Here is a 121,758-nt window from a genome sequence, read left to right as displayed (position 1 = left end):
TCTTCAACACTCTTACAGGGAGGTTTTTGTAATAAAGACGTGAAACTGGGATGAGATGTTACCACAGCAACGCGTGACTTTCTCTTGTCTATGTCAGCAGCAGCGGTAGGTAAAAGCTAACCTCCGGCCCTCCTCCACCTCCTCCTCCTCCCCTCTGGGTGCAGTTGCTACAGCGACACAGTGAGACAGTCTGGTCATGTGTTTGTGTGTGTGTGTGTGTGTGATGGTGGTAGCCCTGGATTCCAGCCAAACACTGTCCTGAAACACAAAGAGCGCTGAGCCACTGTCAGCGAGCGCCATGCAAAGTCAATGCAGAAAAGCTCGTCCAGTGATCCAGAAATGATGCAAATCTGTCCCCATTCCTCACGCTCTGTCTTCAGAGACTGTCCTGATGTCACTCAGTCTGTGTCATCCATGATGACATGAGGCGCCTCCTGAACCACAATCGCATTAAAACAGTCTGACTCTCATAATGACATTTTATTTTCATTGGACAAAACATTTATTCATTTAATTGTCCAATATTGTTTTTGTGCAATTAAACTAGTTCTTCATTTAAAGGCAGTTATGAATCCCAGAGGTCGCCCGCTACTGAACGGTGGTCTGCCAAACCACCAAAGCAACGATAAAAACACTGGGAGAACACGGAATACTTATGATAAAATGAGCTAAATCTGAAGATAATAAAGGCCACCAAGTGTTTAAAACTACTTGCATCTGTCTGAGCAGATATTCCAGCCCAGTCACAGACCCCTGATCAGTAAGACACAGCTCTCTGAATAGCTTTCCAGGAATTGAAGCCCCCCCCCCCACACACACACAGAGGCTTTTACTGGCACTGTTGCTCTTTTTGGCACTTTGTTCTCTAAACTATGAGCGCTCACTAATACTAGCTCACATATAATCACTGTAACAGATCACATGGATAATAAAGTCTTAGACCGTGTCAGGTCTTGATGAGTTTGGAAACTGGCTGCTTGGGGCCACACTGTTTCAACAATGTGATCAGTCAATCGACAGAAATTCAATCAACAGTTTTAACATTAAATGTTTCATTTGTTTTTATTTGCCACAGAATATGACTGAAGTCTGTCTAAAGGGAGTTCAGTTTTTCTTCTAAATATATTGTGCATGTTAGAAAACAGTTGCTGAAAACACTGGAAAAGACAGAACTGTGTCAGCACCTAATTCTGGGGTTTCTGTGCTCAGGATTTTTTTGGGTGGACCTGAAATATGACGTGGCGCCGGAGCCATGGTCTGCCAATACTATATAGGCCCTACGAAGCAGCACCGATTATAACTTGGTCATGAACGCACCTTCAGCAACTCTCTCAGTCCAAATCAGCCCAGCAGTTCACTTCAGCCCACTTCAGTTCCAACAACCTGACACAGAAGAAAAAAGATACCATCCTGTCACCGTCCTCTGGCTCTGGTGGCTCAGATATGTCCGGACATGTCCAATAAAGCTGCTGGAGGGAGCGTCCATGTTTCAGGTGGTTTTCAGGTTGTAGTGGCGTTTGACACTGAGACAGCGGAGCAGACACACCCCCAGTGTTTCAGAGCAGCGAAAACTGTGTCAGTGTTGGTATGTAGACTTGGGTACCCATCTCCCATACTCCTTACATTTTAGGCAATATTAGAGGAATTTCTCACACTGGTATATGGGAACAACCCTACACTGAATATTAAACAAACTCTTTAAAATCAGACATAATTGGATTACGTCTAGAAAAAAGAAAAGCGGGATCTTGAACTGTAGGAAGTTTAGCCAAGGTCTGAGGTCCCAGTGAGTGAGACTTGAATATGACTTTATAAGAGGTCAGAGCTGTGAACTATCATATTTAACTGATACAAATCTAATTTATTCAATGTACATTTTATTAAACAACAATAACACTATCAAAAGGTGATCTATGTAAATGTTTAATCCCATTTATTCATCCGTGTCCCTCAGTGCTTGTCTAACCCAAAGTGTTGCTTACAGTTTTATCTGTGAATCCAATTTAAGAGGATTTCTCAGCAGCGCAAAGCCGCCGTCCAACAACCCCCCCGACTCCCCCTTTGTTGTCAGAGAAGTGGAGCTTAACAGAAACCGTTCCAAGAAATGGTTCTGATCTTTATTACAGAGTATTACATCCACACACTTTTTGTTGTTGTTGGACGTGAACCACGAGTCTGCAGGCTATAGCAAATTAGTGGGGAGCTGATAGAGAACAGCAAATGTAAAACATCTATACAAAGGGGTAAAAACTCATAACATGGAACGCATATATGACCCTGAAGAGGCCAAGTACATTTCTGGTGAACCTCCAGACAGTTACAACAAGCCTGGGATAAATTTAAAGTAAAATCTCATAAAAGATAAGCGAGCAGCTCACCAGCCTCTTGTAAAATGTATCACCCACCTCAGGCCAGGAAAATAATGAGTGTGAACAACAGTTGAAGATTTAATAACTCATGTTTGGTAACTTTATTGTTTTTGCAAATATGCTCAGGACCATTTGTGCAAGCAAGCAGGAGAGAGATTCACAGCGGTGCGTGTAACATGCACAACACAGAGCCACGTGTTCGCAAGTGACAGTGTAGGGAAACACCAGACACATTTCATCTGATAGAAAAGAGGACGAAAAGGTGAAAAAAAGAGTGCAAAGATGGCAGAGAACAGGATTATAGTTAACAATGAGAGCTCTAATAATGTCACATAATTCTCTATAACAGAACAAGCTTTACTGTCAGTGTTGTCACCATCTATAAAAACTGTTCTAATAACATTTGGCATGAGACAAACAGCACAGTGCCTTTTTTTTAAATACCATGAATAATGAAACATCTAACATCTATCACTGATTAGAGCAGATAAGTACAGCAACATATTGATGCCACAAATACAAAACTTTTTTGTTATAAAGAGAAAGAAATTCTTGCTTTAATGAGCTCAGTTTAATTATATAACAAGATTTTTTGGCTTTCTGGTTATTACTACATACAGAACTTATTTACAAGAAACCTTTCATGCTATAACTAGGGCTGCAACTAACCATTCATTTAATCTAATTATTTTCTCGATAAATTGATTAATTAATCCTATCACTTGAAAAATAGCTATTTTGAAACACATTTGGACCTATTTTCCAAATCTTTCTTGTAACGATTATCTTCATTATTGATTAATCCATCAATAATTTTCTCAATTATTTGAGATTATTTGAGATATTCAGTTTACTGTCAGAGAGGAGTAAAGAAACCAGAAAATATTAACATTTATGAAGATGAAATCAGAGAATTTTTTACTGTTTTTTATTTTAAAAAATGACTCAAAATAATTGATAATCAAAATAGTTAATGATTGATTTAACAGTTGATTAAACATTGCAGCTCTAGCTATAACAACATTTTCATTATCACAAAGTGTCTCATTAAAACAAGAAATGTCTCTCATTACAACATTATAAGTTAGTATACTGTAATAATAAGGTAAAATTCCAGTCAGTGCTGAAGAAGATACTGCAGCCATCATCAGTCATACATCACAACTGATGTAAACATGTGGCCAGATGTTACTGAGCTTCATATTGTTTTGTACATCTGTGCTTACTTTCCAGAAGCCTCTGTCAAATTCAAGGTAACTATGTTAAGCTGTAAGGATCACTGTTGAGTCCAGCTGCTTTTAACTTACGCAGACAATTGATTGTTTCACTCCCAGTTTCACAGTTAAAGGCAGCCATGTTGCAGGATGTCCTGGTGGGAAAGTGACATCAGAGCATATCCTCTTTATCTCTAGCCAGTGTAGGCTACACTGTCCTCTCTGTAGGCACTGACTGGGTCTTCCTCTTGTTATAACTATATTATGACAAGAAACATTTCTTCTTTTAACAAGATCCACTGATTTTGCTTCATAATGATAATGATTTATGGTAAAGTACGGAAGACCATTACTGCCCATGTGATGCCAGTGTTATATCAAAATAATTATTTGGTCTAAGTAAATATTTTGAGAATTTCTCATTATAATTACTTACAGGGTCTTTTTTTTTATCAGCTTGGCAGAAATGGGCTTCCATAACAACATAATAAAGTAATGATGAGCAAAATATGTCATTATAACATGGAAAAGCTCTTTTATAGCAAGAAAATGTTCTTGTTATAATTACATATAGAGCAAGTTTTTGCTGAAAGGGACAGTTCACCCCAAAATCAAATTTTCATAATTTCCCCTGGCGTGTAGGGCTATTTAACCATCTAGATAGTTTTGGTGGGAGTTGCAGAGTTTTAGAGATTTCAGCTGTAGAGATGTCTGCCTTCTCTCCTATAAGATGGGACTAAATGGCACTCTTTTCAGTTCTCTTATCATTATCCACTTAGTTAATATAATCCACAGACCTTGTGAGTAGTTTCCTGTAGGAACTACTTTCTGTCTGCAGCAGAATCTACTGGAACTACTTTTTTCTCAACTAGAGAATGCCATCTGGTCCCATTTTATTGAATGGGACCAGATGGCATTTTCTCATATCATTTTCTCATATATTTCAGTGGCTCATGTCTGGTTCGGGTGCCTCATTGGGCTCAACTCTTCAGACACAATTGAAGTACTAACTACAGGACAGGGGAAAAGTATGTACTTTTGGTTTTGGGGTGAACTGTCCCTTTAACACGGTGGCAGCAATATGCAGCAGTAGATTTAACATGTATCTCACAATCTCTTCACAACAAGTAACTGTAACAGTCTCAACATTCAGCACAATATGCCACAATAGAAAGAACATGTGGTGGTCACAGGTTGACTACAGAGAGCTGGGACTGGGTGCTTATGTTCCACTAAGGCAGGTCAGCTGCACTGCTGCAGGACAGGCACACCAAACTTCATCAAGTCACCTCCGAAAGGCAAAATCTGCTTAAAAGCACTTCATAAGAGAGGACGCTCCTCTCTGTCAGCACTGGCACGTCGCTCTTTAATGGACGGAATTAAGAGTCATAAATCAAGTAAATAAATAGGCTAATAAATAGGTTCAATCACAGGTTAATATAAAGGAAAGGAAAACAAAGGATGAGGCCACACAACCAGGGTAAGAGTGCAAAACACTGGAATGATAATAACATTAAAAATGAACAACAATTTTGCCTTCTTTTGTTTTTTACTTACATTGTGGAATGTAACTTGGCAACAGAACAACATGACTTCATTGAATTTGCAGATTCAGCCGAACAAGGCATATCTGATTTTATGTGTGCTATGTTGTTATGTTTGAACAACCTTTTGTTATCTTGTTGTTGTCAAGAAAAAAAAAGAAAAAATAGTTTAGAGTAGGAACTACTTTCTTCCTGCAGTAAAATTGACCAGAAGTACTTTCCTTCTATTAGAAAGAAAACAGTTCATCCATGAAACTGCTCACAACAAAAACAAACAAATAAAACCTATATATATATATATATATATATATATTGTATATGATGTATTTTGGATGAAAAAATACTGCATAGCTGAGAGCATGCTCACACCAGCCTTGTTTAGTCCAACTGAATTGAACCCTGGAGCATTTACCCACTTGGTATGGTTCGTTTGGGTTGGTGCAAATATTCCAAACTCCAAACAACAAACTGCATTATGGTCCGCCTCAAAGGTGCGGTCTCGGAAGCATACGACAGTATGTGTCATTTTATTGAGTAAAAAAAGTTTTCTTTTCTGTTTTGGCAACTGCTGAACTAGCAGTGCCTTTGCTACCAAAAACATCAACTTACAGGAGACAAACCAGGACTCATCAATCAACAGAGCGGAGCATTAACAACAACTTGTTTTTAAACGTGACTGTGTTTGGCGCTCAGTACTTTTGTAGCTTGTACTTTCAGGTTTCTGCTTTATTTGACTGTCACTTTCAGCTGATAAAAAGCTTTTACATAACAAAACAACAGATGTACAACGTAGATACTATGATAGCATCAGTCACCTCAGAATTGCAAAGTATTTCTTCATTGAAAGAAAGGCACAGAACGGCACTGAACGATTTTCTCCTGGGAAAAGACGTTTTTGCTCTTCTGCCTGACTGGCTTCAGCAAGAGTTTGATCTGACTGGTTGAAGTTAGCCAATGTTAAACATGATAGATGGTTCATCCAATCACCTGCCGAGTGTTTTTTGAAAGTGCCTGCCCTTTTCCCAACTTTTATAAACGACGACTTCCCAGATGGTTCTGTGGACCAAACCATCTGGCGTGTCAGGTTAGTGAACCCAAAGCAGCTGGAAAATGTAACAATGTATCGTTTGCTCCCATTGGTTCAATTCAGGGACTGGACCTTTACGTGTGAACATGCCCTTAGCCTTAATAAAAATCCACTTGTCGCTGTTCTGACACTCCTAAAAAAAGTATTACAATTCACATATCTCTAAAGTGAAGTCATGACATTTTGGACCATTTAAAAGTTGGAAGAAAAGGTCAAGAAACTCTGATTTACTCTCGATTAGATCATCATTCTGGCCTGCTGCAACTGAAGATGAACTACACAGTATTTTAAGACAGTGAGTGTTAAGACATTAGGGTTACACATGTCTGGGATGGAGATATGAATAATGATCTGTGTTGTAACATGGATACATACTTAGGATATTTTCAGTAAATTACAAGAGTTTTCTGTTCATTGTCTTAATACAACTAGGAATTAAGCGGTGATTGTTGCGTAACCTCCGAGAAGGCAAGAGGATGCTAAGGCAGATTTACAAAGTGCACACATGTTTAAAGTGAACGTAGACTGTGTGATGACACCGCTGAAACTCTCTGCAGATGGTTTCTATGGTGACAACAGAATAACTGAAAGATGGAGGCCTGGGATAAAGGATTGAATACATACACTGGCTCTACATGATGCCACCGACGTGAGGAGTTTTAAGATTAATTCATTAATTTGAGCAGCTTTTTAATGTCAGGTAAAAGAAAAGCATTACCTTTACATACTAGAGAAACTTTAAGTAACTGACTGACATTAGTTTGACAAGACCCAATACAGTTTGCATTAAGTTAAAGTTAGTTTTAAGTTTGTATTAAATATACACACACATGCACACTAATTTTCTGCTATTCAAAACATGACAATGTCCCAAATTTGATACAGGTCATGTAAACAGCATGTTTCATAACGTACTGAATATAACATATTCTGATTAAGACACATGGGATATGCTGTGTATTATTATTTTTCAGGTTTTAGGCGCAGTCTTTCATAGCCTTTGCCATGTCTGAAAACATCAGCGAACGTCACAAACTCAGAGCTTTCAGAAACTTTCCATGAATACCACAAGAGGGGGGCCTTCATATGGACTCTTCCCAGGAACATGGAAAACAAAACCCCATTTGAAGGCAGCTTAAAATTCACAGCAGCTTTTTTAGGAACGACTTCTTCAGCAAAAGCAGTGGAAGAGATTTCAAAGCTGGACAGAGTTAGGGCTGATTATTCTTTAGATGAGTGATAGAACAAATATTTTTTCAATAATCAATCAATTCATCTAACATTTTTTTTATTATTTGATTAATATAACAATAAATTTTCCTAAAATATCAAAAACTTGTCTCCTTATCATTTCAATATTTTACTCAATCATAATCCTGAAAATAATAAATATAAAGCACAGAGGAATAATTAAATATAGAGTCATATTTTAAAGTCTGAGTCCATTTGTCAGATGCCTGATCAGAAAAATAGTGGACCTTAAATTCAAAAGAAGCTGTTACACATATTAATTTAATCACTGCATCAACCCACTTCCTGAACTGGACAATCAGTTTTTTTATGCAAATACTTGAATTAAAACTTTAAGCTGGTCATGACATGGATTTATTTCATCACTGCAGTCATACTCAGGTAAGATGATGACTGGTAAATGTATTTTTACATTTGTGCGGGGCAAGGACAATAATTGAAACAAATGACAGACACAATCATTTTAGCCATTTCTGAATCCTTCATGACCGTTAAATTAAACTGCTGCGGTAACTCATCTCCAGTTTGTGGAGCTTTAAGAAAGCCAGACTGTTGCATCGTAGTCTAAAATACTCCCACAGTTTAGAAGACCACAGCGAGGCTTCCTTCTCGGCAGCTTGTTCTCCAAATGGATCCATGCTTTGACCTAAGTGTTGACGCATGTGCTACAAATCAACATATTTCTGTAATCGATGATGTCGATTACATTGATGAGTCGCCCCAGCCATAGACAAAATAAACTAAATCTATCAGTATGGATAGATACCACTTAAATTAAGTGAGGAATTGTGCTTCTATTTACTTCACCAACTCTGTAAACGTGCTGGTTACATAGCTACCGATGATAAATGTTTTGTATGTGGAGGCTCCAACTGCTCTGGTTTACAGTAACTTACAAAAAGAAACTCTTAAGTTATTGAATGGAGCTGGGCCAACACCTTTCCAACATCCTTCATATACCTGTTTTTGTGGAGCCCGGTACTGAGGTGATTTTGACATTAACTACACGGATAATTCTCCGAGGGACTTGTTAAAAGAACACTGTGATGCATCTGCGAAGCCAGTAAAATATCTTGTGGCCAACTCTTCACCACGCTATGCTACAGTATGTACTTTTCCTACACCTGGACACATGCGGCTTAAAATAAAAATCACTACCAAAGACATGTGATCCCTTAGGAAGGCTCAGATTTAGGAAGAACAGCTCACATTATGTCAGCATCACATGTGGCTCTATACAGAGCCAGTGGGATGTTGAGGAATGGGTCAACAGAGAGTAAAACACTGATGCTAAATCCCAGTAGAGCATTTTGAGATTTAAATTGAGAGGAGAAAGCGATTCCTGCCTCTTCAGATTAGAGCAACAGGTGTGGGTTTTTGTACCCAGAAACTGCACATGGGGACGAGAGCAAGAGTGTGAAAAGCATCTGAAATTAGTTTAGTCAAAGTCGGAGGGTTTACCGAGCAGGAAGAAGCTGGACGTGGAGATTGGAGGAGGCTTTGCCACATGTTTAGATATGAACAACAGGTCAGACACATTCTGAGATTAAACCCAAACCAGGTGCTCTCATGTAATCAAACCTGCTTCAAATGCAGTTTGTGTTCGAGTGTGTGCACATACAGAACACCGTGTTTGACGACCTCATGTATCAACACAAGAACACATAACTAAAGACAGGCCTGAGGGGTTTAGAGTGGGCATGGTCTGACCAGAAACATTCACTTACAGTCTCATCATGGAACGTTAGTAGAACAGGAGCAGCCTCGCTGCTTTTTGGCAAATCATCAGTGGTGAATGACCAGTTAGGATGAGGGAAATTTACAGCTGGATTTTGAGGTGTTCCTGTGGGGTGCCTTCTCATGCCAGCGTCTTCTCCGGGTTCTTGGAGAGGGTCTGCAACAGGCTCCTCTGGAAGTCCGCCTCAGGTATTTCAGGAACCAGGAACTCCAGCAGAAGATCAAATATGCAGTAGACCAGGTGTCTAAGGGAAGACAGTTCCAGCAGTCAGCATCCTTTAAGTGACTTAATGAGAATGAGACTGGATGAAGACAGCAAATGTGTGTCCAATTGGTTAGACTTGGACCGCTGTAACTTATGACAAAACCTATTAAGACCATCTTATTTATCTTCGTGGTAATGTAATTCTTTCAGTCATGCAGTTACATAAGTTAAGTATTAAGTTTAAGTTATTTCAAGTTGTACGGTAGCTGTCCATGAAATTCTGGCTCGTACATTTGGTTCTGTTCTATGTAGCTTTGCCTTGAAGTGATGTACTGAATCACACTGTCCTCTACATCTGGAGTTCATACATTCAGTGCATGGAGCCAGCTGCACAAGTTTTACAGAAATTTAAACTTAAAGATTAGTTGTTACAAAATATTTACACTCAGTAAGTGCCAGATGTTATGTAGCTACCTGAATTAACTGACAAAAAACTGTCAGCTTGCTAATATATGACCTGTTTAGGTCAAGGCAACTGCTATTAGCAACCAAGAGTCAGAAGCCAACAGTGCTGTTTGCAGTAGGAGAGGGGAGAAATACTTGAATCTTAGATGCATTTAGAATTGATTCATAAATGTCAAAAATGGATTTTTATTAAATGTTGATTAACAATGGAATGTTGACAGAGCAAAGAAGCTCAGGGTGGTGAAGCACCAAGACACAGTAGAGTTATCTTGTAAGAGTGAGAAGTATTTCATCTTTTCAAAAGGCAGCAGTTGCATGTTTTGAATCTAACCAATCTAACTTTAAGTATTAAAAGTACATTGTGCCTACTTTGTACTACATCACCCAGACACTATAAGATGTTAACAGAGCGGAGGCAGGCAGGAGGCTCTACGATGTTTTCAGACTGATTAATTCATTAATTAATGCAGTCAACTTTTTAAAGTAAAAAGGCTGCAGACCATTTAAGTGCCAGTTGTGTTTCGTATTGTATTTTAGGGAAAAGAGACTGAAAATTTCCCCCCCTTTTTTATTCATTCAATCAACAACAGGCTGTGATGAAATTGACAAAAAGATTCCCATGCCTAAATCCAACAAGAGCATCATGTTTACTTCTAAAGCTCTCTTGAGTTTTGTTGAGGACGGCTGAGCGTGAGCAGCTGCAGATGGATACAATCTGACTGGCACCCTGTGGCTTAAACGCATCAAATTCTGATGCAAGTATCCAGAGATTCCCACCTTCAGCTTGTACCCAAATGTACATAGCCTAGAATGGCAGAGACAAGCACCCATGTGTCTACAGCCAATCATGCTATTCGCACTAGGGATGCGCGCAATTAGTCGACTATACAATTAAACGTCCCCACCCACGCTAGTTGGCACTAGAAATACTAGTTGTTTAAAATATTTATAAATATTTCATTCATGCACGATGCCAGTTATCTGTTGCCTTTAAGATTTTATGCAGCCGTCTGCCACTGGTCAGGGCTGCAGCGCTATCAGACGGCAGCTCCTCTCGCCCAGCGTGTATGAACCGATCGCCGTGGCAACCCTGGATGTTTATATCAGCAAAGTCGGACAGATGAATGTAGACTGTGACATAATAAGCTGATATATATTCACTCGAGTGGAGAAACGTGCCCACATTAAGCACAGACACAGACATAAACCTGCAGGCGGAGATGCTGCTGCTGCTGCTAGCACTGCTAACGTTAGCCACACTGTGTGTCCAGCTGGCAGCTAACGTTAGCCCTGGATCCTTTACCTGCAGACACTGTGACCCTCTTCAGTCTGAAAAGGTGAAGCGTTTATTGAGTTGTTGTCATGTCTTGTACATTAAGATGTAAGGTTTGTATTGCACAGCGCGCATTTCAGTGGCATTTTAAGTACAATTTGGCGATTGTAGACCGTGATTAATGGCTTCAAATGGCTCTTAATACACAATATAATATATAATATATAAATTCTGCTAAATTTTAACTGCTTTCTGAGTGTTTTCTTAGTGTTAGACTAGTTGACTAGCCTAAATTAAATTTTGCATTTAATCGACAGGGAAATTAGTCACCAGGAACATCCCTAATTTGCACCTGGGGTATAGGTACAAATGCAAATATATGCTCTGTTCGATTAATGAAAGAAAAGAGCTGTGATAGACCAGTATCAATACAATATATATCAGTTGAGCTCTAAAAACAACAATAAACAAATGAGGAAGCAGAGCAGTCCAAACTCTGATTCAGACTGTAACAAATGTACTGTAAGCTTGGATGCATAATGCTTTTTTTCATCATCCTTGAGATGCCCCTAAAAATAACCCCACGTATGACTCCACACGTGACAAGTTGGTCATGATTGAGGAGGACACATACCCTTCTATTCAAGGTGTTGGAATTCACAGTCAGCGTCAGAACAAACACAAAGTCATGAGGTGCAAAAGGCAGAATTGAGACAGAATTATTCACTCCCTGACATTTCTCGGGAGTACAGTGGGCTCCACCATTATGAAATGGAACAAGTTGGAAACCAGCAAGACTTCAGTCTCTCTGGACAAATTCAGTAACCAAGCATGAAGAGCCACAATCAAATCCAATATTTCAATGAAGTCTTTAACGAAACTAAATAAGAGAAAATGGGAGAGTTTTCTTTATTCAGTGCATCTTTATTTCTTTCTGGGATTCTGCATATCAACACCACATGAATGGAACTGACTGACTGATTCCAAACATAGTTTGTTTCTACATCTGTAAACTTTTTTAGACTTATCCTGCTGTTCTTTAATCAACGGTTTGTTGTTTAATCAACTGTTTGCTGTTTAGTGAAGACATTAGTTCACACTGTATGATTCCAGGTGAGCTTCTCTGTCTGTGTGCGAGTGAGCACGTACGCTCTGGCTGCTTGATCAGATACACCTGCTTGTTAACAAAAGGCAGAATGTCAAAACAGCAAACCATCTGCATGCATCTGAGTATGTAAAGCATGCTGGCAGATTCATGAGGACCATCAGGTACTGTTTTAACATCAGAGTTAGGGATGCACTGACTACACTTTTTTCAGACTGAGTACAAGTACTTGCCAATACTAATATGAGTACTTAAAAGTGTTATTACAATTCTTAAAATTACTTCAAAAACATGTTTTATTTTCATCAGATATTCCTCATTTTCTGTGTGAGTTTGTTTCAGTTTTACATGGACTGTAAAACAATTTTACAATCTGCTGTCAAAGAAAGACGTAGGCCGAAGCTTTTCCCCCGGGCAGTGTAAGTTGGACATACTTTAAAGCATGTCCCTGCAGTAATTCATGGATGATGTTGAGGATGAGTGTCTTTGATAATGATGGCATGACCAAGAAAAGAGGGTAAACACTGACAAACTGCTTGAGCCTCGTGTCGTGTGGGTTTTCTGAGATATTTCAGTCTAGATCTTTTCTTCTATGAATTCCAAGCAGATTAATGGACGTTTATTGGTGATGGAAACTGGACAGACCACTATCTGTCATATCAGTGTATTTGAACTGCATTAAGAATCTTAAGAAAGGCTGCAGTGCTGTCTTTATCCTCCTCCGTGTACCAACATGTCCTCCGCAAATTGCACATGTTGCCTGTACGTCTGAACTGAAACTTACTGTAATAAAGTGATGAATGAGCGTATAGTGGAGGTTCACCTGTTAATGTAGGGGTCCTGAAGAGAGTCCAGTGCAGTCTGCCAGCTGAGTTTGTACTTGTCTGAACCCAACATGTCTGAGACCAGATCTGGAGACACAAGGACAGAGAGAATGATACAACATTGTGAACAGCCATTTGTTTTGTTTCCCTCCATCTTTATTGCAAGTTGAGGCACTCATTTTACCTTGACCAACTGATAGAATTACAACATAATTTAAAACTGATGCCTGAATGTTGCGGCTGATGTCATTATTACAGAGAGATATATTAGAGAGCATAAAATCTGATAACAATATATACTGGCCGATATTCATCCAAAAATTTGATGACAATCCCTTATATTTGGTTATTGAAGAATTCTAACTGGTGGTCTCTGTTAGACAAACTATTTCCACATATTTAAGCATAATAACTGAGTAGTAAAAAGAGTAGAAGAGTAAATCAAAACCTCTATAAAATTTGTTTTTGTCCTAAAATGTCCAAATTCCAATAACACTGGTCATGCAAGGTATTGGTTGGTCAACACTGTTGCCGTTGGTCTGTGGGTACATGTACCTGGTAGGAGACTCATCAGACAGTCTAAGGCTTGTTGCCTGGTGCTGTCTTTCTGCTGCTGGCTGCGTTCAAGTTGAGGGGCTGTGGGCAGAGCTCCTCCTGGCCACACAGCCTCCTGGATGACCTGCAGGTACACCACCCAGTACCTGGTGCATGTCAGGTTGGCTACGCTAACATCCAGCCATCTGAAATACAGAAACACACAACAGTGGTTTCAAGTTAGCACAGTTGGTGAGTGGAGTCTACAACCAGGCCCTGCCTAAAAAGTAATTCTATTATTCAGGATTTATATCTGTACTGTGCTTGTTTTGTCACTTTAATGAACTTCAAGAATCTGCTCCTGAGTCATGGTCATACCAGCATTCAAAATGGCAAACTCAATTCATTTCGTTAAGATCAGTAGTGACTTTTAAAGGATTGCAGACTACAAACACCTCGTCTCATTCTCCCACTCTAACCATGTATGAGAAGGTACGGTTGCCGTAAAACTCATGCAAAATGTGACAGGCCTTTTTAGAGCTAGCATTTGGTTTATCTGTTCTGGGCTACTGTAGAAACAAGGCAGCGCAACATGGTGGCCATAAGAGGACGGAGCCCGAGAGTCCAAAATGGAAGAGGCTATCATAGTTAATTAGCTGTGTTGCTAGGGCTGGGTATTGGTAATAGTCCAGTATCAAAACTTCTCCAGTCAAACGATACCTGGATTCAATCCTTATGAGACCCAGATCTAAAAAAAATTGAGTATATATATGGTTTTGCTTGCAGCCAATCTTTTAAATAAACTATGAAGTTACTGTCCCATCAGTTTTTGGTAACTGATCTTTAGCAAGTTTGTTAGCTCATAGAGCTTTAATTTCCCTCTTGAAATAACTTTTTGTTGAGAGAAATTGTGTGGACAAAATGCCACGGAAAAGCAAACAAAGCTCTAGACTGATTTGCACTAGCCCAGCTGGGCCAGTGAGCATGTTAACAGTTAGCTTGCTAGCTAGCATGTTCACCAATTATCCCCACAGCAACCTCACCAATTCATGTGGACAAGCAAATGCCACTGTGTTGTGATCATGTCAAAGTGCAATGACCTTGGCAGCAGTTGGTTAACCTCCTGACTTTAAGTCAGCAAGTTCAATGTGTGGTGACCTTTTCATCATGCCTTATCTGGCCAGCACTGAATGATCCTGCCCTCAGACCAGCCAATCCCTTTAAATGTAACCCATGCCTCATTGCATTCCCACACGGATTTGAATCTCAAAGTGCAGCAGAGGAGTCCGGCCTGGCACCGTCACACGCTGGAATTGATCTCAAACTGAGGCCACTTCCCTCAAGTCTTCCACTTAACTGCTGGCTTTAAGGTCTTGTGATGAGTGAATTCAATAGGCCGTGCGTAGCCAGGAGACATTGACCCTTCCGTTCTGACCTGACCTTTTTCACACCAAGATTTACCATCTGAGGGGTGGAAACACAGCCAGTCGCCATCCAGACTGGATGAGGGGGTTATTTAAAGCACAAAGTAAAAGCTAAAAACAACATCTCAATGTAGCTCAAGTATTCAAGCATTGCACAGGACAGGCCCATAAAGCTGTAGGAGATACTAGCAAGTTGGTAGCAGTCTAAAAGAAGACGAAGTAACCAAGCATATACAAAATTGTGTTGTTCAAAACCATTTAAATAAGATAATTTCAGATACTGTAAGAGTTTTCCAGGACTTGCAGACACCTAGAAAATGTTTAACACCATACAGATGCTGTTATGCAACATTGTTCAAAACCTCAAGGCTCTGTTAAAAAGAACCAGGGACCTCCCTCTGGGCCTAATGTTCTGCTTCTTTTGCTCACTTCATGTGGCCCCTAATGAAGTTATTTCATTAGCCAGTTAACCACACTGCTGAGCTGCATTCAGAGGAGCTGTGGATGGACGAGTTGTGCCAGCCACAATTTCTGGTTGCCACTATTTTACATGCCTCTATCCCTTAGTATTTCATAACAGTGTAAGAGAAGCCAAATCCTTAATACTGATGGTATTTTTGATCCCTCAAGTTGTACAACTGCAAAGGAAAAACAGGCATGGGAGACACTTGGAACTTAATTTATGTAACTGGGCGACCCACTGGTTGGTGCATAAGATCTAAACTTTCCAGAGATCCCACTGACAGGCTGAATTTCAGGATGTGAATAAAATTTTGTACATGAAACATAAAATGAGAGCTGAAACAATTATTTGAATAATTGCTTAGTCAATCAACAGAAAAACATTGGGCAATTATTTTGATAAGGAATTAAAATAAACAGAAATTCAATTGTATTTATTTTTCTGCAGTATTACTGCCCCCTAAATTAGTGTTGGGGTGGTTGATTTTTTTTGGCTCAGACAATGTCAATACTGCAATTCAATTGGTGCGGTATCTGTTTGGGCAGGCACAAAAAAAACAAAAAACAACCCGAGTCCAAAAAAGCTGGGACATTTGTAAAACATAATGCAATAAAAACAGAATGTAATGACTTGCAAATATTATTCTGAGTAGAAAGAAGTAGTTCCTACATTAAAGTATTCACAACAAGGTCTGTGGATTTTCTTGAGTAACTGCAATTTCTGTAAAGAGACATTGCTGTTGAGTTTTTTGACATAAATTTTTGGAGCTTTGAGCACCACAAGTTGAATGCTTTATAGTTCCATTATTATAGAGAAGGCAGACATCTCTACGGCCGATATCTCCAAAACTTAACAACTCACACCAAAAATATCTAGATGGATAAATAGGTACGAGGAAAAATATGTATTTTCGATTCTGAGGTGACCTGTCCCTTTAAGAACAACATTTCTCAACATAATTGCATCATTTACAATCCATAATATAATCACATTATAATTATGTGTGTCATCAGTGGAATCACAGGTTAATGTACGGACTGCTGAGGCCACAGGACCATCTTCTGCTCTAAGATTTGACTGTCTGCTCATTTTCTGTCAACTACAAGTCAACCAATGTCAGAGCTGACACTGACTCTAGCTAGATGCCCTCTTTTGTATTATGTGAGATGATGGCAGCACTAAGTGTGCTGAAGCTCCTCATGACATCAAGCTGGGCTAACAAGCTTCTACTTCTTCTTTGTCTTTCGGCTGCTTTGTCTTAAGGGGGTTGCCACGGCAGATTGTCTTCCTTCCTGATGCAACCCCCAAATTTATTCTGGATAAATGGGCAATTTGGCAATGCACTGGCTTGTGCATCCCCAGTGGGATGGGCAACAAACTGAGGTGCAGTGTCTTGACATGTGGCCCAGGGTAGGTGGGGATCAAACAGCTGACCCAGCGATCTGCAGACGATCCACTTGACCACTTAGACTTACAAGACTGCTTGTCCTAAATTATTCTCGCATTGCCAGACCAATCTCCACGGTGCTGCGTCAGCACTACAGAACAATCTGGCTGCACACATTATCATTCAACTAAGAGTTAACACCTAAGGGTGGGCAATACTGTATGGCCCTAAAATATTAATATATTGGTTAAGGTATTTCTGTGACAGCAATATTCTTGATGATATGACAAAATTCTGAAAAATATTCTTGCTTTGGAACTCACAAGAGATGTAGAGCTGTCCTTGTGGGATTTTTGGTTCTTCTCATCCTTGTTTACGTTTGTACCTTTAGCAGCCAGGTCAGAGTTAGGCTTAAATGCCATTTTCCACGTTAAGACTGCAGCGATTTTAAACATGGTACTGTGCAGATAGCAGAAGGGAAAGAAAATGCCGCCTGAATGGCAGGCATGTACCCACAGTCTACATCTGGTGACTCAGACCAGTCCCAAGTGGTATAATGTTCAAACTTAACAACACGAGGCGCCTTGGTAGCTCATTTGGTAGAAAATCTGCCCGATGTGCTGAGGGTTTGGTTCCAGCCTTTGCTGCATGTCATCCTCCCACTCTCTTTCCCACTTTCCTGTCCTAACCTCAGCTGTCCTATCCAAATAAAAAGCCCATCCAAAAAAACAAACAAAAAAAAAACTAACAACACGACGGATCCTTCCAAATGTCGACTATTCATCTTAAATTGCTCAGAGTACATAGAGTACACCACTGCTTTGTGGGATTGTTGAAAAAAGTGGAAGAAATGTCTTGCATCAGCTTCTCAAATGCTCAATCAGAGGAGAATTCAGATTTCATTTTTGACTTCAAGGGCATTTGAGGGCAAGATCTGGGTTTAAAAGATGAATAAAAAATGAAACAATATTGATAAAACTTAAGGTTCATCTGAAAATAAATTCTACACCCACCCATGCCCAAACACAGATAATGTTGTAACTTGTCAGAGTATGTTGTAATGCATCGTTACCACTGACGCCCCGGCTCATCCCCAGTAACAGGAGTGTATTTTGGTCCATGCTGGTTAAAGCTCAGCAGGTGGACAATGAAGTTTGTCTCTTCACCAGCTCATACCAGCCAGAGCCAAGCTCACTAAATCACCCTGAGTTATGACTGCCCACTGCAAAGAAGAACGTATAGACACTGAGACCAACAGACAGACCCAATAAAGAGCTGAAGCAGCGTGACATTATTAGAACTAATTTACAGTTTGTCAGGGATTCCACAGTCACTTTATTGCTACGACTGTAAATCGTTTGGATGATTAAATCCCCTGTTGAGTGCAGGGGAAAAATGTTTAGCATTCGTTAAAGGGCTCACTGTGCTTTGGTTAACTGCCACATGTTAATGGTCACGATTTAGGTTTTCACTGGGAAACACAGAGGCAACACTTCTTCTGCAGTGGCAGGCAAATGGTACAAGATATACCTGCCTGGTATCCTGGAACAAAAACAAACCTGGACAAGAAAAGGATCCTTTTTCCTGAATGTAGTTGTGCAAAAACATGGAGGCATCATACATTTGAAGGCATTCTCAGTCATGATTTTGTTTTGTCTCTGCTTTCTTCTACACATCCAAAAGGTCACATAAACAGTCCAGGTTCATATAGTGAAATTGACTGAAGTAGTGAAGCCATGCTTCTGATAAATCCTAAGCTCCATCAGAGCTGTCTAAAAATATTATCTCAGAAGCTAAAAGTTTAATTTTACTTTCTCTGCAGAGTGTCCTCCAGACCTGCAAATTCATATGAGGTGAAAAAGTCACATGTTCGCATACCTTTTTATTTTTATTTTTTACTAAAGTAAAAGTAAAGCAAAAAGTATTTAGTAGGGTACTACAGTAAAAGTAAAGTTACTTTACTTTAGTACTTCATGTAGGACTTTAAATCCAGGATTTTAAACTTGCAATTAAGTATCTTTACATTGTGATATTAATGTTTTTACTTAAAGAAAGGATCTGAGTACTTCTTCCATAACTGCAGATCACAGAATCTGATGGGTCACCAAATACGGTCTAACACATAACTAATACTAAGACTTATTTTGCTGAGTCACCAGTTAACACAGTCACTCATTAAACCGGACACCGGTGGGTCTTGTTTCATTATGACTTATTATTTCCCTCATAACGTCTGACAATGATAGACAGTAAAATGGAATAACAATATGGATACAGTGGGCATTAGCCTGAACTCAGCAAAATGATTCTGAACTGTAACGTCAACGCTGGAAGTTACCATATAATTGACTGAAGTTAACGTTAGCTGACGTGTCACAAGCTAGCATGCTTTCCAGGATTTGATAGGTTATGGTAGGGCAGGTTAACATTATTTTAGCAACTAGTTAGCTAACGTTAATGTTAAGTTACACAGCATATTATGTAGTTGGGTGCAAAGGAGACTTAACTGTAAGTTAGGACATGTTAACGTTACTTAAGCAACTAGTTAGCTAATGTTAACGTTAAGTCAAACAGCAGATTACATAGTTGGCTTCAAAGGAGACCTAACTCTTATCTATGGCTCCCCTCAAAACTAGTATCCATTATACACATCCATGTTTAGGAGCAAAAATAAGACAATAGAGTTATCTTGATTGTTACTGGCCAAAAGATGTGTGATGCCTCACCAAGAATGTTTTACTGCGAAGAAGAATGTAAATTGTGGTGGCCACTAGACTCTTTGCATCTACATGATTCATGTGAATGACAGATTTTAATTCAAAATGGCAATTTTTTTGCACTTGCAGTAGCTGTCAAGCATCTGCCTGCACTTTTTAGTTTTGCTGATTAAATATTAACAATATTTCCTGTAGTGACATTACAGTGTGCATAGAAATGTTAATGTTGTATCAATAGCACACAATACAGAAATCAGGACCAGGATCAGAATGATCTTTATGTAAATGCATATTTGGATGAACTCGAGGTGATCTGTGCATCATTAATACACATAATAAGTTACTCAAGTGAGTAACACTTGTGTGAATGTGAATGTAATTTTTGTTTGTTTTTATGAAAACCGCAAATTCACCATGAATGACACAATTACTTTACTGATGTACAGGACACTGGTTTGGTATAACATCTTCAACTTGAGTATTAAACTTTTGTTATATGATTATGTTTCAGCTACATTACAGAATGAGTGCAACTGGCAGTTATCATTCAAAATAATGATTCCTCTTGAGAAAATCATCACATTGAAATTTGTATATTTCTGTGCATTCAAACCAAATTTCTGAGAGAAAGACAAGAGTATAATACTGTAAATGATGTGTCAGGTGAGGGTGAGTCCTTCACTTAATGATTTTACTGTAAAATGTGCTGATTACTACTGACCCAGATTGAAGAAAAACTTCATGTGACTACATGAAAATTGCTAAGGCATTTACTACTAGTGCAAACATCAGTAATGATACAAAAGCAAAATTATCCTGTAGCTATGATGATTAATGGGCTACAGCTGTGCACACAGCGAGTAAACAAACTGAAACGTCCAGTCGAGGCCTGTGTGTGCATGCTGAATATCCCTTCTCAGAATGAACACAATTTAAGACTGCATAGATGCATAAATCCATAGAAATAGAAACAAGATTTGTTAAACAGTAATGCATATTATTATTCCAGCCGGAGCCAGTGGGGTGTCCACAATATAAACGGCAATGTGATTTTGACTGACACTGCAAAAATATAAACAGAATCACTCACATCATATCCCAGCTGGAAAATGACCTTGCCTAATTGACAAATATAGTGGAAAAATTGACAGAGTCAGGGGAGTGAGGCTGGGTGGCTGTGTGAGCAAAGAGAAGCCAATGTTCATTTGGACAAGTGAGTGAGACAATTAATGAACTGCCTGTAAGTTGGCAGGAGAAGCTGAAGGTTGATGAACGGCTGCAGCCTTGATGCAGTTCATTTAAAATATACAAATGAATGTGTTTTGGCTCAGGTTATGTTAGCGTGTCTCATTTGTCTAAAAGAAAGATAACATAAGTGCTGGCTCTGTGGCTGCCAAATATTTGATTAAGCTGAAGTTGTGCTACTTCACATTAATCTGTCTGTCACATGGAGCTACACACACATCCCTGTGTGACATTTGTATAATGTTAAAATTATTATATTTGATCACAGTTACTATTCGAACATACAAACCCCAATCCCAGAAAAGCTGGGACACTGTGTAAACAACAAATAAAAGCAGAATGCAATTATCTGAAAATCCCTTTCAACCTATATTCAATTGAATACAGTAAAAAACAAGATATTTAAGGTTCAAACTGAAAAACTTTGTCTTTTTTTTTTGTTGTAAAAACATGAATTTAATGCCTGAAACACATTCACACAGTTTACCACTGCGTTACATCACCATCTCTTTAAACACTCAGTCAGTGTTTGGGAACTGAGGACACAAACTGTTGAAGCTTTGAAAGTGAAATTCTTTCTTGTTTTTGTTTGATATAAGACTTCAGTTGCTCAATAGCCCCGGGGTCTCCATTGTCCTAATTTGTGCTTCATAATGCACCACACATTTTCAGACAGGTCTGGACTGCAGGCATGGCAGTCAAATACTCAACACTCTTGTACTAGGAAGCTACGCTGTTGTAACACATACAGAACGTGTCTTGGCATTGATTTGCTGAAATAAGCTGGGACGTCTTGGTGGCATATGTTGCTCCAAAACCTGTATGTACCTTTCAGCATCAATGAAGCCTTTACTGTGACAGTTAGCCAGGATGCCACAGGCACTAACACACCTCCATACCATCACAGATGCTGGGTTTTAAAGTTAGCACTGGTAACAATCTGGATGGTCCTTCTCCTCTTTAGCCCAGAAGACACAATGATGAAAATTTGAAATGTGGACTCGTCAGACCACAGCACTCTTTTCCACTTTCCACCAGTCCATCTCAGATGAGCTCAGGCCCAGAGAAGTCTGCAGCAGTGGCGATATATGGATTTCACTTTACATAGAGTCTGCGCTGACCGACAACGGTCTTCCAAAGTGTTCCTGAGCACATTTAGGAATATCTTTCATACAATAATGTCGATTTTTAATGCAGTGCCAACTGAAGAATCGAGAGTCACAAGTATTCAGTGTTGGTTTTCAGCCGTATGTACAGAGATTTCACTGGATTCTTTGAATCATTTTATAATATTATGGTTTTTAGACAGCGAAATAACTAAATTTTTTGCAGTTTTGTGTTGAAAGGCATTGTTTTCAAATTGGCGGATTACTTGCTCATGCAATTTTTCACAGAGTGGTGAACCTCATCCCATCCTTGCTTGGATGGGTGCCCCTTTCATTCATAGCATTCCACAACTTTCCCAGTCTTTTGTTGCCCGTCTTAACATTTTTTAAACATGTTGGACTGTAATTTCTTATATGAGTCAGTTGGACCATTTTTCCACATTGGATGGATCATAATTGTGTGGTGTTGTACAATATAGCTAAAACGTCTAGCCTTGTTTGGCAATGCATTTTTGATCAAAGCTGATTAAAGGTAGTTTAATGTAACTTCAATGCTAAATAAAAAAAACACCAACCAAAGCCTTTTGGATCTAGATCTACGGCTTCCATACAGCTTCAGCCATTCCCACATAAAATGTACAAATTCAATCTCCTCAAAGCCTTCGTCATGCCAAGCAAATTAAAATGAAAGCCAATAAATTACAAATAAGCACCACCACACAGTTAACAGCAGGGCTGTCCTGTCCAGCAGCTATTTGCGATTAACACACAAAGACCATCATTTCATATGTAGTTGTATTTGGAGACCATGAAATTGTACTGGGAACCTTTAACAAATGGGGGCAAATAAAAATACTTTGGCAATGTTTGTATTTGAGGCAGGCCTCATGCACTGTGTTCCTAAAAAAGCCTATGGTTAAATCTAGCTTCACACTTCAGTTTAACTGTCGAGTCTGGGATCTGATTTAATTGGAGGCACACAGCAGACGGACTATTAAAAGCGTTCCAAGCCAAACATTCTGCAGAGACCAATCACAATATTATCAAGAAATACAAATTATCAAACACTAGGCAAGAATACCTGGCAGCAATTTGCCAAGGCCAAGCAAGAAATATTCTTTATAATCAAGGCTGCACGTAAAGTGCAAGTTAAAACAATGCATGTGCACAGTTCAGTTCATTCTGAACACTGATATCTACAAAACACCAACCAGAAAATAGTGCTGCATACCTTCCAAAGTAAAAGCATAAGCCTAATTGGGAATCAGATCAAGTCATCAATCATATTTTTTTTTATCTTCAATGCAGTCATATTTTTAACAGCATTTCCTATAATCAAATCAGCAACAACATGCCACTGTGGTGTAATGTCTGCATGCCAAATACCATGATAGAGGAACAATATGAAACAAGGAGACATTAGGAAAACGTGTTTCAAATCAATATCGTCTGTGGTTTTACTGCTCAGTAGCATTCCCCTACCTTATTTAGATCACTGTAATAAAAGTAGCCCTGAAATATCATCTCTTATGCAAAATAAGATTGAAATCAGTTTAATAAACCAGGAAAAACTGTGAATGAGCCAATATTAAGATATTGAGGAGATGTCAGGTCAGTCTATAAAATTAGTTTTTCTCTTGGGGTGAGGTGAAATTAGGTAACCCTCATACAACCACAAGAGTGTAACATCTTAGTGTGGTTGACACCAATGCCTAAGGGCTAAAGGACACAACATGAAAATTGGAGATTCGAACCGGAGACCTCTTGTAACACAGTCAGCAGCAGTATCTGTTCAGCTAAAGAGCCAAGCCAGTTAATGAAGGGTCACGCAGCTGTATTAGCATGTTACAATAGTCATCAGACCAGCACTTTCTCTACATTTTCACTTTTCATACCAACAATTCAGCCAAACACTTGACATGCATGTGACAAAACAGAAATTAAATGAGAGTCTCAACTTAAAGGTAGTGCTGGGTACTGAAACCCGGTTCTTACATGTCCAGTACCTCCCGGACCACATCACAACACAGATTACAGTGCCTCATTTCACTGCAACATGCCAGAGTTGTCAATTGAAACAGTTACCCTCTGATGTGGACGTTACAGACACATCCCTCGTTAACTTTAGTGCAACGCTAACTCTATATGGCCTTCCACTAGCTACCACAAACACGGTTAACGCAGAGTGAAACAGTCTGAAGTGCTTCTGAAAGTTGTGCAACAAATGTTACCTGTAAGCAAAGGGATGCACTGTGCTCGATTACTTGTGTGAGTGCCATGAAGACGGGACTGGCTATGAGAGACTATTGCTTGTGTGAACCCATGAAGAGCACATCAGCAGTGTGGGCATCACTGACCCTGGAGATGAGAAGTATGTATATAAATCATTGTTGCAATGTGTCAAAAAGACTTTCAATTCCTATCTATAATGTGAAGACCACCGATGAAGATGACAGCAGTCTTCCCTCAGGTTAGCAAATTTGATCATATTTCTAAAAAACAATTCCTGAAGTTTGAAGTTGGGCTGACAGTGTCTGTGTGGAAAATATTGCCCAACCAACTGGTACCAATGATGCTGCTGTCAAGCATTGTCAAGCTGAGCAGCGAATACATTTGTCTCTGGTGACTGGTTAGAGAAAATGGAATCCCCCTTCCCCACAGAAATCGTGGGGAAGGGGGAAAGAGCGGAGGCAATGTCAGACCGAAGATGGAAACTGAGAGTAACGAGTTGACAAATTTGACTGATAATCTGGCAAGTCCACAGCTGCTGGTGGAATTTGTGTACTATGTCCAATGAATCCAATAAAAGTTGAGATCTGGTCTTAGTGTCTACATGACTCCTAGCAGCTCATTTCCCTATTAGATTTGAAAACAAACACTGAACTGAATATGAGCACAGAGACAGACTTGAACAAATGTCACAGCCTGTAACCGAGTGATAACACTTGTAGTTGGACGACAGACAGGAAGCTCCATGTTGCCTATTCAAGACAGACTCATGTACTTAGACCATGGTTATACAGGCAGGATGTGGAGTCAAACACAGCATATAAACACATTTTTAAAAGCTGTGGTCTTAGTGAGTGCATCACCGCTCACATAGACAAGTCAGTCTGTTATCTTAAATCACCTCCATATGTTTTAGCTGCGGGCAGAATCTCGAGCAGAGTTTACTCCGACGAGTAAAAACCTCAGACTTCTTTCAAGAGCTAAACACGTGGAAATATGAGACAATGAACAGGATATACACATGCAACCTCCTCTGAACTGAACCCTCCATCACTGTTGCTACCACATAAAGATTTTGATTATGTGAGCACTGATGCTGGACAAAAAATTTCACTCCCTGTGCCAGCAGTCTTAAGTTGTGTTGTAACTGCATCAACTATGTTGTGAAAATATTCAGATCTCTGGAAAAATGAAGTATACTTTCCTGAAATTGTATACAAATTGATTCGATTTACCCCATTTGATTTCCAAATTACTTTTTCCAGAGTTGCATAATAGATGATTGGGCCGTCAGGTTATACACGTGAAACAGTTTTCCTATCTGATATCCCTTACTGTTACTTTGATGGTCATTTTTTACATTCAATTTTTTGATATACTTGGGTCATTTGTCCTTAGAATTTGCAATCGCTGACTTCATGTCATTAAACTTGTAGTTTACTGCAGTTCACTTACTACATTTTGTAATAGCTTGGTGGTAGTTCAACTTCATTCATATTTTCATTGTGACTCAAGCAGTTAAATATTTTTTGGCCATTTTTTGTGTAGATATCTTACTGAAACTACAAGCCATTTTGGGCCGTGCAAAGGAATGAATGCTTTTCTATTTTTATTTTACTGCTGCTTCTCTTCTCTCTGATGGACATTCTAAATAAAACCAAAGCTTACATTCCTTGCACTTTCCCATCAAGAGGGCTATTTTATTTTTGCGGTTTACATCTGACCTGTGAGGAAGTGGACAGTCCTGCAATAAACTCAGTTGAGTGGTACTTTCTCTCGAGTTCTGACACCCAGCCCTAAAGACACAATTACTCTAGCTAAGTGCTTAAAGTGACAGTTCACCCAAAAATGAAATTTCACTCAGTATCTACTCAGCCCTGTGTTGATGTGAGGATGGGTGAAGATCTCCAGTTCACAAAACACTCCTGGAGCTTCAGGGGAAAACAGCGTTGCAGCCAAATCCAATTATATACAATAATACAACAATACAATTGAAGTGAATGCAGACTGTTTTAAAATGTAAAAAAGAACACAAACCCCCCCCACAAAATGTTCTGTAATCCAAGTGTCTGTAAGCCGTGACATTCAAATTTGACCCAAGAAGATGCCATTTACACCATGTTTTTAGCCTAAATGTCAACTGTAGCCTCTCAGACCTGATCCTCGTGCACACACCTGAAGTGGTACACAAGCTCTCGCCCGAGTGGCGCAGCTGCAGCAAAGAAATGATGTTCCTCTTCTATGTCGAAGTCCTCTGACATTTTCTTCTTTGTTGAAAGTTTGTGAAGTCAACTATATGTGTAACAAGTCACTGTTTCTGAGCAGATCTCTCTCTTTTGTCTGAGTTGCTTCCAGGTAGCATGTAAACACAGGTGTGAAAGTATCGTGAGATCTCACATATTTCGCGTTGCGCCGCTTGGGTGAGAGCTTGTGTACCTGCTTCAGGCGTGTGCACACGGATCAGGTCTGAGAGGCTACAGTTGACATTTAGGCTAAAAACATGGTTTAAATGGCGTCTTTTTGGGTCAAATTTTAATGTCACGGCTTACGGACACTTGGATTACACCACATGAGCAGTATGGACACATTTTCTGCTTTTTTGTGGTTTTTTTTTTTTTACATTTTAAAACTGGTCACCGTTCACTTCAATTGTACTGGATTTGGCTGCAACACTGTTTTCTGCTAAAGCTCCAGGAGTGTTTTGTGAACTGGAGATCTTCACCCATCCTCACATCAACACAGGGCTGAGTAGCTATTGAGTGATTTTTCATTGTTGGGTGAACTATCACTTTAATACATAAGAAAATGGCCATAAAATGTAAAAATATGCCTTGGGATGTATTTCTGGGAGTATAGCATGTGTGAATTGAAAGTTGTTACAAGAATAGACAGCTAGATATATGAAAATAGGAAATGCTTTCTGTGTAGACATGCTGTGAGATAAATAATAAACAACGAAATTCATATTTATATTTCATCATCCTAAATATACACAGTTTTGGTTTAGTCCACATATTATTAACCCTATCTTATTTAATCAAGATCCTGGCACACACAGGCTCATTTATGATCTATTAGAATATCTATTGTGTTAAATCAAACAATACATTTTGATGGATTGTCTGAATTATTAATATGTAGAGGTAGAAATGCATGAGGATTTTCATACAACCACCAGGTAGTGACTTCCCGCCGCAGCACAAGAGACTTGTTTAACTTTCACCTCAGTCTGAGTTGAACACTGGACTGTGGCGGCTGCGAATTCGTACTGTTGAACCCGGTTTCCATTAAGAGCTCCACTGTCAGTAAATGGTCTTACATCAGAGAAAGAGAAAAAAAAAAACAGCAGGAGAACATGGACATCATGAAAACAGTTTACATCCCCACAGATGAGATCATTTATCAGGAGCCTGTGAGCAATAAGGAGGAATGACCAGTCATGATGTGGACACGGCAGCGAGGGCAGACAGGAGTCATGGGGAGATGAGGCTTGTGCAACACCATGACCAAAGAATTCCGGGGGTAAAAGGACACCAAAAATGACCACACCACGACGATTCTTGAGACGAGGAGCTGCGCTAGTAGTGAATGAGAGCATGGCTAAAATGACCAGTGTCTGGGACTAATGGAAAGGCTAATTTTGTCCTGTGGAGTCTATATTCTTGAATCTCTTGAGTCTTCAGGCCACCTCATGCATGGTGTTTTTGACCACTAGCAATGGTTTTATGTGCAGGTTCCCGTGTTGTTAGCCCACAAGTACACCGGACACACACTCCTACACACTCCTGCCTGTTTTCCTACTGTTCCCCCATCCGGCAATTGGTGGTTGCGGTGTGCCGAAAAAACGTTGCAACTCATCAGTCTAATATGAAAAAACACCTGTGCCACTGTTAATGTGTTAATCATGTGTTTATGTGTCATGAGCTTATGTGTTTAATTTATGATTATTATAACTACTTGTTTGGTTTTGCTATATTGTCATATTAAGGACAGAAATACACATAGTAGGATGAATTATAAATTGAAGCCAGGAGGTTTTATTATAAGCTCCTTTAGGTTTCTTTACTGTCCTGCACAACCCCAGCTATGTTGTTTTATATGCTTGTTTTATTACTTCTTGTGTGCTAATAAAAATAAATATAAATATAAATAAATTCTATTTAAAAAATCACAAATTCAGCAAAGGTAGGAAAGAAGACTTCTAGAATTTGTTCTAGCATCTAGTGTTTGTTAGTCCAAAAGGATACACACAGTGTATTTTGGTGAGAAACACTGAATGTTAATATAACCTCATTAAGAAAACTCAAGAAGGGGCCATAAATAAAGAGTGATTTTGTGCCATTTCTAGTGAGAATATGACTAAGTTTGGCTTGGGAGGTATAAAAGTATTACAGTATACCGGGGTATTGAGAAATCCAGACGGTATGATTTTCAATACTGTCATATATGCAGACCCTCCTCTTTCTATTAAACTGAAATGGATATGTGGTATTGTAGTGCACAGCTCCCACCATCAGGGGTCAGTCTCTTTACTTGTGTACAAGCAGTGCAGCTGAGCTAAGAAACATGGCATCTGGGAGATAAATGTAAAGGACAAACAATTCAGAGCTTCACGGGAAAACAGTGTTGCAGCCAAATCCAGTACAATTGAAGTGAACGGTGACCAGTTTTAAAATGTAAAAAAAAGAACACAAAATGTCTCCATACTGCTCATGTGGTGTAATCCACATAAGCTGCTACATTAAAATTTGACCCAAAAAGACGCCATTTACACCATGTTTTTAGCCTAAATGTCAACTGTAGCCTCTCAGACCTGATCCACGTGCACACACCTGAAGCATTTTGTGTTCATTTTGTGTTGTTTTTTTTACATTTTAAAACTGGTCACCAGTCACTTCAATTGTACTGGATTTGGCTGCAATGCTGTTTTCCGCTGAAGCTCCACGAGTGTTTTGTGAACTGGAGATCTTCCCCCATCCTCACATCAGGACAGGGCTGAGTAGATATTGAGTGAATGTCATTTCTGGGTGAACTATCGCTTTAAGGTATTAAGGTATTAAGGTACAAAAAAATAGATATGGGCCTAGCCTAGTAAGGAGTTAGAAAGATCTCCCTGGATATGATTACTATTCCAGTCTGTCTGATGAGACTTGAATGTGACAGAAAAACAATGGATATTTGGCACTGTAATTAATACAGAATTAGAGGGGAAAAAATTAGACACATATGCACCCAGAACTGGATTAAAACCACTGATTAGCGAACACATTATTAAAAAATAATCCAATTTACTTTTCTGAAATAAATCCTGTCCAAACTGGGCCATCGCTGTTAAAGAATAGCTCCTAAGAGGCCCTGAATGAACGGGAGAAAGGTTTACTGATTATGTATCCTGAAGTAACTGAGCACTACAAAAGCAATTATTAATTCCAGACAGTGCTGTGATATATACAGTACACACATATATTTGATACATATCTCCAGTATGAATGATAAAGCTTTAAAAATCTCTCTGTCATTAAAAATTAAATCAGTGCCTGGCGCTTACCAGAACCAGCACAGTTCAGTTTCAGGAGCAGTGGTAAAATTAGAGGTCAGTCAGTGTGGTGAAGTGTTAATTATCCAGTGTTAACAGCCAACGCTGACTCAAAACACTCATGGCTAGACAGAAGTAGAGACTAAAATTAACACTGCATCTGTTTATATGCAACATTCACTATTTGTAGATATAGTAGCATGAGTATTAGAACAACATGTTACCCTTAATTATCTGAACACTCATCTTGAACACTCCACCCAAATAGATTTGTCAACATGTAAAAAGATATAAATATATATATATATATATATATATATATATATATATATATATATATATATATATATATATATATTTACCTTTTAAATATGTGCTGAGAAACCCTGGTGAGAACACAGAAATCAAAGCCAGAATTGGCTGTTCAAGGGTAATTGTGTTGTAATTGTAATTGTAGTTTGAGTAGTGTGTAGAAGCCCACCAGTTCAACAAAAATAACATCTGCAAGTCCAAGAAACAACCTCTGCATACTTTAAGTGCCTAAAAATGTGCCTCAATCATATTTTTAAAAATTGTAATGTGGAATGTATTGAGTCCTACATCAACACAAAGTTTTCTTCGTTGTGTCTAAACGAGTGTCTTTGATTTGCAAAACTACTGTTAAGTGTATATGTGTTGTGTATTTATTGTGTATGTTGTACAAACTAAAAATGTTTTATAATGTAAAAATACTGTGTTTAAGATCTATTTAGGTGTAGGGACAAAAAACACTTGGGTAAGGAATAGGGGAAGGTCATGGTTTGGTTTAAAATCATCACTCTGGCAAAAATCTCTTGCAGGTCTGGGTCAACAATCTTAAGTAGACACTACCAATTTTCCTGCAGAACTGGAACAATTTTGGGAATTTCATATGATTTCTGCAGTTGTATTTTTCTTTGAACTCCTCTCACTGGTTTGACTGGAGCCAGGCTCAGTTGGAAAAGGGTGATGCAACATGAGTTTCGCTAGATTTGAATCAAAATGTGATGACAGTTGTGGGGTTGTTTGGTTATGCTGCCAGGCCACTGTCAATCAAATTTGATGGCGCCCGTAAAAGTCTTGATCAAGCAGAGTTTTTAAGTGTTATAGTTTTTATCAATAACTTAGTTTTCAGGGGCTTTAACATTTCTTTATTTATCTCAAAACAGGTCAGAATTTTAAGGTCTGTTAAAGGACATCTAGAAGTTTAAAATATATAACTAGGCCTTGTAAAAAGGAATCTATGGTTGGTAGCCAAACTGTCAAACTAGGCAGTAATGATCAAATATGCATCAACATTGTGTTCCCACATTTTCTATTTCTCTGCCCATTTTTTTTAGAGACACATTTTAGTGTACTGTTTAGCTCATAATATAGAGCCATCCACTTGGCAGACTAATACCAGCAGGAACAGACAGAGAGCAACCAGATTTCCAACCTATCACTGTGTGATGTGTCTTCTCCCAGTGAGGCGTACACCTCAGTCCAGCCCCCTGGCTCAGGTCTCAACACATCACCACCTTGGTTCAGGCCACGGTGCCGTCTTACAGCCGTCTGCCCTGCTGTCTAAGTTCAGCTCTGTTCCTGTGTGTATGTTTGTGTGCATGCGCGTACATGCCGGGCCTGGTTTTATTAGGACTGTTGTGGCGCCTCGTTCTCCATGGCTGGTCAAAATACAGACATGTGACATTACATCCTTGCGCCAGAATTTAATCACATGTGGCCCACACCATCTTGGTTCCGTACGTGTCTCATCAATGCACAAACTGAGACACTTAGCATGCGGGACAAACACTTGGATAGGTCAGTGCATGCAAACATGAAGACATGCACATACAGAGGTCAAGGTCCCTGCCTGTGCTACAATAACATCCATCGAACTTAAGTCTCTGCTGTCATCACCATTGCAATCTTATGACAATCACCAAAGAGATTACTTTTCCCTTTGGCCCGTGCAACCTCACACAGACTTAGACCTTGCGCACAAACACAGAGCAGGGAACTTTCAACCAATTAGACCCGACAAATGCCAAGTAATTCTATATGAGAGATTGTGGTCTGGTAGAGTCTTAGACTGTACAGCATTATTACTACCATGAAAACCACCAGAGTTGTTTTCCAGGTCTACTCTGTCAGAGATATTTTTTCAAGCAAGAGGAGAGCGGCCCAACCAATGTTCTGCTCCATGCCTGTGGGCTTCATGTGGCTTAAATTCAACAAAACATGTAGTGTAACTGTATTAAAGTCAGATTGTGGATCAAGTGTGGATCACCTCAGGAGAAGTTTGCAAAATGTGTGTATGTCTGTTCTATCAGCCTGCTAATTTTACAAACCGTCTTGCAGATGTCTGGGCCTTCTTTCTTGGTATTTTAAAAATCTGTTAACGGCACAGCACTGATCATAGAGAAAAACATCTAAGTTAAAGAGTAGATCAAAGCAAGGCAAAGGTGTGGACTCATGATGTGGGGTCACATGACTTGGGTGTGAGGATCAATCAAGTTGCAGGAGAGAACCACAAAGAACTACTGTTAAGTTACTGAGCTCCAGTTGAAAGACATTACATTAAGAAATTATTAAGATCATATTGTTCATTTGCAAAAATGATGCAGTAGTCAACAAAAACCAAACTGCAGTAGGTCAGAAATTACAGATGGAGACACAACCAACTCCATTCAATGTTTTAAGACTTGTGACTGCCTTGTGATTTGCAATGCAAAACAAAGACCTGGTCCCACCTCTGCAGCAAGGCTGATTTCTTCTAGTCTGTACACAAGGATTAGATGGCTGCTGTTGACATAAGGCTGCCGTTGTGAAAAACACAGTGCTCACGAGAGAGAGCAGAGAGAACTAGCCAGCTACTCTCTGTGGCAGTTCTTACTCCAGTTCCTGTTGGGCCTGCCAGAAAAGAAATGTTTACAGTGCAAGTGACATACAATACTATAATCTTAACAGGAAAAATCCCCTCGAGCATCACCCTTGAGTTTCAAAAGACACTCAAGTAGCAGGTGAGTAGTCAGCCCAATGTGATCTTTGAGGAAGATCCCAGAGTTAGAGAATGAACAGCTTCTCCGTCTGTTCACACAGACTAAATCAGCCTCTGAATCCATACATTTTCAGCTACTGCCACATTTACCTTGGCTTGTAATGCCAACTGTTAGTGACTGACCAGATTTAGCGTAACATTCTTGCTCAGAGAATGTATTGAATGAATTCTCCTAATTTTTTGTGTAATAATACTGCAGCTACTGTGCATGTTTTTTTTCCATCTTCTAAAGAGGATCAAACTGTTTCAGGACATATTTGTGGGAACAGCTCCTAAGCTTGAGCCCCTGGGTGCGTGTTCCCACGGTTTTGATTGATGTTTGAGGGCTGGCATTGCTAGGAGACATGCTGTCAGCTCAGGGTTTGTGGTGCACTACGAACTAGAGAACGTAATATTGACATATACTGTACTCGGAACTCGGATAAAATGTCCTCTGATCTGGAAAAGTGCAATGGTCATTCAAGTTGGAACTCCAAGTCAGAAACTCAGGAAAGATCCATCTAGATTGCCAACATAAACACACCTGACATCGCAGCAAAATCGTGACGCACACAGTGAACAGTAAGCAGAATTACCTTTTCATCAATTTTTGCTATGTAGTGTTTTTTGTTGAGAAACTTACAACAACTTTGTAGTTGCCATTTCCATTCAGTTAATTTGTGCTTCATGTACGTCATGATTTATCCTCTAAGTCTGTTTCCATTTAACTTACTTTTGTACAATTTCACTCAGGTGAATGGAAATGCATTAACTGTCTGAACAAAAAAATCCCTCTGAAGAACACTAATCTAGGAGGCGTTAAACTTTCCTCTTTTTGGTAATTACAATTTTGACCAAATATGTGCACAAATGAAAACACACACCGAGGATATATATGCTGATTTGATCCGTTCTAAGTTTGACTTTTTGAATTCTTTTGCCATGACACACTCTGTATACTTTTAGCCCTTTAGCCTATTAAGACGCTCACTAAGAAAAGCCCTAAGAAAAACTCCTGTTACACTACCTAGCTCAAGACTCTGAATCAACTGATTAAACTATTGGGCTCAACTCCAAAAAATCAACCTGACACAATCAATGACAATCAAGATGAAGGTAAGCCGATTTGACAAATTGGCAGGAAATCAAAAATCAGTGGTGCAAGAGAATCATCGTCATGACTTATTCTTTAAGTATATTTCAATTGTACTTTTGTACAATTACACTCAGGTGTATGGAAATGCATTAACTGCCTTAACAAAAAAAAACCTTTGAAAAAGACTAATCTAAGGGCATGTTAAACTTTTTTCATTCACAATTTTGACCACATATGTGCACAAATCAAGACAAACAACAAGGATATATATGCTGATTTGTTGCTTTCTTAGTCTGACTTTTGAATTCTTTTGCCGTGATGCACACTGTGTACTTTAGCCCTTTAGCCTATTAAGACGATCACTGAGAGTTGTAAGAGAAAGTCCAGTTACACTCCCAAGTTCAAGACTCTGAATCAACTGATTAAACTATTGGGCTCAACTCCAACAATCAACCTGACGCAATCAATGACAATCAAGATAAGGCGAGACGATTTGAATACATGGCAGGAAATCAAAAATCAATGGCGCAAGACAATCCAGATAGATGTAAAACATCAGCTGAGCTGTCCAACAACTATGTATGTGTTGGACTCCAGTGGGATTTATCCTAGTTTCCATCTATGGTAAACACAGACAAGTATAACCAGGTCCCGTTTGAGCTAAAATAAGCCTACAGCCAGTTTTCAACAGACAAGATGTCATTGCACAAGTATGTCTCTGGAGACAGAAGATGAACCATGACTTTGGAGCCACATCACTGGCCCCAGGCTCAGGTGAGCAGTGAAAACAGACACCAAAGATGTGAAGAGGCCGAGGGGTCACTTATCAAGTTCATTTTGCAAACATCTCGATAGCGATTTAGCACGTGGCACTTGTCCTCCATCTAACTTTATCAAGAGTGTGGACAATAACAAGCCATATTGCCTTTCATGTCCTGCCAAGGGAGGATTTTGATGTCCCTACAACTCACCAACACTAAATAAGGATAAATGGACACTGAAGCTGGCAGGCTTGAACTGATGGCACACTGGGGCTGGGGATAAGTGTGTTTCATAACCCACATGAGAAGTGACCTAGGTATTCGACCTATGATGTCCCCTTGAGACGATTACATAGGTCTGTAGGAATTGGAAAGCAACTGCAGACTACTATTAGACTGTAACAGAAGACAATATTTAGATGTCAGAAACGTCTGTAGATGTAAAAAGGGAATAATGCCCAGAGCAAACGTGATGGTGACATGACAGTGGGCAAAGGTCCAACTGAAACACAGGGTGAGATATAAACCACTCAGACAGCCTGATCCCACTATGAGGAGTGCGTCTGAATTTGTCTCATCTCAGGAACAGCCTGTCCAGGGATGTCACACCTCCTCCACTCTACGGAGGCTGATAGATAGCCCGCACTATTATGTAACAAGCATCTTTTCCGTCCAACACTCCCTCCACTTCTTCCCACCAATACCAAATCTGTCATGTATGGCCCACCCATCTGGCCACCGGCACGCTCACAGCTCAAGAGTGAATTTGTGCTGACAGGAGAAGCCTGGAGCTTCCAAGCGGGATCTTCTGTTTATACCTCGTGCTTGGCCCTTGGACCCACATGTCAAGGAACAGCACCAGAACAGAAAACAGCAGAGGACTTTGAGAGCACCTCCTCACTGTGAAAACAACCCACGGTGTCAAAAATCCTCCGTAGCTGCAGAGGGATCTCTGTTTTGGGGCCAATAGTTTAGAAGAGTCCCTGGATTCCCCACATCACTGTCATGGAGAATCATTAGGTCTTCACACAGTACAACAAACATGAGGTCTTCTGTTATATTCAGAAATGATAAAAAAAAATTAACTCTGACACTTGCAAAGTCAGTCAGAGGTGCCAAATGAAACACTCTGTCCTAAGAACAGCAGCTAAAGACTAGAAGATTAAAATAGTCTTGTCTTCAGATCCAGACACATATGACTATTCTCTCATACTGTTTATATTTCAGACTAAATATCTGCAGATACATATTCGTACACGTAGTAATTTTAGACCAGACTGCCTGAGCCAATTAATCTTAACAAGTGTTCTTTTTTTCTCTCTGGTGGAGACGGCGGTGAGCCTGCAGCTGACTACCAGGCAAATGAGCCGTTAAAGGTGGGTAAACATCACTACATATGGATCTGCTGAACACATGACGGCAGCATGGAGCTAGCTGATGTCCTTAACTGTGCCTAAATTGTGCTGATAGTGCTGTGGCCTGTGTGAGGATGAATAACAGGCCAGGAGAGGTTGGAAGCAAAACAGTATTAAATTTAAAAATAATTGCACTCGTCTTAGTCTTACCACACTACAAGGTCAAAATGCATCTATGTAATGGCCTTTGGCAGCTACACAGTTTCCACAAAAAACAAAATAAGTGCTTCTTTGGCCAGTAGGGGGCAGTTGAAAGTTAAACAGTGATGATCTTTTCTCATATGTTTTACCATTATTCCTCTATTGTAGCCATTCCCAAACAAAAGAATGCCACGGCCCAGTCTGATGTCAAAAAAATCTTCTGCGGTCCACCCAAACCTTAAACAACACACAAGACTGTTGTACCAGTGACAAGATACAAGAGACATTCCAGTGTTGATGTAACAGGTCACAAAATACGGTCTAACACCTGTTAAACTAGGTCAGATAAATAAAGAACAACATGTAATTTAAATCCCATGGCTCTGTTTTATTAGCTCTGATTCCATCTTTTTAATTGATCATAATTATTTGCAGTAATTTCAAATGTATAAAATTTAAACTTAAAAATATTTTTTAAATTTATTTTATTATCTCTCAAGGCCCAACTGCAAGGCATTTACTGCCCACTAATGGGCCCCAGCTCACACTTTGGGAATCACTGTTCTATCAGATAATCTCTGATATTTCTTCACGCTTTAAGTGTTTTCACCAGAATTGGGTGCCACTCACTTTGCACAGATATGGTACCAATACTGGTACCTGGAATCCAGTTCCGGTACCCACCGGTACCTTTTTTCCACACTGTACTCAACTTCACATATACTGCAGAGAGAAGTGAAAAGTTTAACCACACTTGTGGCGGCTTTTGGCCCGCTCTTACCCTGACTCGCTCACTCACTCACTCAACCCGTGTTCACAAGTTGAGAAAGTTTAATCATCAAAAACTAAATGCAGCTGCAAAGAAACATGCACATTCATGAAGGCAGCAGCCAGATTCTCTCTTCTTGCCACTGATGTCAACCTTCGTGGCACAGCTGCTGTTGCGTATATATTGTCTGAAAGCACCTTGAAATCTTCTGTAACACTTCTGCTTTCCCATGCCGTCAAAGTTTCTTTCAGTCACAAATGCTAACTTAACTATATGTGACCAATCATCTTCCTGCTGGTGTTCCTGAAGTCAGCTGGTTCCTGGATGCTGCAATGCAATCCCTCATCTCTTCTCTTCGTTCGTCTTTCAGAAGTACTTTTGCGCAACCACACAACCTCTATCAACACCACCGTGACCTTCAGGATGCTCTGGGAAATCCAACTCAGTGTTCCCATCAACCACCTGCTGGCTTCAGTCCCAGTGTGTGCACTCCAGGGAGATCCAGCCTCATCTCCTTCACTGGGCTGCATTTTATGAAGATGTCATCATGTCAATATCAACTGTGAAACTTGCTTTTTGTTGCTACCCTCAATAAATACTGCTTTACATTTTGATTGAATCTCTCCATGTTGGAATAATATATACATTTAATTGACCTCTATTAGTGGCAGGGACTCAAGCAATAAAATTTGACATTTAGATACATGATCTTGAATGATAGACATTTTTCACGGTTTTCCTACATTTTATAACCTCTGCAGCCCTAGATTAAACACTGTAACTAACTTCGTTACTTGATAATTGCTAAGATATAAAACAATTTGTATGGGGGCAAGCAAAAACTGACCTCGGGCAAGTAGATTTGTGACCCACTTGACTGACCAGGCACCCAAAAAAAGCCGTTGAACCCTGCATGGTCGTCACAATTTCATCTACATGAGCCTGTAGTGAAAACATCATATTAGGAGTGACCGTAATAACCAGATTACCATTCAAGACTGTTGTTCTTGGAATGAGCTTGCTCCAATCCTCTGAAGCAATCCACCTGCTCATTCTCATGCATAACCTTCTGCAGTCAACGGCAAAGTGCCAGCTCTTAAAATTGAAAAACAAATTATAAAATGGCATGCAAATGGATGAGTGGACTCATGGTGAATAAAATATACTACTTAGAAAAGCCAGTGTTATATATTTTGTTAATGTTGGAGCTCTGACCACATCTTCAGAGTTCTCTCCAAATACCACAATGTGGTCACTGGCTAAATTGTGCAGCAGTGAGACAGAAACCACTTTCCCTCACGCCAAACAACTTGTTGTTCACCACCAGAGAAACCCAAGCAGGCCACTGTATGTCAGATGGAGATCCCTGGGTATTAATTAACAGTGTAGATGAAGCAGAGACAGAGAGGGCAAAGAAAAAGATTGAGAGAGTGAGAGCGTTCTCTGTGACAACTGTTGACAGGCTTTAAATCCCACCTACTCTTCTTCATCCTCACCTCCATCATCTAGCTGTCAGCGAGGACTTGTGGTACCATCTGAATTGTTTATGGAAGTATTAATATGCTGTTTTAGGGAGTCAAAATAAAGAATCATGTTATTGTGTGACAGGTGCAGCAAAGGACTGGCAGAGCAGAGGTGCCACGTGGAGTTTGGTGAGGTGACATGTAATGTAAACCAACAATGAAGCCCTTCAGACCAACAAAAGCCCCACTGACAAACCAGACAAAGACTGGTGAGTATCAGCATGGCAGTACAGGCGCGCCAACAGAAAGCACCTGTGCATTCTCTAAGTAGGTTGAGTGGGAAAAATGTCAGTCCATCAGCAAATATGAGGTGTCTGGATTCGCACAGAGAATGTTCCACACTTATAGCATGTTATTGACCATTAGGGTCAGGCAATCGGACAAATATATCGTCTATCGAGGACAGGCTGAATGCATCGTCTTTTTTTGGGCTGATTTTTGAGGCTTTTTGGAATTTCTAGTTGCAGCCCTAGAATTAAGGATTTAATTTGACCAAACCAGAGTTTGTGGTTGTTGGAGCAGTGGACAGACTTACAAAGATGGTTTTGATGAGGTTTGCATGTTTTTAGTGTTGTGTTTAAATAAAGTATGCTTTACGATGAGTTAACAAGCCAATTAAAACTTTCTTACCTCTGTAAAATGGAGAAACTTGAATTCAGAAGGTGTACATTGGTATTTTTTTGATTAAAAAGGAAAACAGGCATGAGACTTTACTTAATTTCTTGGCACTTTCAGAGATTATTTTGTTTATTGGATGTAGGGAATGTACGCAACGTACTTAATGAAATGAAATGGACGCACCGCAGATGCCTGTAGACATCTCCCAGCTGAGTCTCGAGAGAAGGGGAGGAGGTGGGAGGAATAATTTGCACATTGCCAGCTGATGGGCTGACGGTGGCCAGTTGGAAAATTTTAATATATCACCCAATCCTATTAACCAAAGTCCAGCTTGCAGAGAAAATCTGAATCACTTGACACAATTTGATTCATTACGGTCATTATATTGTATCAGCACCACCACTGACCCACTTTCTCCACCACACATGATTGCAGCCGTATTGTTCATTGCACGTGAGCGCGTATTCAAGTGTCAAAGATTTTAATTTCTTTCAGTTGTAGGGCAAACCCACCTCAACATGATGTATGCATCTATAGAGTTGCCTTCACACATTATAAAGATGGACATAAGTCTCAGTGCACTTTGTAATGTCATGTAATTGATTTTTATTTGTATTGACAGATGTTTACTTCAAAATAATCAGCGACTGGAGTTTACTCAGCTTTTTATCTGGCAAATGAAGGGCGCATTATGTTTACAGACACATTTAAGCAAAAAGAACATGGAGTATCATTGCAAATGCTTGTGATGTTGACATAAAGTGGCTGCAGTCTGCTACATCTACAGTACATCTAGACACTGACAACAATCTGGCTCCAGCTGGATTTTCCATCCAGACTGCTGTCTAAGAGAAAGAGACTATATTCATCTTAAACTGTCCCACTTTCCAGTCCATAAAAATCAGACATCTCCCAAACCAGAGCCTTGCCTTGGACCTCATTTATAGGAGCGGAGAGCCGACTTTTCCAGCCAGACCTGTCACACACACACACAGACCAAGATCTGGCCTGTTGGGTCCTGGTTTCATCCTCCACACAAACACACACACTTTCTCTATCCACTCTCAATTCCAAATTAAATTGTGACGGGCATCCACTACAGATGTGGACTGGCATGGATAAGGTTTCTGCTGCCTGCAGCTTCTCTTGCCTCCCATCATACAGCTGTCAGATTATATAAAAACGTTTACAGCGCTTGATATAATCTGTCAGCCCCACTATCAATATTTTAAATGGGATGTTTAGACTAATTTGGGGATCGATTTATCAAGAATATCTGGCCAAAACTGGAAAACAAAGGTAGCAGTTAATTCAATAATTGAATGCACTTCCATGGATATTTGTTGAAGGAAAAATTCTGAGTCAATTGAAGCAATAAATTGCTCAGTGTGTGTGACAGTTGCTGACCAAAAAAGCTGAGTTCTCCTGCTGGACAACAGGAGGCATTATGAAAAGATATAAAATTTGGATTATTTTGACTGATACGGCAACTGCAATATGATTAGAGGGAATGATCATTTTTACATCATTAGCCTCATTTTCATTGAAAAACAATGACAAAGTGAATATGATGTGTTTTTTGTTGGGATGTGTTTTCTTAAGTCTGTAGAATATGAAGTGTAGGCCAGAATTAACAATATTTAATTTAAAAATTTGAGGTAGGATGAGCCCTCAGAGTTGCCATAGATTACATTTTTGACATGTGGGAAAGAAAATAAAAAGAAGCTGTTGCTGCTGTTCATTGGACTATGTCTCCATGTCGTGTTCATTATTTTCTTTTTAAGCACAACTAAATTATGAACGTGATACAGAGAGCCTTTAAAACCTAGGCAGGATATCATCGTGTATTGCGTTGTTTCACTATGAACATCGTCACATGCTAATTTGATAGACATCCCAACCCTATCCTCCACTGAATTCATTGACTTCTGCATATAAAATATTGGAGTGACTTATCAAACATATAGCACAGCCAATTACCAAAAGAAAAAAAGGGTGGCAGTTATAACTCATGACTTGTGCAGTGACATTAGGTGGTGGCTCAGTATCCCCCAGCCACTCAAAACACAACTATTTTTCTATGACTTTATTCATTTTATTAATTTCTAGTGAACGAATCACTGAAACACAGGCCTGACACACCATCAGGTCAGTGCATAGTTATGGCTAATGTGTTAGCAAACAATTGGCAATTCACACAACCAGCAAACACACACTCTGCACATTCATTCATTATCCATAACAGCTTATCCTTGAAGGGCTGCGGTGGCTGAAGCCTATCCCAGCTGGCACTGAATGAGAGGCAGAGTACATCCTGGACAGGTCAACAGTTCATCTCAGGGGCTGACACATAGTAACAGACAACCAGTTCCGCTCACATTCACACCTAGGGTGTGAAAGTGCATGTGTCTCGACTTTGAGAAATAAGTCAGAGTACCTGGAGAGAACCAATGCAGACATGGGGAGAACATGCAAACACCGCACAGACAAGCCTTGCCCCAGTAACAAACTCCCCAGCCTCCAGTCTACTACAAACTCAGAACCTTCCCACTGTGAGGCAGCAGTGCTAACCACTGCACCACCCTGCCGCCCTATACTCTATGTATGAGTCGAAAAACCATTATACGTAATGGTGCTAGACAAAAAAAATCTCCAAAGGATCACAACAGCTTTTACAGTCCATCCTGAGGGTGACATACCTCAAAAAAATTCAACCTGCTGGTGGCCCTATATGAAAAGTCAGGGTTCCACTTAAGTCAGCAGGATTCATCGTCCAGGAACCACGAGTGAATGAGTGTACTTATTACCCAAGTGTCGCTAGCAGGCTAGCACGGCTAGCACGGCTAAAAATATTGTTTAGCAGAGCTTCAAAGCTTGGCTAGGAATGGAAACTAAGATTGCCACGTCTTTGTCTTTTGCACATCTTAATTAGATGGTGTGTGTCCCGAAATACTTAAGGCATGGTTCTGGTAACCATCAGCGAATCCTGGCTAAAGCCCAAAGGTTGTGGCCCAGACACTTGAAAACACCCTGACATATGCTAACAATCTGAGCTATCATTCACATCATTGTTTAATCACTATTTCCTCTTAGCACAGAACCGTTTATATAATTTTAATTTTTATATAAGATATTGCTGTTTTCTTTTTGAATGTTACTTTTATGTAACATCCATGCTTGGAATTTTTTTATTGTTCATCAGCTTGGCTTATAATTTTGTTGTTTTGTTGTCTAACTGCCACTTTGCATTTGTTTTTAACTCTGTTGATTTTTTTTTCCATGAGCAGAGCTACAGCAGAGTAACACAATTTCATATTTGGTGTTTCTATCAACAGTAGTTCACAGCCAGAGCATCTCGTCTCCTCAGTACGGAGAAACCGGTTGATGAGAGGAGATACCTGCCAGACTGAGAGCTGTCACTGCAATGCTGACAGACTGCTGCCTAATATAGCCGAGGCCAAACAAAAGCACAAGGCCTTTCATACTTGGCTGCTGGAACTTCTTAAAATAGAGGGCCCAGTATCAATATGAACAAACGATATTCTGGTACTGACACTCCAGGGAACGTGAGGTCACAGCACTAACAGCACAAACACTAGAACCTGAGAACATTGTCTGCATGTTCAGTTTACTGGCAGCGGGAGCTATACCTATCTGTGACAAATGTTTAGGGAGCTGGTGTCAGGCATTCTGCTGAGGGTCAAATAGTGCAGGCATGCATGCATGCACATACACACATATTCTACAACTAATGTAATAGTGAACAGACTTGATGCTATTCAAAACACGCGAGCGAGCTACTCTAACCAGATAAAGAGCATAGATTTATAACAGTCTTTACTGATTACCTTAGCATGAATATTCCACTAATATTCCTGCTTACATGAAGCCATGTATACTCCAATTAACATAATGTTGCACGTCCTACACCTTCTTTTATATATCCAAAAGCAAACCAAACCATATCCAAAAACTGGTTGATACTCAAGTCATTTAAAATGTTTAAAAGTAGATGTTTCTCCATGCCAGCAGAAATGTGGGCTTCTCTTTTGTGCATGCACCTCTACCCTCAAATGTGCTATATACATACAGCACATTTGAGACATAGTTACAAATACAAAGAATGCTCCTAAAACCTGAATAATATCAGTCAGGGATCGATGTTAATACGTGGCTGCTTGCCGGCAAGTGTTTGGGCAAGTGGAATGGCTCATGCCTCAAATAAATGTGATGTCTATTTTCCCGTATTTCTGATGCACTGCGCAGTGGAATAATGCACGACTGTCTTGTTTTTGGCTTACACTGTTCCTCAAGCCACCTAAAACTGGCCAGAGTTTCCATTATATAAGGTTATTTTTATTGCCACCACTGCTTCAAATTTTTAGGAAATGTCATGAAGTTGCAATTACACATCTGTGGATCTGTCTCAGTGACATATATTAGAAACAGACAGGATCACAGCTCCCCAAAAGCAAAGCCAAAGACTCTCAGTTGCCGCCTGGTGGAAGGCTGCAGTACAAGTCATACATCCTGCCTCCCAGGGTTCCTAGACAGCACATGGCCCAAACTAAAACATCAAAGCACATGTCTAATAAGTTTTTCCCAAAGATGGTTTCTGTCATTTTAGGTAGGTCTTATCCTGCTGATGTTTGTTCAAATGTTGGAAGAAGTGGAGACATGTCATCCATCTTTATTTACAGTCACTGAACTGTCTTCTCCACTGGACTCAAAGCTAGCTAGTTAGCAGCAAGCGTCGCTGCTATTTTTTAAAAAAAATTTTTGTTGTTGCTGAAAAAAATCTCGTGATTTATCATCTGATCCCCACAACATTCTGCTCCTTGAGGTTGTTCACATTCCAGGAAAAACTCACTAACAACAAACCCACTACACTCCATCCCACACAGGTTACCCACAAGCCCACCTCCCTGCAAGTGCCAGGCTTGGCCAGTAGCCAAAAATACACAGGTGCAGTTAGACTGTGGGTGTGCTAACTAGAGCTAGAAGTACTGAGGTCCATTACTGAAGAAAAATATCAATCCCATTGTGAAAATACTCCTTTACAAGTAAAAGTTCTGCATTCTAAACCTTTCTACGGTAAAAGGGGGCAATTATACTATAATATACTTGTCCACATCCCTGTTCATTTTTATCTTAGAAGGCCTACATTTTCTTTTTCGGACAAGTGAGTTCAGGTGTCAGGCAAGTAAAACATCACTTATCCAGTGGGCAAGTGGTTGAAAAAGCTTTATGTCAAGACCTGTATCACCCACATCTTAATCGGAAAATGCTACATTCAGAATAAGAACTAATTCCAGATATACGCACAGCATATGCTGCTCACATGACCTGCAAAAAATTCGCAATACTGTCATATTTGAAATAATAGTGGAAAATTGGTGTACATGTAAACATAGATATTGTTTGGTATTGTTAGGTTCATTGCATGGCATGTGATGCCCCTGACTTTGTAAAACACAGACCATGCGAAGGCTCACAGTCAACCCTTCTGTAAAATATCAGCTCTCTTTGTTAACGACTGTACATGAGCCAGAGTCCCCTCTCCAGCTCATAAACAGCCCCGTCTATGGAATCTCCACTAGGAAACATGTGTCTTCATGTCCTGGCCTGGCTGAGTCTGTACACTCGGCCGTCTTGTCCTGTGTAGAAGTTTCCATCACTTCTTTGCTGGAGAAAACCTCATAAAAGCACTTTCATCAAGAGGAAACCAATGTTAAAGGGACAGAAGAGTGATTTGCATTTTTGTGGCAGCATCAGCAGCATGATCCTGATCAGGATGTTTTAAAAATGTCAGCGCCATCTTCTTAGAACCAGTGACTGAGGATGGAGAAAGTGAATGAAAACAACTGAGCAAGATACTAAACTCGTGCTGCTTCAGGGGGCTGATTTGCAGTCATACCTTAAGACTTTACTTGTAGTTATTACTTTCTAGATGCCAACAGAGAACTTAATGGATTGGCCACTTTGCAGCTTGTTAAAAGTCTTGATCACAAATTAGGGTAAGACGGACCAGATAGGAGGTTGACACATCGGTAATCATGCAGGCACTGCACGTGACTGATGTGGTCAGTGGGAAGTCAGTCTTTGTGATGCTGTAAATGTTGCGGCTGTGTAGGACAGCTTTCCTACATGAATGCATTGATAATTGTGCCCACTTTGTGCAGCAAATGGCCAAATATGAAAAGGTGAGAAAGTAAGCAGGGTTGAAATTCTCGAAAGCTCTCTTTTTCATATTTGACATAATTATGAAGGTATTCACAGTGCAACACCATGAATGCCTCAGTGAAATTGTGTGTAAAGTGTTCGCCATTGCCCCCAAGGGAACAACCTATCTTGCCTTCCTATATGATAGCAGGCTTTCCTTGAGTGTGGCCAATTGACAAGTATAAACACTTTTGCCTTTGAGACACGGTCAGCAAATATATATCGAACAAACTGGTTAGTTTTGATCATACCACAGTGATCAAAACAGAACCACTGCTCCTTCACACTGCAGGGACTCAGCTGCTGTAGATGGTTTGGGCATCTGATTACAATGTCTGTTGGATGCCTCCATCTGGAGGCCTTCAGGGATTCATCCCTGGATTCATCCCAGGTATCCTGCCTCTGGATCATCCTGAAAGCAGTGGAGGATGTGGCTGTTGAAACAAACATCTGAGCTACCTTATTTAACCAACCTGGAGCCAGCCGAAATAGCAGCAGAAATGCACTAACCAACATTTTGGTGCAGAGGAAGGTACAGATGAGAGGAAAAAACAACTTTAAGTGAAATTTTCTGAGCAGATTCTTGCTCCTCAGAAAATGAATCCTCTTCTGTTTTGACGACTACTATTGACCAAATACACTAACCGGGCATGGCTGCATTACGTTACGACTGAGCCACATCCACTGGAGGTGACTGCAGCCAGTCTAGACAATGCTTGTGATTCCACCAGCAGTGGTGTGTCCCAGAAGCAGCTCTCTGCTCTGCTCCGCTTCAAATATGTGTCTATTTTTGACAGATGCCGCATCAAGATGCACAAAACAGACTGAGTGGGCAGGAAGTCTAACAAAGAAAGCCAGAGAGAATCTGGTCAGTGTTCCAAATAAAAGACCCCGCGCAGACTCATGATCAAAATGACATAAAAAAAAAAGAGACTATATTACTGTGTAGCCTGTGTACCCCATATAGAAGCACAAAAAGTAAGGGAAATGACCAAGTCAGCTAAATCTGAGTCAACATAGTCGGGGGGAAAACACGCCGCTGCTTAAACGCTACTGAAACTCTGTTGGTGGGGAATGAAGCTGTGTGGAGGACAGATCAAACCGTGGCACAAGCGCAACATGCTCAGTGGAATAAAGTGGTAAAAGCAAACTGTAGACCTGATGTCAGACCATTTAACTCAGGTGTGCTGATCAAAAAATAAATGTTGAAATCACAGACCACTGGGACTCCCAGTATGCTGTCAGTATGTACAATTTAAAAGCTGCCAGGCTGCCAAGAATACCTAGACTCTCCTTCACAGTCTACTTACAGTTCACATACCATTTGCTGCCAACCAAACACTGACCAGACATACCTTACAGCTAAGTGCAGCATTGATGAAGTGCAAATTCTTCTACAGGTCACAATATTGCTCAGTTGTGGGAACAGTATCAACTTATACAAAAGAAAATTTACTGAACTGATGTGCAGAAAGATTGTGAGTTATCATTCCATGTTCAAAATATTTAGGATCAACCTCACAAGAAGGCATAACCCTGCAAACAAGCCATATGAATGGTATTACTTGCTCTACATCACTGTGTAGCTGATGCTGCACAGTCCTCATTTTGGCCATTAGTTAGTTGCTTAATGTTTTATTTTGCATGATCCATTGCTTCATCTGCATGTGTGATTTTTCTTTCCTCTTGGCTGGAAAAAGTGATACTGAGTCTGGGTGGAAGCATGAGTCCACATTTCACATGTGGTGTGTCGCACAACAGCCCCAGTGCTTCTGCGAAGGATGCTCATCTCTTGGAGACTACAGTGGTGTAGTCCAGGAAAATATGTAGCAGTTTCCCTTAGTGTACGAGCTTCTCTCAGTCACACTGTAAGATAGCCTCGCAGTCACAATAATAGAGGCACTTAACAATAATGGGTCTTGGTGGCTGGTTGGGCAGACAGCAATGTGCTCCAGTAGTAGCTTGTTGTAAAGACCCATCAAATCATTTGGTAGTTCACTCACAAAGTTTCTGTCCCTTTGGCAGGCCCATTATGTGAAAGTTGTTTATTCATGACTCCCCCTCGAATGAGTCACATTCATCTTTAAGGAATTCAACCAGTGTTCAGAGACATTTCATTTCCTTGTCAAAGTCGGGTGTTAACTCTGATGTACAGTATTTGTGGGTTCAGCCTCCAGGTCTTTCAAAGTAGAGCCTTGTGCATCCACCATAACCTGCAATGAGGTAACTGCAGTCTGTGTCTCAGCTTGGCACACCACTATCCAGAGTGTATGCAGTGGGAATCAATGGTGGTGCAAATATCTTACTTGACAGAACTGATGTCTTCTTTAAGGGAAGCAATAGCATCAAGGATGTTTTTCTCCCTAATTGTTGATGTAACAGCTGCAGCATCGCAAGATGGTGGCAGCATATCTTCACGGCTGCTATTGATTCCAGCTATGTTCAGTGTTCTGGTGCATCTCCTCTCTGACCAGTTGTGTTTGCAAAACTTGCTTAGTAAGTATTATTTTGTTGACAATATTCATGATTGTGCTAAGCTAGTTCCTCTAAGCAGCATTAGCATTACCATGCCAACTGGATGCATATTGTTATGATTCTCTCCATAAAAATGTGTAGTCAATACAGGCTAGTTTTCATCCATGTGAATATGTTACATTACTATATTAGCGTGTTAATGTCAGCATCAAGCATGGGTAAGGCCGGGAGTAACTCCTTGATTTGTTATGTGGGATTTTTGTGTCATAAAATAAAGTGTTGGAAGAGTGGAAATTGTCATCTGCTGGTTGCATTACTTGAGACTGTCTAGTTAATTCTCACAATGTTTCACTCTAAATAAAAGACAGCATGACTTCACAGATATGTATACTGATTCTGCTTGATTTTGCCAACTGGTTTTTATTCAACCTTTTTTGATTTAATTAATTTAATGTACTCATGTAAATCTATTCTCTTTTAAGTATGTGGTTTAAGTCTCAGTATCTGGGAAAAAAATAAGTAAGAGGAGTGTTACTGGCAGTTTACTTTTCAGTGGTGCTGTTAAATTAATGCAGCATTTCACCTGTTAATAAGGGTCCCAAACAGCAGTCTGATGGTCTTCTGAATGTTTTCAGTGCACAGCCAGCTCCACTGCTTCTTCATCAGCAGACACAGGATGTTCAGAGCCACCTCAGCCAGCGCCGTCTCTGATGCTGCACCCACAACATGCAAGACACACAGAAAAACACAACTCACTATTACATACTGCAAGGTAACGACTATGTTGCAGCAAAAATCAGATTGGTGTTGCGTGATAAAGCAGCATCTGAGAGACAGATGAATCTATAGAGGAACATTCATGTATATATAAAAACCAAATATTATAATCTGTTACAGAGAAGTACAATCATTCTGTGTGCATCTGATGAACAGTAATCACATCAGCACTCCACCTCATACATTTACTAACACTGCCCTCATGTGGTTAGACCAAGGTTCTGCAGGTTCTGCTGAGTGTTACCACTGAAATACAGACATTTGAAAAGATTTTTTCAGAGAAATATATTTAAATGCTATAGATTCAGTGTCAATAATTCAGTAGGAAGGAATTTTATAATTAGGTGTTGGGTCGCTTAGAAGATCTGATGTATTGCAAACACACTGATTGAAACATCAAGGTACTCCACTGTATATGTGAGTTGTGCAAGCTGCATAATAGTACTCTGCGAACTTTCAGTCTGGTAACTTTTATGGTGGAACATTTCATAGTCTGGTCAGAATTAGGCGCTTCATTCACCTTTCATTGACCCTGACCGTCTGGAAAAAAACGCATTCCTTCAAAAAGACAATGACCAGATGCCTAACGAGGAAGAAATGCAATAAATGGGGAATGTCTCATTCCAGTGTCAAGCAAATGCAGAGATAGTTTCCATATGATGTTAATGAGACCATCCATTTTTCCTACGGTGATTCCCTCTGATGGAGAAAGACGGAAAAATGATGGCAGATGATGCAATACAGCGGCTGGTGAGGGACATTCCAATTAAGAGTTAAGGACAGCTACTAGACATAGGCCCTTTCAGGCGGGTGAATATGAACAGTTATTCACAGAAATAATCAGAAGAATCTGACCTGTATGGAGTGCATATAAACACGTGCATATAGTGGTTCCCAAAGTGGGTGCCTTGAGGAAAGGCCAAGGTTGCGACAAGATTTATCATGTTTACTGTGTGTTTATATAAGATTTCACCACAGTAAAAAGTGGCAACATTTACATAAATTATATTTTCAAACATCAAAACAGAAGAAAAAATAAATAATTTTCAAAAATCACTATATTGAAGATACTTCAAAGCAACAAGCAATGTGTGTTCTCAGTTTGTCACACCACAGAAACATGTTATTAACCACCAAGCCAAATTTGAATGATTAAAAAAATCACAAAGTGTATGAAGTTAGGTCCCAAAATCATGAAAAATAAGCATGCTGGGGACGTGTACGCTCTGTCTTGTCTCAGTGTCAAATACCACTACGACCAAAAAACACCCTGAAACAAGGACACTTTGTCTAGCAGTTTTAGTGGACATGTACAGACATGTTTAAGGAAGGTGACAGGATGGTATTTTTTTTCCTTATGTGTCGGGTTGTTGGAACTGAAGCGAGCTGCAGTGAACTGCTGGGCTGATTTGGACTGAGAGAGTCGCTGAAGGTACATTTGTAACTGACTGTTAAGGAGGGTGAGGGGAGGGGGAGGAGGTGCTGTTCATGTGTTGGTTTGTGGGGCTTATGTAGTGTTGGAGGACCGTCACCCTGGCTAGTCACCGAGCCATGTTTCAGGTCCACCCAAAAAATATCCTGAACACAGAAATCATGAACAACAGTTTACTGGTCTAACTCTATAATTCAGTGCCACATAGTTCTCAGTGTTTCCACGTTTTCAGCAGCTATGTTCTAACATGTATAATGTGTTAAGAAGAAAAACTCCCTTTTTCCTTTACATGGAATTTAAAAACAATAATTTTAATATAGATGCAGTTCTGCTGCAGTAAATGACACCTCTACTCAGAGTTCAGTCCAGTCCAGTTGTCACAGTAACACAACTATCAGTGATGGTCAGAGCACAATGGAAAGATTTGACACAGTCTAATCTCACAAAAAAGAAACTAAAATCACTGGGGCTGCCCCCGATAGTCATGTAAACTGTTAGTCATAAGAAGAGCATTACTCTGCCACGTTTCCATTTATTCATTAGTAGCAGAAAACAAAAACACCTCAAACTACATTCTGGAGCTGCGTCTCACTGTTAGGCCCGGAGGCTTGTTACCTGACCTTCTCTCTTGTATCACCAGTCACTGGCATACTGCTGCTAACTGTGCTGTCATCAGCTAGTTTGCTCAGTTAGCGGTCCTATTAGGCTGGAAGACATTCTCAGACACAAGTTTAATGACGGAGATTACAGTAATGTTACAGAGATGAAGTACAGGACTTCCTGTGCTTTGAACAACAAGACTTAGACTGACTTGAAATAAATTAACAAAATGTTCAGTCTCTTTGCTGGTTGTTCTAACTCATTCAGAATTATTACTGCTTTTACTGAAATCCCTTAATTCCTGCAGTTTTGTGTTGAGAAATGTTCTTAAACTGTAGGACTATGTGCTGACTCAGTTTTTCACAAGGTGATGAACCTCGCCCCATTCATGCTTGTGAATGCCTGAGCCTTTCAAGGATGCTCCTTTAATACCCGATTATGATACTGTCACTACCTGTTACCAATTCACCTGTTTACCTTTTTCCCTTTTTTTGAGAATGAGTGTACATTAAAAAAAAACAGTTTATCAGTTTCTCAAAAAATATTTTGTCTTGTATTCAACTGAATACATGTAAAAAAAAAAATAATTGAAAATCACAGTATTTTGTTTTATTTACATTTAAGACAGCATCCAAACTTTTTTGAACTTCTTGTTGTAATATCATATAATCTAAAAAAAAAAAAAACACTCAAAATGTGCACTTTCTTTCTATAGATGTGGTCAAACAACAAGTTGTACGACATGGTTCGTTTCAAGCACAGTGAACAGCTTCAAATTCAAGGGACTCCAACAGTTTTACAAAAGACCCCTAAATTTCCTCAGTGAGTCAGTGTGAAAATTCCACTAGAGTTAAAAGGTGAGCTTATCAGTCCTGGTCTGTACGCCAGTCATCATCTCTGATTAAGGCTCACAGCTTGAGGCAACATTAGCTGCAGCTGACGTAACATACCCACATCTGTGAACCACTGTTAGTCGAGTTTCATTGTCTGTGGACGGTTTTGACCGAGAATGCGTGGAATAAAACAAGACAATACCTCTGGATTTACATATTTACCTTACTAGTCAATGAGTGTTATGCTGCTTTCAAATAGGGGAAGTGCATATAAATCAAGTGCACTAGGCCTGCACTTAACAATTATTTTCATTATCAATTAATCTACTAATTATTTTGTTAATTAACTGATTAGTCTATAAAATGTCATCTATAAAAAACGATGACAAATGATCACAATTTCCCAGAGCCCAGAGTGACATCTTTAAAACCAAAGACTATTTAGTAACTATTAGAGAAGACAAAGAAAAACAGCTTTTTTTTACATTTAATAAGCCAGAACCAGAGAATGTTTAATATTTTCATTTGAAAAATTACTTTAACAATAAATGAAATATCAAAATAGTTTTCTGACTGACGTGTACTGATGACCATCATCATGAATTAATCTCTTGTTGTCAGCATTCTGCAGCTGAAAAGGTGAAGTCCAATTCTAACTGCACACCACAAAATGACTAAGAATTCTGCTACAAGTGACAAAGTTTTACTTTCAGTTCTCGTTTGTTTTAGTCACGCTCACCCTCTCTCTCATATTGTCTCACTGTCTCTCTCTCAGAAGGGTCAGCTTATAAACACTTACTGGAGTTGATCAAAGCCAGGCAGAGTCTGAACTGCATTTAAATGCTCTCTGACTAGAGCTTCAACGATTAATCGATGAATAATAACGTATTATTAAATTATAGCCGCAAGCAGCATTGGATGGGCCCTCAAAGCCCCACACCCGTCAGTCCTTTGGACACAGTAGGAAGGAATTTGATGTCACTTCCTGTCTCCACTAGGTCGCGCTATGACTATGACTCCCAATTGTCATGTAGATGTGTTCAGGGCGGGACTTTTACCAAAAATGTGAAGTTTGGTGCAGATTGGACCTATTTTCGTGCATATCGGTGAAATGTGCCAGGGGGGCTGCTTTTTAGAGGGAGTGACCAAGCCATTAGGCCACACCTACCGCCAATAGCTATATCATATGAAATTTGGACCGTTCGTTGCTCTGGCCCTAATTAATCACCAACTATTTTGATAATTGATTAATTGGTTTGAGTCATTTTTTAAGAAAAAAAAAAAATTAAATTCTCTGATTTCAGCTAATTAAATGGGAATATTTTCTGGTTTCTTTTCTCCACTCTGACAGTAAACTTATCAACATTTTTCACAATTTTATGGACCAAATAATTAATTGATTAATGGAGAAAATGATCAACAGATTGATTGATGATGAAAATAATTGTTTCACCTGACAAGACTGTGACAGGATTAATTAATGGACTAATCGAGAAAATGATCGCTCAATGAATCAACAATCAAATAAATTAAATAACTGTTATTTGCAGCCCTAACGTTGACCTATTCACACTACTGCCAACACAGTTTAACATATGTCAGTGACTGTGACATTAATGGAAGCTTTTAGGTTTAGAAAGGAAAAATAAAAGGACTGTCACACTGAGACGTGTGTTCTGTTCAGCTGCAGCAGTGTGCCGAGGCTCGCCAAAATATGAACCCCGTCTGATGAATCTGATGAGTGACTGGAATATGGAGCAAGCTGGTTTCGATCAGATAGTCCCGCTGTAATCATGGTGAGATAGTGAATGGAAAGTGGTGGAGGGAAGCAGACAGGACAGAAGGAAGACAACAGTCGGTGAGTCAGTGTGTTGGTCCGACGCTAAGGAAAACGAAAGTAGACAGGCCAGGATGAGTCAGACGAGCAGACATGATGGTAGCAGAGATAATCATGAGATGGTAGGGGGCTAACATTCAAGACACAATTGGATTTTTGCTCAATTAAAATATCTGATTAAATCTGTTTAAGATTGTCCATCTAACTGGAGCCTTTTTGTCTGTAATATAAGCTTCTGTGTTAGTGTCAGCACGAACATGATGAGTCCTCCACTTGTCTAGACAGAAGACATCAGTTCTTCTGAAGCCCCCCAAGAGTTCAAAGATATTCACTCTACTGCGTGGATGCTACACTCATAAAAGTAAGGGTTCTAAAAGGGTTCTACCCAGAACCATTGTTTGTGAGGAACCCTTTTTTGAAGACATGGCTTGTCAAAGTTTTTTGTAAGACTAAGGGTTCCATAAAGAACCCTTTTCAAGCAACTCTTTCATCAAGGGTTCATCAAAGATTTCTGGAAGTGGGTTCTACATAAAACTCTACCAATATAAAAACAGTTTCTTGGAAGAACCCCCCGTGTTGTCTAGATAATATCTATGGAATATAAAAGGTTCTCTGTATAATGCCCTGTGTGTTCAAGGTAAAATCCTTGGAATATAAAAGGGTTCTCAGCAGAACACACAAGTGGATTCTAGACCAGTGGAATATAAGAAAGTTCTTGGTAGAGCCCCCTGTGTGGGTTCTATATTTAACTCTTAAAATAGAAAAAGGGTTTTCTGTAGAACCCCCTTGCTTCTACACAAAACCGCTGGAGTATAAAAAGGCTTTTGGTAGAACCACCTCTGTGTGTTCTAGATAACATCCTTGGAATGTAAAAGGGTTCTCAGTAGAACCCCAGGTGGGTTCTCAATATAACCCTTGGAACATAAGAAGGTTCTCAATAGTAGTAGTAATAGTTCTTGTTGGGACCCTTGGATGGTGGAAAGGTTCTCGATAGAACCTCCACAGAGGGTTCTGGATGGGACCCTTACACCGTAGAGAGGTTCTCTGTAGAACAGATGGTTCTAGGTATAACCCTTAATGCTGGGTTCTAGGTAGAACTCTCTGAGAGGGTTCCAAGTGGAACCTTTATAAAAGGTTCTAATGGGACCTAAAAAGGGTTCTCCTATGGGGACAAGCCAAAGAACCCTTTATGGTTCTACCTACAGCAGCTTTGAGACGTGCACCAACCAGGTAACCTGACATCAAACCCAGTGAATATTAAATACCACAGTGTATCCCTCTGCCCCGTTCTTACCAGGTTCCTGAATGTGCTTCCCATTCAAGCTGTCAACCAGATGGCCTCCGAATTCTCTTGCTACTGGACTGTTCTCCCTCTCCGGCTCGCCTCTGATGGATGGTTTTTCTTGTTCTGTGATGAAGGCTTGTAAATCGTCCAAAGACATCCCATTAAATACCTTTAAGAACAGAGAGGAGAAGGTAGTAAAAGAGGGAAAAACATCCCTAAAATGTCACTGTATTACTGAAGCAGCAAAGAGTATTAGGGCCAAACATAAGAAAACTTTTTCTGAAATGTCAAGAATAAAGTTGAACTTTCAGTATTAGTGATAGACATTTTGAGAAAAAGGACAAAATGTTTATGTTTTTATGAGAATAAAGTTGAAATACAATTTTGAGATTAAAGTCAAAATGGTATTTCAGCTTAATTCAAAATATTTCAACTTAATTCTCAAAATGCAAAATAAAAAAATCCTCCTCTTTTCTCCTGCCTCATGTCTTTCCCTAATACATCAAATCAGCACATATGGGCACCTTACAAAAACATCATGGAGGATAGAAAGTGAAGTTTGTATGAATTCATGTTGAGTCAGACAAACTATTGTTTGTTTGACTCAACTATTTGACTCAACTAGTAACTATTATTCTGTGACCTTGCCTTTTTGCGATATCTTAATTAAAGTTAATCAGTCAGTTGTCAGGCTCCTTCAGTCTTCTCCATTTCAAGTGGATCAATAAGTCAATCAGTGGCCAGATACTGCTAATACTGAATTACCAGGCACCGTTAGGCTTAATGTTGTCTGTAAATAACAAAACCTGTTAAAATACAACAGTTTGATCTAAGCTAGGCTAAGATTTAGTCAGAGACGACAGTCTGATGCTGCTGTACTGTAATGTTGTGATTAAACTCCAGGCTAACTGTAGTTAGATCCACATCAGTAATAACAATTACTGTTCTCTAAAGTCTCATAAACTTTTACTGCTCTCCTTTTGGGACCCCTGCATTTCCTGGTGGGATGGAGAACCAGAGATCATGATTGATTTGTATGTTTATTTCTTTTACAACCTGCTACACCGCAGCTTTTCAGCATTTTCCCATCCCACCCATTATATGAAACCATGAATTTTCCCTTAGAAGGGGCGCGACTTTGCCGACTCAGGACAGATGATGTGCTGCCAGTCTGATGTAAACTCTTATATCAGGAGTTCATATTAAAGTGCAGATTTTAATGCAAGTCACTTACTGTGCTGGTTTGCTCCAAACTGAACAAAACCGATGGTCTGATGTCTGAGCCATTCATAAAGGGGATGTTTTTACTGGAGAACTTCAGACGAGACCTGGGATCATACAAACAAATTACTCTATGTAAACACACATATCCAGAAGAATTACCCTTATCACTCATCACTGTGCAACAATTAAACATGCATGAATCTAATTTCACACTGTAACAGTCATCACATATAGTACGATAAAATATGCCTAAGTTATAATTGTAAGAACCATCTACATTGCCATGACAACCAAGTAAACTTCTTCTACCAATGTAATATGATACTCCAGAACAGCAACTGAGGGTACGTTCACACCTGAAAGTCTGAACTAAGGTCCTTGTGTTTGTGCTTTTTCACACCTGTTAGCTAGAACGAAGGCTGGTATTTTTGTTACATCCTGTTTGTTTTAATGTTTTCACACTAGAAATGAACCAAACCATGGTTCAATTTGATCCAGAGTGAGACCACCTCTTTTTATAGGACCAAAGTTCAGCTGATTGGTCTGGACTGTGGTCTGGGAGAGGTTTCACATCTGGAATTTGGTTTGGATCAAACTGAAGAGTCTGAAAGTCCAGACCAAACAAAACAGGTGTGAAAAGGCTCAACGTATACACTGATATACATTTGATCTGGTTTGTGTTGGTTTCACACTGCAATTACACGAGCGCACTAAAGAACTATGCATGACACCTACATCCTGTTGTCATCACCTGCATGAGCTGCATCTCCCTATACCTGCATCTGATAGCATCAAACATTGTGTGTTTTCAGTTCAATTCAATTCTCTCTCATCCTCTTGGAAAAAAAAATAAAAGTGTTGACATTTTTGTGAGTTTTCCTACTGCCTCTATAAAATCATGGGACAAAATGTCAATGAAACATTTGTTCTCCTCCTCTCGCCTTTTGCTACCATGGTTCATTTTGTTTTGTTGCGCTGTTTTGTCCTTTTTCTGGTTCTGATTAAACTTTCTGTCATTGGCCAAAAGTCAGAAAAGTTACCACAGGGATAACTGGCTTGTGGCGGCCAAGCGTTAATAGGTGAGAAAACTTTACTCACTACAAACAAAATGAACCAATTAGATCCAGACCAAGTCTCCCTCTTTTGGTCAGATCAAGGCTCTGTTTGGTCTGGACCATGGTCCAAGAGATGGCTCACACCAGCAATTTTGATATGGATCAAACTGGAAAGTCAGAAAGTCTGGACCAAACAAGGTAGGTGAGAAAGCACCCTGAGGTTTACTCATCTGCCAATATTGTTCTTAAAAATAGATAACCTCACTGAAATGTTGCACCAGTGTTACAGAGCAGCTGTAGAGTTGAAGCAGGGTCAAACTCCACTGTATGGGTTTGTGTTTCTGACATATATGTGGATAAAAGCTGGTGTCTGGAGTCGTACTTGCTCTTCTTGTCGCCACTTATTTTCCCTCCATCCACCTCTGCCTCATTATCATCTGTCGGGCTCTGAGGTTCTGAACGAGGAAATGCTGTCTTCAGGGTGTCCACAATGGCATTCACCACAATCTAAACACAAAAACACACGTTTAACTGTGTACACAATAGAGTTTTAGGCATAAACTTATTACCAATAAACAGGATTGTGCAATAATCAACAAGTATTTTTATCATATTATTTTGCGTTTATGGCTGTGGCATCACAGTATGATTGTATTCAGGATCAAACCTTGTCTATGCGTGACACAATAAAAGGTTTCTTGACAAACGCGATCCTGGCGTCTGTATTGAGAGCCAGAAACTCCTGCATCTCTTCACTGTTGGCTATTTCGGAGATGGTGCAGAGTTGCTGAAAAAGAGAACAGAATGTTGGTCTGCAACCTCAGATATCAGAAACAATGTAAAAGCTGACAGTGGGCCTACAAATATTTAATTAATATAATAAAATATAATTTCACTAACCTTTAGAAAGGTCTCCAGGAGTCCTTTCCTGGCCTCAATCTTGTCGCTGTCCATGTTTCCAAACGGCATGTCTGGAAATATTTTCTTTGGACCTTTCACACCTGAAACAAAGTCAGCCTCCGATCAAATCCTGGATGTTGGCTCAAGTGCCAAACATTAATCAAACTGAATCTTTGAAGTGATGGCAAAGAATTCAACTGGAAACTCAGGTCTTTTTGTAGGACATGCAGGGGTTTCTCCAAGCTAGATTAAAGCTAACTACGCCACTGTGCACACAAATGTTGATTTAAATACACACAAAGAGTCCATGCTTCCTACCTTTGACAAGTTTCCGTAGTTCTGCTTTTTCTTCCAACCGTGTCTGCAGGTTGAGGAACTCGCTGTATCGTCTGTTGACCATGTGATAGGCGACCGGCTGAACAGGTGACGGATTGTCACAAACTTGCGGTACAACATCACCATCCTCAGAGACTTGCTGGAGGCTTCCTGGGTTCTCACAGCCCATCGCTGTCTCATACTGAAAACCAACACAGTATAAGGCTTACACCAATCTTCAATACAGTTCAATTTGACATTTTGACTATTTTAATTTGTAAACTTGGATGAATAAACCCTCAATTGAAACCAGTGATGATAATAATGATTGGACAGTTGTTTTAAATACTCCATGTCTAAAATGTCACAACAAGAAATAAATTCTGATATGAATGATTTTTACCTACTCAATTTAAATTGTTATGATTGCTTTAAAAGATTTGGAAAAAAGGAACAATTTAAAAATTAATATGAAAGTGAAAATAGAAATTCAAAGAAGTTAAGTCATCTTTTTTTTGCTATTGTTGGCTTTTACTTCCATTTGGCAGTTTTTCATTTTCTCTTTCTTTGAGCTCAACATAAATAACTGCAGTGATATGAGTCTTCCAACAGTAAAGTTAAACATGCCTCAACCCTGAAGAAATGCTGTTCAAAATCAACAATGACCACAACCTCTCTTACTCTCATACAGTATATTCATTTTTCATTCAATCTACAAAATAGTTATTAAATTAATTATAATAAAATCAATACATTATAATGCATGAATAAATAAAATAACTTGTTTCACTGCTGAACTTTCCTAAAATCACTTTGGATCCTATCGACAATATCTACAGAACATGGTCTGAAGTGTACGTCTGAGCATTTAGGGCCTGTCCAACTACACTTTTAAATTATTTATTTAAACAACACATAATCTATTGAGTCTCTTTGGGTGTAACATGAAGTGTCTTGCATGTAAACATGCACACAGTGTCTCTAAGCTGTATTGTCAGACGCTTTACCCTATTTCACCCACCTGCAACACATCTTTTATTATCCAAAATCTTAATTTCGATGATGCCTGGATTAACTGCAGTGCCCTAGAAGAGTGTACGTGTGTTGTGTCACTTTCTGCTACGTAGCAATACGTCAACAATGTGCCTGACCATACCTCACATTAAGACCCACATGCCCGTGGGCACACAGGATGGGCACAAGTACATTTGCTACTTATACAACGTGGGCACTGGGTGTGAAAATGACAACTGCATTTGTCATAAAAAAGCAATGACAGTGGCACTGCACTGGGTGGGCCACTTTGCACTGCGCAAAGGGTAGTACCATTTGTTTGATAAAAAATGCTAGCAGCATATTAGTTTTACAGAAAAACTGCTAATAGACCAACTATGCTGGCTAGCTTCAGCTTCAGCTATAAGTTATTTAGCCTTTTTGCTCATATGCTCAATATGATTATAATATGATTAATTTATTAGTTGATTGACAAAAAGTTAATTGGCAATTGATTTGATAACTGATTATCATTTTAGTCATTTTTCAAGCAAAAAATGATTTCAAAGAAGACTTCACTGGTTTTCTAATGTGAGGACTTGATGTTTTCCTCTGTAATTTATGGACCATTCTGTGTCAATTCAGGTGGAGTTCTTGTCTACATTTTAGAAATTTTGTAAACTTTACATTAGTATTATTTCACTCCAAAAAACTATACAATACTTTTGCAGAATTGCCATTTTTGCATTCTAAAAAATGTCTTAGACAGAAACCATTTGCAAGGTTCACGAGCCTAAACGTGAACGCAAAAAAAAAACAGGGTTTGATTAATGATGTGCCAAATTTCCAGTGTTCCAGATGTTTGAGATTCCAAAATAGTGATGTGGACTTATTCCTAAGACCATGAAAGTTTGTATGAAACGGGGGCTATATGTGGGCATTTTGTGTGTTTTGTAAGTTACAAGTACTCCCATGTAATCTTCATGCTCAATATGAACAAGATACAAGGCACAAAATAGGACATTTGCTTGTGCTTTCATCTTCAGTCATTTGGATCCTCTGTGCACCATTTTGTTTGTGTCCCTGTCAAATTTCAGGGTTCTAGGAGTATATTTCTTAAAAGTGGCTTCCCATATAAGTACAGAATGATCCTTATGATAGTAAACTGAATATCTTTGGGGTTACTGTATGAGTAGAGATAAAACAGACAATTTAAATGTGGCACCTTAGGTTTGGGGAAAAAAGGCACTTTTCACAATATTCTTGCAGTCTTCTTCACTGTCTTTGCTGGCGCAATGCAATAACAGGATGTCCGTCCCGCATCAACGTGCATACATGCCCACACTCACATATGTGCGTCCTTGTACACAACGGAGACCCACTCACAGCTGGTGCTACTAGTGGTCAAAACCTCCACTGGGTAACTTTAAATTTTTAAAGTTATCTTCAGAAATCTGTTTTGGATGGAATCTTTGGGCTGTCTACCAACCTAGTGCCACTACAAGTGCACACCATAGAATAACTGGATCACAAAGAAATAGTGCTAACATTATCACACAGACACAAAAAAATGAATGAAGAACAGAGGAAGGGGAAACACATATAGGTGATATCATGTCCTTACTTTGATGGTGTACAGAGTGTAGGGGTGTGAGCCGGTGCCTCTGTGTTCCTTAGCTGTGATGGTGCCGGTGATGCGGAGGTTCTGGATGATGACTGGTCCATCGGGGCTGCTGAGGGGCTCAAAGCTGAACGACGGCAAAGGTGAAGAGACCTGCGACGGATTGACTTCAGTCAGCTCGCTGGGGGTCCCCGGCCCACTCTGTTCTACCCCCAGAATGAGCTCTCTGGCTGGGTTTACTGAGGGGGACCTGGCCTCCCTGTCCAGGTCCTGGAGGCTGCTGATACTGAGAGTCCCCTCTGCTGCCCTGACTGATGAAGGGCCGCAGCCATTAGTGTCCTGTACTGGTTGTGAATTCACCAGGACTTTAGGGCAGGAGCCGTCCACTGGACTGGGGCAAGCATCCTCCAGGTCCACACCGTTGTTGTTCTCAGCTGATGCAGCACATTCTCTCTGTCTGTCGTACAGGCCCTCCTCTTGGCCGATCATGACCAGGGAGTCAGTGGAGCTTTGTTTATAGTCAGCTAAAGGAGAATCCAGGTCAGAGTCATTTTCCTGGTAAAATGGGTTTGACTTGCTTCCTCTCATGTAATGCCTCAAAAAGGGTCGACTAGGTTCTTCCTCTTCAGTGTTGTTTTGTGTACAGTCCACCTCCTCTGCATCAACCACATCATACGCAGCGAGTTCAGGTGTGGCCGTCTCTGCCTCATTAACCATTTCAGCCTCAGCTTTTAGTGGAGTAGCTTCATTATTCTTCTGAGGTACATGCACCGTCTCTTGCAGCGAAGCAAGCTCTGGTTGAGCTGGAGGCAGCGGTAATGGTGGTAACAGCGACGATGAAGTCAGCGACTCTGTGGTAAGCGTCTCCTGAGGTTTGCCAGACTTGCCAAATATTTCGATTATCAGACCGTTTAACCAGTCAGGGTCGGACAATTTGGCGATTAGAGGGAGCATGACGTTGCAGGTGATGAGCTCTCCGACAACGAACCGCCCGGTGTGGGTCTCCAAGTGCGGCGAAGGCACCAAAACATGCAGCAACAAATCTACAACCGCTCTGGTGTAGTTTACTTCAACTGCTTCGCTGGTCATGGCGAGATGAGGCGTGGTAACCCCAGAATACGCCTTCCACAACTGCTCGCTCTCACCGCTCCACTTTGCTGTCACAGGCGTTTGCTGCTCGCTCACCAGCTCCTTGGCTCGGATGTAGTCCTGCAAGTGGCAGCCAAAAAGATCCAGGATCCTCTGGGTCAGCTCCTGCAGGGATTCAAACAACTCATTAAAGATTATTTGTGGCTCTCAAAGTTTAAATTTCAATTTAGTTTTTTCACCAGCAACTAACTGAGTAAATCTGTTGGCAGTTTCTTTCTATACCGCTATCAATGGTAATATACATTTAATTTCTAAACTGTCCCACCACTCTGGAGAATGAAGTGGCCTCACTGAAATCTAAGTTGGCATCTCGTGGGTGCGCTACTGGATCCCAAATTCAAACTGGAAGGATCCCGGCCCTTTATTGTGTGCTTCCACAAATATACCAAGAACGAACATGTACTGCAGTACGCTGAGGAGAACCAAGATGTCGCAAACCAAGGGCATTCCATCAGGATTTTTGAAGATTTCAGCGCCACACTCGCCAAGAAGCGGGCCACTTTCAATAAAGTGAAGGCTTTGCTCTACAAGGCTGGAATATGCATTGGCCTCATCTACCCAGCCCGTCTGCGGATCACCATTAACAGACACACTCGTATATTTGACTCTGCCGAGGAGGCAGAATGTTTCTATCAGGACTCCGGAAGCAGGCTGTTCAAGAATTTTCCAATCTTTAGGCAACATGCTAAAGCCTTGGAGCCACTGAGAGACCTACACTAACTTTTAACAGACATACTGTCTCTCCTGCAGACAGTAGATGGAGCTGTCTTCTCCTTTCAGATAAACATGGGAACAACCCGGTAATGTTGCTATGGTGGCTGAGGTCGGAGTGTTGTCTTGTCTCTCAGAACGGAGAAGATGTAACTGTAATCTGGTTTGGATAACACTGACCCTGAGCTGTGGAGCCAGGGGTGTTGAACTGAGGTCTCAGATCTTGTGTATTCATGATTCCTGTGTTTTGATTTACAGACCAATACGCTAATTCAATGTGTTGGGTCTGACCTTATTTGGGCATAGGTGAATGTTTAAAAACTACACTGGAGGACTGAAACTCCAAGTGTTATTAAACCAGTTTCAGCATGAGACATATTGGACTCCTGTGTACTTCCTCCTTTTGACGTATGGGCAAGAAGATCAAATCTATGACATAGGCGAATATAGCTGAACTGTGTCTGCAGGTACTCTCTCAATTTTATTTTTTAATTTTGTGTTATTTTTTTCCTGCTATCTGAATTTACACTGCTGACAGCCTCAGAACTGTATTTTCAATTTTTTTTTCTTTCTGTTTCTGATAACTGACTATAAGCTGGAGACAGCCTCTGAATTTAATTTTTAATTAATTGATCTATTTATTTCCCTTTGTGATAACTGAATGCACATTGCTGACAGCCTTTGAATGTTATTTTTAAGAAATTAATTAATTTATTTATGTTTCTTTCCATGTCTGGTAACTGAACATAAGCTGCTGACAGCCTCTGAATTTTATAGTACTCATTCATTTTTTTCTTTTTCTCTGATATCTGAATGCAAGCAGCAAATGGCTTCTGAATTTTTATTTTTATTTTTCATTTCATTAACTGAACAGGTGGCCTTTGAATATTATCTTATTTATCTTTTTTTTTTTCTCTCGTTCCAATAACTGAACACATGCTGCAGATGGCCTCCTTTATTATCCATTCTTTTTTTCTTTTTAATGACTGAATACAGGCTACAGTTGGCCTCTGAATTGTTTTTTATTTTTGGATGAACTGAAGAGACACTATACAGTATTGACCATTTTGCCAAACCTTTATCTAATATTTCTATAGAGAGCACTGTTGACTTTTGTGTTTGGGTTTACAAAGTACTATGACACTGGAAGGACAGTAAACTACATCACAGCTGACTGCTGGTATAAAGTATTTGCTGCTTTTCATGTGTCTTTGAAGATGAGTTTAAGACAAGTATGTAACTATCTGTTTAATGATGTCAGTTAAGACATCTGTTCCAATTCAAATATGTGTGTCTTTTCCTTTCTCTTTTTTCTCTATGGGAAGAACTCTTTTCATGTGACCCTGTATTGTGACCGTGTGTTCATTGTTGTTACCTTGCTGACTGTAACTCATTCCATTTGGCTGACTTTTCATGTCACCATATCACTCCAAAGTCTGATAATTAGGTTAATATTAAATGGCTGATGCGGGTCAGAGAGATGGGCTGGGATCTGAGTTCTTATCACACTTATGGATCAAATTGGCTGTGTGGTGTTTCCACCACCCAGCAACAAAGGAGTTTTCATTCTATTTGCATGTTCACCAGACCCCCTGCACTGATTCTTTCTTTTAAGATAAAATACTCCTTCCTTCAGTGAAATTATTTGAATATTCAGCATTAGTCTTCTCAGATCACACCCCCTTCTATTAGATTTGGAACTGCTTCCTAAATCTTTGAACAGGTTTTTTATCTTCTTCAAAAATTCAGCAATATTATTTCTGAGAGGATTTCATTCTTTGTTCAAAATAACAAATTTGATTCAATCTCTCCTTCTCTTCTATGGGAAACTTTTCAAGCAGTAATGCATGGGGAGATTATCTCTTACAATGCGAGCAAGAAAAACAAAGGCATCAGGAGCTGCTGGAAGGTATTCTGAAAACTGACAGATAGCACTCTTCTCCTCCGAGTCCCAGTCTTTGGACGGAGAGACTCAAGCTCCAAACTAAATTTGATCTTATATCCACAAACAAAGCAGAGCTTCTTCTAAGGCGCACAAACAATAACCTACCATGAGTATGGCAACAAAGTCAGCCTGCTGCTAGCATTTCAACTTAAACGTCAATCTGCTTCTTGATTCATTAGTAAAATTGGCAAAACCCCTAAAACTGTAGTTACAGACCCAAATGAGATAAATAGTTTTTGCTTTCTATTACACCAATGTTTGCAAGTCAGAAACGCCATCTGAAAATTCATATATTCATTTACTACCTTTTAAAAATGATGTATATGATGCTAATTTCAAATTATATCCACCCCAAAGTACTTTGTTAACACCTGTTTTATCTACCATGACAAAGTTCTCAGTCATCCTACTTCCTATCCAGCTCCTTTACACTATGGTTTGGTAATCTCACCGTGCAGGAGCAAATATCCTTTGTCAGAATTGTGCACCAGGTGTGTAAGATAACTGGTGTCGACCTGCCAGCTTTAGAGGATCTCCACAGTTCTAGGCTCTTGTCTCGTACCACTGACATTATCAGTGACCCTTCATGCCATCCTGCTGTCAGTCTTTTTGTTCCTCTTCCTTTGGGCAGATGCTGTAGTTCCTTTAAATGCTCTACCACTTTACAATCTACATATTGCACTAGAAAGGTTTCTTCCCTAATGCAACATGTAGACTGAATAACTTTACTGTAAACTGGACACTTAAAATATATCTAAGCATATGCACTTTATTGTGCTCTTTACTTTTTTTTATCCTTTTATCCTGTGTTTATTTTCTGCTGTTTTTTAAATTATTTTTATTGGCTTTTATACCATCTGTGTGATTTATGTTTTACAGGCTCTTGCACATCATTTTCAATGCAGCACCTGCTGCTGTGGTGGTATATTTTTCACCACCCTGTCTACATCTCATTCTCTCTTTATGTTGGTGCTTTCATGTGTGTCAGCAGATAAGAGAACACCTGGGGTGTGGACAGGCAGCACACCTGTGGTCAGGCAGCACACAAGAAAGTGTATCCATTTTCTGAAAAACATTTATTGGAGCCAGATGCCAGAAACACCTATTGGTCTGATTGTGTTTTTGAAAAAACAGTTGACTAAGCCACACAAACCTAAGGGTAGCAGACATGTTCTGTACTATGGCTATGATGAAAGCTAGAGGATAAGGGAAAGCAATACACTGGTATGTCCGAGTGGATTGGAATGTTAAAAAGAGGAGGAGACTCTTCAGAGTCTACAAATCGTATAAATAAGTGCATTAGTCTTTGTTCTTCAGTCTGATCTTGGGATCGGCTCGGGTTTGTTGGTTTTGCTGCACCAGAGAGATCAATAAAATCTATATGGCAGGACTTGCTCTTCCTCCAGGGGACTTTTTTGTTGTTGGTTTGGACTTTGAAATATTTTTGATGATTGATTTTTCCAGCAAGTTTAACAAGGTATTGTGGCTTTAAGTCTAGACCACACTGGCCTATTTTCTGAGACTTTTTTGTCACAACACTGCAAAGGGCAAATAAACTGACTCTAAATCGGTCATTACTCTCTTGTTCTTTGACTACAGCTTTTCTAATAATTTGTTGCTAAAATCATAGCAATATACCATTCATTTCTACATAGACAGACTTTAATAGTTCTATTCAAAACTGTTACCAGCAAACTCAATTCAAGTACCTTCCTGTCGACCTGTCTTGCACGTATCTTCAGCTCCATGGCCATAGAGATCATGGCCTCTTTAACCTCCGTTTCAAAGCCGCTCTCAGAGGACACAGTTGAGAACCAGGAGGTGACAAAGTCCCTGATGATTTTCCTCACTGTGTTGTGGATTTCCTGGTCTAAGTGATCCTCATCCTCCACAGATGGCGGAATCTGAAATTTAGTCAAGTGTCAATTAAGTGAGCACTGAAAATTGTTATGACATTCCCAAAAGTAAGCAAGGCTTTGATCATCAGATCCCAGTAACCTTAAACCACAGTTAATTGTACATTTACCTGCTCCAGGGTGATAAACCTCTCCAGGTGAACCACACTGTTCGACTCCAGGACAGCCTGCGAGCCAAGCCAACCGCCGAGCACCACCAGCAGGCTGGTGAACACGCACAACAGCCAGATGTTAACCAGCAGGTGGAACAGTACCAGCCATGCCAGCACCACACCGAAGCCCAACAAGCTCCTCTGTCCCAACACCTCAGCCATGGTACTGTGCGGGTCGCTGTCTGGCTTGACGCCCTCAGGATGAGATGTGGAGATCATGAATGCCAGAGCAACATCACCCTTTGACAAACAAAACCAATGAAGAATTCAGGTTAGGCATAGCATTCAAAACAGAATGAGAAGCTGCATGCAGTCAGAAAGTGATTAATATGAATTAAAGAGGATTAACATACAAAGCAGGTCAATGCATTGTTAGACCCCTACTGACCCCTTTTCCCTCAAGTCTGTGTGTATGTAGGGGAGGGCAGGGGCAAAAGTTCAACTTTTTGTTATTTCCATCCATATCCTCTACCAATACCAACTGTTTTTTTTAATGTATTTATTGATTAAAATATTACAATGCCTCCATAGTGCTTGTCTGGTGTAATTCAAGTCTCCTATAGCCCCAACAAGCCTTTAACTGGTGCGCAGACACAGCACAACCATTTCATGTATGTGAACAAGGATCTACAGTGAAGCTTGAGGTTAAAAACATGGTGTAAATGACGTCTTTCAACTCAACTTGGCATTGTGGTGCTTTAGGAAACTTGGATTACACCAGACAAGCAGTACAGAGGCATTTTATGATTTGGGGTTTCTTTGGTTGTTGTTTTAATTTGGGGGTGAACTCTCCCTTTAAACACTGCTTATTTTAACTTCAGCTGACCTTATTAATGACGACCAACTCACTTAACAGACCTTTTTCATGGCAGCCATATTGATATGGAATAACAAGGTAAACACAGGTGTTAACAATGACACTAATTAAGGTTCCGTTCCATTTCGTGTAGCAGAGCCTTTCCAGTGAGCCAAAATGCACAATAGCAGCACCCTGACTCTGATTGACCTGAACGGAACTGAAGCTTAACTAATTAGTATCACTGTTAACACCTGTATTTACTCTACTGTGTCATGCCAAAATGGCTGTTGTGAATTAGGTCTATTGGATGTAACTAGTTGCAAAAACATATTTATGCTAGCTGCTAGCGTTAGTTTGCATGTGTGTCTCGGCAGCAAGCACTCGTTTACTAGCTTGACTAGCCAGTGTTCAGTCACATTTTTATAATTTGTTTATCTATATTTACCACTTCTACTAAACATCAGCTAGCCTCGGTAACGTTTTTGACTACCGTTAGTCCTGGTACATACCGTTATCTGCTCTGGTGAGAAAACGCGACACCAAACCCCGCTCAGAAATTTAGAATTTACTGTTTATCTGTTGTATGACACGAATAAGCGCTTTTAATATGGATATAATAGCATATTGACTAGATAATACATAAACAGGACAACATTCGGTATACAGTTCATTTAACCTGGAGCAACGTATTACAATATAATGCGTACTTTGTGCTTAAGTTGACGTTACAGTACATTCTCCGTCTCCACCCTCCACAGCAAATTAGCAGTGGAAGAAGACTGCAAATGAAAGGCGAAGAGATAAAAGTCGAAATAGTTATAACACAATTGCCTTTCCGTGTGCTACAGTAATGCCGAAATGAAGAACAGATTATAGGGATTTGTTTGAGATCTTCAAGAATGTCCTGTAAGGTATCGCTCTTTCCTAGTACGTATATTTTCTTCAAATTGCAAAACATTTTAATGGAGATCTGTGTTCGGGTGCGACCCAACGATTGACGTAGCCGGTTCATATTTACAGAACACATCGCGGACACAGTGCAACATGTAAAGTGGCGTCTTATTGTAGATAGTTTTTACCCAGTTGCATATTTAAATAAAAGAAAAATATTTAACCTGTACAAGCTGTCATGGCACTCAATGGGAGGTCTCGTGAGCGTCTTGATGACTCTTTGGTCTGGTTTGTTTACTTCCTGTATCATGACGTAAGCTCAAATAAGACAGCCTAAACATGGCTCATGCGCACCCCTAATACCATGGAAGCGCAGAAAATGAGGTTGATAGTCGAAAGAAAAACGGGATCTAAAATTATGACCTAATGTCAATTTAAAAAGATAAGGATAAAATACTCACTGCTTTCTTGGCATTCAGCAACTACACTTCCCATGAGGCTTTGTCAGCAGCGGCTAAGGCTCTTGGGATATGTTGTCTCATCTAAGCATAATGCCTTAGTGTCTCACCTAATCACTAATGACTTAATATCACAAAATAATGATTTAGTATATCAAAATAATAAGAAACTTTATCAAAATACTGACTTAGTGAATGAATGAATGAATTATTTTTTATTATTGTGTCACATACAAGCAATGCAAGCAACAATGTGTCCTGCCCAAACAGGCTTACAAGACACCGTTATTTAGATAAACAGACCACAAACTAGAGTGACAAGATAAATTAGAATTAATGTTAAACAAATAACTATCCTGAGGATTTCATCATCAGAGCACCAGAACATTTCTGGATTTTGAGCAGACATTTCATTAAATATCAGGGGGGTTTTTTTGTTTGTTTTGTTTTGGGTTTTTTTTTAAAGGACAATACAAAAGAAAATATGATTCATTCTCAACTTCCCCCTTATCCTACTTGTATCTAAAGAACCCCCACCACACAGGCGCACCCACAAAAAGAATAAGTGATTCATTTCAAATTTGTTTAGATTGTTCCTATTTTTGGATTCTCCCTTGTTTATATTGTTCCTGTTTTTCATTTTCTCCTGTTTAATTTGTTTATATATATTTTTTTTTAAATTCCTCTTGTTTATATTGCTTTTTTTTTTTTTTTTTTTTTTTTTTTTTTTTTGTTACTTATTGTTTTTATTGATGCCTCCTCCTATTTTTGCTGCATTGCAAATTTCCCCATTGGGGGACTAATGAAGGAATATGCATAAAGATTATCTTATCTTAATTTTCAAAAATCAATATCAGTTATAATTGTTTGAATTTGTAGAACCTTTGCCTTTGGTAAATGTCTCTTGTCTAATATAATCTTTGCATTTTTTCTTTTAACAACCCAACGGTATTTATATACACTCATTACCAGAAGAAGAATAAGGATTCATCATCACAGAGCTTGAGAGGTCACAGAGTTGTGCCCTACTCAGTAGCCTACTATTTCTAATTGAGAACAAAGAAATGTATCTTTTTTAATGTTTTGCATCTAGACTTTTGTAAAAATTGTGATTTTAGCTAACGTGCAGATCTGATTTTGAGGATCTTAAAGCAGACAAAGTCATGGGGACCCCCTGTGATTTATGGCACCCCGCCAAGGGGGTCCGGACACCAGATTGGGAACCAAAGACCAAGAATCTAGGTCTTTGGTTCCCAATCTAGATCACACAATTCACATAATTTGTTGTCCTCCTGGATGTTTTTAAGTCTGCCAACTTCAAGGTTCAGAGAAAGGATTCCTGCTCACAGCCATGCAACTAAAAACCTCTAACTCTAACTCTAAGCTTGCTCTAACATGACATTCAAGGCCATAATTGTGCTTGATTTGAATATATGTCTGTTATTTTGGTTTTAAGAAAATATCATTTAACCATTTTGCCCCAAAGTCTAACGTAACTTTCTTCTAATTGTCTTTATCTCCATGTTAAATTATTACTATACTTACACTGTAACCCAACTTCCTTAAAAATATAACGAATCTCTTTAACTCATGGAGAATTGTGCACTTTACTCCAAAGAAAAACCTTCTCATTGATCCTGTTTTCCAACATATTAAGCAGACGATTCTACAGTCTGATCATTTCACATTTTCATCTTATTGAGTCAGGAAACCAACCCAGATCACCCTGAACAGCCAAGGTAGGAGCAAACTTATGAACACCTAAAGAACAGCATGCAGCTATGTTCTGTATGGTATAATAATGACATAATTTAATATAGAGGAGACACATGCATCATAAAGTTTGACTATCTGAGATCTTAACATACTTTAACTTGTTAACAACAGAACCTAATGATCTCCCAGCTGACTCTGTCAGGACTTTAATTCCAACTTCATAAGTCTTCCAACTTCTTGGGATACCTTTTTTCCTGAGATGAATGATCTGTCTTTTACTTTGATTTATTCATAACCTCCATCTGTGGTGCCAGATCAGTAACAAACTTGACAGTATTTCTAAATAATGATTTTGTGTGTCAGATAGTTACTTAGTTTCTCAATGTTTCTCACACTGATAGCATGGCACAGTCTGATCTCCAAAGCCACAGAGGAAACTGAAGTGGGACAACAAGGTGTAAGAATGTCTTCTCACCATACGTCACTGGATTCATCTATACCGAGCACCAAACAGGCAGTTACCTACAAGATGGTAAATATTGTGAAGCTGATGTGTCAAACCTCAGTTACACTGAAATATTTAAATATTTTAGTACTAGTTAGGGTTTGGGATAAATAATAATAACTATTTTTGGCATTTCAAATGTGTTTTATATGATGCCATGATACGTTGAGGAGTCTTGTTGATCTTCATTTCTCACACTGATGGCATGGCACACTCTGACCTCCAAAGCCACAGAGGAAACTAAAGTGGGCTAACAAGGCGTGAGAATGTCTTCTCACCGTAACCTACAAAACACACAAATTGCCTTCAGCTGTATTCATATTACAAAAGTGTCACTTAATGTGTTGTTGACTTCTGGGCCTGAAAAGCAAGAATCATCCTTTCAAAATCTCAAAAAATGTCCCACAACTTCATTGAACACTCATTTAATAAAACTATCAGGACATATTGAGAAATACACTTTTTTCCTTTTTTGAAATATACTTGAAAGATATTCTCATGTCTGTATGCATAGAGATGGAGCCAGGAGATGAGTCAGTTAGCTTAGCATAAACACAGGCAGGCACAAACAGCTTGAGAACAAAATTGAATGTTTTCCATGTTTTTCTGTTAATTTGAAAGTGTTAAAGGAGCAGTATGTAGCAAATGGGGGTCCAAACATGAGTACTGTAGTCCAGATAGCAAGTTGGAACCATAGCGTGTGTATTAAATAAGCTGGTTTCCTTATTTTCTATGGTTGAGGTGAGTTGTTCCCCCCACAAAACAACATGAAACCAGCAACTAAGTAAGGGACAGACGCATGACCTACAAAGGGAGGGGCAGGTGAACACACCTGATATAACAACACACACGGATCGTGGCGTTAGCAGCTAACGTTAGCTCTTGGAGGGAGAAAGTCATGGCCCCTTTCTCAACATGCGTTTTTCTCTGTACTTGTGTTCTTGAGAAACATCATCAGTCTCAATCCAAGTACTGTTGCAATCTCGCCAAGTACAGTCAAATACCCGGATGTGTTCTTGCCCCGTCTGTTTTATCGAGAATGCATCAGGTGGTGACTTGTGTGGACTTCGGCAGCCACATATCCCAGAATGCATTTTGTAGCAACAATGGCCCACAAGTGACCCACAAGTGTCAAAATACTACTGTTTTAGAATGTAATTTTGAGATTATTTTATGTGAGAAGGTAGACATTAAAACTTAAAATCTGTGGTCGATTCATCATAATAGCGCGTAGTTTAAAATTTGCTCCAAAGTTTTCGGACATGTGTCATCCTGCTAACAGGATGGCCAGCATACCTCGCCAGCTAGCAAGATGACCGGGCAGTTAGCATTCATGTTACCCCAAGAGATGGTGACGTCATCAAGTACACTACCATCCCAATTGCAGAATGACCGTCCTGCATCCTCCCATCCTCGAGAGACTCCCAAGTCAAACTTGCTAAGTCCGAACTGCCAAGTACATAAGTCTGAACTTGGTGTACTTGGTATTGAGAAAGGGCTATGATGTCACACACAACTTCTGGGTGTGTTGTGTCTAATTATATATTATATCCTCACAGTCTGATATGTTTATGTTTTATGACAAAAGGTGACTTTCTTGATGTGTAAAACTATGTTCTAAATTGATAAACATCGCATGTGTAATCTGTGGCACAATTCAAATGGGATCAAAAGATAATTTGTCTCACGCCATTGACAACAGTTCATATTTTTTCCAAAGATAGGTCCACCAGAGGGGGCATGACTTCACTTATCTAATACCTAGTTATTAAGTAACTGTTAAAGCAAATCGCACTTTTAATAAACTTCTTTGTGCTTTCTTCTTGCAGTACAATGTCATTGAAACTGAGGTCAGGCTCAAGAAAATATCCACAGCCAATTTACAAGCCTGTTTACTTCCTGTCAGTTACGTTACGTTAGCTTTACCTACAAACTTAGTGATTTTTTTGTCTTTAAGTTAGTTGCTTCACTTTTCAGAGTCAGCTTGTTATATATTGTTAATCTTTACTGTTCATTTAGTGTTTTTGAGCCTTTTAATAATCACCTCAGTGTCTTAGATAATAGTTAGCAACGTTAGCTGGTTCGCTAATTTTGTCATATTCTTTCAAACTTAACAGAAACCAAATAAAACAGACCAAAAACACCTTGGTTCATCTTTCCACCATTCCAGCAATCATAAACTCTTATCTGGTTGAAATTAATGCTTATTTCCCTGAGTTAGTTAAAATATCTCTGGGAGAGAAGCGAGAGGCAGGTCAGATATCAGAGAAACAGGGTGGCAGTGGAAAGGCTATCCCAAACATTTTTGGTAACTTTTATTTTGTTTCTGTCAACTTTGAATGAAGATGATGATGCTAGTTAGTGAGCTAATGTTACAGTTATCTAAGATACTGAGGTTATTTACAAAATGCTCAGACACGCTATACAAAAGAAACAATAAATATTGTTATCAAAATGTACCAAGCTAATTGAAAAAAGTAACTAACTAAAGGTGGAAAAATCACTAAGTTTGAAAGTGAAGCTAACGTTACTATAGGCAAGACGTAAACAGCAGTGCAGTTTGAAAAATGGATACGTCACAATGCATTATGCAAATAGTGGATCGGGGCCATTAGGATGAATTTGTTTAGACGTAAGCTGTTGTGTTATGTCAAAGACTGTGGTTAACAGGGGAAGTGAAACAACATATGAAACGCAGCCTTAGAGTCCTCTGGGATGTCACTGAATTTTAATATAGATAGTGAAGTGAGTCAATGGCAATAAAATTCCCCAAATTCCCCATTGGGTTTTTTTTTTAAACTTATATGTTGGCCATGTCAAAATGTCATTTCCACTGGTGAAAACTAAATCACTACTAGTCAGCCCTACTGAGTGTTGCAAGAGCTTGCCATAGTTATCACAAAGTCATGAGCATATGAACAGTCAAGATATCATAAGAAGGCTTGGATGGAATTTCCTCAAACTTGGCATGAAATTCCACTTGCATTCAAGGATGAACTGATTCGATTTTGGTGGTCAAATGTCAGAGGTCATGGTGACCTCACTGAATACATTTTTGACCATAATTCAAGAATTCAAACACTTACTGTGACAAAATATCACACAAATGTCTAACAGAATTAAGTTATGAAATGATGACATTTTCCATCCAAAAGGTCAGCTTCACTGTGACATCATAGTGGTCATCTTTCTGTCAGGCCTTTGTCCTCCTGTAACTGGAACTTGTCTGGTTGGCGGAGGCATACAACCACAAGGCAGCAATTCTGGTTCCTTTTAACTCTCCATCCCCAGAAAGTCCCAAACTATTTGCCAAAATTTTGCAGACCTAACAAATTGACTTTATAGCTCTGTTTGATTTCTCAGGGTGTTCTGAGAGCTGTGCCTTACACATTATACATTAACATGGCTGACTTAACTCCCAAAGCCTCATTAGTTCAGTGAACTCGGTGTTTCTACATATGCTGACAAAAATGTGAAATAAAAGGTGCCCCTTGACCTCAAGCAATGCTGCGGTCAGCTATGATTCCTCCATATATTGCTACATAGTTTTATAACCTGTGATATAGAACCTCACCTGAGCTACAGAAAGTGGGTCAGATGAGAGTGTCCCTCTCTGAAGCAGCAACCAGCCTCTTCACGTCCAAGTCAAGCTTTGACACAAGACAGCAGTCCACTGGAAATCTTAGAAATCTGCTCCTGTTTGTTTTACCCAAGAGAAAGTTTTCTTGAAGTTGTAAGTTACACCTTTTCTCTTCCTTATTTCCACCTTACTTTCTTTTTCAAGTACAAGTTCCTACAAAAGTAGTTATTCAGCATTATTCAGCTTTTAGTACAAAACTGGTTACACTTTTATTAAATGTGTAATAAGACATTTATTAGACATTATTAGAGGGTAATTAGGTACATATTTCATTTTACAGTAAAATTCTGTTATTATTTGTCCCTAATTACCCTCTAATAACGTTGAATAAGCATCTAATAAAGGCTCTAATGCTGTCTAATAAAGAATATATTATGTCTAGTTTTTGTCTCTCTATATCTGGTTATACCTTATTAGTGTAGCATTAGATGTATGGTGTCTAATTAGAGTAATTCTAGGTTTGTCTAATTTCATACAATGTAAGGCTTGTTATGTCTCATTACTGTACTGTTACAGTTTTTCAGAATTGCTAAAACACCAAACCCCATTCTCTACACCAAATTCTCACTGTCCTAAACCCATTTATTGAATCATTCACTCTTTTGCAAAACTCTAAACACATTCTTACTCGCGCAAACACATTTTACACTGTGATGCACAAGTGTTGTAAAATGTTTTTGACTAAAAGACACACATCCAAACATGATAAATACCAGGTGCTGGATAGAGATATGTCGAAAAAGGAAAAATAGATTCCACACAGTAGATAATGCTCCCAGGAACATTTATTCCAAAACCTAAATATTGGTAGGGAATAATACACTTTTGTTTACAGTACAGTTCTATTGTAATGTGTCCCAAATTTCCATTTATAAAGTCTGATAAGGGTCTTACAGTGGGAAACAACACACTTTAGTTTACAGTACAGTTCTGTTACAATGTGTCCCTAATTACCCTCTAACAAAGTTGAATAAGCATCTAATAAAGGCTCTAATACTGTCTAATAAAGGAAAAATAGATTTTACACAGTAGATAATGCTCCCAGGAACATTTATTCTACAAACTCATTTATAATAAAGGTTATGTATTTTCTTGACAATTCAAAATGTTTTTGTGATAGAAATGTTTTTTCTGTTGCTACATGCCCTGAACACTGTGTTTTCCATGTTTTGATGTAGTGTGTACTGACTGCTCAGTACTGCTTATGTATCGACCGGCTGTTTGATTTTGCCAGAGGAGTCAGCATTTTTGTGAATGTGGTTTAAACATTTGGGGTTTTTTTGTCCAGAGTTTTGGAAAAGTGTAGAAAGTTTCAAGAAATGTGTCTTAAAAATTGTGAGAAACAAAATAATGTGTCACTTAAACCAATGATGTCAGGAAAATGAAACCTTCCCTCTTCCTCCTGCTTTTACTTTCATTTACTGCAGACTATAAAAGTGTCTGTGTGCTGTGTTTTGTCTGTGGGACAAAGAAGAAGTTGGGTGAATTTGGACTGCATCATTTTGGCAATACAGCTCATACATCCTCATGAGTAAGTAAAAAGTAAAAACTCTTTTTCAGTAATCATAAATGAGAGGATAAAAAGGAGAAAAAAGTTGGAATGTATTATGTTTTGTTAAGTATGTCTGATATGCAGCTTTAAGTTGGACTTCAGCATTTTTGGATACCACTGAATGAGCACTTTCAGGTCAGATATTGAAATGAGTGAAGATGGAGGAAATGAGGTATGCTGATGACTAGTATAACCTCACTAATCTGATTTGTTCAGTGTGGTTGACTCTCGAGCCGGTGTGGGAAAATATTTCTGGAAGACCTGAGGAGCCACAGTCCCCTCATTAAAATTACGTTGTGTGCAATTTCACACATACCATGCTGCCAGGTTTTCCAGGCAGCTTTTGTATGGCGAGACGGCGTTGAAAGTTTAGAATTAAACGTGGGCTCATCAGGGTCATTTCTCCTCAGTCATGCATAGCCTTACAACAACTTACGAGACATTACCTTTGTTGAAGGTGAGTGGAATGATAGCCCAGCCTGATCTGCCTCTAGGTTTAGATCATTTATTTAATGAATCATGTGTGTGTACCAGATTTAATGTGTGTTTCTAGTTAAGTGGAAAATGAAACTTCTGTAACTTGTAACACATTTGTCTTTGGTAGGTTTCTTTTTCCTCTCATAGTGTCAGTATCAACAGCAGAGGGAAGACATCCAGACTGTGGAGCTCCATCCTCAAGATGATCCCTCACATGGCACTGTGCAAATTCTGTGAGTATTAAACAAACCACTATTACACAATGTGTTCACTCCATAGTCAAAAGTCTGATGCTGCAGTGGCGAGTTAATGAATTATGAAATGAATCTTTTACATGTTCTTTACTTTGAATATGACCACAATAAAATCTGCATCATGGAAGGGAGAACTGATTATGCAACACAAGTGGATTGTTGTGAAAATGCAATATGCAAGTTATTTTTATGTGATTTGTCATACACCCTCGGTTCTGCTTAGAGATATGATTTTGTTATGTTTGTAAACTCAGCACAAAACTATAGAATGGAAATTGGAACTTGGTGGTTGCTTAGAGACGACTGGAAATTTCTTGGACGCAGAAACGCTGTTTCCTCTGAGCTTTAATGACTAAAATAACATCTATAGGCTGAGTGGATGAAATCCAACTTAGTTGCTAAGAGTTTGCTTGTTGGGAAAGTTGTGTAATCAGCATAATGAGATCATGATCAGGTAGAATAAAGAAGAAAATCAAAAATTGTCACAAACTTTCCAGGGGGAATTTACTGAATTACATAGTGCATATATAACACACTATTCCCAAAGGACAAAAAAAACCTTATTTGAGACTTAAATATTAAAATAAATCAAGGACTATGGAAGAAATTCTAAATGTAAGATTTATATCTGCAGTACACCACTTAATGTGTACATTGTTTTACTGAAAACTAAGCAATGCACTTATTTTGTTTCATTTATGAAGAAGCTAAAATGTCCTATATTGTTTTCTTGCTGAAAAGAAATAAAAATAATGAGATGACCTTTCATTTCTCATTTATTTTCATTTGTTCATTGCCATTTGCAGCTATTTTCATGTATATCTGTTGAACCAACAAAATCATTTCGTTACCTGCATTCAGTTTATTACAAAAAGCCACCTTAAATCAGATCAGATGTTTTCTTTTATATTTATTGGCAATGCAATTGTTGTGCCTTAAAAGCATCAACTTGATTTAATACTGACATATAATTAATTATGAAATATATTTCCACATCCTCATATTGTGTTTTTCATATCTGTCTTTCTATTTTATTTCAATTTTTAACCAAACAAAGTTTTATGAACTGAATTCCAACACCCCTGTTTTAACCGGGGGACACCGAACAATTACAAATTGAAACAAATGTTTTTGTAAATCAAACTATTCTGTTTTAAATTGGAAATAAGAACGCTTTACAGTAAAACTATAGTAAAAATATTCTCAGCAGAATATTGTACATATATATTAATATTACAACAGATTACGCCATTATAATAATATTAAAATTAAGTACTTGTGTAAAAATGTACTTTGATAAAAATGAAAGATAGTACTCTTAACTTTACTGCCTCACATTTTGGGTGAAAAAAAACCCTGAATAATAACAACCATATTAGGACAGAAGAAATATCTGTTTCCATCGCATTATTTGTGCTTTCCCAAATAACATACTTGTATTTGGGTGCATCCCTAGTGGTATGCAGTAAACATGAATGACATCACTTCTGTCACGTGACATACATAACGTAGTCATTCAAACTCAAACCACAATCTTTTTTGAAACTTAACCAATAAGTTTTTATGTCTAAACTTTTATGTGTGTGTAATGTCACAGGAGTTATGTCAGGTGACTTACATAACGTAGTAAAGGTCTGGTAAGCCTGTCACTGCCAGTCCTTTTCACCAGTAATACATGTTGTTTTGGGAGTAACTGACAATCGACCTACTCTGTCATGAAGGTATAAGACTGTGTTAGCTGCCTTTTGTCTGTCCCTTCTTATTTTCTTATTATTTTGCCGTGCTTGGGACACTTTACCAACCCAAAACGACAGTCTCTGATGTTATGGGAATGAGACTCAATCAAGACAATCAACTTTCTTTCTACATGTTCACAAACAGCAACTGGCAAATCCCACTGATTCTACACTTAAAGGTCTTTATGGAACTGGAATAACGCCAAAACCAAACTGCCTACCGCAGCTTTAATATCCAAATCTTTCACCTGCATATTTGCAGCCAATAAGGCTAAACGGGCTGATGAAAACCGTGACATATGGATGCAAAAAAAAGTTGAGTTTATATTTTCTTCCCCTGTCAGTTCCTCTGGTTCTAGTCGGGGTTGTGGTGTTTGCTGTGAGTGGGATCTTCGGAGACCCTCTGTACGAATGCCTCCAGGACACTGACTACAGCGAGCTTCTCAACATTGTGGATAGAGGTCTCCCTGCCTCTAAGACACCCCGTCATGTAGCTATCATCGGTGGGGGCATCGCCGGACTGACCGCCGCAAAGTTTTTAGAAGACGCCGGACATAAGGTAAAGTTATTTATAGTAAAAAGATTCATGTACCTCATATCTGAGTACATACTGATGATACTTAAAATACATGTTGTACAATTAAAGTGTACTTAAAGGGACAGGTCACCATTAAAATCAAAAATGCACATTTTTCCACCTACTTGTAGTACCACTTATCCATCTAGATTGCTTTGCCGTGAGTGGCTGAGTGTGAATCTACTCATGGATGAGAGGCTCGTGCTCATGAAAGCTCAGGATGTAAACATTAATGGCGTCCTCCTCATCTTAGTTATAACCTCTTGTCCGTGATAGACACTTCCATGCTTCTGCACGGTTGATACAGTTGGCAGGTGTAGTTTGTATCAAGAAAATAGTCCCTACTTAAAACTCCTCAGAACGTGGTGTGTGGATTATCTTTAGTAACCAGCTCATGATTTCTGGAAGGAGACTTTGCTGTTTTTGGGTGCTCTTGAAGTTGAAAGTGACCAATATTGACCCATACTTGGCCTTCTTCATGGTGTGGCTCTGGGTCTGTTCTGTATATTTTTGTTGATTTGAGCACCACAAGCAGAGCGGCATCTAGGTCCTTTATACTGGACAGAAGGCAGACATCTCTACAGCCAAAACTCTGCAGCTCACACCAAAACTATCTAGATGAATAATAGCACGGTGGAAAAATATGTGTTTTTGATATTGGAGTGAACTGTCCCTTTAACAAGATGATTGTGTGTCCCCATGGACAACAAGGTGACGATAATAGAAGCCAGTGACCGTATCGGAGGACGTGTGGAGACCTTCAGGAACAGAAGAGAAGGCTGGTACGCAGAAGTGGGCGCCATGAGGATCCCCAGCTTTCATAAGTGAGTAAAGTAACGACCTGTCTCTTTTCACCGTCTGCAGGGTCTTAACATGACAGGGACATGAGAGGACTGAGGACTGAACAAGTAGCCACCAAGTACTCAGTTTAGTACCACATTTTAGTACTTGTTCTTTCACATTTATATTTCAGAGGTAACACTTTCTGTGACACCCATGTCTATAATGCATTATAATGTAGACATAGTTATACATGTGTTAAACTGTCCTTATGGCAATGTATCTTTACAATATATTATGAACTATTTCATAATGTCTTTATGAGATTAATTGTCATAGTACTTAATACATAATAGTATAAGAACTGATGATCATTCACTGACTTTTTTTTGGCAAGGATCATATTGTATTATTATACTCACGGAGCTAAAATCATCTGGACATTTGGACAAAAAAAAACGTAATAGTGATGATTAAAAAGATTATGTGTGAGCCTATAGACTCTTTTTGAGCTGACATCATGATTACGTCATGGTGTTAACTGGAGGCAAAATGAAGGAATGACTGCAGGCAAATCCAGAGTAGCAGGCCACATATAACCAAGCAAAAATGTCATCTTTCTGTGGTGTTGGTGCCAGAACTGGCTCAAAATGAAAGTTTTATCACATACCAGCTGCAACTGCCAGTCACAAACAAACAAAAATGAAGACAATTATGGTTAAGACAGGAGGAAAGCTGGGAGATGTGAGCGAGCTGTGACAAAACACACAAAATGAACTCAAAAAATGTCAAATGCATTTTACAGAACTAAGATGAGCTTTGACTGCGTTACAACTCCATAGAACACACTTCATTTAAACTCAACAGACAGAGATGAAATAAAACTCAACAAAAACGTCTTGTCCAGTCTTCCCACTCCTCCAACAACCATCAACTCTGAAATCCTTAATTCACTGTGTTAGATGTGAAAGCAATCTGGTTCTACAGGCTGTTTGACTCTCACTCATCCTCCAACAGCAGCCTCCTGAGCCGGAGCATCACAACGGAGTGCACGCCATTAAATTAGCAAAGAAACAGACAAAAAAATTGGCCAAAAAAGCGTGTGCTGGTTAATGTGAACTTTTCCAAGTAACACTTGTAGTTGAGTTGAACACTAGCCAACAAAACCGATCAGTTAGTGTAAGCTAATTTGTTTGAGCTATTTTTCTGCCTCGACTTAAGCTCCACCCACAAAAAATGTTATAATGTTTACAATCAGGAAACAAGTCTATACATCATGTTTTTAGTGAAATGTTCCATATTATTATGCCGTCAACATAACATAACTTATTATACTTTACATATGTGTGTGTACATTACTCAACCTGATGTGACGTGAGTTAAAAAGGAGTCAACACTATTTGGTTCAAGCCACCGGACTTCTAGTTTGAAACATAGGGACACAGGATGAGTTGAGAGTGAGAATATGCTGCGATAATTTAACTTAACCACTGATGTTCATACACACGTAAGATATTTAATGTACACTATCTGTTCCACAGGATTCTGCTGTCCTTTGCCTCCAAAATACACATTTCCTTAAACCACTTCATCCAAGATGATATCAACACCTATTATTTGGTGAATGGAGTGCTTCAGAAAACATATGCCGTGGAAAACAACCCCAGTGTGCTCAACTACACCTTGACTAACAGAGAGAGGGGGAAGTCGGCTGCTCAACTCTTCAGCGAGACACTCTGGAAGGTTTGTACACATTTCACGCGCTGATAGTGTAATTAGTGTTTCTGCAACTACTGACATTTTGACGTCCCAGCAATGTTAAAATTTATGTTTTTTGTCCCTTCACTTTCTGTGATGCTGAACATCACAAGTAGTGAAAGTTAACAAGCCACCATTGCTGCAGTGGCGCATCAGTTTGAGCATGAATTAATGCAAGCCGTCATACGAGGTTTACAGTTTTCTAATTTTCCACTTACTTTTTATGTAATGCTAGTTTTGACAACAATGTCTATAAAGTCAGGAAGAATCTGTGTGGTTTGGATGGTTATGATAGAAACTCTGAAAAATCTCACAAGAGTCTGGGGTTCCCTTCCAGACCCAAGAGAGAGTGACAGACATGACATGCCACTGCAGCAATGGCAGCGCTGCAAGATCACACAAAGCGGTTACCAGATTTGTCTAAAATAAAGTTTTGTTTTGTTTTTCAAAGGAAAATCAAGGAAAGGTTATCTTTTCTTCTGGAGTATTTTTTGTGCGTTCTTACCAAACAGCTTAGTACGTGTTTGGACTACATTTTAAAAACTGTTCAATTGATGTATATTAGATGCTAGGAGACAAAGCCAATGTAACAGACCTTGCTACCTTTAATTTATCTGGAAAGTGAGCAAAAATGTCATTTCGCAAAATGTCTTTACCACAGCAGTTTTAGGCGTTATGGTAGAGACAATTTCAGGGCAAAACAAGTATCACACGAGCCCGCAATGTAATCCAGCTAACCAGTGGATTATTGTTAAACGTTATGTTTTTACTAGTCTAACTCCTCAGATGTACACTGAACACTGGGAAAGCAACAACAACCTCCGTTGCAAGCTACACGCTGAAAATGACAAATTAGCATCTGGGATGCTAATGGTGCAAACATAAACAAGCTAGCAGAGGTCACCTTTTCTTTGGGGATGATGTAGCCATTTTAATGCCAGAGCTCGCCTCCCGACATGCAAGTCAAAAATGCCTGTAGTTGCAGAAACACTCTACACGTAGCCATTGTTTATTTCATGCAAACATTGATGTCTTTTTTTAAACTACTGTCATCTGTGTGCAGGTGAGAGATGACCTTAAGACACTTGGCTGCAGTGCCATGCTGGATAAATATGATTCCTACACAGTGAAGGTAAAGATGTAATTATTTTGACATCGTCTTAAAAGATGTCACACATCAGATTGAATCTGAATGAAAAATGTCACTTTATTAATAATAGTTAACATTTGTTTGCTGACAGGAGTATCTGGTGAAGGAGGGCAACCTGAGCCGTGGTGCCTTAAGGATGATCGGGGACATCCTGAACGAAAACAGCCTCTTCTACACGTCACTGATCGAGATGCTGTATATACAGTCAGACATCAATGACAACACTGAGTAAGAAATATTCCTTTGTGTCTAGAAACAGACAGCCTGCAGATCTAACTTTGGCTTACCACTGGTTCTCAAAGAGCATCTCTGGAGGCAGAAAAAATCTGGCTGGTTGAGTCAAAACCAGCCAGAGGAGCTGTTTTTTCCTTTTTTCCTCTTCTTAGTGTTAATGTCATGTATCACACAAGGATGTTTGCACTTTCTTTTTTAAATTAAGAAGCAATTATAACGCAAAATATTTTTTGGTAACAGCCTAAGTTTGCAAAAAATAAAATAACTTAAAATATTAAAATCTATGATATTCTTTAAAGGGACAGATCACCCCCAAATTAAAAATACATATTTTTCCCAGGGCAGCAGTGCTGTTAATCCATTGTCCACATTTTTTTGGTGTGAGTTGCAGAGTTTTGGAGATATCAGCTGAAGAGATGTCTGCCTTCTCTCTGACCACCAAACTTTAATCTGTTCATCCTTGAGTCCAGGTGGACGTTTGTACCAAGTTTGAAGAAGTTCTGTCAGTGTTGGCTGCTGAATGAGACTGGGACATATGTACATACAGTATGGATGGAAAATCCCAAAACATAATGCCTCCAGCCACGGCTCCACCAGTGCAGAGGCATAAAATTCTGTCTCTTTAGCTGCTAAATATTCCACTATGTTCACCATCTAGTCACTACCTTTGTCTGCTATTTCATGATGGGCAGTTAGCATATAGTTAATGAAAGACTGTTTGACTAAAACCAGAACAATAAGCGGGAAGACCCTGAAACTCTGCTGCATAAAGCTGAGGGGAAGTACAGTCAGGTAGTAATTCTCTGTGCTTTCCTCATGACACACAATCATTTGCATACATAAAAATAATTATTGGGGTTGTCTTCCAGGTATTTTGAAGTGACAGATGGTTTTGACCACCTCCCGAGGGCTTTTTACCAGCTCTTAAATGCCACCATCCTCCTCAACTCCAAGGTCAAGTTGATCAACCAAACAGGCGGCAGCAATGTGACGGTAACATACCAGGACTGGCGTAATTCTGGCTCCTTGACTAACCTGACGGTGGACTACGCCCTGGTTACGGCCACCGCGAAGGCCGCCCTCTTCATCGATTTCCAACCTCCTCTCTCCGGGGACAAGATGGAGGCCCTGCGCTCAGTGCATTACGCCAGCTCTACCAAGGTGGTACTCAGCTTCCAGGAGCGCTTCTGGGAGAAAGAGGGCATCAAAGGAGGGAAGAGCATCACAGACCGGCCCTCTCGCTTCATCTACTACCCCAGCCACAGCTTCCCTGGTACAAACGCTGGGGCCCTCCTGGCGTCTTACACCTGCTCTGACGATTCCACCCTCTTCCAAGGGATGAGCGATGAGGAGCTGATGGCTGTGGTCCTGGACGACTTGGTGAAGATCCACGGAGAGGTCATCAGGCCTCTGTGTACAGGGGGGCTGGTAAAGAAGTGGGGTTTAGATCCTTACAGTCTGGGAGCTTTCGCCCTGTTCACACCCTACCAGCAGGGACATTACGCCAGAGAACTGTTCCAGAGTGAGGGGCGGGTGCACTTTGCAGGAGAACACACAGCCACACCGCATGGGTGGATTGAAACTGCAATGAAGTCTGCACTCAGGGCAGCTAAAAATATTAATAGCCTTACAGTCTAGTTTTGTCTTTGTCTATATTTATGTAAGTTCCCTCATATCCAATCTAATAGGGTTTATTTGATGGTTTACCAGTATATCTTGTGAATACAGGTCTATCAGTACCAACCCCTCTGATATAATGTATATTTTTGTGTCATGTACATATTTATTGATTGACGTATATATCTACTGATCACCAGCACAAGGCCTGTCTATTAGCAGCCCCTAAACTGACATTCTGATCAGATTCCACAAAGTTTACCATAAATAGAAATATAATTGACCCTTCCTAAATCTTGTTCAAAGCCTCAGTTTGGAAACACAAACAACAATTGCAGCACCTGTCAACTTCTTTCTTTAGTTAGTCATCACTTAGGGTAAAAAAAAGGGCTACATTTGTTCAGTTTCAACACTGTGATGAGTGCACCTGTTCTACTGCGGGGTACAGTTAAGCATCCAGGCATCAGTGAATTAGAGGATCTGCAAGGTTGAGGTTAGATAAATGTTAACTGTAAGTCAGTGTTAAGCTAGCAAGCAAGCTGACATTTAGAGTTATTAGGCCACCTTATGACTGAGGTATTTTGATATAGAACAAAAATGTAAAAGATTTTTATGACTGAACGTAAACAACATATCGATGTATCAGTAGCTAGCATACCAGGTATGTTAGCTTAATGCTAAGTGCATTATGAGTCACCAAAACCACCCATATTTTAGAGGTTCCCTTAAGAATTGTAACTTACTTTATCATCTGCAGTCATTTCCTCTTCTTCTCTTCACAAGCAAATCAATTGGATGACAGCTGAAGAACCTTAGTCAGTCAACCTTCTCCTAACATTTGTCGTAGTACTTAGATGTGTTGCTACGGGACCTGTACAAGTGACATATCCTCACATTTTAAGCTAAGCTGCTAACAACCGAAGTAGATTCAGTACCTAGTTAGCAAGTATTTTGCTAACATTAGGTATCAGATATAACTAGCTAGCTAGCAATTATTATAGATTGGCTAGCTAGTTAGCTCACGTTTTACTAATATTAGTTATCAGATGTATCTAGCTAGCTAATGACTGATGTTGATGAGCTAGCCAACTAGCTAGCTAATAGTTGATGTCAGTGAGCAAGCTTGTGTTTTGCTAAAACAGGCTAACTTAACGGGTGACCTAATGTTGCTTTTCTTTTCAGTGTAGACAAGCCTAGAAAATAAGTACCCTACAGAAACCAAGGAAAATTAAAAAAAATATATATTTTTAATGACAGGAAACAGGAAAGGAGAAAGCTGACTGAGGTCCCATAAAGGGTGGGACTTGGGAAGGGTCAATTATTATTGAATTATGATAATGAGTTGTATGGTTTCACTGTTCGATGGTATGTGCAATGTTTCAGAGGATAATCCATGATGTTCTGCCACACTACTACTGAATCAGAGCTGCAAGTTAACCAGCACTTACCAACTCGTGCCTTTCATTTCTGTTTTTTTTTATTTAGATTCTTCTACTGTACATTTCAGTTACTTATAGTTTGTACAAGAAACTAAAATATTTGATTAATGCAATTACTTTCGATTTTCAGTTGTCTGGAACTAAAATGTGTTGTGTAATAAAAGTTAAAAAATGAGAAGTATTTGCACATAGAAGGAACATTAAGTAGACATGTTAGGCAAAAGATTGTTGAAATGTTCCTCTAGGGAGCTACATGGAAAGACTAGTGTCTTCTCTAAAGTCTTGATTGTCTTAAGCTGGATTTCCCATGAAGGCTTCATTATGCTTGAAATGAACTTGTTCATACATGTTGTGTAAAACACATCTGTCAAAAGTGTTCATACCTGCATGGCTAACGAGAGGTTATAGCTCAGCCAAGAAGGACATGGTATTAATGTTTACATGAAGATGAGAAAATGAATATCATAATACTGACCTCTGGTGGGACATTTGTTTAGTTTTGGTTTTAATTTGATCAGGATACATTTAGCCTACTTTAGTACTTAGGTGACTTGGAGTTGGCTGCCAAGTAGAGCAGAGGTATTTCTTAGTAATGACTTATGTGCCATCCTAATTTATCATTTTAGTTTTTGTGAATAAACAGTGAATCAATCTGTTATTAACCAATGTTGTTGTGGTTGTCTTTCCTTAATTCTAATCACTACTCTTGTATATCCTTTCTCACAGGCCTTTATTTAATACTTTTTTTGATCATCTGAAGCTTCAAGTATCTGTCATCATAATTTATGATGTCATTACCCTAAAAAAGTAAATAAAATCCTTAAACAGTCCTCGATGTCAATTAAGGGATTCATATAAACAGAGATTTTTTTTAATTAAATCAACTTTCTTTAATTAATATAAGACATCAGTTTGTCAATATGAATGTCATTTATGGTGTTTGTCAAAGTGTTTTTGAAAGGCTAAATGCCAACATGTTGTGAATTTTGGTAATAATTACAGTTGTATGTCTATCTTTTTCAATAAATTCTTACTTTTACACTTAATCCCTGCTGTGGAGTCACTTAAAACATTTGGATTGCACAAGTCAGAAAACAATCCTACAGAGCTAGGGTTATGGTAAAAACATATTGCGATTATTTTGATTCATGATTAGCGGAAATTATCATTTTTGCACCACAATTTTAATGTTCACAACAACTAGTTTCAGAAAGGGAGAGATAACTTAAACTCTAGGTCAGTTACCATCCTAACTTCCTCACTGGCAGGTTTTCTTCAACCTGAGTTTCTCTCCGATTCCCCCCATCTGATGAAACCCTCATCTGTGCTTCATTATGTAAGAGGGAAGTATTTGCACATAAATGGAACATCAATCAGACACATTAGGCAACAGATATTTTTGTAGAAATATTCTTCCAGGGCGCCACATGGAAAGACTAATCTTGATTGTCCTAAGCTGGATTTCCCATAAAGGCTTCATTATACTTCAAATGGCCTAGTTCATACACTGTCAAAATTAAAAGGTTTACAAAACTCAAACTTTCAAGGCAATGCATTGCAATGGATTTCTTAGTTATGGGCACAACTCAAATTCCAAAGTTTTAAAAGACTTTTAACAAGTACTAATCTGTAGTTAGTTGTAGTAAAAAATAAAATAAAAACATTTGAGTAAATTCATCAATGTGAAAGTGAATGATGGTTAAAATTTTAACATCATTATTTAATATTACAAACATTTAATTTTCAGGCACCAAAATAACATCAAATCAGTGTCATAGCTCACTGTGACCACTTCTTTTTTTGAGTTTCTTAAACTGAAAGACTTAAGTTTAACTAAAGGAGAAAAGTAGATTATCTCAAGTAGATTCATTTCCTCGTTCATATTACTGCAGCCTTCAGTCGTGTTAATGTGGTCCAATATGTCCTATGATATATCAAAGCAAAGAAACTAAGAGTTTTCTCAGCTCTTTTTATTTTTACTGTGTTCCTGTTGACACCCTCATCTGTACCTGATTAAGGGGAAATCACAGCTTGTAAAGCAGGTGCTGTCAATAAGTTGAGATTTCTAGATCACAGGTGCATAAGTGACATATTTTCTTCTGAGAATCTGCTTAAACAAAGTTTTTTTATGCTTGGTATCCTATAATAATCGAACTTTAACACTGTCAAATGATTTTAAGACTAAGTTCGAGTACAAATCTAAGAGCAGTTTCATAAATGAGGCCCCTACATTCTTTTCATGCTTCACTCTCCATTGTGTTTGGAACATCAAGGATCACTGACAGGATGGTGGACGTGAGGGTACTGTGTCACTTTACTAATGTCACATTTACACAACAATTCAAACAGGTACTTTTTGCTGCTATTTGCAGCTACAACCATGCAGAGATCTCCATCATGAACCACCAGTCCAAAGTTTGAACAGTGAGTTATAAAAAAAACTTTTCCTGTCCACATTATCTTCCAGCAACATGTTAGGAATACTTTAGATTTATGTCATTACACAGTCCAGTTGGCGTCTATAGTCCGTTATTAATGAGCGCCCTTCTGCACCATCTGCGTGAAGCGGTTTGTGATGGTCAGGGTGGTGTCGATGAAGCGCTCGACGCAGCTCTGCAGGCACGTCTCTGTCCGGTAGTCCAGCTTCGAGCCCGGACTGTCCACACACTTGTCCCAGCAGACGTCAGTGAAAGTGTGCACCTGGAATAAACATTACAAAAACTTATTAACAGCTGATTTGTGTAACTGTGGGATTAATAAAACTGCGGTGAGGGACTTGGACCTAAACATGCAGGGTAGCAGAGACAAGTTTATGGTTGATGAATCACCGTTTGCCTTTTTGTGATCACTGACTAGTCAAAACTCCTGACCAATACTGGATGTTTAGTGAGCAAAGAAAGTGATTCATTATAGGGCTGTTCTGATACCAATACCAGTATCATAAATGCCTCTGATACAGCCTAACATGCTGTATTGGGTATTGCCAAGTGCCCTCTCTGTGCACTATGCACCAATACAATCAAATTTATTAATACCGAAACAGGACCCTGCTATTAATAAACAATATACTTATGCAATGTATCAGATTGGTATCCTGCATCAGCTAATAGGCAAAGTTCAGTTATCAGAAAATCTATTTGTGTTAATATTTTGTTATAATACTGAAGTAGTAAACTTTCACCAGTATTTTTTATGAGAAATAACTTTATATAAAAACCACAGATGTGGTAAAACACAGCCTACATCCTGAATTTAAAAAAGGGATAAAATATACATAAAATGCTGCCCATAAAGTTAACAAATAAATGCACTATGTATTATGTTCTGTTAGAAAATAAAGTTTTCATAATTTTGGACAACATATATGCTGATTAGGATATAGACGAATGTAGCTGTGACAGGCAAATATCTGCCCAAATCATACAATATTATAGTAATATCGAGAAATATTGATAGAGGTGTTTGGTCAAAAATAGACCACAACTAAATGTGTGTACCTTAAAGTGACAGTTGGCCCCAAAATCAAAAATACAGTTGTGCTCATAAGTTTACATACCCTGGCAGAATTTGATTTTTGGCCATTTTTCAGAGAATATGAATGACAAGAGAAAAACTTTTTTTTCACTCATGGTTAGTGGTTGGGTGAATCCATTTATTTTCAAACAACTGTGTTTACTCTTTTTAAATCATAATGACAACAGAAACTACCTAAATGACCCTGATCAAAAGTTTACATACCCCAGTTCTTAATACCATGTATTGCCTCCTTTAACATCAATGACAGCTTGAAGTCTTTTGTGATAGTTGTGGATGAGGCTCTTTATTTTCTCAGATGGTAAAGCTGCCCATTATTCTTGGCAAAAAGCCTCCAGTTCCTGTAAATTCTTGGGCTGTCTTGTCTTGCATGAACTGCATGTTTGAGATCTCCCCAGAGTGGCTCAATGATATTGAGGTCAGCAGACTGAGATGGCCACTCCAGAACCCTCACTTTATTCTGCTGTAGCCAACGACAGCTCGACTTGGCCTTGATTTGGATCGTTGTCATGTTGGAAAGTCCAAGTATATCCCATGTGCAGCTTCCGGGCTAATGAGTGCAATTTTTCCTCAGTATTTTCTGATAACAGGCTGCATTCATCTTGCCATCAATTTTGACCAAGTTTCCTGTGCTTTTGTAGCTCACACATCCCCAAAACATCAGCGATCCACCTCTGTGTTTCACAGTAGGAATGGTGTACCTTTCATCATAGGCCTTGTTGACTCCTCTCCAAATGTAACGTTTATGGTTGTGGCCAAAAAGTTCAATTTTGGTCTCATCACTCCAAATGACTTTGTTCCAGAAGTTTTGAGGCTCGTCTCTGTGCAGTTTGCCGTATTGTAAGCGGGATGCTTTGTGGCATTTGTGTAGTAAAGGCTTTCTTCTGGCGACTCGACCAGCAGCCTATTTTTCTTCAAGTGCCTCCTTATTGTGCATCTTGAAACAGCCACACCACTTTTTTTTCATAGAGTCCTGTATTTCAGCTGAAGTTGTGGTTTTTTCTTTGCATCACAAACAATTCTCCTGGCAGTTGTGGCTGAAAGTTTTGTTGGTCTACCTGACCGTGGTTTGGTTTCAACAGAATCCCTCATTTTCCACTTCTTAATTAGAGTTTCAACACTGCTGATTGGCATTCTCAATTCCCTGGATCTTTTTATATCCCTTTCCTGTTTTATACAGTTCAATTACCTTTTCCCACTGATCCTTTGACAATTCTTTTGCTTTCCCCATGACTCAGAATCCAGAAGAGTCAGTGCAGCACTGGATGAAAGATGCAAGTGTCTGTCAGGAGCCCAGAAACTCACTGACCTTTTATACACACACACACACACACTGATTACAAGCTAACAGATCACAGGTGAGGATGGTTACCTTTAGTAGCCATTCAAGCCTGTTTGTGTCAACTTGTGAGCATGTTATCAGGCCAAAATCTCCAGGGTATGTAAACTTTTGATCAGGGTCATTTGGGTAGTTTCTGTTGTCATTATGAATTAAAAAGAGTAAACACAGTTGTTTGACAATAAATGGCTTCACCCAACCACTAACCATGAGTGAAAAAAAAAGTTGAAAAATGGCCTGAAACTGCACACAACAAGGTCTGTGTCTTGAAAGAAAGCAGAAATCTCTACAGCTAATGTCTTCAAAAATCTGCAACTCACCAAAAAGAACTATAGGAAAAATATGGATTTTGGATTTCAGGTTTAAGTGTCCCTTTAAACATACCTCTGTCATCTTTATTATACATTTTACTTATTGTCTGATGTGATATACCCAGGATACATTGTTAAATGTTAATTGTCAATAGTGATCACAGATTCTATATAAGATTACTCAAACGGTCGAGGCTCTCAGGTAGGCCTTTTACTCCCATCACAACGCCAACAAGTACTTAACATTTGGCACTGACGTTGTAAATGGACAGGGTAGATCGCGTCAGTGTAGCATACATTAGTAGCAACATGAAGCATTGTCCTTTTAACCTAAATGTAAATAAAGCTTGAATTGTAGGATCTTCCAGGGGAGTCATCATGTCCCTGCATGTGGTTCATGCTCTGTCACAGCTCGACGCTAAAGGACTGTGAACAGACTACAGATTAGCATGGTTAGCATACAAACCTGGGCCTGGAACTGTGCTTTCTGTTGCTCTATAGCGATCATACGCTGAAGCTCTGTCGCCTCTGCTTTCTCCGACGCGCTGAAATTATCAAAATTGTCCATTTTGTTGCTATACGGTTACAGAACAACTCTGTATTCCTGTGAACGCGGCTGCCGGTATGAAGTTAGGTGACCTTCTGTTTCACTGCGAGTACGCGGTCCAGTCGCTGAAACACCGCTGATGTACAAATCACGTGATGAGCTACACACTGCGGCGGCGCCACGGGGCTCCTGCGCCTGTCATTTGTAGATCTGCGGGCTAAACGTGACGTAAGAAGTGACGCTTACAAAGATATTTCATGTTTAACAGGAGCGGACCAAGCGCTCTATTAAAGTCATAATAAGCCTCTGTATTATTACGAAATGTGTTTCCCCATACCTCGATTTAAATATTTTTACTATACCCCTGTACTCCCCCCACCTTTCTGCCAATTTAAAAAAATAAACATAAATAATAAAAACTATTAAAAAACAAACAAACAAACAAACAAACATCCAAAATAATTTAAAAATGGAAGGTTGATCTATTTATAATTTCATATTATTTTGATTCAATTTTATTAAATTATTTATATTTATTTCATTTTATTATGTCCAATAGTTGACTCAAAGTTTAGCATTTTTCCTCAGGTTTCTCACCTGGAATATATACATATATAGAGTATGTAATATGTTTGCATTAGAGTTTTTTTTAATAAATTACTAAGTTTATTATTTAAAAAAGTAGAGTCAAACGCAGTTTGATGTTTGATGTCAGGACAATAATTTAAGTCTAATGCTGTGGCTTAATCGACTCAAAAAACCCCATAATGATGACCAAAACTTTAATAAGTGAATAAAAAATATGGCAAAAATATAATGCAACACAGAACACGTATAGGTATAGTTACAGTTGTTTTAATTAGGGTTTATCTTTATTATCAAGATTACAATGCAACGTCTACCTCTTCGCAGCAAGCCTTTGCTGATCTCCTTCAATATTTAACATCTTTGTGCTGCTGATGACTCGCAAACTACATCCGGGTAACTGTGGTGACCTTGGTTGGTTGATCATCATGGCGGCTATCGTCAGGTTGAGTTCTGTGTGTCGCAGAGGAGTCAAACGTGAGTACTTCTGTCTCTTCTCAGTGTTTCAGTCTTTTTTGAATAAGCGCGCTTGCCTTAGTGTAATAGTTTGAGAGCAGGACGTTTTGACAGAGGCGAGGTCGAATATTAGCTGTGGAGGAACAAATCACGACGGGCAGAGACTGCTGCTTTCAAGTTCACGACTTTAGTGAAACAAACCCTCCACTGTAATTATTACTGGGTAACATGACTGCTTACCGTTAGTTAGTGCCTTATGATCTGAATCCCCTCAGACTGTTTTAACAATGACTACTGAGGAAGAATTTAAATCTTTGACCATGATGACATCAGACAGCCCGACCGTGACGTTATTGCTCGCACGAGCAAAGATAGAACTGTACGCCAAATACCATTCAGAAGTTTGTGAATTATGAATTCACATGCATTTTGTCAAAACTACATATGAGTTTAAACTTAACAATAGACATTTTACTAGATGGCAAGTCTCAATGTTCAATTCGGCATATATAACGTAAAGCAAAGAGCACAGTAGCTTTTTCTGTAAAAGTTCATGTTAGGCTAAAATGCTCGCCACCGCCCTCCTTTGACTGTTTGGGTCGACGGTTTCCAGCTGTCAAAAATGGCTGTGTAAACCAGACTCGTTTAACCACATTTCTTTCAAACAAACACACATTAATGTCACTATTTAAGTACTAAAACCGTCTGAACTGATTGGAAGACTGAGCTGCAACTCTTTGGTAAGTCAGTGACACTTGTTAATGATAAGAGGGTTGAAGATTAGGCTGCTAGATATGTTTAAACTCATTTGAGATAAGACATGTTAGTTTTTGCACTGTAGGTTTTTTATTTCTGTATTTTTATTTAACTATATATTTCTACCCTTTTAAAACATTTACTTGCTGATTAAAAAAAAAAAAAACCTTATTATATTAAAATTGCACATGTCAAACATTTTGACAAGAAGACAACAGTTTAAAATTCATATATTTAAACAAACAAGCCAGGGGGAACACAAGTGAGTAGAAATAAATTAATTAAAACAAAACATGTTTACAAAAAAGTATTAAAAAGGGAAAATATCGTAATTTACATACACATTTAACAAATAACACATACCCTTACAGTTTTCATGGACTCTTTATTGTAACAAGATTTAATGATAGTATATACAGTATTTAATAATAGTATAAAAGTTTTAAGTACTACTCAAAATCTTTGTGAAGTATAGTTAAAAAGTGGATTTTGTCTAGTGAGTTTACATTAATTTACATAGAATTTGGCCAGATTTATGACATAAGCTCTTTTTTTCCATGTGTACATATATATATATATATATATATATATATGTACACATGTTAATAAAATAATGTAAAAATGTTCAAAAGGTCAATAATATATTTGTGCACATATTTCCATATATACAGTACTGGGCAAAAGTTTTAGGCAGGTGTGAAGAAATGCTGTAAGGTAAGAATGCTTTCAAAAAAATTTCAATGTAATTGTTTATTTTTACTGATTTCCAAAATGCAAAGTGAGCAAACAGAAGAAAAATCAAAATTAAATCAGTATTTGTTGTGACCACCCTTTGCCTTCAAAACAACATCAATTCTTCTAGGTACACTTGCACAAAGTCAGGGTTTTGTATGATCATAGTCTGGTGTAGGATCAACCAATTATACCAAACAAGTGCTGATGATCATCAATTCATATGTAGGCTGAAACACAGTTGTTAACTGAAACAGAAACAGCTGTGTATGAGACTTAAAACTGAGTGAGGAGCAGCCAAACTCTGCTACCAAGGTGAGGTTGTGGAAGACAGTTCAGACACCATGACAAGACTGAACTCAGCAACAAGACACAAGGTAGTTCTACTGCATCAGCAAGGTCTCTCCCAGGCAAAGATTTCAAAGTAGACTGGGTTTTCAAGATGTGCTGTTCAAGGTCTTTTGAAGAAGCACAAAGAAATGGGCAATGTTAAGGACCATAGACGCAGTGGTCGGCCAAGGAAACTAAGTGCAGCAGATGAAAGACACATTATGCTTACTTCCCTTCAAAATCACAAGTTTTCCAGCAGTGACATCAGCTCAGGACTAGCAGAAACCAGTGGGACCCAGGTACGCCCATCTACTGTCTGGAGAAGTCTGGCAGGAAGTGGTCTTCATGGAAGGATTGTGGCCAAAAAGCCACACCTCCAACATGGAAACCAGGCTGAGTGACTCAACTATGCACAAAAACAGAGGAACCGGGGTGCAGAAAAATGGCAGTGGGTTCTCTGGACTGATGAGTCAAACAGTTTGTTTGCTGAAGGGCTGGAGAGTGGAACAATAACGAGTGTCTGCAGGCAACAATGAAGCATGGTGGAGGCTCCTTAGAGCAGTTTTTCTCAATCCTGGTCCTCAGGGACCCCTGCCCTGCATGTTTTAGATGTTTCCCTGCTCCACCACACCTGATTCAAATGATCAGGCTGCTATCAGGCTTCTACAGAGGCTTGATGATGATGCTGAAAAAAATACAGGCAGATACTTGTCCATCATGCAATACCATCAGGGGGGCATCTGATTGGCCCCAAATTTATTCTGCAGCAGGACAACAACCCCAAACATACAATGTCATTAGGAACTATCTTAAGCGTAAAGAACAAGGAGTTCTGGAAGTGATGTATGACCCCCACAGAGCCCTGATCTCAACATCATGGAGTCTGTCTGGGATTACATGAAGAGACAGAAGGATTTGAGGCAGCCTACATCCACAGAAGATCTGTGGTTAGTTCTCCAAGATGTTTGGAACAACCTACCTGCTGAGTTCCTTCAAAAACTGTGCAAGTGTCATTCATTCATTGTCTGTAACCGCTTTTCCTTGAAGGTTCACAGGGGGCTGGAGTCTATCCCAGCTGACATTGGGCGAGAGGCAGGGTACACTATGGACAAGTCACCAGTTCATTGCAGGGCTGACACACAGACAACCATTCACTCTCACATTCACACCTATGGGCAATTTAGAGTCACCAATTAACCTATTACGCTGCATGTCTTTGAACTGTGGGAGGAAGACAGAGTACCCAGAGAGAACCCACACAGACACAAGGAGAACATGAAAACTCTACACAGCCAGCAGGATTCAAACTCAGAACGTTCTTGCTGTGAGGCAGCAGTGTTAACCACTGCACCACCGTGCAGCCTGTGTGTACTTAGAAGAATTGATGCTATTATGAATGCAAAGTGTGGTCACACCAAATATTGATTTGATTTAGACTTTTCTTCTGTTCGCTCACTTTGCATTGTGTAAATTGATAAAAACAATTACATTTTATATTTTGAGAGCGTTCTTACTTTACAGCATTTCTTCACACCTGCCTAAATCTTTTGCACAGTACTGTATATATTTTGTTAAATGTTGACAATGCCAAAAAGATGGGGTGTAGTTTCAGGCTGAGCTGTGGAAACACTACAGATTATTTTTTATAATTTGTATATTTATTGAGGAAATATTTTGCAGGGTAAAACTTGTGTATAATTTGTCTCATTAGTTTGTATTTGTCATATGTTCAATAAAGTCAAAAAGAGAACACACTTTTTAAAATTTTTGCAGTAAGATCTCTAAATTCCCAACTGAATGATTTTTAAACAAGCAAAAAAAATCAGTCCAAATGAAAATATCAGTATTTATTCTACCTGTACAGCTCCACCAACCTGCTGGGGTTCCTTGTATTGGTGGGTTAAATAAATGTTTTCAAGGCAGAAAACAGTCAGTTGTTTTAAATTACTGTTTTTATCTTTTAAGGTTACAGTGCGTTATAATTTATTTTGAAGTTTACAGTTCACAGTTCTGTGTTTGAGTGTTGTATTGTGTATCAACGTGAAAACATGACTTGTTGTCTTCTTTCCTCAGCTCTGTTCTACCAAAGCACTTTGCTGGCCAGGCCGCTGGTTGTACCACACAAACATCAGGAGCAGCCCTACATGCTGACAGCAAGGATCCATGCGTCACAGGCTCTGTACGGTCAGTGCTCACAAGTGGAAGTCTGCAGTAGAACATACAGGGACATACAGTCCAACATGCATACAGACAGAAAACCTAATTCAGAAGTAACATTCAAGTATGATCCATACAAAAACTAATGCAGTGGATCACGCTGCCAGGTGGTGGAAGGGGGTTGATCTCTACATGGCTCTGGTCAGAGAACAGAGTCAACAGTTGCACCAACTGTTGTTGCAAAGAGCAGACAGTGTGCCAATATTGATACCAGTCAACCAGTTAGGGCGTCTGATTTGTGTCAAACAGGATTGTTTTGGCACCTTTTTGCTGTTATGATGACTCATTCAGTTTTGTAGTTTTCCTGTGAAGGGATATCTCAGTTTACAGGAAGCACACTTTCTGTGGTTTGACATAAAGAAAGCAGGTGGCTGATTCTGTTCAGCTGGTGATCTGTGGTCCAGATTTAGCAACCCAAATGTTAGAGTGGTGGCAGTATTTTGACACCAGGTTGATGTGAGGTCTGGCAGGTTTCACCCACTGTGACCCACTATTTAGGTTAGTGGGTTGTTTACAATAACATAAGGGTGGAGGCTTTCTCTGTAAAGCCAAATATATCTGTCAAATATCTAATACCAAAAACTGGCTCAGCTTAGTCAAATACATTGAGTCTTTTTCCTGATTGAATTCTTAATTTTCTTAAGTTTATACATCTTTGGCTTGCTTTGTGACACGAAGAATTAGTCTTTTGGAAAAAACTTAATACTCAGGAAAGCACCGAGATACTGAGTATGATGTGATACTGAAAAAGAAAACAACACTTTGGGTGTCAAGTTGGCACCAACATCGATAAATTTGGTGAATTGAGATAACTAAACCAATGTTGTCATACTTCAGTACTGTCGAGTACCAGCTGAAATATATGTGCAACATTGAGTCTCTTACAGTAGGTGGCATCCTCTTTGATTTGACATTTCCTCATCTAAACCATGAAACGTTAATTTTATCATCGATATTAACGATTTGAGAAATCCATAATTTTCTGCATGTTTCATTGGACCTGTTGGAATAACACGGGAGAACATGGAAGGAAGCTGGCAATTGTACAGCCCTAGTACTGACCAAAATGTGTGGGGCTACTACCAAGTATCAAGTAGGGGTTGGTTTTTAATTAGACATTCTTTGAGCTAAATGAGGAAGTTTTGTAACACTGTTACTGTTACACTGTTACACATGTAACACTGATGCATTGAGCAGTTTGGTGCATTTTGCTAAAGAGGTCATCCAAGTATTTACAGGGTTCGTACACGAGCTGGAAATCCTTTAAAACACTTGAATTTTGATGTTTTAAGGTTTGAGAAGTGCTTGGATTTTGGACAAAGTGCTTGAATTTGTAATTGCATTACTTTGATAATAAATTGATAGTTGTGTTTTCCTTTAATTTGTCTCCCCTCTGTAGAATTCTGTCATGAAATAGAGCGTGACAACATCTGATTTCGTATGATGAAGAAGTGAATTAATTATTTTGAGTATATGTAAATATGTAATTAATTACAGCTGTAAAGTGCTGGAAAACATTGAAAATACACCTGAAAATCTTAAAAAGTGCTCAAATTTGGAAAAGATGTAGGAACGCTGCATTTTGCATTGCACTTTCGTAAATTGGTGGACTTTTGAAAGACAAGACTTAAAAAGGAGAGGTCCAAATCACTGCTACAGAGATATCCTGGCCTGTTACACAAGCCCTAAACACTAAATTGTACGATTCCCTGTCTGATAAATACACACATCTTTAAATCCTCACAAAATGAAATCATCAGAGTGGTTTTGATGATGGTCCTAGCTGTCTAGGATTTCTGTTTACACCTGCAAGTGTCATGCAAAGTCACCATTAGACATGTTTTTTTTTTTTTGTTTTGTTTTTTTTTCAGAAAGAAAGAATTAAATTTAGTATTGCCTTGCTATGTCTAACTTCTTTCATATATTAAAGGAGCCGTTCGACTTCTTGGGAAGTGCGCTTTAGGGCCCGACTGATACTGTTGTTTTGGGAGCCAATACTAATATTAAGAGTAAAGAAAATTCCAATATCGATATTAGAGCCCGACTGATGTATCAGTTGGCTGATATATTGGCCTGATACTGACTGAGCATATAATGTAGAAAACAATGCTTGAGGTGATTTAGATTTAGCACAATGAAGAATATTTATGAGGGCAAGAATTAATTTATTATTTATTGTATGTTTGATATATATGTGTGTGTGTGTGTGTGTGTGTATATATATATATATATATATATATATATATATATATATACATATATATATATATAAGAAAACAACATTATGAGTACCTCTGCATAGTCACATCACTGCAGAATCATTGCACAATCAAACATGGGAAGGGTCTATTTTTTATTTCATTATTTCATTTCATTTCATTTTTAATTCACTATCAGCCACCATATCAGTAGTTGGTGATGTTTTTCTCCTCTAAAATTCAGTCTCAGAAATTCTGTATAAGTCAGGCTCTAATCCATATATTGACCTATTTTCATTATACAAGACATAATATACAGAATATAGAATGTATACATGAACACAATTTCTGTAGTGATCAAAAGTAGTTCACACTTGTGTCAAAGATGTGTAACATAGGGTTATTTACAGGATATTGTACAGTTTAATAGTATTGCCTTAGAACAGCCAGGTTAGCTCTTTCCTCCTGTTTTCAGTATTTGTAGTAAACAGAATAGTTTTTTAGGGTTCAGACTGTTTTTGTTTACACCATGCAGATAACTAACCCTGCTGATCACCTGTGTCTCTTGCTCTACAGCGGGTTCTGGCTCTAAAGCCGCCTCTCTGCACTGGACAGCAGAGCGAGTCCTGAGCATCCTGCTGCTGGCCATGGGACCCGTAGCATATTTTAACCCCTGTCCTGCCGTTGACTACTCCCTGGCTGCTGCTTTGACCCTGCATGGACACTGGTAAGACTGGCAAACATTAATTTTCTCTCTTCTGTTTGTACTTTAAGCCACTATCATACCTTTCAAATTATGTGCTAGTTTCACTTCCTGTTTACTTAAACTGCAAAGATCTCTCTCTGATTATGTTCTTGCACACTGCTCAATATAGAGTCGGTGATCAGTTTATTAGGTACATAAATCACCAAGTCATGACACATAAACAATTTAAATAAACAGAATAATAAAACAGTGTGGCTCTTGCTCAAAAAAGCTGCGCTTGTTTGTCTGTCCTTATATTAAATGGCTCTGTCAGACAAAACAATGTAAAAAAAAAAGGGCACAATTACTGCAATTTCTAGACCAAACCAACCCATGAGAAAACCTTTGAATGCCAGAGAAATGAAACACAAAACATACATTGTCAGTTCATAAATATAAATTAAAATTTTAACCGCGACTATTTGATAAATGATTAATCATTCAAGGAAGACTATGTAATATTTGCAGTACTAAATTACAAAATGACCATGATATGTCATCAGAATAAAGAAACATGCTAAGCTGAAATACCGGCTTCTCTGATAACAATGCTACAGTCATTATGTTCTCTTTTGAAATTTCCATTCTGGTGCAAAACGTCTGTTGTGTTTTTTCTGTTTAGCCAGCAGCCGATCTCATGTTTATTCACTGTACATAGAACTGAAGTCAGTACAGAAAGTCTGCTGATTCACAACCCCGATTCCAAAAAAGTTGGGACGTTGTGTAAAACCTAAACCTAAACAGAATGCAATGATTTGTGAAAACTTGTCGAATCTGAATTTGATGCCTGCAAAATATTGTGACAGCAGCATATTTACCACTGTGATACATCTGCTTTTCTTTTAACAACACTCAGTCAGTGTTTGAGAACTGAGGACACTAACTGTTGAAGCTCTGAAAGTGAAATTCTTTCTCATTCTTGCTTGATATACGACTTCAGGCGCTCAACACTCTGGGGTCTCTGTTGTTCTAGTTTATGCTACATAATGCATCACACATTTTCAGTGGGCGACAGGTCTGGACTGCAGGCAGGTCAGTCTAGTTCCTGAACTCTTTTACTACAAAGAGACGCTGTTGGAACACGTGCAGAATGTGCAAACATGATGGCTAAATTCTTTCATCACATGGTCCACTCAGAGTTGCCGTCCACAGGAAGTTGTTATACAAAGCAAATTGGGGCAGTAATTTGGCTTGCAAGCATCCAAATACAGTGATGCTCACCTCTGTAGTCATATACTAGCAGATTGTGATTTAACAGATCAAGGGCATTTTGGGAGTATAAATGAAAGTTCTTTGAACCCTCCACAGACTTATTTCCCGAACATCTCTATCCTGTACAAAGGTAGAGCTTGTTCGCTGACCCTTAAGGGACAAAAGGCAAACTTTGTGCCTTGGAGGTTTGATGTGGGGGGGCACTAAGCTGTCAGCAGCTGTTAATTCAGCCCTGGTTAGTTCCGGCTCTGTTTGCAGACTTGAGAAGGTGGCTTTAGCTTAGCGTCACAGCGATGTGTGCTTCCATCAGTTAGAGCGCAGACCAAACAACATGGCAGGCGTAGGCTACAAATCCCAGTCATGAGTAGTGATAAGTCTTGTTAAGCAACAGCTTTCGGGGCAGGTGAATATCTCAAAAGGTCAAGCCATGCGCTCTTTGACCAGAACCGCTGAGACGAATGCTCCAATGTCACTTGGTGTCATCATTGCCATGGCTTGAAGCATGAGCAGAGACTGTGCCTAATAGGATTTTTTAGCACCAAGGAATGTTGGAACTGAGTGCCACCCTGATGAACGTGGATTCAATAAGTCATCAAGATTTTTAAAGTAGCGTGGAAGAGGTACCAAAGTAGATTGTTTAACTAATTTGTTAAAGAAAAACTGTGTTTCGTGACTACAACAGATTTATTCATGCCTCTACCAGTGACAACTGTGGCTGGAGGAATGTTGGGTTCTCCATCTGTCCATCCCTCTCTTGTATTCACAGAGACCACTAAATGTCTACCATCAAAGCACACCTACTAAAAGCATGTATGCTTCCACTGACAGGCTCGGATTATCGTTTGTGTCTGACAGCATGATGGAAAGGATCCCAACTGAGATAGCTTTTTTTTTTTTTTTTAAGAGTAAGATACATTTTGTTTAACCAGAAAGCTGTCGCCAAACTAACCAGTCTGATTCCAAAATCTGTCATTTTAACATCGTCATTACCATTCGAAACTCGCCAACATCTTGGCTTGTCTTCCCACTGTGCCAGCAATGACCAACTCTGATTGTTTGGTTGAAATAAACCCTTTATTCCTTTAGGTCAGGGGTGTCAAACTCAAACACAGAAAGGGCCAAAATTTAAAACACAGTCTAAACACGGGCCAAACAGGATTAACATTTATTAAACTGTCTAAAACTGACTATGTTTTATTCAGAAATATGAATTTGAACAGCCAGACTGCAACAATTTTTCCTCAATAAAATAAATAAGATTTAAAATATTTTTTTTTCTTCAACAATAACAAAGGAAAACGAGAATATTTCAGCTCAGAATATTTCAGCTCACATATCCAGGTGGGGGTTACATTTGAAAATGCTTGCTTTTTGTCTGCACACAAGATATCGCACATTTTAATCATGCAAACCCTCAATGGGACTGCATTTGGCATAAAAATATGCTCATATAATAATATTACAAACCCATCAGCCCATCAGGTACAGATGAACATATTGACCTGCTCAATTTAACATTAAGGCCAAAACACACTGAGAACTTCAGTAGAAAAGTTAATTGTAGCTTCTATGGTGAACTGCAGGCTTCAGATTTAAAATGTAACACCACAGAACCAGCATTTTATGAAAAGGTTAAACTGCACACTGACACACACTGAGGAGATGAAGAGGAGAGACAGAGTCTGGACTCTTCATCATGACTTACAATAATGCAGCAATTAAGTATTTAAAAGTACACAAATCAGACTTGGAGTAAAAAAAAAATCGCGCACCACATAAGTGTACATTAATATTATGATTCATGATCATAAAAAGTTTTTTATATCAAGTCGACACATCTGTCCATATTCTCTCTCTCTCTCTCTCTCTCTCTCTCTCTCTCTCTCTCTCTCTCTCTCTCTCTCTCTCTCCTCTCTCTGCTGTGGGTCAGTCTTATTTTTATTTTTACCTGGTTTCAGGTGGAGCTGCAGTTCATCTCCCTCCTCATATACTTGTGTTTCTTTGCACTGAGTCAGTTGCCTAAACAGACAAACCTGTTTACATTGTCGTTTGACAGAAACTCGCGTCTTCGCGACTGCGAGCTGATTTATTTCTCGAGTTGCGCGGCAGCTGACGCAGTGCATTGTGGGACTTGTAGTATGAGTGGTGGGAGTGCTATTTACCGATGGGCCATTCATAATAGACACGTGAAATTAGCTCGCGGGCCGTATATAATTGAATGGCCTTGAGTTTGACACATGTGCTTTAGATAGCTGTGAAAATATTCTGACTGTACATGCTGTTTCTCCCCACTGCTTCTTTGATGTCCAACCTCGCTCTCGCTGCTCTCCTGGTATTTCGACTTCTAACTTTTTGAATTGAGGGTTTATTTCAACCGAATTAGACTTGGTGATTGTTGGAACAGTGGTAAGATGAGCCAAGGTGTTAGCGAATTTTATTTTGTATCTGTTAAGTTTGAATGAAGTGGGGTTTTTTTTGTTTTTTACAGTGATACAATCACGATTTCTGGTGAGTTTGGCGAGAGAGATAAATTGTCTGTTTCTGGTTAAACTAAACCTAAATTGGTCTCTCTCTCTGTGGTGATCTTTTCCAGATTGCAGTCAGAAACTCAGTCTGAGCCAGTCAGTGGCAAAAACAAGCACTTTTACTGGGTGTAACACAGTTGCCCACAGGGATTACATTGGACCTTGTTTTCGCTCTCCCTCAATACTGGACTAATTTCAAAAATTGCTGGCCGTATTAGTCATACAAAAACACTGAAAAATGGGTCCAGGTTACAAAATACCAAAGTTAGACTTGAACTTAGATATGACAACTGATGGCTTTCATGGTTTAGTGACTTAACAGCTGTGCTCCAGTTTTTGCCTCCAAATAAAATGACACAAATCTACCCAAACTGTTTAACGCAACTGCTCATTTACAACCAAATGCTCATTTATTGGCCTGTCTGACCCATTTTCAGTGATGTTGACTTGTTCTGCTATCTCATTTCCATTGGCCATGATAACATTATACACCAGAGTAATTGCTGATAGCCGGAGCTATGAGAATAAACCCTGTATTGTAATAAACCTTACTTTTCATTAAAGGTCTCAGTATGTTTCAAACAAAGTGTCTCAACAGTGTCTGAGAAAATTCTCATTTTCCTCTTGGACCAGGTGTATCAACTCAACAGTCTGAGCTTGAATGGGCATGAAAATCTTCAGTTGAATCATCAATGCATAACATAAACAATCTAAACAGGGATTAGATTTAGATTTTTATTTATTTTTATTGTGATCAAGATACATGGAACAGTTCATAGTGGAAAATTCAACTTGGCTGTGCTCTTTGGTGGACAAATGATGCACTGTTTAGAAATTAGCTCAAACCTAGTTAGGCATTTTTATATTGCAGTTTCTTGGTAATTAGCCGACATAAACATCAATATACAGTGTTTAAAATAAGATAATATTGGTTGATTTATCCATCAAGCTCTAATAGAAGATATCTGGTTCTTAAAATGTCAAAGGTATACACCTGTGTAAATAGAGGTGGAAGGTGAGAAGTTAATTATGGCTCTAAAGGTGCATTTTGGCACAAACCATCCAGTCACAGAGCTTAAAACCTTAACTGAATGGGCTTCTACTGTGGAAGCTAAATATTATGTTGTTGAGAAAAATAAATTTACAGTCAAATCAAATTTAAATGAATTCATCAACAACATTCCAAACAGCTAAACACACTTCTGCCTTGGTCACATAGCGCTATGTAGTTCATATGAAGCATACTTAGGCCTTCACTGAAATTTTGAAAACAAAATCTGCTTCTCTCTGTGCTCACTTGTTCTGTTTGTATATATTTTTGTCTTGCAGGGGTATCGGGCAGGTGTTAACAGACTATGTTCACGGTGACACAAAGATCAAGCTCGCCAACACAGGTCTCTTCCTCCTCTCCACGGTCACCTTCGCTGGCCTTTGCTACTTCAACTACAACGACGTGGGCATCTGCAAAGCCATTGCCCTGCTCTGGAGCAAATGAATGCAAATGTGGACTGGGAAACTTGGGGAGGACCTAGGCACCGGGACGGGAGCAGTCTTGTCCTGGCTGATTGTAAAAAATTCAAGGTGTTCTATGTAAATTCTTATAAATATATCATTTTGACAATATTTCAGTGATTCGCAAGTGTGTAATTGTAATTAACGTTGATCAGTTCAGGCTTGTCTGTTAAGTTTTTGATCAGTTTAGCCACAGCAATGACTTTGCAACTGGCATCAATTTTCTCTTGGATGTGGGAGATCAGCTTATGTTTCTGTTCGGTGTAGAGTAAATTTAAGCTACGATCCCCTCAGCAACAACATGTCCAGTTATTTAAAATGTCACAATCAATTCTACAAATAAGAGTGATTCAGTATCCTGACATGTACTTGTTATATCTACTGGAGACATACTGTACATGTCTCCAACAAACCAGCCATGACTTCTATCAAGTCTTACAGGATAGTGCTGTTTGACATTAATTTATTTTTTTGTTCATGTTCAGGTCCTTTTTGTTTCTTAAATGTGTTTTTTTTTTTCCATCACACTGTGTACATACTACCTTTTGCTCTTAAACCCATCAGGAATAACAGGGCAGCACTACAAATATGAGCAGTGTTTGTATGAGAGTTCACCCTCCACATTATAACCCCTGTTTACAAATCATTCACCAGGTCCACTTAATGTGTCTTTTTCTGGCCACCACAGCCTCATCATGCCACACAGTTCAGTGTACTCCTGCATCTTGAGTAACAGGAGCAAATGCTGTAAGCAACATAAAGTCAGAGGTTGTATTGTCAAATGTCTACCCTCAGTCTCAGTCAGTGTGCAGTACTGTGGTTTGTGAAGAAAGCAGCAACGGCTGGGAGAAGTCTAAGAATAAAGTTGGCTACTGCAGGTGCTTGTATTGGCCTGTTCAATCCAGGAGGAGATCTGCTGTGCTGCCCCAATGAAGGTTCATTAAATCGATAGTTTGGATATTTTGATTTGGGGTTGTATGAGGTACTTATCCATAGTCAGTGTATTAGCTATAGAAGGAGGCACACCCTTAGTTTGGAGAATGAGAGAGGGACGTCAGCTCTGAAGCTAAGCAATGAACTGCTGTGGTATTTTAACCACTTAGAAAAGGTTTAATTATACGCTCTGTTTAGAATATTTTCACCACTTCAGTTTGCCTTCAGACATATTTTTCTGACAGAAAGTAGGCAAAATCTGTTATTTTACGTCGCAGAACACAGGAATTGTCGTTATACCGCTGCCTCAGTCTATTAGTTGGTTTGTGTTGATGTGTGACTTTGTTGTTTTAAAGTAGATAGTTCGGATTCACCGAGGCTGCACAATAACACAAGCAAACAAACAGATCGAGGCAGCATTAATTCAGCAACTCCTGTGTTCTGAGGTAAAATTAGTGATTTCACCTATGGAGATTGGTTGGCTTGGAGACAGATATTTGGCCTATACAGTGGAAATTACCTGTCAGAAAAGCAATCTGATGGCAAGGAGAAGCAGTGAAAATATTCTAAATAAAACCTATTATCAATTTGGCATTGATTTTGTTTTTTTCTTTTTAAGTGGACCTTGTAAGTGGCTAATATCCTTTGTGTTGCTGTTTCTGTCCACAGCAGTTAATTGCATAGCTTCCATGCTGGTACTCCTTTCTGCTTCATCAAATTGGAGGCATGTCTACCACCATCTACTACCTCACACAACCACTAATGAAATAATCACCAAATAATCTGAACTATCCCTATTTAAAGGTTTGGAAGGGTAGATCTGAAGTGCATCATATATTCAAGCCATCCAGCAACACTCAGCCTACCTGTGCCTCAACACAACAGCTAATAATGAAGTATAGCAGCGTGCAAACTTGTCAGCCAACAGTGTTTAATCCACAGCAGGGTCTGAAATGAATTAACAGCTGCAAAATGCCGTCCGCTAATAAAATATCACTCAAGACGGTAACAGTGGCAGTAACACAGATGCCTCTGATACTAACTGAGTCATGTTGTATTTCATGTTTGAATTACAAACTCCTTCCACTGTGTGAGTGAGCAAACTGCAAATCTAAAAAAATGACACATTTTGAAACTATTGCAAAAAAATGTCCATTTATTTTGACCAACTCTTCACAGTTTTTCTTAAGTTTACAAAGTCTTGGCAAAAACTTAATTTCAAGCACTGTTCAGAAAACACAGATTCAATATGGCTGGATAATGAAAACTGTAAAAGTTCTTATATAAGCTTTGAATATTCACTCATGGTATATAATTGGTGTACACACACACACACACGGCTCCTTGCATGCAGCTATTACTACCAGCAATGTTTTTGTGTACTGCTGGAACGAGCGTTACAGGTTGAGTCGATTGCTGTAAAATCTGAGTTCTGCATTCAATCCAGTTTGGTTGGTCTGTTTGCTTCTTACAGCAATTATCAATTTGTAATATCTGTTCAATTCATGTCATTTCAGATTATACGCACAAAATGAAATGTGGCAAGAAAAGTGTACTGTTCCTGCCTCAGCAGAATAAAGTTGGCTTTACAGATGTTTTCATATTTGGACATTTTATGACTGAACAATAAACATAATGTATACATGACAGAAGAGTACAAAAGGTATATAATATATCAAAAGAAGTGCACTTTTACACATTTAAACATGGATACCAATAAAACAATTAAAATGAATGATGAAATACTGTAGTATTTAATAATAGTTCTAACCATCTCTTCAATTATTTTACGGATGAATGGTTCATTTAGATATTTTACACATTCTTTTTAAAATATGATTAATTATTTCATGTCTTTTTTAAATTTACTTAATTGAATATTATGAGGTTCCAAAATGCTTTAATGTTAAGTTATAATTCATTGGTTGCTAACCTGAGGTCCCAGTCCCCACTAGGGGTCACCAAAGCTTGACAGAGGGTCGCATGGCCTTCTACTTCTACAACAGGCCTGGACTAAATCTTAGCATTTCATCATGTCTGTGAGGAAAACTAAGCTTAAGGGAAAATAAAACGGAGTGTGTCAACAAAGAGAGATCGCTAAAAATGATGAAAACATAAAACAGAGACACGTATAAAAAGTTACTCAAAATACAAAGAACACCCATCTCTGATGCAATAGTCACAGGAAATGATCACAGAAATGATGACAGAAACTTGCTGAGGTCATTGTGACAGAGTTTGGAACCACTGATGTTCTCTGCAATTATGGGGCAAAAAATGTGTCTATATCAGAATTGGGTCAGTCAAAATGAGCGGGAAAAAAATGTGTGTCCATCTACCGTTAAACCTACACCGATCCTGTTTTGTGAAACTACCCATAGAATAAAAAAAAACAATGGACAAGCAGAACTGCAGCTTGTCCAATTTAGGCCTAAATGATACAAACAGGGTGATTTTGTAATGACAAGATTTTGAAATCATTAATTTGAATTGATAATAGAAAGCTCGGAACACTCGTCTACTGTATCTTCAGGTTTGTGATGCAGGACCAGTTTGCTCAGAGTGTGATCTTTCTCATCAGGCTCGAATGCCAGGAATTTAGTCTTGTACAGAGAGGACTGGAGCACGTACTTATTAGATATTTTCAGTTCCTTCCGGTAGAACACTGCCCTGTGTGCACCATCCGGAATGTGGTCTGGAAGATCCTATAGAAAAAAGAAAAAAAACCCATACATGTAGCAAACCTGATTTCCCTATAATTCATTAATCATTAATTTCAGTAGCGTTCAGGTGATCCTTGTCAACTTGTAAATTCATTCAGAAACACAATTAGAGATGGACAGATGACTATAGTGACCAAAACTGTCACTGTTATTTTATTATTTTACTTATCACGGTTTCATCAAAATGTGAGGAAAATGTCACATAATTTCACCAATATATTAATACTATATATACTATATATAATTAATACTGATGACTTTGTTTATGTGTGAAAAACAAATGGTTAAACTGCAGGAACTGATTTGCTTAGCAGCTCTGTAACTTTGATTTGCACCTATTTATGGACCTTTTTCATCTATTTATGGACCTTCTCTGGCGTGTGGCCAAAGCGAGCCTGATGTCTCCAGGCAGGTTGTAGTGACGTCTCCTCCAGTTTAGTTTTTAGAAGATGTTTTCTGTGTTCAGCTATCCATAGCTTCTAACTGAATCTCTGTAATTTAAAGTTAAGTTTCTCTCCTGTTTCGCTGTTTTCATGATCTGGTATATTCCTTATTTTACTGTTTTGTGTTTTGTTACCGGTTTTGCTGTTTCATAATAAAAACTTTTGAATAAGAACATAACAGGGTGGGGCTGGGCGGTATGACAAAATTTTCATATCACATTTTTTTAAAAATCATATCGGTTTCACGGTATTTGATGGTATTTTATTTTTTTTCATGCAACAGTGTTCTTACCCACATTTTCTTCTAATGAGAAAAGAATTACTGCAGTTGATTGGCTTTAAATAGCCCATTTTACTGTCATAAGGATTGTATCATGTTTTTTTTCATGTCCAAAAAAGCATGACCCCTTCAAAGTATGGTTACCATATGGCAGGGATGACTATACGATTAAATGTTCCCACCCACGCTAGTCGGCACTAGACATACTAGTAGTTTAAAATATTTTAAAATAAAATATTTGTCAATATTTCATTCATGTTGCCTCTAAAATTTTTGCAGCTGCACACCACTAGTCAGGGCTGCAGCTCTGTCAGACAGCAGCCCCTCTCGCCCAGCGCGTATGAACTGATCGCCGTGGCAACCCCGGATGTTTATATCACCAAGTCGGACAAACGAATGTAGACTGTGACATAATAAGCTGATATATATTCACTCGACTGGAGAAACGTGACCACATTAAGCACAGACACAGACATAAACCTGCAAGTGGAGCTGCTGCTGCTGCTAGCACTGCTAATGTTAGCCACACTGTGTGTCAGGCTGGCAGCTAACGTTAGCCACACTGTAGCCGTTTCTCAATATGCGTTCTTCTCTGTACTTGTGTTCTTGTGTACTTGAGAAACGTCATCAGTCTCAGTCCAAGTACTGTTACAATTCAAAAGTCCGCATCTCGCCGAGTACAGTCAAATACCCGGATGTGTTCTTGCCCTGCCCGTTTTATCAAGGATGCATCGGGTGGTGACTTGTGTGGACTTGGGGCAGCCACGTATCCCAGAATGCATTTTGTAGCAACAATGGCAGAGGAGAGGACTCACAACTTTAAGTTACAAGTGTTGAAATACTACTGTTTTAGTACCATGGAATGCAATTTTAAGATTATTTTATGCGAGAATGTAGACATTAAAACTTCAAATCTGTGGTCGATTTATCACGATAGGGTGTAGTTTAAAATTTGCTCCAATGTTTTCGGAGATGTGTCGTCCTGCTAACGGGACGGCCAGCATACCTCACCGGCTAGCAAGATGACCGGGCTGATAGCATACATGTTACCCCGCTAAAACAGCCTTATCCTGGCATGACCTTTTGAAATTGGCCGCTGGCTCTGATGTCTCAATAGTAGTAAAACAAGATATAATTCGTTTTCCGCACATTTAAACCAAAAGATACAGGATTGTGTTTTATATCATATTTCGTTTTATTTCAAATATACATTAATGGTGAAAATAACTGGAAGTGGGTAAGCCAGGATGAGCTGAGATGGTGACATCATCAAGTACGCTACTGTCCCAATAGCAGAATGACCATCCTGTGTCCTCCCGTCCTCGAGAGACTGTACTCCCAGATCGAACTTGCTAAGTCCGAACTGCCAAGTCCGTAAGTACTTGGCGTACTTGGTATTGAGAAACGCCTTGTGTGTCCGGCTGACAGCTAACGTTAGCCCTGGATCCTTTACCTGCAGACACTGTGACCCTCTTCGGTCTGAAAAGGTGAAGCGTTTAATGAGTTGTTGTCATGTCTTGTACATCAATGTGTAAGGTTTGTATTACACAGCGCAAAGTAGCGCGCATTTCAGTGGCATTTAAAGTACGATTTGGCGATTGTAGACTGTGATTAACGGCTTTGGGATTAACAGGAAATTAGTTGCCAGGAGCATCCCTAGTGCACACGCCTGTGGTGTTGGTGTGCAGCAGTGAAATGGGTCCCCGCTGAAACACTTTCTCGCCGCGTACGTTCCGGACGTTGTTTGGGCTATTCACTGGTATGGCGGTATATGAAAAATTACTATCATTACTAAAGACCGGTTTATACCGCACAGACCTATAGCAGGGTACTTTCAATTAAAAGAGACACCTTCAAGCGGGTAGCCATGTTGTAATAGAGATGTAAATCCTTGCTGTGCTGGGCTGACATGCTGAATCAAACCGAGCCGAGCTGGGCCAGCTCATGTTTATGGAAAAATGCTCTGTGGCTGATTCAGTTCATCTAAAGATAACATGCAGCTTTTTTTTCCACCATCAAGCAAATGATGGTTGAAGAGTAAGAAGACTTTGGTTGATTACAGCCCTGCTTTTTATTGTCAAAAACCAAAACAGTAATGACTTAAAGATATAAAATATCCTGAACTAACAGGGCTGGAACAAATTACTTTGAAATGTAGTCAGTTACTGAACACAAACAACGTGGCAGTTTTTGTAATTGCTAACATCCTGTATTGGATTAGAAAAAATGTAATCTAACCTGATTATTTCTGGATTACTTCAAGATCAAACATTGAAATTTTTGCAGGCAAATATAATACATTTTTGCAGAGGCATCTTTTTTGTACTTGTGTCAGACAGGCTGTTTATGAGTTATTAGAGTAGTATTTACCATGAAAAAAGGCTGATAAAATGAGTGCATTTTGGGAATATAATCAAAAATGTAAATAAGTATTCCCTTAAAATCCAATTACATGTTTTGAAAATGTAATCTGGTCTGATTGTAGTTACTTATTTTTGCAATCTGATTACATAATCACAGTTACATGTAATCCACTACACCCCAACCCAGAGAACTAACATAGAACAAATATTTATAACAATAACAATAATAATAATAATTAACACCCCAAAAATCACATGATTGTAATTATTTTCTGTGAAAATGAAATGCAAGCATTACCATCCCACTAAAATTGCAACTCACATCACAATCTCAGGCTAATATTCAGGAATGTTCCACAGTATGTTTGACAGAGGTATCAAATCAGATCACAGACAAAGAAGAGGTCCTAAGGTTTAAAAATACGTCCACGGCCACTTGTTAGGACGACCATTAGCGGCTGGCGTTTGCAGTAAAGATGACAGAGGAGGTCAAGTATACCAAGCATCTGGTGTTTATTTACAAAATTAACAGCATCACTAACAGCATTACAGAAACCCAAGTGAGGTCTGACCAGCAACACAGATAGATGGGAACTGGCGCCTTAAATACTGCGTCCCTGGTAGACCTGGTTGGAAGATACCACCAACAGGTGCTATCCAAATTCCTTTGCTGTTCAAGTGCACCTAAACCATATATAAACAGTGTCAAAACCAAAATATATACAAGATTCCACTAAATGCTGTTTACCCCATTAATAAACACCCAAGCATAATTAATATTAATAAATATTTACAAATACAATACACTTACAAAACCCCCTCCCCTTATCTCCCTCCTTGGTTCCCTCCCAGAACATTTAACATGCTCCTTGTAGCCGGGGGGACTCTTTTGGCCGTGCACCCTGGAGCGGACACAAGGAAGACAGGTAAGTAACACACAATGCAAACAATGTTTAAACTTATGCACTAGTGCACACACTTGGTCCCAATATTAGCACATCTATATTGCTGCACAGAACTCCAAAATAATTTACATCATTGTTCATCAACCAAGAACAAACCGATGCACGATACTGTCAGAGCCTAATATCACTCCACTCTTTCAGGCAGCGCCGCGTATCGATCGCCGCATCTGCCAGAAGACACAACAATCATTCATGGTTCAAACCGACAATAATATCAATAAATAGAGCAATAAATATGCTACAAAACGTGCAAAATATGCAACGTGTCTGACAGATTGCGGGGAGTTGCCTGGTGAAGTTGAGTTGAATTCAGTCACACTGCCAGTAAAACCCTGTAACGTCACCACAAGAGCGCAGAGTGCAGAGGGAGGCCTCAGTGAGTTGCCTTTTTTGGGGGTAGAATGGGAGGCAGGGACAGTAAAACCGCACAAGTCAAAAGCACAGAGAAGGAGGGAAAGGCGGTTGGGTTCTCACAGGGAAGGGACAGAACACACGTCTTAAACCACACGAGCAGCTGGATTTTGATTTTCCCCCCAATTTAGGGTCATTGCAGAAACAGGATTCATCACTGAAGCAGTGGTTTGAAAAGGTGAAAGAAGTGGAGGGGGTTAAGCAAAGTAATTCAAGCTGTCTAGATGATACCACTTATGTAGTGAGGGAAGGCCTTCTGTACCAGCAGAAGGGGCAGGCCGAGGCCTTAGCACTGCCACAACAGTTTAGGGACAAAGTTATGGAGTTGGGTCATTCAATTCCATGGGCAGGCCACATGGCCTTCCAAAAGACGCTAAACAGGATCGGAAGCCATTTTGTTTGGCCAGGGATGTACATGCAGGTCTTTCAGTTCTGTAGTTCTTGTGAAACATGTCAACTTACCTCAACAAAGGGAGTAGCACGTGCACAACTACAGCCTTTGCCCATTATAGACACACCCTTTGAGAGAATAGGCATGGACATAGTGGGACCATTAGAGAAAAGTTCTTCAGGACACCATGATATATTAGCTGTATGTGATTACGCAACCTGCTATCCTGAAGCCTTCCCCCTCAGGTCGATTAAAGCCAGACAGGTAGCAGATTGCCTCTTACAGCTTTTTTCCAGGGTAGGCATACCTAAGGAGGTCCTAACAAACTTTTTGTCTAAACTGTTGCAGCAGGTTTACCAAGTGTTAGGAGTTAAGGGTATTAAGACCACCCCTTACCACCCCCAGACGGACGGGCTAGTGGAGCGCTAAAAAAAACAGACACTAAAAAATATGTTCCGCAAGTTTGTCTCCCAGACAGGTGCTGATTGGGACAGGTGGCTGTTGTACCTGCTGTTTGCCTACCGCGAAGTCCCACAAGTGTCAACAGGGTTTTCCCTGTTTGAACTGTTGTATGGTCGCCAAGTGAGAGGGCCACTGGACCTTCTAAAGGACTACTGGGAGAGTCCAAGGCCAGGAGGGGAAAATGTGGTGGAATATGTAGTCAAAATGAGGGAGAAACTGGAGGAGATGACAGCACTCGCGCATGAAAACATGAGGTCTGCTCAAGGAAGCCAGAAAGCTTGGTATGATCGACGGGCCAGAGAGAGGGTCTTCAGTCCAGGCCAAAAGGTGCTGCTACTTCTGCCGACCAGTGAGAGCAAGTTGCTGACCAAATGGCATGGACGCTTTGAAGTCAGCAAACAAGTAGGTAAAGTCACATATGAACTGTATATGCCAGATAGGCTTAAAAAGTACCAGACTTTCCATGTTAATGTCAAAGAGTTCCAGATTTGTCCAGAGCCTGTGTGCCAGCAGCTGTTGGTCCAGGCTGTGCAGGATGAGGACACTAATGAGAAGTTTCCAACAATCACCACTATGGCAGAGCCCCTGAGAGTGGACCTGACACATTTGTCTCTGACCCAGCAGGAGGTTGAACCCCTGCTTTATCCGGACCTTTTCAGGGAGACACCGGGATTCACCTCGTTGGTCCAGCATAAGATTCGCCTCACAAAGGATGCTCCAGTCCGACAGAAGAGCTACAGGATCCCGGAACGGCTGATTCCTGTGCTGCAGAAAGAAATCAAACTGATGTTGGAGCTGGGAATAATCAAGGTGTCCTGTAGCAAGTGGTGCAGTCCTATCGTGCTTGTTCCGAAGAAACATGGATCACTCAGATTTTGCATAGATTTCAGGTACCTGAATGCAGTGTCCCATTTTGATCCATACCCAATGCCTCATATCGATGATTTTGGTGGAGAGGGTGGGCAGAGCCTGCTACATCACTACGTTGGACCTGAGCAAAGGCTACTGGCAGGTAGCCTTGGCACCAGAGGCCAAGGAACTGACAGCTTTTAAGACTCCATTTGGTATGTATCAGTTCAGGGTCATGCCATTTGGCCTCCAGGGGGCACCAGCCACATTCCAGAGGTTGATGAATTATGTGCTGAGGGATGTTTCCGACTTCTCTGCTGTCTATTTGGATGATGTGATGATTTTCAGCCAATCCTGGGAGGAGCATATGGTCCATCTGCAACAGGTCCTACAGCAAATCAGAGCAGCCGGCCTTACCATCAACCCTTACAAGTGTGCTGTTGCCCAGAGGGAAGTGGAATACCTGGGTTACATCATTGGTTTTGGGGAAATTAAGCCACAGCTGGGGAAGATAGAGGCAATCCATTCTTTCCCTGTTCCTACCACTAAGAGGAAGCTGAAAGGCTTCCTGGGTCTGGTGGGCTGGTACTGGAAGTTTGTTCCTCACTTCGCAGACAGAGCTGCGGTACTGAATGACCTGACCAAAGCCTCAGCTCCCAACAAGGTGCAGTGGACTGATGAATGTGACAGAGCCTTTTGGGACCTCAAGGACGCCGTCTGCACTCATTCAGTTCTCCACAGTCCAGATTTTGAGAAGCCTTTCACCCTCCAAACGGATGCTTCTGGAGTGGGCCTGGGAGCAGTGCTGCTGCAGGATGTGGGAGGAGAGAGGAGACCTGTCGTGTTCTTGAGCCGGAAGTTGCTTGACAGGGAGATGAGATACTCGACAGTGGAGAAGGAGTGCTTAGTGATGAAGTGGGCCATCGATACCCTCCGATACTACCTACTGGGATGACACTTCTTCCTGGAAACAGACCACCGGGCTCTACAGTGGCTGCATCGCATGAGAGATGCTAACATGCGCGTCGCTGGATGGTACCTTGCCCTGCAGCCATATGACTTTACAGTTCGGTACAGGTCCGGGAAGTCCAATGTGGTGGCAGACTGTTTGTCCAGGATACCTGAGGAGTGAGGTACAGTTCTCCTTTGGGGGGGCGGGTGTAACGAAGGGCACTTGGGAATATTGCACAGTGTGGGTCAGAATTAATTGCACTTTCTAACAAACAATTAAACTATGCATAGTTATAATGGCACTTGGCACGTCATATTTTGCACGTTTTGTAGCATATTTATTGCTCTATTTATTGATATTATTGTCGGTTTGAACCATGAATGATTGTTGTGTCTTCTGGCAGATGCGGCGATCGATACGCGACGCTGCCTGAAAGAGTGGAGTGATATTAGGCTCTGACAGTATCGTGCATCGGTTTGTTCTTGGTTGATGAACAATGATGTAAATTATTTTGGAGTTCTGTGCAGCAATATAGATGTGCTAATATTGGGACCAAGTGTGTGCACTAGTGCATAAGCTTAAACATTGTTTGCATAGTGTGTTACTTACCTGTCTTCCTTGTGTCCGCTCCAGGGTGCACGGCCAAAAGAGTCCCCCCGGCTACAAGGAGCATGTTAAATGTTCTGGGAGGGAACCAAGGAGGGAGATAAGGGGAGGGGGTTTTGTAAGTGTATTGTATTTGTAAATATTTATTAATATTAATTATGCTTGGGTGTTTATTAATGGGGTAAACAGCATTTAGTGGAATCTTGTATATATTTTGGTTTTGACACTGTTTATATATGGTTTAGGTGCATTTGAACAGCAAAGGAATTTGGATAGCACCTGTTGGTGGTATCTTCCAACCAGGTCTACCAGGGACGCAGTATTTAAGGCGCCAGTTCCCATCTATCTGTGTTGCTGGTCAGACCTCACTTGGGTTTCTGTAATGCTGTTAGTGATGCTGTTAATTTTGTAAATAAACACCAGATGCTTGGTATCCTTGACCTCCTCTGTCATCTTTACTGCAAACGCCAGCTGCTAATGGTCGTCCTAACAATCAGAATATTTTTACATGAAAGAAAGGGTCCTGTATGAGGTTGCTTTATCATTTCACACACTGTAAATAAGGGTAAATTATTTGTTTACACTCACCATTTCCTCAGCATAAATGTCACTTCCCTCCTTGCAGGAAACCACCATCTTCTTGTCATCTTTATTGGCATATAGGATGACTGCCCTCCCGTCCTGCTTCCCGAGGTTATTGTCTCTATAAAACTGGATGTTGAATTTGCATTCTAAAGAGGAAACACAGGATCAGCAAGAGGAAGAAGCAGCATGTCAACACCAGTGTTATAGAATCGCACATTGTGATGATTAACTTTTTTAAAGAATACTGCCACAGTTTGACCTGACTTGATCTGCTCTGTCTGTGCGTTGATGTTTATGCCTCCTGCTTTGTGTCATTATTAGATCAGTCATAATGTTTTAGGGATGGTTTCAGATTTTTTTCCAGACCACCTTAATACATATCTTACATGCCACATGCATTGAGATCTTGGTGGCTGTTATCATTCTGGCCATGAAGAGATCCCTTTATGATAGACTCTCACTCACACATTCACTCATCTGAGAGGTTTTACCGGTTCTGCTGAAGCCCCACTAATTTCACATCTGTGGGTGACTCACTTAGTGACACAGAGTTGAAATGCCAAGAAATTCAACTCTGTGTCAATAAGTGACACTCTGTGTGACTAAGAAATTCTGCATGACTGAAATGGTGAGCTTCCCAGGCAAAGCGTCAAACAAGCTCAAGACTTCAAGAGTGAGGCAGTTTGAAATGCTACCAGAAAATCTCAGACAACTAGCTTGGTGATCCTAAATGGGTCATTTAAAAAAAACACCTTTCAGAGGCAGTTTGGAATGAGTTTCAAAATGCTGAGTGATGCTGCAGTGATCTGCACATACTGAACATGTTTCAAATAGTCAGATCCATCTGAGTTGTATGCCTCTGATATTATCATTTTCTTTTATCGTTGCCAGCATGTTTTTCTGACAGTAGTGCATTGCTTAACAGCAGTCTCAAGCCAGGACTTCATTTCACAAAGAAAGATGATAATGGGGCTAGTTGTAATGTCCGTAAAGTGATCATTTCAGGTAAGTGGAAACACCTGCAACATGATACAGTATACACACACAATGTGTGTGTCTGTTTACTGTAAACTTTGTGTCTTTTGTTTCTGACAATGTGTTAGCTCTTTGACATAAATGAAGAACTGTAAATTAAATAATTGTCAGCTATTTTGATAAGTGATTAATTGTTTTTTTAATGAAAAAATTCAAAAGACTGATTTCAACTTCTTAAATGTGAATATTTTCTGGTTTCTTTCATCCTCTCTGACAGTAAACTGAATATCTTTTATTTGTGTACAGAATAAGACATTTAAGGACGTCATCTTGGATTTTGGGGAACTCTGATCAACATTTTTCAGAACTTTCTGACATTTTTTATAGGCAAACTATTAATAATGATTAGTTGCAGCCATAGGTCTCAGTTTTTGTGTTGCTGACATACCACTTGGACACTGACAGTGGAAATTAGCATCCTTGGACTCATTATCCAATAGATTTGCACTAATAGTCATCCAATGACAGTGTATAACTGGTTGAGCTTTACTACATATTTTGTCTTTAACTCTGATTAAAGAACCAGTGTATAGGAATCAGAAGCATCTAGCAGCGAAATATCACATAGTACCCAACTAGTGTTCAGGAGAAACTATGGTGGAAGTATCTAGAGCCAGTGTTTGCTTTGTTCTGGACTACTGCACAGACATGGCAGTGCAACACGGCAGACTCTTGTGAGGGAGGACCTGCAGTCTTTGGGTGATTATACACAAATGAGAATAATTTTAGGAATATGATATTCCATTTCTGCCAATATACTCTCCTAAATGTTACACACTTAACCTCTAAGATACTCCAGGGTCGAAACATTAGTCTGTTTGCACAATTAAAGACTGTGAATCCATCTTTTGCTCCCTGGAACTTTGCTTGTATACGCTTCAAGCATCTATTATAAGTGTCTGTGCTAATGTAAGACATGCACAAAGTTCTGTCCAGAGTCTGGCATGTTTTTCTGCCAAACAGCAGAAATTTCTTACATGATTATGTCAGTAATATCTGATACAAGGAGGCTGCCATGCAACTGGTCGTCTGGGACATACGCAGGTGCCTCACTACAGTCTGGGTTACCACTATTTCTGCTAGTGGCTTTAGCCAATAGGAGCTGACAAGCTGACATTTTGTATAAAAAAAAGTATCATATAACAGATTTCCAGCAAGTTAAGTTAATCTAAAATGTTGAAAATGTCCATACAGGAGACATCATGACATTGTCGCAATGTGTTTCTATCCGTTGTTTATGAAACTGGAAACCTGTTTATACAGGCTAAATAAAAGTACATTTGGTTGTATTTGGTAGCATCTTACCAGGCTGATCTTGCTCTAGTAAAGTCAGGTTTTTTGCTTCAAATTGTTTGTCCTTTAAAACCAGGAATTTGTTCTGGCTGCCGCAGATCAAACATCGCTCGATTGTGAGTCTGGACTTATCAAAACAGTCTTCATCCAGATCTGCATTTTGGACAAGAAAACGTGTTATAACAGAATGTCATGCACATACAATCACTACTTGTATATTCAACTATAAATGAAGGGTGAAGGAGAAAGGAGACTGAGGCCACAAATTATATAGTATACGTAAGATATTCTACATTATTTTAAACAATATAGGTATTGCCTTACCTGTTCCAGCCTCTTTAAGTGGACAGCAAAAGAGAAGATTTTAGGATTTATTTACAAACACTCAAATGTAAAAATTATAATGATTACAATATAAAATGAAAAAAAATGAAATAACTTCTACCTGTGAAGTAGAAGGCCGTCTTACAAATATCCATGTATTTCATAGGGGAGCAGCCGTGGGTAGCCATCAGGTAGACCTGGTGAAAAAATAAAAAATAAAAAAAAAGAGATTTGATGATGGAATACAGTGTATATTTGCAGTGTTTCTCATTATTTTGAGATACTAACTCATTATTTTAAGAAGGTTTCTCATTATTTTGAGAGCTTCTTGTGACTTACAGGATAATTTTTTTCATCACAATGGCAGAGACTGACTTCCAAACAAAACAAATAAGGGAAAAAGGGCAAACATTAGGTGCTTGTTGGATAAATCAGTGATGCTGCATTCACAATCACTGCTGCACCTCATAATCATCAAAGACTTTTGTTAACAAGCTTGTAAACCATGACTTGTGCCATAATGTGTTATGTATAATAACAACAAGTTTGCTTTTCAATACGATAAATATTAGCTAAGATAATCGCATTGTGGTGGGTGTTACATACTAACCTTTCTCCTTATTTGTTCTCCTTATACAGGTAAATGCTGCTTGTGAGCTATTTGCTGTACGTCCCACTAACCAAACATTTGCTAAGTACTTAACAAGCTTTTCGTGTTAAGATGCCCCAGAATAATCAGATTGGTGATGGCGACCCCCCCTGCCCCGCTTGTCCAGGAAACTTTAACACTAGGACCACTGGGTAATGCTTCAATTTCCAGGTACCATAATTTCATGGTAAACAGGTGGTAATTTCCAAGTGACATATTTGAAATTTCTTAGAAACTGCCCCCAAATTTCATGGTTAATTATGTGGTAATTAGCAAGTACCGTTTTCGTATAGTGGGTGGTAATTACCACATATTTGAAACTTCTTAGAAATTACTCACAAATTTCACAGTACGTATGTGATAATTCACAAGTGTCATTTTCATGGAAATTACTACATACTTAACCAGACCTGGGCAAAATGCTGTCCGGGGGCCAGATGTGGCCCAATGAAAGGTTTCATGTGATCCACAAGACCAGCATGGAAAAACCAAAGATTAAAAATTTGGCAAAGACAGTCAATAACATTTTGCTTACCATTAAACTGTTTACCATTAAACCTTTACTTTGAAAGGGGCCAGTGCTATGTTCATTGGTAATGATAATGAACTGTATCTTTTATATTTAACTGTAACTTGTTCTTCTTCTACTTTTGCTGCTACTATCGTTGCAAATTTACCCATTTGTTTGACTCTCACAAACAGAATCTGTGTATTGTGTTCTCAGAGAAACTATATCACTGGCACAGCATGTCGGGTATGTCGCAATCTGACAGACTGCCGCAGGGGCTCCCGTCCGACAAACACCGAGTTGTACTTCAGTTAAGGTGTAATAACCGTCACAGTTTTCTCTGGTTTTGGTTTCAGTCGTTCATTCATAAGAGAAGTACAGTGTTGAGTCACAGAACGTTTGTTAACGGACTGCAGATAAATTATCTGGTATAAATAGGCGTTACCTGTCGGCAGGTAAAATTCAACTCTCGGCTAAACTTCGTCACCAAAGCGTTTCTGCAGCACGCCGAAACATAACCTACCTTTAGTGATGCGGAGGAAGGTGTTGACTCTTCGTTTTCCCTCAGACGGCACGTTGACACTCTCCTCTAAATGAGGGCGACAGAAAAAAATAGTATCTCGGTAAAAGCCTTCAAACTAAAGTGTCTAACTAATGTCGTTCAATGTCGTTTCCATATAATTTTCCCTCACTGGGAATGTAGAACAATTATTAAAAGTTTGACGCTTTTAAATAACTGCATGCAGACAGAGTATGTTACCTTGCTCACAGACCAGCCTATACGCACGCTCTGCTCGGCTCTGAATGAGAGAATACGCCGAGACTGTCTGGGGCTGACGAAACTTGTGTTTACGTCATGTGTGTGGAGGTGGGAGACGGGCGCG

General features: G+C 39.3%; 5 protein-coding genes across 6 annotated transcripts; 2 read left to right on the top strand and 3 right to left on the bottom strand.

The window, feature by feature from the left end:
* Nucleotides 1–8,422: 8,422 nt before the first annotated feature.
* On the bottom strand, nt 8,423–68,520 carry snx19b (sorting nexin 19b). Its single transcript, XM_084716834.1, has 14 exons — nt 68,433–68,520; nt 66,479–66,759; nt 66,162–66,356; nt 60,651–61,901; nt 58,037–58,235; nt 57,719–57,819; nt 57,486–57,605; nt 57,201–57,325; nt 55,774–55,867; nt 54,549–54,708; nt 48,359–48,488; nt 13,630–13,814; nt 13,074–13,161; nt 8,423–9,447 (listed from the first exon to the last, which is right to left on the bottom strand). The coding sequence occupies exons 1-14, from the start codon at nt 68,518–68,520 to the stop codon at nt 9,324–9,326; spliced, it is 3,141 nt and encodes a 1,046-aa protein (XP_084572960.1). The 3' UTR covers nt 8,423–9,323.
* Nucleotides 68,521–74,492: 5,972 nt separating this feature from the next.
* On the top strand, nt 74,493–85,005 carry il4i1 (interleukin 4 induced 1). The gene is made up of 9 exons (XM_084716326.1): nt 74,493–74,622; nt 75,957–76,060; nt 76,686–76,791; nt 78,893–79,107; nt 79,837–79,949; nt 81,447–81,648; nt 82,727–82,795; nt 82,905–83,041; nt 83,917–85,005. Exons 3-9 carry the CDS (start codon nt 76,761–76,763, stop codon nt 84,683–84,685), a joined length of 1,536 nt encoding a protein of 511 aa, XP_084572452.1. The 5' UTR covers nt 74,493–74,622; nt 75,957–76,060; nt 76,686–76,760; the 3' UTR covers nt 84,686–85,005.
* Nucleotides 85,006–88,399: 3,394 nt separating this feature from the next.
* On the bottom strand, nt 88,400–91,988 carry timm8b (translocase of inner mitochondrial membrane 8 homolog B (yeast)). The gene is made up of 2 exons (XM_084716832.1): nt 91,754–91,988; nt 88,400–88,803 (listed from the first exon to the last, which is right to left on the bottom strand). The coding sequence occupies exons 1-2, from the start codon at nt 91,853–91,855 to the stop codon at nt 88,636–88,638; spliced, it is 270 nt and encodes an 89-aa protein (XP_084572958.1). The 5' UTR covers nt 91,856–91,988; the 3' UTR covers nt 88,400–88,635.
* A 780-nt stretch (nt 91,989–92,768) lies between these two features.
* On the top strand, nt 92,769–105,979 carry sdhdb (succinate dehydrogenase complex, subunit D, integral membrane protein b). The gene is made up of 4 exons (XM_084716831.1): nt 92,769–92,896; nt 96,767–96,877; nt 99,685–99,835; nt 104,920–105,979. The coding sequence occupies exons 1-4, from the start codon at nt 92,794–92,796 to the stop codon at nt 105,083–105,085; spliced, it is 531 nt and encodes a 176-aa protein (XP_084572957.1). The 5' UTR covers nt 92,769–92,793; the 3' UTR covers nt 105,086–105,979.
* Nucleotides 105,980–107,718: 1,739 nt separating this feature from the next.
* On the bottom strand, nt 107,719–121,554 carry LOC146327425 (uncharacterized). Of its 2 annotated transcripts, XR_014769966.1 has the most exons (6): nt 121,398–121,554; nt 119,839–119,914; nt 119,406–119,546; nt 117,069–117,211; nt 116,484–116,557; nt 108,609–108,740 (listed from the first exon to the last, which is right to left on the bottom strand). XR_014769966.1 is itself a non-coding variant. In XM_084716830.1 (5 exons), exons 2-5 carry the CDS (start codon nt 119,903–119,905, stop codon nt 108,516–108,518), a joined length of 576 nt encoding a protein of 191 aa, XP_084572956.1. In that variant the 5' UTR covers nt 119,906–119,914; nt 121,398–121,554; the 3' UTR covers nt 107,719–108,515. The 2 variants fall into 2 exon arrangements, 1 of the variants encoding a protein (XP_084572956.1); XM_084716830.1 differs by lacking the exon at nt 116,484–116,557 and having other exon boundaries at nt 107,719–108,740.
* Between the last annotated feature and the right edge of the window lie 204 nt (nt 121,555–121,758).

The sequence above is a fragment of the Lutjanus erythropterus genome, chromosome 4 (genome assembly GCF_056507025.1).
Source record: "Lutjanus erythropterus isolate fLutEry1 chromosome 4, fLutEry1.hap2, whole genome shotgun sequence".
In the NCBI taxonomy this organism is placed as follows: domain Eukaryota; kingdom Metazoa; phylum Chordata; class Actinopteri; order Lutjaniformes; family Lutjanidae; genus Lutjanus; species Lutjanus erythropterus.
The sequence above is the reverse complement of the archived record's forward strand: the minus strand, read 5'-3'. Positions and strand labels throughout refer to the sequence as shown.

Coding starts and splice junctions, on each gene's coding strand:
- snx19b (XM_084716834.1), bottom strand. CDS start 68,520: ATGATACAGGAAGTAAACAAACCAGACCAAAGAGTCATCAAGACGCTC. Junction 57,606..57,718: donor TCCTGGAGACCTTTCTAAAG/GTTAGTGAAATT, acceptor TCTCTTTTTCAG/CAACTCTGCACCATCTCCGA. Junction 55,868..57,200: donor AGTGGCGACAAGAAGAGCAA/GTACGACTCCAG, acceptor GTATGATCCCAG/GTCTCGTCTGAAGTTCTCCA.
- il4i1 (XM_084716326.1), top strand. CDS start 76,761: ATGATCCCTCACATGGCACTGTGCAAATTCT. Junction 79,950..81,446: donor AGGATCCCCAGCTTTCATAA/GTGAGTAAAGTA, acceptor TCTGTTCCACAG/GATTCTGCTGTCCTTTGCCT. Junction 81,649..82,726: donor TCAGCGAGACACTCTGGAAG/GTTTGTACACAT, acceptor ATCTGTGTGCAG/GTGAGAGATGACCTTAAGAC.
- timm8b (XM_084716832.1), bottom strand. CDS start 91,855: ATGGACAATTTTGATAATTTCAGCGCGTCGGAGAAAGCAGAGGCGACA. Junction 88,804..91,753: donor AAGCACAGTTCCAGGCCCAG/GTTTGTATGCTA, acceptor TGTTTATTCCAG/GTGCACACTTTCACTGACGT.
- sdhdb (XM_084716831.1), top strand. CDS start 92,794: ATGACTCGCAAACTACATCCGGGTAACTGTGGTGACCTTGGTTGGTTG. Junction 92,897..96,766: donor GTGTCGCAGAGGAGTCAAAC/GTGAGTACTTCT, acceptor TTCTTTCCTCAG/CTCTGTTCTACCAAAGCACT. Junction 96,878..99,684: donor TGCGTCACAGGCTCTGTACG/GTCAGTGCTCAC, acceptor CTTGCTCTACAG/CGGGTTCTGGCTCTAAAGCC.
- LOC146327425 (XM_084716830.1), bottom strand. CDS start 119,905: ATGGCTACCCACGGCTGCTCCCCTATGAAATACATGGATATTTGTAAG. Junction 119,547..119,838: donor GACGGCCTTCTACTTCACAG/GTAGAAGTTATT, acceptor TCCAAAATGCAG/ATCTGGATGAAGACTGTTTT. Junction 117,212..119,405: donor ACTAGAGCAAGATCAGCCTG/GTAAGATGCTAC, acceptor TTTCCTCTTTAG/AATGCAAATTCAACATCCAG.